The 116,477-nt window shown below is 37.6% G+C and overlaps 1 protein-coding gene and 1 pseudogene across 1 annotated transcript; both read right to left on the reverse strand.

Annotated features, from left to right (window-relative positions):
* Nucleotides 1–387: 387 nt before the first annotated feature.
* LOC148115522 (uncharacterized) lies at nucleotides 388–2,126 on the reverse strand (annotated as a pseudogene).
* A 25,970-nt stretch (nucleotides 2,127–28,096) lies between these two features.
* Nucleotides 28,097–96,498, reverse strand: FAM120A (family with sequence similarity 120 member A). Its single transcript, XM_034437521.3, has 18 exons — nucleotides 95,164–96,498; nucleotides 88,859–89,105; nucleotides 84,373–84,455; nucleotides 55,795–55,923; nucleotides 55,399–55,495; nucleotides 53,777–53,874; nucleotides 53,372–53,652; nucleotides 50,611–50,698; nucleotides 48,463–48,687; nucleotides 47,571–47,745; nucleotides 43,547–43,796; nucleotides 42,417–42,531; nucleotides 37,744–37,953; nucleotides 36,575–36,755; nucleotides 34,840–34,977; nucleotides 33,472–33,613; nucleotides 30,589–30,685; nucleotides 28,097–30,000 (listed from the first exon to the last, which is right to left on the reverse strand). The coding sequence occupies exons 1-18, from the start codon at nucleotides 95,635–95,637 to the stop codon at nucleotides 29,689–29,691; spliced, it is 3,342 nt and encodes a 1,113-aa protein (XP_034293412.1). The 5' UTR covers nucleotides 95,638–96,498; the 3' UTR covers nucleotides 28,097–29,688.
* Between the last annotated feature and the right edge of the window lie 19,979 nt (nucleotides 96,499–116,477).

Raw genomic sequence — 116,477 nt, forward strand, 5'->3', positions numbered from 1 at the left:
CATTTTTTTCAGTGCTGTTGTAAATATATATATATATATATATATATATATATATATATATATATATTTAATACAAACAATCCATCTTCCATTAAACAGTGTTTTGTCTGGGTACAAATGTCTTGTGCAATAACAATTAAAATGTACAGCCATGTTGAGTGACCACACACACAAAGGTTGAGAATATATGTGGCAACTTTATTGTCTTACATAGTGACATTATATAGTTTGTTACTTTCAAGTTACAGCATACTTGGCAGAATACCATTGGCTCACCGAATCTTCCAGGTAACTTAAATCATAGGTTAATTATTACTGTTGGCTTAAGCACTTCTAATATTTGGCTATAATTAAAATCTAACACATATCCCACTTCCTCTCCTCCTGTTCCTCTTGTTTACAGAGTTAGGGTCTTATCTTCTAATGTAATTTCCTGGTGCTTACATGCAAGTAACCTTCCTTATCTGAGGTTTGCCATCCAAGATAGGAAAATCCCTGCACATATGCAAACTACAGATTCCTACATGTCCCCTCTTTTTATTTAATTTTGAGGGAACAAAGATTTTTGAATATAACGCATTTGAGAAGGAGACAGAGAAAGAGGAGTAGGACGAAACATAGCAATTAATGAGGGAATACACTGAATGAAACAACAGCAAGCAACTAATATGACAATATGACAAGACTTTCACATATAGAAATATTTGATGCTATTCTTTTCATTTATTATATCACAGCATAAAAAAACAACTGCTTAAGCCAGGACCATTCAGGAAGCCAATTGGTCAACCAGTCAAAAGGAGAGGAAATAGCATGAACATTATTCTGAAAATATGATTGGAGTTTAGCAAGTTCATCTTCAATGGTTTTGTTCAAAGAGTGAAAATGAACAGCCCATCCACGACAGCCAACAAGTTTACAAAAACCTCCTTGTCGTGCTAACAAATAGTCAACATTGCTGGAGCACATCCTGATTCAAGTCTTCAATTTCATGTTGGAGATCACGAACAATAGCAGCAGTGGCATTAATTTATTTCTCCAGGCAACATGTTAAGCTGAGGATAGAATGTCTATTTTCTTGAGCTATTATTCCAGGGTAAGCCCCTAAGGTGATCACTCCAGTAATAGCTCCAGCCACAGCACAGCCAAAGGTATTTAGAGAGGACAGTTGTGTATCAATGATAACTTCATCATTACATGTAGGACCTAATGGAGAACGTCGTTGTCGTGAAGAAGATGAAGAAACACCAATTTGTATAGGTAGGGAAAAGTAGCCAATAGCAGCACATTGATAGTTCTGAGGGTGTACGTTGGTTGCATATTTGTCAAAAAAGAACCACATATTAGGGTCCTTTAGTTGCCAGCCAGCACAAATGGATCCAGTATCAGTCATATCAGAAGCGATAAAAATAGGAAAATTATCAGGATACATTTCAGGCACAATATTAGGCCCATATAAAGAAGAATTAAAGGTTCCCCAGAGCCAATAATAGTCAGTACAATAACTATAATTCCCTACTTTCGATAAAATGCATTGAGCCTTAGCATAATCATTCCAATTGTTAAGCCAAGTATGGCGAGCATAACAGCAAAAACATAAGCCTCTAGTATATTGATTAGTACAAAGATAACACCAACGAACAGAATTAAGTTGCGCTGGTGGCTTAGAAAATAACCAAGAATAATGAATGGTTTGCAATTGTGAAACAATAAAGGAAGATGAAGATATTAAAGCAGATACGAAAGCAACTTGACCAAAAGCCATAGGAGGCTCATAATACAGGGTGACATTAGTACCGTGAACCAAAAACATATATTGAGCATGACGAACCCAGAGATTAGGATTAAGTTGTACCGGCTGAGTGTCATTTAAAGCAGTAACAGAACCAAAAGAAGACAAGAGAATACAAAAAAGAATTGTGACAGAATTAGCTATAATAATAGCAAAAACAGCAGCAACTAGGTTTTTAGGAGTTTGAGGTAGATCAGCTTGAGCCAACTGCTGTTGAGCTTGGTATGTTGTGGCCTTCACTTGCCCGCACGTGATTGGTGAGGGTCATTGATGTTTCAGAAGACAGATCTCTGTTTTGAGATTCAGATTGAAGTTGGGAATTGGGCTGTGCAGACCCTGATGCCAAGCCATGATAGGGTCGAATGTGCCGAGCAGGGATCCACAAAGGTTGGCAAGTCTGGGGGAGTTCAACCGCTGCGTAACCACATCCTCAAGTAATTAGACGAGCAGGTCTCTGCCACTCAGAATTAGGAACAAGGCGATACTTTACTAGTGGTCTTGTCAATGGTTCTATTGCACGAAAATGAACATTAACAGGAACATCTAAAAAGGAATCTACAAGAGTTAAATAATTCCAGGTAAACAAAGCAACAGATAGTAAATGTTGAATCTTTCGCAAATGGTATGGACCAGACTCATGCTGCAGCTGTCTCTGCAAAAAGGACTTAAAGGTTCGATGGGCACGTTCCACAATAGCTTGTCCTTGAGAATTATAGGGAATGCCATGGACTAAGGTTATTTCCCATTGCTGACAGAAAAGACTAAAATCTTTACTGATATATGCAGGACCATTGTCAGTTTTAATTTGAACAGGGCGGCCCATGATTGAAATAGCAGCTAAACAATGAGTGGTGCCATCCTGAGCCCATTCGTGATGGGATGCAGTAACCCAAAGAAAATGAGAATGAGTATCAATTATAATATACAATTTATCATATGGCTGGAAAGGGGAGAATTGTGTTACATCCATTTGCCAAATTTGATTGGCAGAGATACCTCTAGGGTTGACCCCACTGGGGAATGGAATGGCTGACTGTTGGCAGGAGGGACATGCTCGTACAATATCCTGAGCCTGTGCCAAAGGAATATGAATCTGTTTTGCCAAAGATTTTGCATTTTGATGAAAATATGAATGACTGGTCACCGGATCAGAAAATAAGCAATTTCCTTAAGAGATTCATCTGAAATACGGTTCCCTTCAGTAAGGGCATTGTTAAAAGGAGTATGACTGCGAATATGCTCCACATATAAGGGATATTGTCAATTCTCCAAATGATGCTTAAAAGACAAAAACAAAGCTAGCAAATTTATATCTAATGACAATGCACAATAAGAAAATGGCAAAGATTGCATAGCTAAATAAACATATTGTGTGTCAACTACAAGATTAATGGGTTGCATTGGGAAAAGTTGTAAGGCTAATATCACAGCAGCTAATTCAGCCCCCTGAGCAGAAGTCTGAGGTGATGTGAATTTAGAATGCCATTGGGAGTCAGCCTGCCAGACCACCACCCTTCTTTTTGGTGAACCATCTGTAAAAATTGTCAGAGCATTAATAAAAGGTGTACATACAAAAATATTAGAAAAAGAGAGGTTTAAAGTAGTAGTTACCATAATTCTAGGATCTTTTGGTAATGAATATAAAACTTCTCCAAGATAATTGGAGAAGGCAATCTGATAACTTTCAGATATCATCATAAGATGATCATGCTCAATCTTTGTACGGGTGAAGGCAATGCCTATCAAATCCTGCCCAATCAGTTGCAAAGCATGCTTTCGGCCTTTTATAATCAATTCTTCTAAAGCAGACTGGTAAGGATAAATGTTTCTAGGTGGAGTAGCAGATAAATTTAACCATTCATGAATAGCTATTTTTAATGTGCTCTTAATGGTATATAAACACCCAGTAGGCAGTGGAGAAGTGGGAAGAATAGCTAAGCACAGTCCTGCTTCTATTGACTCAATTCGGTCAACATATTGTTGCTGAACTTTGTCCAAGATGAGCTGTAAGCACCTTTTTTGATCATTCATCAAATGAACTGTATCACCAGGGGATTGCACTCCTTTTAAGGGTTGGAATAGAGGTAACATATCACCAGTTGTTATGCAGAAGAAAGGCCTAGCCCAGTTAATAATGCCTAGCAACTTTTGCCATTGAACTAAAGTATAAGACTTTTGTACCTTTAAGTCGGGCAATACTGGAATGGAAGAAGCTTTCAGTAATCTATGACCCAAGTATAGGTAAGGTTCAGTTTTCTGAACTTTGTCATCTGCAATAAACAACCCCTTCTGTGCAACAATAGTTTTTAATTCCTGCAGAAGGGCTATAGAATCAAACTGAGGAGCAGCTATTAAGATATTATCCATGTAATAATAAACCAAATAAGATGGAAATCTCTCACGAAATGGCTGAAGTGCATCGTCCACAAAATACTGGCACAAAGTAGGAGAATTAAGCATACCTTAAAACACGTAAAACACGCCAATGATATCGTTTAGTTGGCATGCTATTATTAAAAACAGGAACAGTAAAAGCAACTTTTTCTTTATCCTGTGGTTGAGGTGGAATAGTAAAGAAACAATCTTTTAAATCAACAACCAACAATTGATAAAAATTAGGAATTAAATTAGGATTAGGAAGACCACATTGTAAAGGATCCATTGGCTGAATACACTTATTGATGTTCCGCAAATCATGTAATAATCTCCATTTTCCACTTTTCTTTTTAATAACAAAAACAGGAGTATTCCAGGGGCTAGTAGAGGGTTCAATATGACTAGCAGCTAATTGTTCCTGAACAAGTTGCTGTAAAGCAGATAATTTTTCCATTGAAAGAGGCCATTGCTCCACCCACACGGGGGCAGTAGAGAGCCACTTAAGGGGAAGAGCCATCATCCAAAATCAATTGAGTATTTAAACAAAAAAGGAGGTCCCGACCCCAAATATTAGTATGAATATCTAAAATATAAGGTTGCAGGGCAAAGGACTTACCAGCTGCTGTGGAGAATTGAATATCGCACACACTCTGCCAAGCTGCTGTGGACCCACCTACACCCCATAAAGAAGAAACTGACTTCTTAGGCCATTGTACAGGCCACTGTAAGGATGAAATAACAGTAACATCGGCTCCTGTATCAAGCAACCCTTGAAAAGGTTGTTTATTCAAATAGAGAGTTAATACAGGACGAAAGGAAGTAACAGACTGAAGTAAAGCCACAGAAGGAGAGGTAGAACCCAAACCAGCATCCCCACGTGCCCCTGTGCCAGGACATGGGACTTGATAGGGGAGCAAAAGTAATTGAGCAATAGAGGTTTCAGCAGGAAGTGTTTTAGGAAGATTCACCCAAGCCTGAATAAAAAGAGTTCCAGTGTAATCAGAATCAATAACACCAGGGAATACAAAGCACCCCTTTTTATGAGCTGAAGATCGAGGCAAGATAAAACCAACTAAACCAGAGGGAAGAGGGCCGTTAAATTGAGAAGGAATCAATTTAACCTCCAAGGGAAATTTAAATTCCACAGATTCCTGAGTTATTAAATCGAGCCCAGCACTACCTGCTGTGGCTGGGACTGCAGAAGAGAGGCTGTGGGAGGAGACATTACTACAGGAAAGGCACTCTTTTGGCTCTAGGTGGGTGCCACACCCATTGGCAAGTTTCCCGAGCGAAAACGGCACTGATTAGCCCAATGAAATCTTTTTTTACAAATTGGGCATTTTTTAGAAGGGCACTTTTGAGAGGCTGCAGGAGTCGAGTGACAGTCCTTTTAAAAATGTCCAGGTTTACCACATTTAAAGCAATTGCCAGCAGGACATTGCCCTTTTTGTATAGCAGCAGCTAAAAGGTGCATTTTATAAGTTTGAGAACCAATATCCTGGCAAACCCGCAGCATGTCAGCCAAAGTATAATGATTGGTAGCTTTTAAGGGCTGCAAGGCTTGCTTACAATCAGCATTGGCATTTTCAATAGCTAATTGACCCCCAGGGTGAGGGCCTTCTCTGTGGCAGCTCCTGCCCTCTGGAACGATTTGCCCCCAGAGATACGAAGGATTTTGGATCTCTGGGTTTTTCGCCGTGCCCTAAAAACTTTTCTTTTCCATCAAGCAGGGCTGGCGTGAAACCGCCCCCCCCCCTTTTTAGTCTTTTTTAGCTTTTAAATTGTTAAATGGGTTTTAGTTTTCAATGTTTTAAATTTTTTGGGCCACAGTTATTTAATTCTTTTAATAATTCTAAATTTTGTATTGATATGTGTTTTAGTTCTGGCTGTGCACTGCCCTGAGTCCACTAGGAGAAGGGCGGGATATAAATTGAATAAAATAAATAAATAAATAAATAAATAAATAAATAAATAAATAAATAAATAATTGCCGAAGAAGTTCCCCTGCAGCTTCCTGATGATCAAATTGTTGATGAATAGCTTTAAACAATCTCTCTACAAAATCAGCATAGGGCTCACTAGCCCCCTGTCTAATATTAGAAAAATTTGCTCGTGGTGCCTGAGGTACCTTTAAAAAGGCACGAAATGCACATTCAGAAACAATAGTTAAGGTGGCCAAGGGAAGCCCAGTTTGGGCAGGAATTGTAGCAAATTGACCTGAGCCAAAGAGTTGTTCCACCGTGTATGCTCCTCCACCCCCCAGAGCAGCAGCCTGAGCATGTCTCATAAATTCACTTTCCCAAACAACATATTGCATTGAAGTCAAAATCATTCGGAAAATTTGCTTCCAATCCTCATATTATATCCATTTTTTATTCGTTCTACCAAGCCTCTAGTAAAATTACCACCAATGTCATACTCTGTAACAGCCTTTTTTTAGTTCTCTTAAAATTTGATAAGGCAGTCCTTCTCATTCTGCAATCTGCTGTCCTGCCAATTGGCCCTGGCCCTGATGATATTGTACAGGTCATACAGACAATAATTCAGCAAGTTCTGCCGCAGGCATGGAGGAATCCTGTTTACAGGATTTCACCATTTTTTGAAAAGAGGATAGAACAGCAGAGTCAAAAGGTTTAGTAATCTGACCTGTGTCAGTAGGATCTGAGGGAGGCAGAGTCAGATAGTCCGGGGAGGAAAGAGGACAGACAACAGCATTGGAGTAACATAGAGGTGGAGGAGTTAAAAGAGACAGTTCAGTATTTCCAAATTTTTCCACTGCATATCTACATAAATGCCATACATGCAAAATCTCTACCTTAGCTCTTGGCTCAGCATGTAAAACTTTCCCAATTTTTTCCCAATCAGATAATCTTAAAGACCCCTTTTCAGGATACCATAAACACTGATTCGCAATCTCCTGGACCAGCCTTAAGAGACAGCATTGTGATACATCATGCTTTCTTGTTCCTCAGAAAACGAGGCTCCCATACTTACAGAAACCTTTAAAAGGTTGAAGAAACCACAAGTACTTACAGAAACCTTTAAAAGGTTGAAGATACCACACGAGTTGACAGTGCACCAAATCCTTGCCGGACGAAGTAAGGGTCCCTGTTCAGGCGCCACTTGTTGAGTGACCACACACACAAAGGTTGAGAATATATGTGGTAACTTTATTGTCTTACATAGTGACATTATATAGTTTGTTACTTTCAAGTTACAGCATACTTGGCAGAATACCATTGGCTCACAGAATCTTCCAGGTAACTTAAATCATAGGTTAATCATTACTGTTGGCTTAAGCACTTCTAATATTTGGCTATAATTAAAATCTAACACACATCCCACTTCCTCTCCTCCTGTTCCTCTTGTTTACAGAGTTAGGGTCTTATCTTCTAATGTAATTTCCTGGCGCTTACGTGCAAGTAACCTTCCTTATCTGAGGTTTGCCATCCAAGATAGGAAAATCCTTGCACATATGCAAACTACAGATTCCTACACAGCCATATTCATTGTTAATCTATTCTTAACTTAATATTGATATACATTGCATGTCTAATACTGTAACAATTCTCTTCTTAACTTATTTCTATATTTCACTAACCTACTTTTATTTCTAACTTTCATATTTATTCTCTAGCCATCGGTAAAATAGTTCCCATACATTATAATATTCAGTTTGTTCCTTCTCTTTAATTGCAAGTGTTAACCTATTCATTTCTGCACATTCTAATATTTTCCCAATAACATTCTCATCTGTAGGAATCTCTTCACTTTTCCAGTTTTGTGCAAATACAGTCCTAGTTGCAGTTATTACATGGATAATCAAATATACATTCTCTTTACTAGAAGTGCTATTGTAACTTTGAATCATCACTAAATGAACTGTTGTGAGTCGAGGACTACCTGTTCTGCACTTCTGTCAGGTCACCTAAGCCATGGCTACTCTATGTTAAAAACCCAACTGCTGAACAGACAGTCCTCGACTTACAACAGTTGATTTAGTGACTCTTCAAAGTTACAACCTCACTGAAAAAAGTGATTTATGACCGTTTTTCACACTTACAATCTTTATAACATCCCCATGGTCACGTTATTTATATTTGGATGCATGACAATCGCAGTGTCCCGGGATCATGTGATTGCCTTTTGCAACCTTCTGATAAGCAAAGTCCACGGGGAAGCCAGGTTCGTTTAACAACCGTGGTACTAATTTAACAACGGCAATGATTCATTTAACAAATATGGCAAGAAAAGTCGTAAAATGGGGCAAAAGTCACTTAAATTTCTCACTTAACAACATAAACTTTGGGCTCAATTGTGGTTGTAAATTGAGGACTCCCTATAGTCTTTCCTTGCAGTGGAATAATTGTGTTCATACTTTTACAAGTCTGCAGGATCCTTTTCTCAGTTGCTGTTGCCAGAACCTTGCACAGTATTCCAAATCCGGTTGCAACAAAATTTATAAGGTCGTTACTGCATTGGCAGTTTTATTTTCAATATATTTCCTAGCATTACTTTTTACAGAAGAGACACATGCTATTGACATTTGCATTCAGCTCTTCACTATGACTCCAAGATTCTCCTCCTGACCACTCGCTGTCAACTCAAAGCTCCATTAACGCCTATGTGAGATTTGGACCTTATATGCCAATGTGCATCACTCTGCACCTGCTTACATTGAGTTACATTTGGCATTTTGAAGCCCATTCATTCAGCCAATTTGGAGAGATGCTTTTAAAGACCCTTGCTATCTTTTTTTTTTCTTCTGCGTTACCATCCCCAATTATTGTAATGTAATGTAATTAGCAACATACTCTTAACTCCAGGTCATTTATAAACAAGTAAGAAGTTACATTGGTCCCTGTGAAACTGCGCATTTATGCATTTTTCCTACTGTCTGCTTGCTGTTTCTTAAGGAAGTTGCTAGCCCTTAAACGTATATTTTCTTTAATTCCACGGGGTGTTGAGTGTTGACAGTGAATGTTTATTGAGAGGCATTGCAAAAAAAAAAACCCCTATTTGAAAGTTCAAATGCCCTCCCTTTTTTTCACCTTTTCTGTTGATTACCCCAAAAGAAATCCAGAAGAGTAAGCGAACCACTTCTTTTGAAGAAGCCATTTTAGTTATTCTTCAGTAAAATTCATTCTTCTACTGTATGTGTTTGATTCCTTATCTTTAATAATACCCTATCTGATGCAAACACTGACAAATCAAATTAGAATACAATTATATTACATGCAATTTTCTGACCTGCTTCCTAACTGGTTGCACAATACATCTTTTTCTCAATGTTGCAAATTTATGATTTCTAAAATGCATGTACATCAGTTGCCCTCCCATCCATAAGCTAAACATGTTATCTTGGGTGTTTTTATTGGTAGTAAACATTACACTTCAGGACTGCAGGGAATGTTTTATTTGATAGAGTAAAGCCTAACAGTTATGGTGCTCTTAAAAGTAACTCTCCCGGGAATAAGAGCACATAAATTCCTCCTGGATTCACAGGGATGTGATCGAAGATTTCTGATGGATGGCTTTGTCGTAGTTTTCCAGTAGTATCACTGATTTGGTGCCTAGCAGAATTCTAGATTTACTGACATGATGATCAGAATTGACTAACAGTGGGAATCTCTCTTTTCTAACCCAACAGGCTTAAGATGTCGGTTGGGAATTTATGACTAAGGGGATGATCATTCTTTGTGCCCTGTCTTATCATTTTAATGGCAAAGATCATTGATAAAATGGATGCGCTCTCTCTCCTCTCCCATTTTCTTTCTTTGGCATAAGTTTATTAATTCATATGTATTAATCAGGGGTGAAATCTACTTACCTTCCCAACCAGTTCGGAAGTGCACGTGCATGCATGGACCCTCTGTGCATGCGCAAACCCTTCTGCACATGCGCAGATGGTAAAAAAACAGGTTACTTCTTGGTTAAAACCAGGAAGTAACGACGACAGTTCGGTAGGCAGAGCCTCCGAACCACCGGCCGCCATCGCTACCGGTTCGGCCGAAACGGTCCAAACTGGGACCATTTCACCCCTGGTATTAATCCAATAGATAACCTATAAGATGGTGTCACCCTTTTAATGTAATATGATAGGAGTGACAGAATTTCTTATCTACACCATACTGGACATCGATGGCTATATTATATAAAAAAACCAGTAATGATTTTATTATGACTGGCTGTGAGAAGGAAATTGGTAAATGAATTTTACATAATAAGGCTGAAGTGGAACTTTAGTGTGGAAAGAAAAGATTGAATGTAGTATTACTTTGTGTTAGTATAAATTTGATTATTTTTTTTAGGATGTGCCAACATAGATAGACCTCCAGGACGATCTGTCCTTAATCTGACACTTCAGGTTTTCCACCATTGCTGTAATGGCGTCCATCCACTTTGCTGCAAGTCACCCTTCTTTCATTTTCTTTTCCTCCTCTTTAACCATCATTATAGATCTCTCAAGAAAGCTGAATCTTTTGTGTATGATATAGGAGGATGCTCTGGGGGATAGGACATTTTGGGACTTTCCCAGAAGCAAATGATTGAACTTCTCATCCAGATAAGGATGCTGCCAATTGTTATTTACTGAAAATTTAAAAATAATAATAATTGAACTGTCAATCACTTAATTATCAGGTTGGGTTAGCTTGCAAAGCTTGTACAATTTTATTAGAACATGTATAATATATTTGTGAAGCTAACTAGTAGCATTGCAGCAGTAAATAATGTATTCCTGGGTATCCCAAACATATGTGTCATAAAGTTTAAAATACAAAAATAGTAATTGATCTACTGTACATGACATTGAAGTCATTTCCAGGGGGACCGAAAGATAACAATGTAAGTGTCCAAATAGGATAGAGAAAAAGCTAAACTTAGTTTCATTTCACTTTCCATCACTGGAGGTTTTTAAGAAGAGATTGGACACCCATTTGTCTGAAATGATATAGGGCTCCTGCTTGACCAGGGGTTGGACTAGGAGATCCCTTCTGACTTTGTTATTCTGTTATTTTATCCATCACCAGTAGGGACAAACCAACTTTCCATCAACCTCAGCTCCAATGTTCAGCCCTTGCCAATTGAGAGTATAATTGCTGAGTTGTTGATGTGTGAAAAACTCCTCGGAAATCTTCACTGCAGTGGCTACTGCATTTCTGAGCACTTTTCTTGTCATGGAAATATAGAGATCTATAGAATTATAGAATCATTGGGATATTACAAATCATCTAGTCCAGCCCTCTGCCCAGTGTGGAAATACATTGAGTTGTTGTTGTTAGTTGTGAAGTCATGTCCGACCCATCGCGACCCCATGGACAACTTTCCTCTACCGTCCCCCGGAGTCCATTTAAACTCACGCTGAATGCTTCAGTGATTCCATCCAGCTACCTCATTCTCTGGCGTCCCCTTCTTCTTTTGCCCTCAATCTTTTCCAGCATTAGGCTCTTCTCCAGTGAGTCCTTCCTTCTCATTAGGTGGCCAAAGTATTTCAGTTTCATCTTCAGGATCTGGCCTTCTAAAGAGCAGTCAGGGTTGATCTCCTCTAGGACTGACTGCTTTGATCGCCTTGCAGTCCAAGGGACTCGCTTACTACATTGAGTAGAAAGTAGGAATATGGGATAATAATAATAACATTAAAATATTATACCATAACAATGTAACAACATAATTATATAATAATAAGGCAGTTGTTGAGACCTGGGCAGCATGGATGTATAATTTATAATTATGGTTGGTTGTAAAGTCAGCCAGATGTTTAGATTGGATTTGGCATTTTTGTTCACCTATTGAGTCAAAGGACCTGGAATAGGCAGGTATTATTTAATAATATCAAAGGTATTGTTACAGGATGCAAGCTGTTCCAAATGATGATGCCTTTTGCAATTAGCTGGTGGTAATTTTTATCAATGCCATGTTGTTGTTGTTGTTGATAGGTTTGTCCCAGAAGTGATAAGGGGAGCTTCCTGGTCTGAGCCTTGGGAGAGAGGTGAGCCTACTATTCTGCTGCAAACAATGGCAGGGTATCCTCTGGTCTCTCTGACATTATCACAAGTCATACCAGTGTGAGGATTTCCAAAGGCTCTCAGCAGTCTCACTGGAGAGACAGAAGGACACAAATGGGGAAAAACAGTAAATGCAGAAGTTTCTTGGGTTTTCTCACATCCTGCTGGGTTCTCCTCTATTTCTTTATGGGACTAACTGTTTGAAGCTCCTTTTCTCTCATGGTATGTGAGAGCAGTTTCAAGGGAGATCTTTATCTGCACCCCCTATTAAAGTTAATCTGATCCAGTAAAGAAATTACACTCTAATGCAAGATTAGTCTTGAGTACTCAAGCCCACTCAATGTAAACAACTTCTTCTCCTCCTTCACCTTCTCCCTTTTGCTTTCTGCCTTTTCCCCTTAACTATTAAGAAATCCTCCACATTTAAAAATAATAATAACACAATATAAGCCAACTAGAAGTGCAACCAGCAAAAGTCTCCTTGTCTGGGTGATCCAATGCAATGGAATATGAATCAATTCATAATAAGAATTATGCTTTATGCAATGAAGCTGAAAGTCTATGGAGAGTCTCAATATCTGGGTCATGGTTGCTCCAATGGTGATTTTTAAAAGGCAACTGGACTTTTGGGGTTTTTTTTTCCCTTGAAAATGTTTCACTTCTCATCCAGGAAACTTCTTGGATGAGAAGTGAAAAGTTTTCAAGGGGGAAAAAAAGTCCAGTTGTTTTTTGAAAAAGCACTTTGGGACAATGAAGCTAAAGGTTTCACCCAGTGGTGAAATCTAAAATTTGTTACTACCGGTTCTGTGGGCATGGCTTGGTGGGGGGGTAATGTGACTGGGTGGATGTGGCCAATTTTTTTTAACTTTTAAAACCATTTTTTCTACAACCTCTTCAGCGAAGAGGTTGTAAAAAAATGCTTTTTTAAAAAGCCTCTGCCGATCAGGCAACTCAGCTTGGATTGTCAGAGGCATTTAAAAGAAAAAATGCCTCTGATGATCACGTGGCTCAACTGGGCATGGGGGGGGCAGGGATTTTTGCTACCGGTCCTCCGAACCACCCGCCTCCATTGCTACTAGATTGGGCGATCTGGTCCGAACTGGGAGCATTTCACCCCTGGTTTCACCTGACATACTATAAGAATAATCAGATGTTTCGCAAGTGATTTGAAGCAACTTTTCTTCTAATGGTGATGTTATATTATACCGTCATACATCCGTGTGACTTTTTAAGGCAGTGCTAACCAAAACATGTTACTGAGATAAACCCAGACCTTCTCAGTCTCCATGCATGAATGCTTCAAGAAGGTAAAATATTAGCAGTCCAGTCATTTGATAGAAGGGCACTGTCCATTTGCCATCCCTCCTTTTTCTAAAAAGCTGGAACTGGCAGAATATAGGGAATCCATGTAAAAAGAGAGCAGAAGTTTGACCACACGGTTGTGCCCATTCTCTTGACTTTTTGGGACACCTCCAGACTCACCTGGTGACTGGGAATCGTATTCTAAATTTTTTTTTTGCTTTTAAACAAACAAAGTCACCAAGAAGACACTACTCTTACTTTGTGGCTAGGCTTTACATGCATATGTTTTTTAAGCAATTGAAAAACATCAAAATAATTTTACCTAATTAATGATGGCATATTCCAGCTATTAATTGGTCGTGGAGGAGTTTCACATGTATTTAAAAGCATAAATGAAAGCACTCTGCCCTTGGAAACTGTTAAGTGGCAACCATAAAAATGATACCTTAAAGGCTAAGCTCTTCCGGCTTTTTTTTTTTTTTTTGGCATCAGTTTCTGTCCTTCCTACTTCATAAAGCAGACTCTGATAACACTCGGCAGCCCTCTTCAGGTTTCGCATGAGAATTAATGCATTTCTAATCTATGCTTTTTCATTATTTTATTTATCCATTCATTTGAGGCATTTTTTTTGCACTACTGTTCTACGTATGAGCTCCTGAGATGTCGTAGCAAGAGTCATGGCTTGGAGCTGAAAAGTTTACAAGTCTTTTAAGTTGTTAAGGATTCTTTCTTGCCTTTTTTAGTCTTAAGTGCCAGCTTTCTACCTTTTACAATAACCATTCATCTCGTTCCTTTTAACAGCAGTCAGTCTGATGCTGAAAACATCAGCAGAAATTTCCAAAGATATTCCATTCTACTTGAAGTTAAGAGATAATCTGTATGGGTGCATGCCATCTTAATGTCCTTAAAAGTAAACAAAAATGAAGTTGCCTTCTGAAAATAGTATGTGGAGTGCAGAAATAGGAAAAAATTTTCCCACACAGCTTTAACTCTCTGTTTTCTCTTCTGCAGAAATACAAAAGTCTGCTTTATTTTCTACTCTATCAAACTTTGGCTGGGGATCAGTAGCTGCTATCCCTGGAAATGAAGGATCTTGCACAAGTAATTCATACTCTTATCTCCAGGTGTGCAGACTGAAGATAGCCCTTATTTAGCAACAACTGGGATCAGCAATTCAGTCATTAAGTGATACAGTCACTAAGTGAAACTTCCACTGTGCTTATGATCTTTCTTCAGTTTTCCTTTGCTTTGCAGATCTACAAAGGTCATAAATGTTAGGATCGGTTACTTTGTCATCACCACTGTAACTGAAGAGTCACTAAACGAAGCTGTTGCTAAACAAGGACTACTTATATTGCAAAAAAAAGACCAGTGGGAAGCTCCAATTGGTACTGACTATTACTGAAGCTCAATTATTGGCAGGGCTTAACCATCAGGAACACGTTACATTGATGTTCATGGGCTCCGTACTGATTACTAATATGATTTGGGTGCAATTCAAAATGCAGGTCTTGATATATAAATACTACATGATTTGGCTCTAAAATTACTCCAGGCCAGCCTTTTGCTGCCCAAACTGTCTTGTGTAGTACATATGATCAGGAAAGAAAATTCTGACAATCCCAGTTTTTAGGGTAGAATTTTCAATATTTAATTAATTTTAATAGTTTGAATAAAATAAAATATTATTTAGAAAACTTTAGACCATCTTAGTATTACTGTAGTCTTTTATTTCTGTATTTGTAAATTTTAATTTTAATTTATTTACCTATAACATTTATTTGCTGGCCATCTCATATCCAATGACGCTGGGTGACTTCTAATATAAAAACATTATAATCATCCATTCTAAAAAAACACAGCAAATAAAAACATTAACAGGTAAAATCATGTACAGTACACAAGATGGCAGAAAAGGAGGCTGGACACAGGTAGGTGGGAAGCTGGGGTTGAATTTTAATTGGTCAACCATTTTCAATATGTAGCTTCCCCATTGGGTCTCAAGCCATCTGGCAGAGCCAGGAGCTAATATATAATAAAATAGTTAGCTACCATAGCTAGATGATAGATAGATAGATAGATAGATAGATAGATAGATAGATAGATAGAAAGATAGATAGATAGATGATAGATAGATAGATAGATAGATAGATAGATAGGTACCGAAGCATCCAATTTTCCCAGCGCATAGTCCACAAATGGTTTGGTACCTGTACCCCGAGAACGTGGATTTTGGCGATCATGAGGATATATCCGAAGAACTAAATCTTCCTTTCTTATGTATAGCACAGGGTGAAATATTGTATATGTTGTTTGTAATGTTAGTAATTTAAAATATAAAATGTTAAAAAAAAAAATTAAAAAAAAAGATAGATAGATAGATAGATAGATAGATAGATAGATAGATAGATGATAGATAGATAGATAGATAAAAACTAGGAGCAAGTAATATATAACAGCAGTGGTCAGCACCGTATCAATTATAAAATAAGATTTTTATGATTATTTTTATATTTATTATGATTATTTTTATCTACCAATGGAGGTGAGAACTGCTCCATTCCTGATAAAAGTATATTTATTTTATATTGTTACTTATGCAGTTTATAAACCAGTAACTTATCTGACCCACCCAAAGTGTGCATGTTTAACAGAATTGGACTTTTTATAGGTTTGTTTACTTCCATTAAATTTTGTTGATTGCGAATCACTGTTATCTTTTTTTCTGAGTCAAAAGCTGGCCTGTTTGTGCCTTAATATCAATTACTTCAGTGTATTCATCAGCGTATTCTTCTGATTTTCCATCTCTTTCCTTCTAATTTATGTCAGAGAACAACCTTCTCATAAATGCTTTGCTGGGCTCTCAGACTGTAAATAAAGAAACATCAGAAGTTAAGTTATTTTGGAAGAGTCATTTTCGTTCCTCTTGGCGGTTCAGTTTGATGTCTTCCTTTAATGATTCTTAAGTCTTCATCTTTTGAACCTGGAGTTTCTTCTTCTTTCTTCTTACAATTATTAGATTATGATTATGACCTTCATATGAATGAAATGTAACTTCCATGTTTATGAAACTGATGAAAAGTGAGATAGAAATCCACTACACTTATATACATACATACAGTATATGACTTAAATTTGAAAAATCAAGTCAGTGGCGGCACTGGCATGATGCGCCACATGAAGTCTGGCTGTGAGCGGTCGCAGAAGTCAGATGGTGGTGCGACAGGTGTCGAGGAGTGGGAGGCCTGGCTACGGTTGTCCTAAGGTAAGCGGGAAAGATATCACCAAAAATAAGACCTGGTGCTTATTTTGGGGCCCAAAAGAAAACAAGACCAGGTCTTATTTTGGGGGAAACACAGTAGTTCTTTTTCTTATTCCTATTATTGCTAGTCAATCATTGTAGTTGCTATCAACTCATTGGCAAGACCTCAGCAGAGTTTCCCACAGAAGCCTTGGTGGCATGGCTTGATATAACTTGGCTTTTAGGCTCTTGAGCTCAACTCGACGCTCAAGACATTGTATGGTTTTGGGTAAGAAGCTTTATTGTCTACTAAAGAGCCACTTGGAATAATAGATTGCCCTCTATCAGTACAAAATTGTAGTCCCTTTTTATACATAAGTCCTTTCTTCCCCCCCTTCCCCATCCTCCCCATGGATTAAAGAAATTTGGCATGTGATTTTTAACCCTGAGGCTAGGCAACTGTTGATTTTTGACATAATTGATATCACTGCCCAGAGATTGTAACTTCAAATGGTCACTAAATATATTGTTGTAAGTTGAGGACTACTTGTACAATACTCCAAGTGAAGTCTAATCCTTTTGGTTGGTTTTGGTATCATGCAGGGAGCCATGGCAATGACTTTGGAAAAAATATTCAGAGACTACTGCACAACATGTGCAAAAAATGCTTTGAGGCCAGGAAACAGAGAAAGGAAGAAAAGATTCAGATTGCCCCTTCCCTGATGCCCTGAAATATTAGAGAGGAAAGAGAAAATTTAGTCAGTCTTGTAAGATTGTCTTACAATAGCCTATCTCAATAAAATGTAATTATCTTTTTCTTCAGAGCTTTAGGGTCTGTTTGTTTTTTGAGACAGGCCTACAGTTTTTTGTGATTACCTTGAAGATTCTCTGATTAGCTGCTACTTTTTCCATTTCCCACATTTGTAAACATAATTATACGATTGAAATTTGAAAAAAAATCACCAACTATCATGAGAACTTTAATCATAATGCAGAAGTCTTACAAAATTGCCAGTAGACAGAAATCTCAGGAGGCATAAGTCTTGTCGGAATGACTGAAGTCTGAGATTTAGCCATTTTATAGATTTCAACTAATTGTTTTATGACTTGGATTTTTAGTGCCCTGGCTATGATAGTCATAGTCAGTAAGCCATTGTAGAAATTGAAAGCCTTTGTTTATGTTTTACATTTATCTAAATGTATATGCATCGTTAATTATGTTGTGGTTTGGAAATTGCATTAGAAGGGCTTTCTTGAAAGCCTTTTTGGAAATGTGTTAAAATAAAGATGCCAAGCAATAGTGAGAATGAATGCTCATAAAATTAATTTACATATGTGTTTGCCACCTAGCCAATCAAATCCTTCTACCACTCCTTTAAAACCTCATCAAGCAGCAAAAACAGAATTGTAGATTACAATGATTGCCAAAGTAAAAGAAAAGTTCATTATAAGATGGTTAGCAGCATAGTTCAAAATAATTAACTACTAATTATTAAGGAAGTTGGGATGACTAAAACAGCTAAGTACATCCAAGATCACTTAAGGACCTCCTGCAGGTTGATTGCTGTCTTGTTAAAGAAAACATTATTCTTCTACCCTGCTAAACATTTCTAACATCCACACTTCAGCTGAATGCCCAACCATGGTGAAGGCTCTTAGGGATTCTTTTTCCAGCATCTTATGTAAGCATGAACAATTCATCAACTTAACATGGAGATTTAGTTAAACTTTAACTCTGCCCATGGGGTACTGACATGCTGAAGCACACTCATCAACAGACTTTATTTAATGTTTCTGATATGCTCAAAGATCTCAATGCAGTTTAAAAAAAACAAAAAAAAATTAAAATGTAGGTTCTTTTTTTTTTTTAAAAATAAGACCAGTGATGGGTTGCTCCCAGTTCTGTCCGGTTCTTGCGAACTGGTAGTAAAAGCAGCGGAAGGCTCCGCCCACCCACCCGGATGTCATAATGGAGGATCTGCGCATGTGCAGAAGCGCGTGCGAGCAAAGTGAGCATGTGGGCTTGCTCCCGTTGCGAATCAGTAGTAAAGGTAAGTAGAACCCACCCTTGAATAAGACTAATGGTATCATAACAATTCTTATTTATTTATTTATTTATTTATTTATTTATTTATTTATTTATTTATTATATTTCTATACCGCCTTTCTCCCGTAGGACTCAAGACGGTGTACAGTCAAGAAAAATATAGATACACAAACATCATAAAATTGCTAATTAAAATTATTATTATAACATAGTTTGGCCCAATTAAATAGAACCTAAAATTAGATAACATTTAAAAACATTCACATAAACAAAATAGATCATGATTTCATTCTCTTCCATAGTTTGTGTTGTTGCCTCAATATTGAACAAGATATCTGGGTCCTTTGTTTAAAAGAGTGCAGAGAAAAGGGCTTGCCAGTGAAATCCCATTTTATTGATTTGATTTTGATCCTGCCTTTATTATTTTTATAAATAACTCAAGGTGGTGAACATACATAATACTTAATCTTTTCATTTTATTTTTGTAATAATCATGATCCATGTCTCTTTTATCAAGGGGCCCACATTCTAAATTCAAAGAAAGGGGAGAAAAATAGAAGCTGAAGTAAAAAGAGAGAAAAAATGGATACAAGGTCTTCCATCTTTGTTCACTTGGCCATACATACATTAGTCAACTGACCATATTATTAGTTGGCTTTGAAATGGCTTTCATTATTTCACATTATTACCAGAGGTGGAACTTGAATAGATGTTTTCTCAACTACATTGTTGTCTTGAAATAACAACATTTCAGAATTGCATTTTCAGAAAAATCGCTGAATCTCCATGGTTAGCAACCTGAAAAGACTTTTGAAGGTTACTCTTAATCGATAGGCATTATGTGATTATTGTACCTCTCTTTTCGTATTTTTTACCTTTTTGGTAAAAAGGAAAAAGAAGAACCAATGCAATGAAAAAACAAGGAAGGCTTATAAGTGAAGGACAATCATCATCACCCTGTGAAATGTATAGTTTGCACAACAATATTACCTGAAGCGTTTTGTGTCAATCCAGTTGCTTGTTTTCTTGATCTTAATTATCTCAGGGTTTGAAGAGAAAGGGACTTTCCTCTTGCTAAGTACTCATCACCTATCCTTGAGTTGGAAGAGAACTAGCAGGAACTTTATTTTTTCCATTGTTGATCCCTATCCTCTTATTTTTCCTCAGAAGTCATGGAGGACAAAGGCTAAGAGATCTGATACATCGTCAGGCTACACTTGGTCTCTCATGATGTAAAATATCACTTTCATATCAATTGAGTAGTAATTTAGAACAATGTAAGCCCCTCATGTGTTGGCTGAGGCCAAAGTTAAGGCTAATCTGTGGCAACATGACAGAAAAAAAAAAAAAAAGGAAAGATGCCAGGGCATATTCTCCATGCTGCTAAACCAATGTTTTTTTTTCTTCAATCTATGAAATTGGTACATGTTGGTACACTAAGGACAGCCTGCACAAACTACCCTTATACCTCAGCAACACCTTGGCAGAATGCCCACAAGTGAATGTGGGTAGTAGTGTCAAGGCAGTAATGGGTGGGTTCCAACTATCTGTTTCTCTCCCTTCCTGTGTTACCACCAGGCATGCTACTGAATGCAAGAGAAGGGTGGTTGGACCTACTCCCAAGTGGGGCTGATAATCATTGGCTGCTTTTTTTTTTTTAAAAGGCTCCCATCAGCTAGACCCGTGATGGCAAACCTGTGCCATGCATGCCACAGGTGGCAAGCAGAGCCCTCTGCAGGCACGCAAGCTGCCACCCCAGCTCAGCTCTGCTGCGCATGCACGTGCACCTCCCACTGGCCAGCTGATTTTTGGGTCTCTGCCACGCATATGCTGGAGGCGGAGGGCATGTGGGAGATGTGTGCGCATGTGCGGGGGTCACACATGGGGGTTGTGCTTGCATGCATGGAGGTGGAGTGCACATGGGGAGTCACGTGCATGTGCGGGGGTTGCACACATGTGGGGGGGCAGGGCACATGTGGGGGGTCACACACACATGTGCAGGAGGTTGGGGTGCACCTGGGGGGGGTCATACACACATTGCATTATGGGTGTGCATGTGCGCCCTTTCGGCACTCGGTGCCAAAAAGGTTAGCCATCACTGAACTAGAATATATTAAAAGGCCATTCCATGATTTTCGGCCCTGTAGGCCAGTCCTTCAGGATCTTTCTATACTACTGAGCCTTAGTGAATTTGGTCAGTTTCACATTTTCTCTCCCCTTTTTATCTCTGCAAATGAAGACGGAGTGAAATGAATCAGACAAATGCTTGGATTTATATTACTACTTGGGTAAGCCAGGAGCATGAACTCATAAAATAAATTCCGAAGTGCAAAACTAAGAAAGCAGAGAGTCCTTTAAAAGGGGCTGGGTGGGGAGTGAAGTTGGAAGGATCTTTCTTTTCAGAAAAAAAAAAAAAAGGGACTCAAGTAGCAGAATTAGGAGGCGGCCAACCTTTTCTCCTTGCAGAAAGTGCATGCTGCTACAATAAGGGATAATAAAATTGTCCAGGCAATACAGAGCACTCATTTAAAGCAAATGTTCCTTTGACTTCTGAACAGTTTATGATTTCAAACCCTGCCATGATGTGACCCTTCCAGGACCTGGGACAGCTGGCAGCAGAATTTGTAAGATTGATCTAGTTACAATCTTATACATACAGCTATCTGCATGTAACACATTTACATATCACAGATTTTATATTGGACATTGAATTTAATATCACTTGCAAGTATAATTTTACTTGCAGCAGTGGCAATAAACACAGCAGCAGAGAGAGCAGGACTTGCCTCCGAGGACTGAGTTTAACAGTGGGCCCAGGACTAGTTTCTCCATGCTAGAAGTGCTTATCAATTGCTGGGGCAGTTCAATGCATTTCTCTTTTTTTGAGCCTTATTGTACCCTGCAGATGCATGAGGACATTGGCTGATTCTATACTTTGGAATACGTTCCATGTATATATGTCAATTCATCATACGTAAACACAATATGCATTGAACTCTCCCAATGATGGGCTAGTCAATTTTAAGGCTTTACAGAGTGAGAATAGAATAGAATAGAATAGAATAGAATAACAGAATCGGAAGGGACCTTGGAGTCTTCTAGTCCAACTGCCTGCTCAGGCAGGAAACCCTACACCACTTCAGACAAATGGTTGCCCAATCTCTTCTTAAAACTTCCAGTGTTGCAGCATTCACAACTTCTGGAGGCAAGTTGTTCCACTGATTGATTGTTCTAACTAAGTGTAATATATGGGTTCTCCAATTTCCAGCCAGATGGTTGACCAGTTGAGCAACACATATAAAAAAGAAGAAAGTCTTCATTGCACCTAAATAGCAGTGTGAAACCAGGTGTGAGTCCAACAACTACCAAAGGGATGATTCTACAGCTGACTTCACAGACTACACACAGGGCATTAAATAAAAAAGAATCTCTGCAAATGACTGATAGGTCAAGCAACAGCAAATATTTCCAGCTTTGTCTTTAGTAAATGGTTAGAATTAGACCATGTCAAAATGGTTTGAAAGAGAATAAATGGTTTTTGTCTGTTGCATCCAAAGTCTGATAATGAAAGTTGTGTAAATCAAGAGTTTACTACTAGACTATGGCATTCTAACAGAAATGAATTGCAGTGAACTCCGACACCCTTTATTAACATGGATCCACAGAAGTTGAGGCTTTTTTGTAACAGGACCAGATTTAACAAGCAAACATTTAAATGGAGTTCCTTTTCCTGATATTGCTCCTGGTCACAAGAGCCTCTTGCATTCCATACAAGTAACTCTCAAAGTATTCTATACAGCTGAGAACCGGGTGATTCTAATGAGCTGCGCGGGTGATTATGGGCGCAGCTCGTTACGCCCATGTAACACCTCTCCTACGTGAGCTGCACTGGCTCCCGGTGGTCTTCCGGGTGCGATTCAAGGTGTTAGTTATCACCTTTAAAGCTCTCCATGGCTTAGGACCTGGGTACCTACGAGACCGTCTTTTGCCACCAATAGCCTCCCACCGACCAGTTCGTTCTCACAGGGAGGGACTACTCAGGGTACCATCAGTCAAATTATGCCAACTGGCAACTCCCAGGGGGAGGGCCTTCTCTGTGAGGGCTCCAATCCTTTGGAATGAACTGCCCCCGGAGATACGAAATATCCCTGATCTCCGTGCTTTCCACCGTGCCATCAAGACCCTGATGTTCCAACAGGCGGGGCTAAACATATGAACATGTGAATGATTTTTTTAAATGTTATCTAATTCTGGGTTTTATTTAATTGACCAAACTAAGTAATAATTTTAATTAGCAATTTTATGATGTTTGTGTGTCTATATTTTTCTTGACTGTACACCGCCTTGAGTCCTAGGGGAGAAAGGCGGTATAGAAATATAATAAATAAATAAATAAATAAACCAAAATTCACATACAAACCTCTATTGAAATTTATTATTTTGTCACCTCAGGGGAGGTGCTTTTGGGACCTTTTTGGTCCCAAAAGCAGTGGAAGTAGTCTGAGAAATGGATTTCAACTTTTGGAAAGCGAGAGAATAGTTGAATTGTAAACTTTGAGTTTCCCAACATAGCTCAGAATATGCCCCGGCTGTTTTATTTATTTTAAATTTTGAATCCAACTTTATTTTAACGACTAGATGGGCTGAATTACTTTCAGTAATTAGAGACCAGCCCTTTTTTAAGAAGCATACTTATTCACCCAGAATAAAGACCGAGGTAAGTCAAGAGTAGTGGGAAGTTACAGAGGATGTTTGAGGACTTTCTTCACCTCCCATATCTTCTGGTTAAGTACATTTTATGACTGGCAACACTCACAATGGTAACCAGTAGGTGACTGGGCAATTGAAATACTATCATCATAGCATATTTTTGAAATGCTACAGACAGTTAAGTTGGGGAACACTAGTAGAATTATTCGCTTCACCTGAGTAGAAAGCAGTATAGACGAAGGTCTGAAATTAACCTGATATCTGTGAGAGGCAAATTCTGCTATGTATGGTTCTTCTAACAAACTATTGACTTGTCTTGCTGATAACATTCACCTTCAGACTGGAGGAAAACACAACAAAAACAGCTATCATTCACTGACACTAACCCAAAAAGACTTAGTTGAGGATATAAAAGTAACAGGAATATTGGAGAAAAATGACCATGTAATGCTGGAATTCTTGACTTTTAAGGGGAATTCTTAACTTTTAAGGGGAACTAAGTTGGAGTGTGATTGAATTAGATTTTTTTTTCTTTCAAAAGAGCAATGACAGGAGATTCCATGACAGGAGAATGGGAAAAGGAACTTAAGGTACAGTAAATACTAAAGCAACAATTACAAAGAACTTCAAAGGATGGGTGGGTACTGGGGTTTTTAGCAATGTATATCATTGAAACTCCCCTTTCCATCATTCTAGAGTGCAAAACAGTGAATATTTTATTTAATTTTTATTTATAAAATTTATTGGCCATCCATCTTACCACAGAGTAACTCTGGATGATTTATAACCATATAAAAATATTTATACATACTAAAAAAAATAAAACAAGCCAAATGCTATGATCTAATAAAAGATGGGGAGGGTGGGGACAGAATGTATGGAGGTGAGATTTTTTGTCACCTCCATTGTGATGTTCCCACATTGGAGCCCCAAGCTAGTTGGCCCAGGCAGGTCTTTAGGCTCTTAAGAAAGATCAGAAGGATTGGAGCCAACCTTACTCCAGGGGACAAGATGTTCCAGAGGACAGGTACAACATCAGAAAGGCCCCTCTCCTGGATTCCACCCGCTGGAATAATCAGGGGCCTGCAGCATGCCTCTTCTGCTGGCAAGGATGGGACAGGCCTATCCCAGTGGGATGGGATGGTCCCTCAAGTAGCCTGGACATGTCATGAAGGGCTTTAAAGATTACTACTAACACCTTGAATTGCACTGGCAGCCAATGTAGTGCGCGGAGCAATGGTGTTACATGGCCCATTCTTTGGGCCCCAAGAACTGTCCGCGTTGCTGCACATTGCACCAGCTGCAGCTTCTGAATGCTTTTCAGGGCTAGAGTGCATTACAATAGTCTAACTGTGAGATGACTAGGGCCTGAATGACTTGATTTATTTTCAATTACAGGAGAGCAGATTCCAAGTTAATGTAGTAATAATTCAACAATAAAATTAGCCAAGAGATGAAAGTTGGGTCTCACTGGATATGTTCAAGTAGAAATTTGGGTAGCTATCTGGTAACACTTTACTGAACATTTGACTGGAGGACCAGACAAAATTCCCAGGATTTCTTATTCTATTGTTATAATGAATCTATCTGCTCTAGAGTATTTGAAAGCAGGTTATTATTAATTCACTAGGCAACATTTAGTGCTGCTTGTCCACAACCAGAATGGTAGAAAGAAAAGGAATGGACTTCTCCTTCACCTTGCAGTGCCACCCCACAAATCTGCACCAGATGGTTAGTGATTTGCTTCAGTGCAGTTTGAAGCAAGGGACAAAAATAGTTACGACTGCTGTAGAAACTAGACTGCTCTAGTTTGGCACAGTCAGCACAAAAATAGCTATTAATGTTTTAACTGAATGCATACACGCTAATAGTAACAATTTGGGACAATGCAACAGATACAGAGGTTGGGACAAAATACACAACTGGGGATCAGAAACAATATATAAAAGACCATGGGAATGGATCTTTAGCAGTCTTTCCTTCCTGTTTTTTCCCATCGATAGCCAGAAAACAGAAATGCACTGTATGTATTACAATCTATTCGGATTCTGTCCTATGTTTTTTCCTATCGGCCTCAAAAAAGTAGAAAAGTGGCAGGAAGTAGACCAATTCCAGACAATTATTTATCTATCTAAAGAAATACCTGTCTTCTTTTGACAATAGCGATGAGATTCTCACTACCAGGCACTATATTCGTTAAAACTGCTGGCATCTCCAAGGTGAACAGCTCACTTTGAAAATGGCAGTTGCTGCGGAGTAATGAAATTCATTTTCTGTCTCAACCCTATACACACGGGCCTTGAGTTTGACTCCCTCTGCTATAGATGCACCACAGCTTTCAAAAATCTTGGAATACCGGGGAACTACCTGAGGACTGGAAAAGAGCTGATGTGGTTCTCATCTTCAAAAAAAGAAAAAGAAAAATAGACCCAGGAAACTACAGACCAATCAGCCTAACATCAATACCTGGGAAGATACTGGAAAAGATAATAAAAAAACAGATCTGCCAACACCTAGAAACGAGTAAAGTAGTAACTAGCAGTCAGCACAGGTTTGTTAAAAACAGATCATGCCAAACCAATCTTATTTCATTCTTCAACATAGTGACTAAATTAGTAGACCAGCAAAATACTGTGGACATAATATACTTAGACTTCAGCAAGGCATTTGACAAAGCAGACCACAACCTACTTCTTTGTAAGCTAGAAAAAAGTGGGATAGCTAGCTTCACCACTGGCTGACAAACCATTCTCAACAAATAGTCCTTAATGGGTCTAAGTCTACATGGAGAGAAGTAAGCAGTGGGTGCCACAAGATTCCGCCTTAGGCCCAGTACTCTTCAATATCTTCATAAACGACTTAGATGAGGGAATAGAAGGGGAACTCACCAAATTTGCAGATGATACTAAGCTGGCAGGAATAGATAACACCCTAGAAGATAGGCTCAAGATCCAGATGGATCTTGACAGACTTGAACACTGGACCCTATCTAACAAAATGAAATTCAATGTAGAGAAAAGTCTTACATTTAGATAAGAAAAATCAAAAGTAGACATATAAACTGGGGGAAACCAGGCTTAATAGCAGTGACTGTGAGGGATCTTGGAGTCTTAGTGGACAGTCAGCTAAACATGAACCAGCAGTGTGCAGAGGCAGCTAAAAAAGCCAATGCAATCCTAAATTGCATTAACAGAGGGATACAATCAAGATCAAGTGAGGTACTAATACCACTCTATAAAGCCCTAGAAAGACCACACCTAGAGTACTGCATCCAGTTTTGGTCACCACACTATAAAAAAAGATGTTGAGACTCTAGAAAAAGTGCAGAAAGTAACCAGGATGATTAGGGGACTGGAGACTAAAACATATGAAGAATGGTTACATGAACTGGGTATGGCTAGTCTAGCGAAGAGAAGGACCAGAGAAAACACGACAGCTGTCTTCCAATACTTGAGGGGCTGCCACAGAGACGAGGGGGTTAAACTGTTTTCCAAAGCACCTGAAGGCCAGACAAGGAATAATGGATGGAAACTGGCCAAGGAGAGATTCAACCTAGAAATGAGGAGGAACTTTTCAACAGTGAGAATAATAAACCAATGGAACAGCTTGTTTTCACAAGTGGTGGGAGCTTCATCACTTGAGACTTTCAAGAAAAGATTGGACTGTCATTTGTCAGAAATGGAGTAGGCTCTCCTGCTTGAGCAGTGGTTTGGACTAGATGACCTATAAGGTCCCTTCCAACTCTGTTAATCTGTTAAAGATGAAGTAGTCTCTGCCAAAATATTATGAATCACAATATAATTCTAAATAAAAAAATGAGTTCCACACAAGATGGGAAACTAAAAAAATCAGGAGGCAATCTTCCCTGTTTAAAATGGTTGCAGGTTAGCCTTATTTCATTGAAAATTATTCATTAGGAAAGTCACACTTCAGATATGACTTGAAGAAGTCCTTTCTTGGTTTCTGTTGAGAATGCCATAGCTTTGTTATTGAATTAAATTAATTCATAATTCTATAATGAAATATAGGAGCACAGAGGCCGTTGTCCACAATGGAATAAGAAATTGAATGCTTGTTTAGTTTGGGTTCCATAGCAAATTGTGCCGATACATGTTATATGTCCTCTCAAAATCACTGGTTGATGTCAGCAAGATGCTTTATAGCACATTATAGAACTCAAAATAGCAAGGTTTATTATTTATGAGATTTCCCGGTATTATGAATTCTAATAGTAGAGAGATAATGTGGAATTCATTTTTATATTCCAGGGTATTCGAGAATTTTACAAAATTGCAACTCCAATCTTTTGCTTTCAAGGATGGCAAAATAAAAGGAGGTGATTCAACAGGAACTTTTAATATTTAAAAGTTCCACCAGAGAGGTGGTGTATTGATGTTTGTCCTCAAGACAAAAACCCATCAGCTGCAACTGACATCCTGGAAGCTGAAGAAAATTAACATCTGCTCAACATGGCTCCACTTTGTTGTCATTACCATCTTTATTTCTAGAGCTCATCATCAACTACTAAAATTGCTGATGTTTGAAGACTTCAAATTTGTGTGAAAATTTTTTTTAAAAAAAGAAAATTATTGGGAACACAAGTAAGACACCATACAACAAGGTTATACTAAAAGAATAAAGATTTTTATTAAGCATTGTAAGTTGCATTCAATAGCCTTCAAATACACCACACCACAATCCATCTACAACCAATCAAACCCAACAGTAGTTCATTCTTGCACAATCCATGAGTTGGGGCAGAACTCCCTTCAACTTACATTAAGATACCTACTTAGCTCTTGCGGGCAGGGAATAGGGAATTACACCTCATTTCTGATCACTAATGTGTGATGAAGAGCATCAGGAGAATTATATGAAAACGAATATAAAGAAATGATTCTGATTCTGAAGTACATTAAGTTTGGAAACACTAACAAAAACATCAAAATGATACAGGTATATTTGCTTATACTAAATTCTTGATGGGAAAGTTCTCAAGAACAAGCCATTTGTTTCCTGCTACAGAAGGGGGGTATTTCTTGAAGATCAAAGCTTTTTTTGTGTTTTTCCACAGAATTTCATATTTGCTAATATGAAGGCATAAAACAGCAACAGAGAACAATAATGCATACAGCAATGAGTACACCAGGGTAACGTTGATATTCAAAACGGCTAGATAATTTTTTTTTTGTTTTAGAATAAATGCAACAGAGGTCAATAATCACAAAATTTTAAGGTTAGAGCAAGATCAGTCAATGACTAAACATAGTTAACATCTTTTATAGGACTATTACTGATTATTAGCTTTTTTTTTTGTTTTGCAAATGGGCACAGTACTTGTAAGAATGGAAGAAAGGACAAGAACATGCATAATATTAACTACACACTTTAAAATTATGAACCATGCAGAAGTTTAGCTCAAATAGTAGTACTAATGGTCTACGTCTGATTCAAAAACCACATAGTTCATTGATCACGGATGCATGGTATTAGTCACAAAAAGTATCAGAACACATTGTGTTTCTTTTGAAAAGGTCATTTGCATCTTCTATGATTTTCAAGTTAAATCCATTTTAACTTGCTTGTAAAGTATTATGATGTATATTTAAAATCAGCAGAACTCCAATATTACTCTATAATTTTTTTTTATTTTGATAGTTTGCACATTTTAAACATAAAAAGAAACCACATCAACGGTGATGAAATTTAAGAAAAGAAAGAACTGTGGTTGTGCCTTTCCCCCCCATAATCATGAAATCAAAGCCTTAAGGAAAGCTTTGTGACACAGTAATGCAAAATCAAATATAATGGCATACATATGGTGCCAAGTACTAAAAATTATATTTTAAGCTATATATACTGAAAGACTGCCAAAATTTGTTTTTCTTTTCCTTTTTAATATATTTCAAGAAACAAAAACTACAAGCTTTTGTCATAACCAGTTTAAACTTTGTGTATACATCATTTTAAGTGCGGGAGTCAAATGCTCTTCATTCTCTTTCATTTTTATTGTATTGTAGCATTTTGACTACAACTGGTTAAAACTAAAAATGTGTTCTTTAAATCTCTGACATCCAAGAGGGATCCGAATTTCCAAGTCCTCATTTTTCTCTTACGGAAAGGAAAAAATGTACGTAACTGTAGGCTCTCTTTCTTTCCAGATATTCCTAATCCTGACCCTTCCAACATCCTTCACCCTCTATAAAAAATAAGTTTACTCTTCTTTTTTTAAGACAGTAGCCTCAAGAGCATCGTCTTTATGGCAAACACTGTCTGCATTTAGTGCATTTAAGTGAGGATTTGTATTGCACATTTTAGAGTCATTACTCAAGGCACTTTCAGACTGGTTGGAAGCCCTGACATCTGCTGTACTCCCATTCATATGGGAAGCTGGTTTCTCCTCATTCATTATGCCGTTTTCAGCCAGGGATCCTTCTGAAGACACAATAGAGGACTTTCCTTCCTCTGATTTTGATTTAAGTTCTTTGGCCACTTCCTCTGCTGAAGCAGCATAAGGAGGTTTGCCCTGTTTTTAAACATAAAAATAAAATAATAATAAGAAAGAAATAATGAAATTAGTTATTAACACAACTGAAAGAGTTACCAGGAATTTAGGAAAATTACTGAAATTCAGCATTTCTTGAGATTTTTGTTACACAGAATATGATGCCTGTGATACTAAAAGCACTTTCCAGTCTGGGAAATATTGTTAGTAACTCACATTTTCTAGCTAGCTATTTGCAATCCACATAGTCAGGGGTATTAACTGGCTTAATATCTGATAATAAAATATCAATGTTTGTAAAACAGAAGTTATTTAAACAATTACTATATATTATAGTATATTACTATACTATACATAGTGGAGAATATGCTGATTTATCTTACTGCTTTCTCTGGAAATAGAATACTAAGCAGGACATTGATCTCACTCAACAATTTGGCACTGGTTTTTTATTCTTTAACAAAAACCACAATGAAAATGAATTTGTTAACCTTCTGTTTGGCCTAACGTACCTAAAACACAATTGTGTTTTCTAAAACACAATCCCAATGCAACATTAATGTATGTATATTAACAAAAAGAGCTGATACCTATTTTTGTTTCCATTACCTGAATAACTCCCTGGTTCTTATAAGCTCTCCCATAGTATCTTCCTCCTCGGCCAAATGTTCTTATCACTGGTGTGGAAATAACTCCTCTAGGACGTCTTTATAGAACCAGAAAAAGGTAAACACATTTAATTTCATAAATTTATCTGGAAATTCAGCAGAATTCAATTTCCTGTGCATAACCAAAAAAGCAACTGTTTTTCTTATTTTCAGTAAGCAACTAAAACCTTATTTTAATAGATTGAATTCTAGCTTTGCAATATTTCTTCTCCTTACATTATGCATTTCCCACTTATCAGCTAATTAATCTAGCAAGAGAAAACTTTATGTTTATTTGAATAATCATTGATGATATAATTTATATTGGAATAAAATTATCCTCATTTCTAAAACATGTTCTTAAGCAATCTTAACTGTAAGATTAGAGTTGAAGAAACTTCCTATGAATAGATTCAATTATACTTCTTTATTGATTCTTAATTACCACTCTATTTTTACAATCTCACCCTAGTGTTGCTATATTTTTCCAACTGCAGTAGGGTTAATTTCCTAATTATTGTAGCATTAATTTCCTAATTATAATGCAATATACTTTTAGTTATTTATTGGTTTACATGGCTGCACATCTCAAAAAAGTAACTGGCCAATGAATGAAAATAATAATAATAATAATAATAATAATAATAATAATAATAATAATAATAATAAAAAAAAATTGCATACAAGTATCACATTAAAAACACATAGCAGGAAAGATTTTTTTTAATAAGATCATATAATTAACACAACCAGGAAATGCCAGTCACCTACTCAGGGCCCCAGGCTTGAGATAGAACTGTGCTTCCAAGGCCTTGCAGAAGGCCAGTAGGGTCAGGACAATCTCTCTCTGGAGGAATGGCATTCCAGAGGGCAGGTACTATAGCAGAAAAGGCTGTCCATCTAAACTGTGCCATACAACATGCCTTAGCAGAAAGGAATGGGAACATGCCTCCCCCCTCCCCCCATGGATCAGATAGGATGGGGAGAAACAACTGGTTAGAGATGGTCCTGTAAGTTTCCTGGTTCCAAGCCATGAAAGGTTTTGAAAGTGAATACGGCACCTGGAATTGCACTGAGAAACATTCTAGTAGCCCATGTACTTTTTGGTGTCCCATGCGCAGTAATCCAATGTAATGAGACTTTGCAGGGCGAAAAGCAAGATGTACTAACCTCCAATCCCGGAGGCTCTTCATACCCTAACCCCATCTCCTGTATACTTTCTTTCAGGTCGTGGCTTTTTGGATGCAAACAACTATCTTTTGGGACTACCATACTTGATATACATGTCTAGCCTGGTAAGCTGTGAGAGACAAAGCTCACCCTACCTGCGCTGCCTTTCTTACAATTAAAAAGTCAAAATCCGAAAGTTACAATAATGTCACCTCGTAACCATGTCGCATAACAGTCATGATTAATGTTCTCTAGAGAACCCAAAGTGATGATACGCTATAAATCGGGGTGCCAAACTCAATTTCACTGAGGGCTCCATCAGGGTTGTGTTTGACCTCAGGGAGCTGAGCTGGGCATGGCCAGCTTGATGTCTGGAGGCGCTTTTGGTGGCCTGAGCATTCTGCCAGTGAAAATGGGTTCCCGAGCTCTGTTTTCAGCTGGAACAGCCTCCTATAAGCGTCTGCCAGAGAAAATGCATCTCAGGAGGGCTGCGTGCAGCCCTCGCAAGCTCCGTTTTCACTGGCAGAGGCACCGTGGGCTGGTCCTTCGCTGTTTCCAGGGTGGGCCCGCAGGTCAGATCTAAGCACCCCACAGGCTGGATGTGGCCCAAAGGCCTTGAGTTTGACACCCCTGCTATAGATGAAGAAGTCTCTGCCTGAATATTATGAATCACAATATAATTCTAAATAAAAAGTGAAACTAGCTTGAAATATGCATGCATATGCAAAGCTGACTTTGTATAAAATATACAAAAGTATGAAGGCTATTGCTTAACGCACTGTAAGCCGCCCTGAGTCTCCGGAGAAGGGCGGCATATAAATCAAATTTTAAAAAAAAAATCATGATAAACTCTTCAGAAAAAAAAAAAGCTAGCACAAATTCCTGGCCACATACATTAATCTACTTCTATAGAAAACAGAAAAATTCCTGAATAGTCCTGTTTCAATTTTTGGATTTGTCCAGCTTCTTGGAGATTCCAACATTAACCAGAAGTTCTAAGAACATAGGATGCCATGTTTTTTGCCCAGCTTCTGTGCTCATTTTTCCAAAAAGAATTCCTTTTCTATATCCAAAAGGGATGCAATCTACTCTGTATGTGACAAGAAGCCAGCCCTCGCTCACAGGGATGTGGACTGAGAATCTGCATTCTGTAGAAGTGCCTGGGTCATACATTTACAATACATGTATAGATCGGTTTGCATCTTCTCATTACTTAGTATGAAATATTAATTTTTAAAATTATCTCTGAGTTAAGATTGCCTTTTGTCTTTAAATATTTGTATATAACAATACTATTAAAAATAAAAAAAAACTTGAGTGTTTCCAATAAATTCACAGTCAGCAATGTAGCCTTCTATGTTGAGAAACGATTCACAGATTTATGTCAATTTCATAGTCCAATGAAGGAGGCTCACAAAGGAAACCAATAATATTTTACAGCAATTAACACCACACCTTGCAAACTGCCCAAAGTAATACAAGTGTGATGGGCGGTATAAAAATTTGATAAATAAAATTAATCAGTCTTTACAATTTACATTCTAACAAAATAAAGAACTGAGCCAATACACTCTGAACTAGACAATCACCACTGCTGTGTCATAATCAAGTCAAAATCCAGCAGGCATCTCTTTTAATTAATCCAAACATAATTGCAATGTTGGTATTTGCTTACCCTCTTGGCCCTCCAACGGAAACCACCTGCAGAGGAAATGGCCCCCTGCTTCCTCCTCGACCACGCCTGCTTCCAGCCCAGTGGCCCACCACAGTGCCAGCTATTTCGAGCTTCCCTCCCTGAGAAGGAATAGGTTGGACACCTAAACCAAGATTTAAAATGTGTTATTCTGCAATAGGAATTTAAATGGAGGAATGTTATTATCTCTGAAAAAGTTCTTTTTCTTTGCAAGAGTGAAATCTGGCACATACCTGCATAGCCTTTGTGTCAAAGTAGGATTTAAGACCACTGAGATCAGTGGCACAGCAAGCACAAACAAAATCCAATTCATTTTTGTAAAATGGGGTACAATGTAAATGTATCATTCCGAAATTACACTTGGGTAAACTATTTCTAAGTGACCTGTTCTGAAGACAAAACTGTCCCGTCCAACAGAAACTTTGCTTCCACAACCCTCATCCTGTTGTCAATAAAGAGTAGTTTGGGATTTGTTGGCATGTAAGTGAATAACTAGGGGGCTGCTAACATAGCCATGATAGACTTGATATTTCAAAGAAAATATTTGGATGTTTAATCCAGTTGTTTCAAACTTTCCTATTGAATAACTTGAAAATACCCTGATGCTGTGAGAATCTCAAATGTTTAATATTTACCAAAAAAGGAATGTTGCATTAACTAATATTAAAAACACTGAAAAAAGGTATAAATGCATTCTAAAATCTTTAAAAAGCTTTTCTTTCAAAATGCATCTAATTTTAAATTTGAACATTAGTATCTGCCGGTATTACTACAATTTCTATTTTACTTTCAAACAAGCATTTCCAATGATCTAAGGAAGGAACGTTAGCTATACATCACTAACTTGAGCTAATGGCAAAAAGGTTAAAAGTAATTGGGTCAGAAGTAATGTAAATGTACTAATGACTGCAATGTTGATATAGTCACAGAATTTCATTCTTTTTTTGTATTTTATTATCTGGTAACAATACACTAGCTGCTACATTAGGCTACTAAGCAATAAATAGCAAGTGCAGCATCTAGCCAACTTAATTTCAAAAGCTAAGCAAGGTTAGGCTACTGCACGGCTGTAATCACCAGGGACTGAGCTCAGTCTGAGGACAACCTTAACTTTAAGGGACATTAAATGGATCTTTGATTTAGAGACCATAGCAATCTGTGAAAAATAATTCAAATGTAGGAATTTCCTATTCTATCTTTTCACATACATACACTGAAGAAAATGGGAGAACTCTTTCTTTAAAGTATGTGCTTTATTTTAGAAAGACAAACTCATACAATGAATTTTGGAAAGTTCCAGTCAATGCACTGCTGTTGTGAGCAATAAGAAAAGGGGATTGGTGGTATTACCGCCCTGAAACTTGCTAGTCCTGTTGCCATCGTTGCCAGAGAAAGGTCCAGAGTGTCCTCCTGTAGCAGTCACTCGGAAGGTCCGATACGCGCCTGCTGCAACTGTTTCCCCATAAGGGCCCCCAAAGCCATAGACTCCTGTGAAAAGGAAAGGGACAGAACCTCTTTGAGGATTAATTTCCAGACTTAATATTGCTTTATGACAATTTGATGTATGACTGCAATGGGCAGACTATATTATGGTGTATGTCAAGGACTACCTGGCTGACGGGGTCTGCAACATACCTTCCTTGTCTGACTAGATGGGGCAGGCTGATATAATGGGACCAAAACGGTTTCAAGGGTAACCTGGGCCCATGCCATATAGGGCTTTATAAATCATAACCAACACCTTGAATTGTACCAAATGGAGACCAACACCCAACAGTTTGTGCAGCAGAGGTGTTACATGAACCACTATTTGGGCACTCAAGATTGCCTGCGTAGCCATATTTTGTACTAGCTGAAGCTTCCAGATTCTTTTCGAAGGCAGCCCCATGTAGAATGCTTGCAATAATCCAAGAGAAATGACTAGGGCATTAGTAACTGATATTGCTTTCCTGTTAATCTCTGTCTCTTCCTCCCTCCCTCCCTCTGTAGCACTGTTTGGACAGACACTGTCTTGTTTATTTATATACAAGTGTGTATATAAATACATATTATATACACACTTGGCCAGTAAGAATTCTATTCTGTTCTATATTGTATTATGCACTTTTAAAATATTGCTATTTTAAAAAATTGTGAGCTGCCCAGACCCATTTTGGAGCCAGGTGGCACATAAATCTAATCAATTCAATCAATCAATCAATCAGTCAGTCAGTCAGTCTCTTTTGCGTTGTCAATTTCTGATGCGTGCCAATGTTATATATAAGGAGTGATTAAAATCTGAAAGTATTTTTAAAAAAAATGTCTACTCTTAAATGATGAGATTTAAGAAATGATGGACAATTTATATTTTAAAATTTAAAGCATAATTAGATTACATATTGAGTCCTTAGTGCTCTCTGAGCTTGGTTGTTTTTCTGCAGATGTTTCATTTCACAACTTGATAACTTCTTCAGTGCTAGAAGAGATTTGCTGTTTACAGTATATGTAGTGGCTTGCCTTGTCAGTGTTGGTGGGGATTGTTTTTTTCTCCTCAGTAGTCCCTTACTTCGGTTGCTGTTTACTTGATTGTTTGTCTGGTGTTAATTCCTGCTTATCTGGTTGTTGATTGCTGGTGATATGTTCAGGTCTTTTGTTTTCTCTTTTAACTTTTTTATCAACTCTTTTGAACTGTGTGTAATTTTGTTTATCTCTATGTGTAAATATGCAATTATATATATATAATTAAATATGTAGTTGAATTACATATTTAAATTTGGCTATTATCTAGATTTATATCTCTCTTTGTATATAAACAGCTTTTCAGGGTAAATTGATTAACTATTTTTGCAAGTTCAATTGTCTTAATCTGTATTGATCTGCTTGACTGATATTCCACCATTCCATTAGGAGCTGTAGGTGATAGATGTAGGGGTTTTCCTTCCACTTTCACTTCAAAACTATGAGTTAGGTTGGTCTGAGATGTGAACCCGAGTCTCCCTACTATAGTCCAAAATCTTAGCCAAAACATGCTTCCTACACAAAGGTCCTAATACAATCTCTCATTAATTTATATTGGATTAACTACCTAACAGTGAAGCAGTCTTACCAGCGAAGCCTCGGCCTCTGCCCTGAGGTGGAACTGGCCCAAAGTGCCGAGGATAAACAGAAGCTGGATAGAAAGGCATGGCAGGTGGTGGTGGGAAAGGGAGTGGATGGTTTTGCCTGGAGAAATTTAAACCTTCAAGGATGCTCTGGCGCATCTTTTCTACCTTGGCAGCTTGTTCAGCCTACAACAAACAATATGGCACAACATATTTTTATTATGAATACAAATCAAGTATATTCATACATTTCTAAATGACATTATTGAAGGCAGCTAGCCAGGTAATTGATGGTATTTGCAAACATTAAACATTAAGGGACAGAAAATCAAGACATCAACGAATTATCTCCCTGTAAGACAAAATTGTTTCCCATATAATGTTTTATTTTCTTAACAAAATATTGAAAACAATATAATCCTCTGTTCGTTGTTTATGTTTTGGAAAATAAAGAATTTGTCAGAATACCCAGAGTGATTTGAAAGCTTTAAAAATCTTTCAAATAGTGTTCAAAAATATGGATTATTTGAATTTTAGTTATACAGGAATGTCAAAGAAGGACAGGGTCTCCTGGATTTGAAAAATGCCATCTCCACCTGTTTGAAACTTCTCTCTCTCTCTCTTTTTTTTAAAGAAATACTGCATCCCAATTAACAAAAAAAAAAAAAAAAAGCAGATTCTGGATCACTTATGTGGTAAAAAGTAAGCAAATATAAAATTTGTATGTGTCACAGATCACCTACGTATGTCCATACCCTATATCAAATTACTACAAATTAACTATTGTTAGCACACAGAATCATGAATTTGAGATGGGTGGCCATTTAAATGGAAGTAATTTTTTTAAAAAAATATTCCAAATCAACTCAAATTACTGCGGCACAAAATAATTATCATCATTTTAAGGATTTGAACAATCAAGGATTAACCTCTTTACTTGCATACAGACATACTTATAGCAATCTACATTGAAGAAAGCTTTTAGCACGATACAACCTATCAGATAAATAATACATTCTATTATATGTTTAATTATACATTTGCCCTTAGGCTAAAATCCTCTGCCTACAAATGAATTTGAGCTCATTACCAAAAACAATCATACTGACTACCTATTTGTCCATACACATACACATTCAATTAGACATTGCACCCATCAGAGGACCAACATTACCTGACCATCACAGAGGTCAATGAGGGGAGCTTTCTCCCGACTTGCTTTGATGAGCTTCGTCTGGAACAACTTCCCATCAAAGTACATCCATGGACAACAATGCTCCCATGGAATTGGCTGCCCACAAGCATCATTGGCAAACAATGCCATGTCAACACCACTCATGAATAATGCTGAGAGCTGAATTCCTCGAGGATCTAGGTTTTCAATCTTAAAAACAAAAGTGTAGAACTTTATTGGTTAAAGTCTATACAAGGATCCAAGATTAAAGAATTAAACTATAGACAAAGTATTAAAATAGATTTAAATAATACTTTTAAAAAGATATAGGCATGAATTTTTGCAGTCACTGCTGTTAAGCAGTTAGTCTTATTTAGAAGTCTGTGAAACAGCCCATAAATCATAGTTAGCTTAGCTATTCTCTGTAAATTAGTGAGAACTACTACAGAAATCTGTGAGTGCACATGAATTGGAAATTGTATATTAATACTCACAGCATTTAGCCATTTCCACACCTCACTCAAACTAAGCAGAATCAAATTGGTTAGTACCTAGATAGAGAATCACTAGGAAAACTATACCAGAGCTATATGGTATACTGGGAAAAACTATTATGAAAGACATTATGGCATTTCAATATTGCCAAAAGAAATACATGGATGTGCCTGTAAAGTTATACCTGACTTAACAGAACCTTTAACTTTCTTCCATCACTAGCCCAAAAGAGGCATTTGCACAGACATCTAAAATAGCAATGCATGTTCTTAGGATGTCTGTCTCTCTCTTCTGCCAATCCTGCACAAGACTTGATTTTAAGAAGAAATGCTTGTCCCTCCCTGATCATAGAAGCCCTAAGTTATTTAAAGATAGACAGCCTGCAGTACTGGGGCTGCATGAGGCTTCCAAATTCAGTTTTTGTACCTACCCAAGCCCACTTTCGCCATCACAGCTGAAAACCAACGCCTCAAAAATAAATAAATTAGAGTTTAAAAATGAAATCCCCACAAGTTACATTCATATCTGCCATGTTGTTCTCTGCAACACTTGATTCTTCCCCAAATGATACCTGCAGTCTGTAGATACTGAAAAGTCAGCCATGCTTGCTTTAATTATTGAAATATAGCATGTCTCTTGCCTCTTTCAAAAGAATAAAATTTGCCCCAATTACTGACAAACCTGAACAATGAGTGGTGTGATTAGTTTAGCTATAGCACTGCTAGCATGATAAAGCTGGAGAAGAAAATATCCCAAAGGCAGAGGAAAATGCAAGAATGCCTTAGTAGGCAAAGAAAAAAATAAATTGATTTCATCGTAGAAAAAGCTTGTACAGACATATTATGGAAATTAATGATGCAAATCACAATTCAACTAACAGAATAGCAAATATCTGCAGTAAAAGTTGAGGCATATCCTTTTTTGTTATCTTAAGTACAATATTTAGCAACATTAATAAACATAATGCATATCTTCACATTTTTTATGAGACTATTATTATAAAAGGAAATTGGGGTAGCTTTCTAGCCAAACCCAATTATTTCTCTCCTTTTCTCAGTTAAAAATCAGAGGAGCTGTCACTTAGTACAGATGATGGATTATCCACTGTTCAGACTCCTCAAGGAGCCCAAGATATGACTGGATTTTCTAGATATGAGAAAAAATAGCTTAGAACTATTTTATATGTGAAAGAATTCTAATAGTCTATTGCAGGGGTAAACAAGCTTTTCAGATGGTGAGATGTTTTGATTTTTGCAACTTTGCTGCATGTATTCTCAAAAACTGGTTGCCATGAGCAGAAGCTTTATTTATAAAATGGGTGCCAAAGATGAAGATTTGCCTAATTATAAAATGGCTGCCACTATAAGAGAGCTTGTCTAATCAGAAACAGTATGATCAGCAAAATCACTTTAGCTTTGGGTAGCAGGAAGATACACATGTAAATTTAGCATAGAACTACCTTTACCTGCCATTTTTGTTTTCAAAGAACGTCTGTGGAGTTTGCTTGGAGGACAGAGACATGATCCTAAATAAAAATGACGCTAAAGCTGAAACTTTCATTTCTTTAAAATGAAAGGAATCATTTAAAAATTAAAGATATGAAGATATCCATAAACATTGGTGGTTATGAGTACCATAACTATCTCTGATATAATTTACAGAACTGAATCAACAAGTATATTATCAAGTTTTGCTCTTGGAAAGAGAGGAGGAAATATTTTGTCTGTTTGTTTCGTTGCAGTAGCTCTGGAAACACACATTGAAGGATTTGCACAGATTGGGAAGTAGCTTTGGGAAGCAGGAGACTAGTAAAATCACATCCTTTCACTTTCCATTAGCAAAAGTTTCTAACAGCCCAAAGACTCTTCCATTGCCGTAGGTGTATATTAGGATTCCACCTGTCAAATGTTAATTTCGTTTACATTGGTACAACAATCTATCAATATCAGCCTATGTTTTGAACCTGGATAGTAACTATATGCTATCAAAAAGTTTTAGACTTCAACATCCACATCCTAACCAGCATAGCCACTGACCATGCTATCTAGGAAATACAAGAGCTGAAGTCTAATACGTTTGAAGGGAACAACTGATTGGCCAGAACATTCAAATTCTTAAATGTAGATTTATGTATTGTCAGGGATAGGTTTACCAAACAAGAGCAGTAAGATCAGATTTTCAAGGTACTTCCAATGTGTCCTATAGAAACAAACTTATGGTGACAGTGTCATAACTGCAATAAATACAGTAGCATTATGAAAATGAAGTCCTATATGATGTGCACAGCATGCCATAAATCTTATATAGCATGCATTACTGTTGACCGAAAAATGTATTTTATTTCTGTCAAACCTAACTTGCTAATAAAATAGACTGTGTATACATAATTATTCTACATGCTTGAATTTTGAAAATGAAAGTACAAGTCAACAAGATGAATTCAGCCTTTTATTGTTGGACAAAATTTGAGATTTACTGTCATCCAGTATGGTTCTTTTCCAAGTCACTCACCTGTAATTCTAAGCTCATACTGATTTAACTGGGGTAATTTACATTCAGAATACAAATACTGCCTTACTGGGTCTGGCCAATGATCAATTTAGCCCAGCATCCTGTCTTCAACGCTAGCCTATATCAGACGATAGAGCCATGGTGTGAGGTAGGCCTCCCTAAGGAAGTACAAGTTGTTAGCAGGAAAGCAGTGAGCGGTTGCTGAGAAAAAGACAGAAAAGTGGGGAAGGGGAGGAAAGGGAAGTTCTACAGAAAGAAGCAAGACAAGCAAAAACAAAAATTACCTATATAGATGGGACAAAATCTTCATCAAAAAGTTCAGTTTAACAAAAAAAAAAATCACAAACTCTTTCTGCTGAATGATTTGAATGTTGTTATTTTCTAAATTTGAGAATCTTTTGAGATTAAACATGAATTATGTCTTATATGAGACTTTTCAGAATAACCTTGGGAATGGAAAATGATATCAATGGTTTCCACAACATGGGCATAACTGTATTTGGGTTTTTTGGTAAAAAGGGGGTCAATTCAAATAACCTTTTAAGAAACTGACTAAAAAATACTGATTTGAATAAATCCACCAAAAACTGGATTAAGTCAAGGGTGGAATTCTCTCCTCTCTGCTGCCTATTTCAGTGGAGGAAATGCAGATATTTTCAGATGAAAGTGCCAAATACTTGTACTTCAACCTTTTACTTGAAATTCAGATATTTTTTAATAAAAGGTGTATACATACTCCTGTGCAGATCCTTTAGCCTATCACATATTTATTTAAATGTTTTAATTATGAATGTCATTTTCATTAAGGAATTGTATATGGTTGTTGACAAAGCAGGGAGAAAAATTAAAAATTAAATTTATTTAACTTTCATTACAAAATATGTAGGGACTTTAAAGCAAGGCACATGACTACATCTAAAGCAAAAATGGGTAAAATAGTGTTTTTCTATGATTAAAAAGAACGTCTTGGAAATATCATTAATACTTAGGTGATCTACTAAGACAACAGTTCTTCAATGCAACAAAAGTTTTCAGTATCTATCATGCATCCATCTATAAATATTTTACTGAAAATGGATGCTTAATCTATTTGAACAAGGTCATGAATGAATTTTAAAATGTGGTAGTAAATTATCATTTTAATAATATTAATGTAATTGCTTTAAATGGAGAAATTCAAATGAAAATGAAAACTGGTAATAGAATTTAATTCTACCCATCCCATTACTGTATAGTCTACTGATAATCATGATCAATATGCCTAAGTAACAATTTCTCTGATATTATTTATTTAGGAGTACATATGTGGAGGTGGAATCTTGTGGAGACATGCAGGTATTCTTTAGGAAAAGATAAAATAAAATGAAAAGTGATGATTTAAAGGTTAGAGCTCTGAAAGCCATTGATATAAAACAAAAATGAATACAGTATTAGATAAAGAAAAGCAAAAAACCAGCACATTTCCTTTGAAAATTGAAGCAGATTTCATTATCTGCAAGTTATTATTGAGCTGGTGTTGAAGGCAGAAACTTTTCCTGTCCACATACTATTTTGATGAACAAGTGGATGAAAATAGAAAATACTGACAAAAGAAAATAATACTGCTTTGCAAAGCGCTTGAATTAATAAGGATTAAATGTTCCATAAAGGCCAACTTCAGAAGTCACCTTTAGTTCCTGCAGTTGGTCAGGTTCATAGAGTTTTGGAGATAAAGCTTGAGCCAAGAAGGCATCAAGTTCTTGGCGACGAAGTATCCGAACTCCAGGCCACTGCACCATATATCTACAAAGACAAAGAATTTTGGGTAAACCATTTCTGAAAAGCTGTGTAATACTTCTCATGTCTGTATACAACAATGTTTAAATAAGGTATAGCATTAATTAAAACACTATAATTACATCCAAAGTGGATCCAAAATATTGGTGTGGAAAATTAAGCCTATGAGAGCAAGAGGTGGAAAAGTCAGAAACTGCTCCAGAGCCCATAGCATAATCTAGAACAGAGAAGAGGTACCAGGGGGGAATCAATGGACAGCTTTTTTTTTTCTTTCTTTCTATGAAATGGAAAGAAGGCCTTTAATTTGTGTGAGACTTCAACTTATGATTTTACAAAACTAAAACTTAACTTAAATATTCACTGACTTTTTTAAAATTGTCATAGGAAGACTTCGTAAGATCCAGAATAAAAAAACCAAAAATTCTAATCTTTTATTAAATACATCCTATAGTACTTTCTATCAAAATAATGTAATTAAGTTTTAGTTTAACTAATCTCACTAAAATTATGGCAGAAGAGGCTTAAAACAGTCTGGAACTAAACTAAGCACATTATTTTCAATGCTAGAATCAAACCGACATGGCTGAAAATCAAGAACTGTTCACCCTGGGAGTTTTAAGATTGCCTTCTGTAAACTGCTTTCTATTTTATTCACTCAACATATTTTCAACCTATACCTCCATATCTGAATGGATTACATCCCTAAAATTATTCTCTTTTAACTAATCTGTTTTTTCCACTGTCCCTAAAAAAAGAAATGCTTTGCTGCTTTCTCCACCCCAGTAGGTATTTCCATGTATATCTCTTAATTGTTGTGTAAACTGAATAACAAACTTTTAAGTCTTAATTTGTTTTGTGTTTAGTCTAGAGAAAAATGACAGATCTACAAATTATTTATGCTCTAAGTCACATGAAAAGTTCTTTCAATAAAACAATAACATTCTTACATAATTACATAATTACATACATACAGCATTATCAAGCGGAATTTTTACCATATGCTAATCAACAATATACTCACCTTAATACGCAACAGAGCACCATTAGGTGAGTGGGCACATTAGCTGGATTTAGCATTGCTGGTGTGTCTGACCTCATACAGGCCAAGAATGCCCTCATTCGTCGATTCTTGTCCTCTACTGCTTTCCCCAACCAAAGCTTCTTCAAATTAGGGCAAGTCCATTCCCTAAATGCAAGAGCTTCTACTAACTCAGGAGTCTGGGGAGACTTTCCTTTGTAAGCAGCCCATTCTTTAATTATCACTGGCGAGACTGCAGAATTTTTTAAAAAAGAAACAAAATAGTTTGTGCACAAATGCCGTTTTGCCCATACCTTTTATGTATTTTATTTGCATTTATAACATGCAAAGATTTATACTAGGAATCAACCAAAGAAACACTGAGGAGACTTTTCACCAGATAGTTGGCAGTTTAGTTGTTCATGGCTTTAACAGTTAGCACTAACATTTTGAATCAGGCCTGGCAGCCAGTACATGGTGATTACAACTGCAGAAACCTCTCTCGATTAATAATCTGGCAGTTGGATTTTGAAGTAACTAAATTCCAAAACCATATGCACAGATAGCTAAATGTTCAAATGTTACTAGCCCATGTATAAAGTATTCCAAGTTATCCTGCCCAAGAGGGCTGCAGCTTGTGTATCAAAACTTGCATATCAAATTGAACTGATAAAAGGCAGCTCTAACCACTGAGGCCATTTGTATCTCCATTGACAAAAATTCCTCCATAACAGAATGAAGAATATGGATGGATGAAAAAAACCTCAACCTATCCACCTCCAGGATGCTTAGACCGAGGTTTACTTTATTAGCCATCATGAAGCCCATTATCCTGCTCAGGGACCAGCTTAAAAAATTCACTGTCTCCTTCATTATATGAAAAATAGTAAGTGACATTTCATACTGATAAGCAGTTGAGCAGGAGAAAACTAAACCCTGAAGTACCTTGTGAATGCCATAGAACAGAATAATAATCACCTTCTGTACAGTGAATCCAAATAGAAATACAAATATCCAAAGGATCCAATGATTAATGGTACTGAAAGTTACTCAGAATTCCGAAAGAAACAATACCGTTGTATTCATCTACTTCGTTTCTTTCTCTGTCTTTATGGCAAACTCATCCCATAAACTGATTAAATCAATTTCAGACTCATCACTGTTGGAGCCCTTAGTCTGATAATGCTATGTATTAGCTACAACCAAAATCAGATTCAAACATTTGAATTCTAGTGGATGGTTTAATCTTTACCAACCCAACAATTCTATGAAACTGCAATATAAAAGGAAAAATGAAATTCCTTGAGTTGAGGTCAGTATCCTGATGACAAAATGAGCTTTCTTGGCAACAGAAATGGTTCACCATTGTCTTTTTAGATGATTTCTCAATCTAGCCTACAGCTTTGATATTCCTTGGTAATCTTCCATCAAAGTACTAACCAGGTCTGATGATGCTTAGTTTCAAAGTCCAAACAAGGCATTATAGTGCCATTTGATGTAGTGTGCTAAATTGGGATTTTCAAAATGATTATGGTGAGCTCGTCCAAAATATGTAATGAGAGTTAATAGGGGAGATGGCTACTACTTCAAAAGTGCAAATTGTCAGTGGGTAGGAATGCTGATTTTACAATGGAGCAGCAGAGTTTTAAACAAGATTTGGCTCCTTCCAGTACCAACTGTTCATGATAATCAATGCAAAATAACACACTGATCTATGCCCTAGCTTCTTTTCTGCAAAGAGAGTAAAGTTCCCATCCACAGAAGAGGACATTTTCATTGCAATCTCCCACTGGAATCTTCGTGTGCTCCATCTGCTCCTGTTAGGTAATCATAAGGGATGGTACTATAGACCAGTGGTCCCCAACCCCCGGTCCGCGGACCGGTGCCGGGCCGTGGAGTACCTGGCACCGGGCCGCGCAGCGGCCGGGGGACAGGAACGCTGCAGCGCAAAGGCTCCTGGGCCGTGCGCAATGGGCCTGCGCAAAGGCTCCTGGGCCGTGCGCAATGGGCCTGCGCAAAGGCTCCTGGGCCGTGGCCCCACCCCTGCGCGCGCTCAGCGGGCCGCGGCGATAAAAAGGTTGGGGACCACTGCTATAGACCATGGTATAAAGGTCTGAAAACTGATACATTTGCAGAAACTGCCCCATTCTTTTGCATGAATAGAAAAGTGGTTAGGTTCCATGCCAGAATACATATCTTAACTTTCCCCAATGTCAGAAGCACATCTGATTCTGAAATATTTGGGGAAATGACCTTTTGGTATATGATAATTTGAACACCTCTTTGTTTTTTGGTAATTCCATTAGGTTTTAATATTTATATAGCAACTAGAATATGCTTTCAATTTCTGCCAAATTAAATTAAATTCTGTATAAATTGCAAACAATAACTGGAATAAAAGACAGCAGGAATAAATAATAAAACCAAACTATGGACAGAATTACAGACATCTAATATTTATAAATCCAGGTTGCTATATTTTTCTGGAAAGGAGCATAATTCAATGAAAGGAAGATGTGCAACCTTTTTGCCTATTACTTCTGTTCAAAAGAATAGTTATTGACACAACCAGTGATATTCATGACATTTTTGTCACTCTTCAAAACATTTCTGTTTTAGTTCAGGACCATTTAAAATCCAATTAAACTTCAACCCATTATTGCTCTGATAAGCACAAAGCTTGGTTTGATAAGGATTGAGTTCAAGCCAAAGCTATGGTAACTTCAGCTTATAGAAATGCTCAGTTCTATAATGATCTATCCTCTCTTGGACTTTTTTCTTTTACTAAAAAAAAAAGTTACAGAAAATGTCCGAGAGAGGAAAAGCAAATTTATTCATTAGTGAATGGGGCAAGGGCCCAACGAGCAGTAACAAATAAGGGTGATCATCTATTCTGGCATCTTGTTTCTCTCTTCAGATAAACCTAGCTCCATGCTTTAATGATTTAATCTCCTCAGTGTCCTGGATAAAATATTTTGGCAATCTATTCCGTGCTTCTTTTGGTATGGATTCTCTTGGCATTCCTTTATCTGCTTCTTTACCCTGACTGACCCCTGATCTCACAGCCAGAAATTAAAACAAATAAATGAACCCCAAAATTTTCATTTGAAAAGTGGCAAAAGTCCAGCTAAACTATGATTTTGCCAGATTTGCTTAAAATAAATCTTGATGGATGGACCTGTGTTAACATCTGCTCCTCCTGCCATTAATAACTCTTATCTTTTCCCAAAGAGTAGCTTAATTCTATCACTCTCCCATTATACAATAATGTGGTTTGTTCCTGTCTAGCATAGGGATGGAATTAATAGTTCCTTGTGTAACTGAAATATTATCAGAATTTTTTTCACAAGTTACATTTATTTTAGGAAAATGTATACACAAATCTAGTAAATTATATCTAATGGGGGCTATGCATACTTTATACACATCAAAGATCTTCATTCCAGTTAAGAGTAAAATCAATGCAGGTATAAATTTATGAATTTGAATGTCATGTAAGATATTCAAAAAAGCAAAACACTTTTCTTGATTGGACTGTTCTATGATTCCATGATGTGCTTACTTGAAACTACTAAAATGTAACTCTCATTATTTTACTTTGAAAGATTTAGAAAAATATAAATAATTTTAAATGCTATATCTCCCCGGCTATGGACAGCCTATGCAAAATTGTCCATACTCTTGATGAATAGTCAGCAATTGCAACCAATCCAGTGTGATGTTTACTGTGTTTTATTAATTAAAAATATTGTAGTGCTTCTAATTTGTCCAGAGCATGATTCAAAATGCTGATTTCCAAACCTTAATGTGCTACCTGCTGTTTAAACATTGCTTTCCACCCCCAAATTCCCCTGCACTATAGGTACAAAAATGCTGAGCAACTGAAAAATGAATTACTTTGGCAAATTATAGTTTTTTTATATTTGCAAATTTAAATCACAGTTTATTCTACATCATAACTGATGCAAAGAATAGATTAGTGATGTTTCAAGTGCTTTCACCATTATAATAAAAGACAAATACATACATTCAGGAGGAAATCTGTTCTTTCTAAAAGCAAGCCTCTCTGTTTTTTTCCTGCTTTCTGCCAAACTAAACAGGACTCCATAAACATACTGACGAACTGGCCTATAAAGAAGAGCAGCAGGAGGCAGGTCTTTGTTTGCTTCATCTTCAATAGAAACTGCAATTTTAATCTCACCCTGTAGATGAACAAAATGATGAGCAGCTTTCAGGGATCTTATTTATGGCATGGTATCCTACCTGCTGAAAGATTTACAACTTTCAAGAAATAATTGTATGACATACAAATTTGGTTCTTTTAGTATTTACACAATAACTTTAATACCCCAACCTCATTCACCACTGCCCTTTTAATTTTAATTCAGTTTCAGTTAATTTCATGTCTTGTTTGTATATAAATGTATGTTTATAATTTAGCTATATTTCTAAAATCTAAATCTATAAAGCCACAGTTTTCAAATATATTAAAAATTTAGATCTCATTTGATAGGAATGTGATCCCAAAGAGTATCACTAAGTAACATGGTAGCATGTAAGTAAGATATGATATGGGCAAAATTTAAAAATATGTGAAAGAACACATTTTAGAATAGATAAACTGAAGAGGGAGCTTTGAGATTTGTTCTGAATGAAAACTAAGGACTTAAAACAACCTAACACAAAATTTGTTTTATACAAATATTTCTTATATATTCAACCATTAAGATAATTGGCACTAGAAATAGGATCTTGTAAAGTACACTATCAAAGGAAATTCTTTTAAAAAGTACTGAGTAAACTGAATAAATGTGAACCAAATATATTGTTAATTTTACTAAATCAAATTTTCTCCCACATATGAACTAAAAGCAAGAGATAACATTAATCTCTTTGGAATTCTTGCCAGAAAATCTTACCTTGGTTAGGATATGAAATATGTAGGGATACATTAATCCTTTTTTGTGTCTGTGTTCCGCTACTCTTAATACTTCGGGTGCTACAGGAGGTAATGGAGGAGTAGTAATATCCATATGGTTCCTGGTGGGCATTGACAACAGACATGGGATTTGTGCACTACTGGTTTGGTTCCCTTTAACTTCAGCTGCCTGATTCCCTGAAGAAACAGTAGAGGAACCTTCCACCTACAATATACAATAAAGTCATTTTTGAAATGGAAACATTTTTACAATGAGAATATTGTGAAATCTTAAGAGCCAGAAGGCTGTATGTATATTCAATTACATTTGCAACACATTTACAGAAAATAGAACAAGCAACCCAATTCAATTTTACAGTATAGAAGAGGTGAAGCTGAGAATAATAATGTATAATATTCATGAACAATATAGTTTGAACATAGTTCAAACAGTTTGAATTCCTTTTGATTTTTTATAAATGGCTTGTTTAGAATCCTAAAATAAAGTTCCTAAACTTTTAATATTTTATCAAAATTAATATTTTGATAAAAATTGTATTGTCGTTTGTATATCAAGCCCTATTACTTTTATTCTGCATTTTTTATTTTAATTTTTAAGAAGTGATACATTTTTCTACTGACTGAACTAATTTATGGATTAGAGAAATAGGGAAGGCAGCTCCCCTGCCAAAGGAGGAAATCTTAATATTAGACAAATGCTAAAAGCCTTGGCTCAGTGGCTAAGATGCTGAGCTTGTTGATCAAAAGGTCGTCAGTTCAGCGGTTCGAATCCCTAGTGCTGTGTAACGGGTTGAGCTCCCATTACTTGTCCCAGCTTCTGCCAACCTAGCAGTTCGAAAGCACGTAAAAAATGCAAGTAGAAAAATAGGGACCACCTTTGGTGGGAAGGTAACAGCGTTCCGTATGCCTTTGGCATTTAGTCATGCCGGTCACATGACGATGGAGACTTCTTCTGACATCTCTGGCTCTTCAGTTTTGAAACGGAGATGAGCACCGCCCCCTAGAGTCGGGAATGACTAGCACATATGTGTAAGGGGAACCTTTTAAAAGCCTTGACAACCCACTGTGTAAGGTAAGGTCAGCACTTTTTTTTGTATTTGTGCACGTCTTTGCATTATGCATTATGCACTGCACATTTTTCAACACTAGATTTAAAGTTATCAATTCGAACCATTACAATATATACTTGAGGAGGAAGAAGGATATGAGAGAAAAGAAAAATTAAAGCCGGGTGCGGACAGTGTAATTGCCAGGGGTGGTGACAGTGCATGCTATACATCATGATTCTATATGTGAATCATGGTCAAGTTCCCACAACCTTTCTAGATAATAGACTAAGCCTTCCTTTTTTTTAAAAAAAAAGGTGATTTTCTTATCAGTACAAACTGATTTTAAAACTTGTGTTAGTCATATTTTTTAGCAGGAACAGCTGAACTGGGACACTTAACAAGATTCAATTATATAAAGTATTCTTAGATAAGCCAAATTTTAAAGAAAACTGGTTTATTACAGTTTCTGAATGAACTTATTATACTTTGTTTTTCCATTTGTGCCCATGCCATGATAAACATTATTCTCAGCAGGAAAAGAAAAATAAATCTGCAGTTACTTGTTTGATGCCATAAAGAATAAATAAGTATCAGAATCCCAAGTTCTTCACCTCACCTTAAATTACATTCATTATTATGCAGAGCAAAGTATATCACTTAGATGCAACCTGATTCTTCTCTATCTCAGGTAATATAATTCATGTTTTTACTGAGAAGTAAACACAACAAATTTCAATGAGTTTAAAGTTCTACACCAGTAAGCATAGAACTATCACATTAATAAAACTACTTCATTGGCAGTTTTAGGTTACAACTTGCTCAGCCTTCTAAGCATTCATGGACACTAGAGACTACTTTTCTTCTGCTCTGCACTACTAGTCAAATAGCAGTCAGAGAGGATTATTTTTTCTAGCACAGAAGGAAGCGAAAACATTGCTTCACAGGTCAGTGGATGGAGCCCAATTTGTATCTTCCAGGAAAAATGATGGGTGCATCTTCTAGGTGATTCCGTGTCCTCTACCAACAACCAAATAATCATTAAAACATATACACAAATTTAATATTGCTCAAAACACTACCTTTGATTGGTTTCCTGGATCCCCACATGCTTGATTTTCTGACTGAGTTCCTATTTTTTCCCAGTTCAATTTGTTTCCACCAACATGACTGAAGAGAGAGAGAGAAAAGCCCAGACAAACAAAAGGATTATAATACAAGACTCTATAAAAGAGTATCCAGGCAAAACACACATTTATTTTGTGCTATGCTGACTCCAACTATTTCAGAATAAAGTCAAAGTAACATGTTCTTATCTTTGAAAGGACTGTGATAGCTTGATTCTGAGCAATCAAAAGGGCTCTCTCTCTCTACCTTTCTCCTTTTCCTTCAATATGTGCGGCTGCATATTGAAAATCCATGGACTTGTCTTTCTGCAGATAATCTTTGATCTATGACCATTCAGTCAGTTACTGATCAAAGTTATGATGGTGTTGAACTAGACACTTACAGTATGACTAATCTCCAAGTTATGATTGCTGCAACAACCCCACGCGATAAAAATTTGATTGCTTGTCAATGAGGCTGTTTAACTATCCCCACTGCCTACTTCCCTCAATCTATATCCTGCACATCAGAGCCCTACAACCATAGGTTGACCTTTGTTGCCTTCTTGCTGTGCAGCTGCTAATGAGACATGCCTGGCCTGGTCCTTCACAGAAGCTTTCTTCCCTATGTCTTACACAGTAGTTTTCTTGCAGGACCTGGAGAAGATGGCCTTTATCTGTCCAGCAGCTGCTTCATAAAGGGCGAAGCTAGGCACCTCATCAGCTGGCAAAAGGTCAATTGGGGCAGTGGGGTGCAGTAGGGCACTTGGAGTACAAGGCGGTAAGACAGCTGGGTCTAGGCTGGAAGTGGCACACTTTCTAGACTGGCAAGAAGCTCCTTTGGCCACCCTGCTGGATCAGGCTGGGGCTAGGCTTCATGTTGTGCTGCAATTCAGGGGCTCTTCTGAGAGCTCAAGAGCTGCAGAGTGCCAAGAAACTCATGAGCAGCATCATAGTCTTTTTCCAGCCTTCCTGCACTGGAACACAGGCACGGATTCAACATCTTCTTTCCCCAGCCTCCCAGAGCTTGCACCGTACTGCAGTATCCCAGCTAGCTTCCCTCACCTCTATTGTGCTCCTGATCACCTTACCTTCCTATTTCCTGCTTAATGAGCTGTATGTCTGGAGTTACAACAGCAACTAGGACTGCAAGAATTGCTGTCACTAAGCAATGCGTTCATGTGAGGAACACACATTATGATCGCATTGCTTAGTGACATAAATTCCTGTTCTAATTGTGGCTGTAAATCAAGGATTACCTATACTGGAGTTTCAGCCAGCAGGTGAAAAAGCATTTTCAGTGACCATTCTTGGTATTTTGCACCCAAGCTGATGTCATGATGCCAGGTAAGTCCTTTTAAAATTTTTAATTGATTTAAATATGCTTGTTTTACATTGCTCTTTTAGAGTGGCTGCTTCTGCTTATTTGCATGATTTGTTTATGTCATATTAATTTTTAATAAAGCACTTTGAGAATATGGAAAGGGATGGATTTAAGTATCTATAAAGAATTAAAGAAACAAAAGACAAAAATAATTTAAGAAGTCACATTTGCACCCAAATTATGGATGCAAATGATAAAAAAGTATTCGAATGGATTTCCCCCCCCCCCCTTTACTGAACCTATATACGTCAACACATGTGCCTGTGGCAATTCATGAACGTTATTTGTTACTAACTTTATTAATAAAAGCCAGAAACAATGAATGGAAACTAAGCAAGGAGAGAAGCAACCTGAAATTAAAGAGAAACTTCCTAACAATGAGAACAATTAACTAGTGGAACAGCTTGCCTTCAGATGTTGGGGAGGTTCATCACTGGAGGTTTTTAAGGAAAGACTGGAAAGCCACCTGTCTGAAATGATATAGGGCAGGGGTGGGCAACTATGGCCCTTTTACAACCTGTGGACTTCAACTCCCAGAATTCCTGAAAAAGGGCCACAGTTGCCCACCCCTGATATAGGGACTCCTGCTTGAGCAGGAGGGTTGGATTAGAAGACCTCCAATGTCTCTTCCAGCTCTATTCTGATTGACTGATTAACTTATTTTGATTAGTACAGACCAAACTATGGTTATGTCATCATTACTCTGTAAGTTGCTTCTATGCTTCTGAAGGCTTTAGTTTAATATTATTTATGTTAAAGTTTAAAGCTTTTGACATTTCAAACAGTTAAGAGCAAAATATTATTTTAAAATATACAAAATATTTCACAAATACTATATAATTTTTCAGTAATAGGACCAGTGTAAAATATTTTGCTGAGGCAACTAGGAAAATGCCACTTTTAAAAATCTCCTCCTTTTCTTAATTAAAAAATCTTCATAAGTAAAATTGTTACCATAAATATGGATTAATATACAAATAACAAGAAGAATGGAGACAATAGATCAGAGGGATCCCACAGAAACCGATGGGCACAATGTGATCTTCCTCACTTTATCTTGTCTTACCAACTTGAGCATGATCTTCAGAAGTCTCTTTCAAGCAAAAGGGCACACGTCAAAGATTCCTTAATTAAAGAATTCCCACTTTATCTTCATCAAATTTTACAGCTCATACCATTCCCCCAAGATCCTTCTTCTACTCTTCAGTATTTTTAATGCTGAAGGTCTGCTGAGGAGACAACTGGGAAATCTTCCACCAAACAGTTATTTGCCCTGATCTGGATCCATCTTAACAAACTGGAGGCCAACAGCAGGTTGTTTTAGCCAATCCTGCTGCCTTTTGTTGTACTTACTTCACAGCACCTCCGCTGCCCTCATCATTATCTGAGGAAGATGACGTAGAAGAGGCAGGAAAGTATGTTGAATCAACATGATTGGGGCTCCCACTCTGAGCTGGGTTTATTGGAGAGGATCGTTCATATAATGGAGTATGTTTTCCTTCATGAGGAATGTTGCTGTAATTCTGCTCAGAAAGATTTTTTCCACTTGTGTCCAACGTGATGGCAGGTTCTGACAGACTATAGGGATATGGGCCCTGACCCTGGGCGTTACCATGACTAGAGATAGGCTGGGCCTAAAAGAAAGTATAAATTAGGCCATGTTTTCTTAAAGTTGTGCATATTGCCCACACGCATATACATGCATCATGGGTTCCAACAGCAGAAGGATTAGCAGAAAGGGGGGGGGGATGTACTTGCCGCTTGCTTTGCTTGCAGGGCAGATTGTGGAATGTTAAGCATCTGATGAGACACATATGGTGGCATTATACCCGGCATTCCCAAGTGATTTGGCCTGCCTGTTTAGGGGAGGAAACAAAAGGGGGTTTATTTCCCTCTTACATGAAGTGTAGTCCAATGTAAATCTGGATGACTATTTGATATGAAAACAAAAGATCTAAGTCATGGTGTTAGGCTTCCATTTTATGTTTTTAATTCTGACCTGATTTATTAAAGTGATATTTATTTTTGTCTACTTCAAATTTCAGAGCTTTTGTCAATTTCTGTTTCGTTGCTGCCTCTTTCAGGAGAGATTTTCTATGCTGACTGCCAGTTTTCTGGCAATCTCATGTTCTTTCCAAAACACTCTCCTTTTCTATTTACATAATAGATCCAGTCCCACCATTTTAGTCTCTACTGTTTGCTTCTTTTTTTTTCCAATAGAAAAGAAGTGCAGTGTACAGGTACTGCTTCTGATTCTGTTTTTTAGAACTAGAAGCAGAAATAAAAACATAAAATCTAGGGACTTTATTATAGCAGTAAACAATTCATAACTGTCTTGAGTCGAGTAACATATTCTTTTATGGTGGTCAGAAATCAAGATTTAAAATGACAAAGAATAAAGTACATGAAGATTACCTTATTTTGCATACTGTGATCAAGCACTATTTGTATAGCTATTGATGTTGTTGCTTTTAACTAGCCCACTAAAATTGGGAAAATAGGTCTTATTCTACAGAACATAAACAGATTGCTCTTCCAGTCTTCAGTTTAAGATACAGAAGACAATCCATGCAACAAATCAACATTGCATCCTTTGTCAATGTGACTTAACTCAGAATACACTAAATAAATAAATCTCAGAATAATCAGACTATTGTGAAATAGGAAGACAAGTGTCATAATATCTACTACAGAATAAGTCTCAGCGACTACAATTTGAATTCTTAATTGAAGTAACATCATCAACCAATGAAGATTGACATTTACTCATTTGCTCCAGTTTTGTGCTTCTATTTTTTTTTAAAAAAAAACAAACTATTCTACTAATGCAATTAAAAGTAAAAGCTCTAGCTTTAGATTTTCATGATTATATAGAATAAAGGTAGTCCTGAAGATTGACATTTACTCATTTGCTCCAGTTTTGTGCTTCTATTTTTTTTAAAAAAAACAAACTATTCTACTAATGCAATTAATAATAAAAGCTCTAGCTTTAGATTTTCATGATTATATGGAATAAAATTTATCTGTCCTGATTAGTAAGAGATTTCATTCTGAATCTACATAAAATTATTTGCCTTTCTTTCAAAACAAAGTTTACCTTTGTGTTGAGGTACTACACTGACCAATGAGGCCCAAATGGCTACTTTTTCATACATACACTTCAAATAAAATATACTGTATTTCACACTATTGCTACATTTAAAATACTAGTAATGGTCAATTAGTTGACAGAATTAGTGTGATACAACTTATACCTTCTCTATTATTTTACATGTCATAAGATAATATTTCTCAATTTCAGACTGCAAATTGCCAGTTTGCAGAAACAGTTCATTTTTAACCAAAGTCCTTCAATATCTTACATGAGTATAAGAACTTACCTAGGTAATGTGGTGGATGAAATGGTATAGGCTTATTAGTTGCTGAATAATATGCAACTGCTCTCTTAAATCGTTTAACTTTGTCATCCGTTCTAGACTAAAAGAATGTTAAAATTAACTTTTATTAAAATTAAATACACAAATGAACCAACATTACTACAGTTATAAACTTTTTGCAACTGTATAAAGGCAATCAGTCAACCTAAGGGTTTCTTTCATGGACAAGTAATAAGCAAAAATTCTTCTAAGTTCTGATCATCTTTAGCAATTCTTACAAAGAGAATAATAAAACACAAGTAAAAATAAAAGCCATATTCATGTAATGCAGTTCACAAGTACCACAACATACTCTTTAAGAACTAAACACCCATGAATTTTTATTCTTTTTTTTTTTACCTGTGAATGTTGAAAAACATCTTTAGCTATGGCATCCAAATCAGAGGTGTCTTGAATATTACGGACATAGTCAGCTACAGCTTTGATCACTACATCACAAGGTGGTAAAACTAACTGGTGTGCTCGTACCTAGAAACACAAACATATGTTAGAACTGCCCTACTCACACTCCATTTACAATAAGTAACAGAGTTTGAATTAAATTCCACTGTAAAATATGCTAACAAGGAATTTTACTGACAACTTTAATAAATAATAAATAAATCATTTGAGATATTTCTGCAATATTTTTTTAAAACAAGAGCAAATTATATTGTTGCTATTCTTCTGATTTGGCAGATTTGAAGCATGTTTCTATATTCATAGTAGTAATTTGGTAATTAAGTGACAGCTACTGAAGTATTTCCATAAGGGATACGTGAGCATAATCAAGTGGAGCCACATTTTAAAACTCGATGGCAATGAGCAAGAAAAAAGTTAATGGAAAAAGAGCAATATGAAAGTTTGCAAACCAGATAAAATCAATGCTTAAAAAAATGATTTTAACATTTCAATTATACAGTATCTTGTTTAAAGTTAATTCATTTAAAATGGAGTTAAAATACATAGAGAGCACATTAATATCTAAATATGTTTTAAGTTCAGCCAACTACGAAGAGCTATTAAAAGCTACTTTTTTTTATAAAGAGGAGACACAAAGACGGATGGGACAGGGAACATCTAATTTCTACAGACAAAAATATGATTGGCACAATAAGCCACATAAAATGTACAGGTAGTCCTGTCAACTCATGACCACAATTGGAACAGGAACTTGTTGTAAACTGGTGCGGTCATAAAGCAAGATGTCACATGACTGCACTGATTTCTGAGGGTAATTCTGGTTCTTCCCTTTGTGGTCATTAACTCAGATTTGTAGGTAGTTAAGTGATCACCCACCCATTCTTGACTTGGCCCCACTTAGCCTTGCCTGAACCTCAGTACAGTAAAGGACTGCATTTAAGCCACCTAGAGTTACCCTGTGGTAAGATGGGTGGCCAAAATACATTTGATAAATAAATAAATACAATAAATAGAAGCACTACCTCCAGCTCCCTCCACCTACCTATCTCCCCAACCCCTCATCTCTGCCCTTTCAGCCATCTTGTATACTGCCTTGAGCACAGGTTGTTAGATCCGCTTTTTTTAGCACCGTGATAATTTCAAACTGAACAATTGGTTGTTAAGTCAAGGTCTACCTGTATTACTAACAGTAGTCTTCCTAGCTGATTTATTAAAACTTCATTGTACTATAGTACAATGCCATAGAATCTGTAAAGTCTCTGAACTTACGTAAATGAACTTTTCCTCTTATCTGATTTACAATCTTCATCTTTACATTTTAACTATCAAATTATAACTTTTGTAAGACAATTTTTCCTTGCCTCTGATAGAAATGCTATTTTCCTATCTGCTTCTGAAAGTTCTGGATAGTAAACAGTTGGATTTTATGCATGTTTCCTACAAAACAACTGTCTCGCTTTAACAAGTGTGTAACTACAGATAAGTGATTTTGTTTAATAGTTTCAAATGAATATAAGGTAAATCAAAGCAGATCTAATTCTACAATTCCTGCAGATAGGTGACCAAAGATTTCAGATTTTAGATATTCCTAAATTCTATTATTTCATTTCCAATATGCATAGTTGATCAGGAAATATATTAATTACCTAATGAAAAACTTGGATTTAAAATTGATAAAGACACTCACATTATTTGTAAATGTTAAACTTTAAATACCAAAATTCATAAAATGTTTTTAATACTTTCTGAGAGACAAGAGAATATTAACATAATTCTTACATGTATATACATGTACATTTACGTGCAATTATTTTGACCAAATTATTTTTAGTAGCTGATTGCAAAATATATAAATCAGAATGAAATTTAGTAAAGAATAACAAGGGCAACTGAGTACTTTTCAAAACTGGTTCATATTTAAGGACATATTGAATAAATATATTTCCTACATTTCTAATTTTAACAGTATTAATGCAATTTTCAGAACGTTCCACACTATTACTTACATAACTTCTACAAAATTACTTATATTAGGTGATTTTGGCATATCCATTATGCCTCCTCCATTTTCCTTTTTATTTCAACATCCCAACCTTATGCAGAGATTTATAAGCAAGCTACAGAGATCAGATTACTCTTAATTAAGTAACTGTTGGATAGGATTGCAGCCTAAAAGATGTTTTCCATATTATAAGTATAATGCATCAAGATATTTAAAACACAATGATCTGGCATATGGATAAGGACACACACTGCACATTTTATAAAACATTATTGGATTATTACATAATTTTTATTATTCAAAAGCAGGAAAAATTAGAACCATAAGGCTGCATTCCTATACAGTTCCTATACTCCTATCTGGTAGAGTAAAAGATTTCACTGAACTTAATGAGCAGACATTTATAGGATTGTATTATACATTTTTAAATTTTAAATTATAAAAATTTTTTTACAGATCATGTGCCAGAATAAGTAATCACAAACAGAAACACACACACACACTTGATAATCCCAAACTTGAAATTACTACTGTTTTCTTTCAGCTGGATATTATTTTACCTAATAATAAATCTTATTTATATCCTAATAACAGCCTTTTATATTAATGGCTGCAAAAATGTGTGGAAGAGAGAAAACTATGATTCACAATTTTTACCTAACAACTCCAATGCTTATCTGATAATTTTATTAAACTTGGGGGAATTGATCTGAAAAAGCAACCATTATACTTAGATTCTGCAAATGATGTAATTTATATATACAAACACAATTGGTATTTTGTATCCAAACTGTCTTTTAAGTTGTCCCTGTCAGCCAACAACAGTTACTATAAAATAAAGGTAATACACCTAAACATTTTTAAATTTTCAGATATAAAACAGTGGAGATATACTGTAAAACATCATTACTGGAGGACTCTACATTGAATTTATTTATTTATTTATTTATTTTATTTCTATACCGCCCTTCTCCCGAAGGACTCAGGGAGGTGTACAGCCTAATTAAAAACACAAAGACAGACAAAATTTAAAAATAATTAAAATTATTAAATAATAGGCCCAATTTGTAAAACCCCAAATTTAAAATCCCATTTAAAACCAATTAAAAATCTTTACATTGATAGCCCAGCCTGGCGGAACAACATGGTTTTGAGGGCACAGCGAAACACACGGAGATCAGAGATTTTACGAATTTCTGGGGGCAGATCATTCCAAAGGGCAGGGGCTCCCACAGAGAAGGCCCTCCCCCTGGGTGTCGCCAGCCGACATAATTTGGCCGATGGAACCGAGGAGACCCTCTCTGTGGGAGCGAACTGGCCGGTGGGAGGCTACTGGTGGCAGAACACGGTCTCGAAGGTATCCAGGTCCAATGCCATGGAGCGCTTTAAAGGTGATAACCAACACCTTGAATCGCACCCGGAAGACCACTGGGAGCCAGTGCAGCTCGCGCAGGAGGGGTGTCACGTGGGCACGAGTTGCGCCCATAACCACCCGCGCGGCCGCATTCTGGACCAGTTGGAGCCTCCGGGTGCTTTTCAAGGGGAGCCCCATGTAGAGATCATTGCAGTAGTCCAGTCAGGAGGTGACAAGGGCATGAGTGACTGTGCGCAAGGTGTCGCGGTCCAGAAAGGGCCGCAACTGGCTGATCAGGCGAACCTGATAAAAAGCCCCCCTGGCCATGGCTGTCATATGTTCTTCTAAAGACAGCCGTGCGTCCAGGAGGACGCCCAGATTGCGGGCCCTCTCTGTGGGGGGTAAAGACTCACGCCCAATAGTCAGCGATGGCACCAGCTGACTATATCGCGACGCCGGGAACCACAGCCACTCGGTCTTGGAGGGGTTGAGTCTGAGCCTATTTCTCCCCACGTGGCCTCCAGGCAGCGAGACATCACATCAAGGGCATCGTTGGGGTGGTCTGGGGTGGAGATGTACAGCTGAGTATCATCAGCGTACAGATGGACTCTCACCCCAAAACCACAGATAATCTCACCCAGCGGCTTCACATAAATGTTGAACAGAAGGGGCGAGAGGACCGACCCCTGTGGCACTCCCCATGCAAGGCGCCTCGAAGTCGACCTCTGCCCCCCTGTCAACACAAACTGCGAGCGGTCAGAGAAGAAGGAGGAGAACCACTGCAAAACGGTTCCCCCTATTCCTAACCCCCTCAACCGCTGCAGCATGATACCATGGTCGATGGTATCAAAAGCCGCTGAGAGATCTAACAGGACCAGGACAGAGGAGCAACCCCTGTCCCGAGCCCTCCAGAGATAATCCACCAACACGACCAATGCCGTTTGTGCTGTACCCCCGCCTGAAGCCCGACTGGTACGGGTCCAGATAGATAGCTTCATCCAGGTGCCCGGGCAGTTGTCTCGACAACCTTCGCCACAAAACGAAGATTAGAGACCGGACGGTAGTTGGCTAATTCAGCTGGATCCAGGGAAGGCTTCTTGAGGAGGGGCCTCACCACCGCCTCTTTCAAGGCAGCGGGAAAGGCACCCTCACTCAGAGAAGCACTTATAATCCCCTGGAGCCAGCCTCGTGTAACCTCCCGGGAGGCCAGTACCAACCAGGAGGGACACGGGTCCAATAAACATGTGGCGGCACTAATCCTACCCAGAACCCTGCCCACATCCTTGGGAGCCACAGGATCAAACTCCTCCCAGATAATATTCTCAAGACCTACCCTCGTCTCCTCCCCTGGACTCACCCAGTTGGAGTCCAAGCCTTCCCGAATCCGAGCGACTTTATCATGCAGGAATTGCACAAAATCCTCAGCTCGACCCTGCAAGGGATCTTCCCGCACTCCCCCCCCCGAAGAAGGGAGTAGGTCACCCTAAACAAGGCGGCTGGGCGGTTCTCTGCAGATGCGATAAAAGCGGAAAAATAGTTAGATTTTGCAGCTTTTATCGCCACTAGGTAGGTCTTGATATAAGACCTCACCAGTGTCCGGTCGGAATCGGATTGATTAGTCCTCCAAATGCTCTCTAGGCGTCTTTTCCGACGCTTCATCTCTCTCAGCTTCTCGGAGAACCAAGGAGCCAATTGACGTCGGCATCAGGTCAGAGGCCGCAAAGGCACGACGCGGTCCAAAGCCCCGGCAGCCGCCCTCTCCCAGGCGGCCACCAGGTCTTCAGTCGAGTCGTGTGCCAGGGTCTTAGGAAATAGCCCAAGCTCCGTCAAGAACCTTTCGGGACCCATCAGGCGCCTGGGACAGAACCATTTAATCGGTTCCATCTCCCTGCAGTGGGGGGAAACGGCAGGAAAGTCCAAGCGAAGAAGAGAATGATCTGTCCATGACAAGGGTTTAATGTCTAAATCCCCTCTACCAAGATCATTCAACCACTGACCAGAGACGAAAATCAAGTCCAGAGTGTGTCCCCCTGTGTGAGTGGGGCCCTGAACTAATTGGGTCAGGTCCATGGCCGCCATGGAAGCCATGAACTCCTGAGCCACCTCTGACACCTCACCTGCAGATGGCAGGTTGAAATCTCCCATGACAATAAGACTGGGGGTATCAACCGCCACCCCGGCAATAACGTCGAGCAGCTTGGGCAGGGTCGCCACCATGTGTCAGGGAGCCAGGTACGTAGTCAGCAAACCCATCTGCCTCCCACGGCCCCACTTCGAGGAGGGACTCACATCCGGCTATCTGAGGAACAGTGGTGTCCCTTGGACTAAGACTTTTCCTAATAATCGCCGCCACTCCCCCACCCCTCCCCTGGGCCCTTGGCTGGTGAAATGCACAGAAACCTGGTGGGCACATCTCAACGAGAGGAAACCCCCCCCATGGCCCAACCAGGTTTCCGTAATACCTGCCAGGTCTGCACCCCCCTCCAAAATAAGATCACAAATGAGGGGGGCTTTGTTAACAACAGACCTGGCATTACATAACATCAGCCGCAGACCCAGGGCCTGAGGACCTGAGTCGCGCATTGGGGGCCGGAGTGTGCAATCGTTCGTAGACAGCGTATGCGCACCCCCGAAACATGATATGGTTCCCTGCGCCCGTCGTATCTACCCCTCCCACTCACTATTTCAATTGCACTGCCCTTCCCAACACCTCGTTGTTCCCCAGACAAATTTCCTTCCGTGATCCCTCTGCTGCGCCCAAGCAACCCATCATCCCACCCAGTGGCTATATAAACCAGTCCAGGTCCATCTCTACAACCCCCTCCCCTCTTCCCGGGTCCCCTTAAAATTTTCCTTAAAAATCCCAATAAAAAACCCCTCAACCCCCTCTTCGCTGCATGCCATCTCTCGGGTTCCAAAGCCCGTCATCAAGATAGGCCCTCGATAATGTGGAGGGCCAGGCCTGCGAGAGGGGGGAGTCTCGCAGTGCTAGAAGGTCGGCTTTTAAAAGCATCATCCGAACCAAGGACGGGAAAGGAGGGCCAGTTCGGGGTTCCTCCATAGTCCAGAGAGATAACCATGCACAGATCACAAATGTCCATCGTAGAGCTGGACTCCACTGTCCTCTCATGACAGGGAAAAGGTCCAATGTCCTTTGATGTTTTTCTTTCACCCAACAGAGAGCCATATCCAAACCATCCTCTCACGATGGTTAGTCTCCCTAGAGATGGTTACACCAGGGATGATGTTCGGTCTCCTCCGTTGGGTATAAAAGTCCCTCAGCTCCCCCATAGTAGTGCTTGGTCTCTCCTTCCAGCGAGAGGCGTAGGTTGGAACATGGGAAGAGGTCCTGCGTAGCAGTTCGTAAACCCATCCCACAAAGGGAGGGGGGAGGGTGAGGCAGGGAGAGGGAGGGGGGAATAATATCCCCAGAGGAGGATACATCTCCTCCTCCGCCGATGAATAAGTCCTGGCCGCCCTCATCTCCTCATTCCTCGCTCACTTCTCAGCTAACGCCGCTCCAAGTGGGGGGAGGAGGGGGGAAGGGGAGGTCGCCCCGTGTCTCTGTTGACATCAAGCTGCAGCCAGAAAAGTCGCTGCAGCCGAGTTAGGGCGTCGCCTTCTTCATCGCTGCTGCCGCCGCTCCACCACTTCAAATGGAGGGGGAGGGGGGACATTGCCCCACGACTCCTCGCATTGCCGCCAGAGTCGCCATCCCCCTCCAAACCCCTTGTCTCTGTTGGCATCAAGCTGCAGCCAGGAAAGTCGCTGCAGCCGAGTTAAGGCGCCGCCACCCTTATCTCCACAGTGTTCCACAGCGGCGCTCTGCAGGGCCCCATTGATCGCCGGCTCCCCAGTTCCAGCCGAGATGTTCCGGGGGGCATAAAGCCCTCCCCAGGTTGGGTGAGGGTTCTCCTCGCCGGGGCTGGGGCCATAAAAAATATTAACGGCCCCTACACCCCCGAAAAAGACCAGAACAGTCCCATCGTCAGACGGGAGCTAGCTGGATGCCGCCATCTTCGCACAACCAATGAAATGAGGTGTGGTAGGTGGCAACTAAGGAGACAGAATTCTTAGAGGCACCTAGATAATCATTATTTCAATGACAAGCAAGAGCCATTCTAGTGTTCCAGGTCTGAAATAAAGTTTTGATTTTCCATAGTTGTTAATATTACATTTTTAGTGCAGTATTTTTTATTTTGCTAAATTGCTCAAAAGAAAATTATTGCCAAGTGACCAATAAATTTATAATTAAATAAAAAGATGCAATTCTTCTGGTTTTCCAAAGTTCAGCTTTAATAGATTATTTCTATTGCCTAGTATCATAAATTTTATATGCTTTCTTCCTAGAAAACATTTTACCCAATTTCAAAACAAGCATATTAAATTTAGGATTGCAATTAAATCTTTTTGTAGATGTCTCAAGCATTGTATTTCTGTGCCCTTAAATACAAATCTTGCCTGCTTGAAGTATGTCCCAAATCAGATTTTAAGACACATAAAATTGAAAAGTCAGTGTTTTAAAGTATTCATAAAAATACTTTAAAAATTAAGGCACAGCAATATTACTTTTACATTGAAATTGTTTTAATGTAAGTTTTAATCACCCTATTAATGGCTTAGCCCCAAGTCACTAGAAGCCAGACCAAATGAAAACATTTTACAATGCTTCCAAAAGGTCCAGGAACTTTAGTAAGTCTCCAAGGGAAGAAAATTCCATAACTGGTTGAGCAGCCACCAAGAATGCCTCTTTCTGCATCCCTGTCATATGGATTCTGCACAGAGATGGTACAGTGAGGGGAGAGCTTAAGTTAATAGTATAAATTGTTACATGGCATCGAAAATGAGGCAGATTTCATGGTAGATCCAAAGCAACAGAGTTCTAAATAATAAGCTTATACTCTGGAATTAAGGTAAGATCTTGACAGCCATTATTCTAATAAGTAGAATAATGCGCTTCAAGCAACTGACACCCATTAGAACATAGGCTGCTGCCGTCTGTACCAGATGAACAAGTTCAACAACAGTCTTATATGGTTGCTCATAGTCCAGTCATTCATTCTTTCAATGGAAAAGGAATGGAAAACTTTCAATCTTCAATTGAGGGCCCGTGATAATATCTCCTTAAGACCTTGGAAAACTATAGCTTAGTGGTATGATTTATACAAGGCAAATTAATTTTGTTTAGTATTCAAGGATATCAGCATTTACATTATTTCTTTTTAAAGCCAATGCCCATGTCATGAAAGCCAAATGGGTGACTATGGGCCAGTCATTCTCTGTCAGTCCAAGTCACCTCACAGGGTTATTGTTGTGGGAAAAATAGGACGAAGGTGTGTTGGAAATGTTTGCTATCTTGACTTATTTGGAAAAATTAAAAAGGCATGATACAAATACATTAATAAATATGTTTATTGTAATCAAGTTAACATTCCTAAACTGTTTTTCAGAAAAATGGTCTAGATTAATAAAAAATGATTCTTTATTAAAGCATCTGTTACTGCTTAAAGTTAGCATGATCTGCAATATATTTATATGCCTCCCTGGAGTACAAATTGTATAGCCTTAGCACTAATGTAGTCTGTAACAGCATTTTTGAAAGTCTTTAAGAGAAATTTCATACACAAGGTATCAAGATATTATTGCATGACTACTTCGGCAGTATTCTGGAAATAGCTATCATCTGCATTATAATATAAATTGCAGTGAAAAGGACTATATTTAGAATTAATATAACAAGTGCACTACACAACAAACTGAACTGTGATGGTTTTTTTTTTTTCTTTAGCAAAGGGGAGTTGAGGAGAGACATGACATTAATAGTATGTTAGAGAAGACAGATTACAGGAATATAGAGGTATCCTGTACAACAGTAGAGATAAGCCTTCAGTACAAGAGTAAATATGCCTTCCAAAAATAATAAATCAGCTGTTGCAGCATTATGCAAAAAAGATGCCTATGTACAGTGCAGCCTTCTTAGAATGCTGCTATCAGTCAGATAATTTCAAGTATTTAATTAGGAAATACCATTTCTTCCTACGAAATAAGGGAAACTCAACACTACCCACAAATATACCACATAGTTTTGCCTCATGAAACCTAATACTTCTTTGTAGGAGACTTATAATTCCATATATAATTTCTAATTAAAATTTCTAGGTGTTTTGATACGCGAGTCTTCAGATATTCCTCTCTCAAGGTAACATCTTAAGCAGCTATTATTTCCACCATTTTTACAGTTGCCAAGGCAAACACAGAAATCTATTCACAACCTACTAAACTCTTAGTATTGAACTAACACTTTTTCAACATATTTCTATTACTGAAGAAATATATTTATTCTTGGCTTTGTATCCTTTCCACATTCACCGATTTCTCATCCACCGCCTTTTCTCATGATTTGAAAACATGTATGCAAGTTATATCTATTTGCATACCAGACCTATTTTAACTGTCTTGGTATTTATTTCAATCCTAATTTTTTTTATTTACAGAGGTGGTAGCCATTAACTGAACAGAGTTGTTAGAAAATGTCTTGCACACATGCTACTTTAGTTATATAAAACCACAAGAGGGCACTCTTGAAGCCAAAGGGAATGAATGAATGAATGAATGAATGAATGAATGAATGAATGAAGTCATTTTCAATCTGGTGTTAAAATGCAATACAAACCAAATTGTTTTATAAAAACTCCCTTTGAGAAGTTACAAAAAACATAACAGTATTTGCAAATGAAGATGATTCTCAAATAGATCAGAGATACTAGATTTTATCATCTCTCACATACCATATACTTTAGCAATAGCATTTACTTTACATGATTTCACTTCAACACCTGCAGAAAATTCTGTTTTACCGAATTACTATAATTTTGGCAATATATACATTATATACTATGTAGGTCTGTCTAATAACTGGGCTGAATTGTCAATCTTGATCCAGGCTGCTATATGTTCACCTGAAGAAGCCTATTCAGGAACCCCTTTTTGTCTTAACTTCCATATAAACTAGGATTCTGAAACAAATTCCAGCTAACATATGAACAACCTGATCACTGATATTTTTTGTGCAGATATCCATGCAATTTTGTTAAATTATTGTTGCATGGCTGCTTTGCTCAATCATTATGTGATGTCTTCTTCACTAAATTATTGCATGGGCAGTGGCTAAAGTAGCATGAGTAAGTTACTTTTAAAATGAAAATTTTAAAAGTATTTGGAGAATTTACTCTGTCAAGGCAGAAAGAGAAAATATTTGCTGCAAACTTCCATTTAGTCGCTTTGACTCAACCCTGAATAAAATGAATTACAGGGTCGTAAAAAGAAAAAAAATGGCATTCTTAATTTTAGTAATTTGGTCTTAACAACAATTATTATTTTAATTGTCTGTAGACCCGATTAGAACAAAGAAATGTGGCATGAATAGTTAGAATTTATTTAAAACACATAATTAGTAAACATAATTGTAGATACTATTTTAAGTTTTGATAGAAAACTCTGCAACTGTATTCTGCAATTCTGTATCAGAAATATATATTTATTTCTATTGATGGAATAGAATTAACAAATGAAATAGTCATCAATGCTATATTTTTTCTATACCAATGACCTCTAGATATCTTAGATTAAAGTCATCATGGTCCAGAAAGGAACAGCCATTCCTAACTTGAGAGAATAATAGCTGATTAGACAGATACATGAGTACAGCTAGTCTTTGACTTACAACTGTTCATTTAACAACAGTTGAAATTATAATGGTCTTGGAAAGTGATTTATGACCCTTCCTTGAAGTTATGATTGTTGTACCACCCCCATGATCAGGTGATTGTAATTTTGCAATCTGGTTGCCATTCACATTTACAATGGCTGGACATCTTGCAGTCATGTGATCATGATTTGCGATCTTCCCAGCTTGTTTCTAACAAGCAAAGTCAATTCAGGAGGCCGGATTTGCTTAATGACTATGTAGTTCACTTAATGTCAGGCCCAAGGCCAAAAAGAACACAGCAAAATCCAGTCAAGTCTAACCTTTTATTTGCTTATACCTAATGGACAGAATATTGCCAAACTAAAGCCTTCAAATCTACTAAATATATCTTGACAGATTCTAGGGTACGACTGCCTTGAAGCTCTTTACTCCCCTCCTTCATCTATTTTGGCACTGCACAGTCTCCTTAATCTGGACCTTTCTCTGGGAAAATTGCCCAAACCATTATCCATTGATTATCCAGGTACACATACTATCATACTTAACAACTGACTGATTCTTTTAATGTCCATGGTAAAAATGGTAGTAAGATTGGGACTGCTCATGTGATAACTTGCTTTGTGATTGCATTGATTTATAACAGAAATTCCAATCCTTCTGAAGTTATAAATTGAGGAGTACCTGTACTGTGGTTATTTACTTGATACCTGATAAAATATTACAAAATATATTTAAAGTATACCGTATTTTCCGGCGTATAAGACGACTTTTTAACACATGAAAATCTTCTCAAAAGTCGGGGGTCGTCTTATACGCCGGGTGTCGTTCTCCTGTAACCAGGCAGGCCAGCCCGAAAGGCTCTGACGAGCCTTAAATGGCTGTGGCGATCCCAGCTCTGATGATCCCAGCTCTGACAATCCCAGCTGAGTTCCCTGCAACTCAGCTGGGATCGCCAGAAACCATGTAAAAGGAAAAAAGTTTTTTTCCCTTTTACTCTGACGATCCAAGCTCTGACAATCCCAGCTGAGTTCCCTGCAACTCAGCTGGGATCGCCAGAAACCATGTAAAAGGAAAAAAAGTTTTTCCCTTTTACATGGCTCTGACGATCCCACGATCCCAGCTGAGTTCCCTGCAACTCAGCTGGGATCGCCAGAAACCATGTAAAAGGAAAAAAGTTTTCCCCCTCCAGCTTGCTTACCTCAGCTGCTAGTCGCAACGCTTGCCTTGCTTTGCTTGCCTGAATCTATTCCATCAGCAAGCAACTCCCTGCCTGCAATCAAGCAAGCAAGCAGGGAGTTGTGGACTTCAACTCCCAGAATTCCTCAGCCAGCAAAGCTGGCTGAGAAATTCTGGGAGTTGAAGTCTACAAGTCTTAAAGTTGCCAAGGTTGGAGACCCCTGTTCTATTGGGTAAGTTTTTTTCCCCTTTGGGAGCTTTAAAAAAAATAGTCAATTGGGGTTTTTTTAGTTGTTCTTTTTTAGACCTAGCCATTTAAAGTTTAGGAAGTTTTAAATTTAGCTTTCATATAAAAATTAAAATAAAATAAAATAAAATTTGTGCAGCTTTCTGAGATTTAGTGTGTTTCTGTAGTGTTTCACTCTAACTACACAAACACACAAAATCTCACAAAGCTGTATGTAGAATTTTGTGTGTGTAAAGTGCGAAAGTTGGTTTTTTGGACTTTTTGTGGCTGTGTGAGGTTCCTGCTTGTTGCAGGGGCCATTTTGGGTCTAGCACAGCTGCTTTTACATTGTAGGTGAGCCAGTTGTGTTGTGTGTGTGTAGAGTGTGAAAGTTTTTTGGGGGGGCTTTTTGTGGCTGTGTGAGGTTCCTGCTTGTTGCAGGGGCCATATTGGGACTAGCACAGGTGCTTTTACATTGTAGGTGAGCCAGTTGATGTTTTTAAATTTTTATTTGGTGTGCATTGGAAGAGGGGTAGTCTTATATGGCGAGTATAGTCCAAACCCTATATTTTAACAGGAAAAGTTGGGGGTCGTCTTATACGCCCAGTCTTCTTATACGCCGGAAAATACGGTAATTTAAATTTATTCCAACTATAGTCAGATATGCTTCAGAAATGTAATCTTTTCAATTCTAATCCTTAATCACTGCCTCAGAAATGTACAAAACTTATGAAAATAACTCCATCTTTTAAAAAGAAATATTAACTCTGGACTACCAATTTTATTGTGCTGGAAATCAGACTGTAAGGTTAAGTAAATTAAAATGATTTTTGGAACATCTATAATTCCAGTGTGAAGTGTGTGTGTAAATTAAAATGATTTTTAGAACATCTATAATTCCAGTGTGAAGTGTGTGTGTAAATTAAAATGATTTTTAGAACATCTATAATTCCAGTGTGAAGTGTGTGTGTGTGTGTGTGTGTGTGTGTGAGGGAGGGAGGGAGAAAGAGAGAGAGCGAGCACGAGCACTAGGAGAAAAATCTTACCTGAAAAGCAAAGGGAACATTAGAACCCATTTAGAAAACTGGGTGGCAAGGCAACCGCTATTCAGCCTTAAGAAAAGAATTCTCAGTAGAAAATAGCCTACTGTAAGATTGCATTTTAAACAGCTTAGTGTGGCTATGAAACTATTCAGCTGCTCCAGCATAAAGTTAATGCCCAGAGGGGAAAAAATTCCTGTTAGTAATTATAGTTGCCAACATATGGTAATCAGAATCTTGCCTTATGTAAGGAGAAAAGACCCCAAATCACTTACTAGTGGTTATATTCAGCAACAAGCAATGATTACTATTCTACACATTCAAGACTTAAAACCTGTGTTTGAGTAGTCATGCCTTCACATGTTGAAAGTTGCTATATAAGAATGTGATGAGTCACACAGCAATTTTTAAAGAAAACAGCAACTTTCTCTACTTCCATCTTCGCCACATTAGATAGATAGATGAAGCATTTAATCCAGGAAGTTACATTAAATAAGAAATTGGTTTTCCTTAAGAAAACAGTTCTACTTCCCATTTTCCAACTGCATATGTTACAATGGTGTTATATTTATTTATTTGTAAAATGTATTAGCCACCCATCTTACTATAACTTTGGACAGTTTACAGTATTAAAATTAAACTGTACAAAATGTATATGAATAAAAATCCTGATAATTAACCTAGTTAAAAGATAGGGAGGGAGGAAGTATGATGACATGACCGTGTGGAATGTTGTTAATCTATCAACCACCCCAATGTGAAACCGCTCCACTGGAGTTGCAAGTCAACTGGCAGAGCCAGGTCTTCAAGCTCTTGAGGAAAGTCAGAAGGATTGGAGACAACCTCACTCTGGCTTGGGGAGCAAAATGATCCAAAGGACAGGCACAATGGCAGACAAAGCTCTTCTCCTGGACTCCACCTGTTGGAATACTCTAGTCGATGGGGCTCGCAGCATGCCTCTTCTGCTGGCATAGGTGAGGTGTGCCAATCCCAGTAGGATGATATGTCAAGTACCTTGGACCCATGCATAAAGGGCTTTAAATTTGATTACCAACATCTTGAAAGTACCTGAAAGCAAACTAATTTAAATTTAAAATTGTAAATGTAAACTTTTTAAAATCCAGATAGCAAGATTTTAGATTTTAGAATCTTCAGTCATAACCACAGCAAGCAGAAATTATGTGAATTTGTGACCATTTATGAACTACAACAAAGTCAATATGTTACTGAGGTACTCCCATGAACTAACTGGTTTAGTCAACAGGAGCCAAGTGATGACTTAGTTTATTTGATAACAGGTAAATATTAAGAGTCTACAACAGCAATAACTTTTTATAGGGAAAACCAAATTTATAGATTATAAGATCATGGCTGAATTATAAGAAGTGAGTGTTTGAATTTTTAGCATTTTTTACATTTATACTGGTAGTGTATGAGATTAACTTCAAGCTGCAAATTTTAAATTATTGCATGGTTCTGTGGCTGAAACTGAAGCATACAGCATCTTGATGAACCAGAGAGCACTTGGCCAAATGACATATAAAGTCAAAACTAAGAATTGTGTATCACTTGTGCAAAGACTGCTTTGTATCACCATAAGTAACGTAAGTAACTGGGCATTTAGTTCCACCCTTGCAATTCTACTGTTCTATTGAACTGCACTGTTCAAATTAAAGAATGTTTTGCATTTTAAATCACCGCAAATCTTATTCTCACCTAACCACATCAGAAAATTTATTTAATTAATCAATTTATATGGCTTCTCCTCTCAAAAATGCTACATTGGATGGCTAAAAAAAAGTTATCAAAACATTTTTTTAAAAAAAGCAAACACTAAAGAAATGATCACTGAGAAAGAACTTAATAAAACAATAGACAGAAATCTGTCAACAAGCCATCTAACTTTCCAACCCCCAGGAACTGGAACACATTCAGGTCTTCAGCATTTTATGAAAGAGTCATGGCCAACCTGATCTCTGGTGTGTGTATGGGTATGTGTGCAAGTGTGTAAATAGACTTCCAGGAGTTGGCAGGTACCATGATAGAAAGACATACTTTCAAGGCCCCGAAAGATGACATCAATTGAAGACACCTTATGGTCTGTCCCTTCTGATGAACCTAGTGGGACAAATGAAAACAACTGGAGAGAAGTGCTCTGGAAATAACTTGATCTTATGTCATGGAGATCTTTATACTTGACAACCAGCACCTTTAATTCCATCCTGATGTACATTTACAATCTAGTGCAGTTTATAGAGCTGAGGTTTATAAGGTGCAGTCAAACTGTCTGTGCACTTTGGACCAGCTGCAGGTCTCAAATGGTCTTCAAGAGGGGCCCCGTGTAGGGCATAGAGGTGACTAAAGCATAAGCAAGTGCAGGATTCTTTAATACTGAAATTCCAGTAATGAGGTTTGGAGAGCAGCAATACACTGCTAGATTTTTCAAGGAGTGAACCACAAAATAAACCTAATCTCAATTTCTGTCATGTTTAATTCTGCCTTTTTTATTAACTGGAGGCAGACACATTGGTATTAATAGTAACAGACTGGAAAGAAACGTCTCAAAATTTGTTTAGGGTCTCTATATCTCCAGAGATTTAGAACTGTAAGGATTTTTTTAGGGTCCAATTCAAAGTGTGGGTTTTAATCTTGAAAGTCCTTCATGGCATGAGACCAGATTATTTGAGGGACAATCGCTCCCTAGTTACATCAGATCATCCCATTAGATCTGGTAGAGAAGAAATCTTGCGAATCCCATGTGTTACTGTTACCCTTGGTGGATCCCAAGAGGCAAGCCTTTTTTACCATTCTGTTCACCATATGACATTCTTAGATGGCTCCACTGTGGTAGATTGTTTTACTCTTTTCATGGGTCTGTATATTTTAGCTTTATATAGCATTTTTTATTTTTACTTTTTATATTTTAATGAGTGTTTTTTATGTTTTACTGATTGTTGTACACCATCCAGAATTGCTTGCTGTGTGATTAATAAATAAGTATTTAAAATAAATAAAATGAAGATTATCTGTTTCCAAGGGAAACTTTTTTATAGTCAGAGAACCAGGAACCATAATTCTTAGTTATTAACTCATCCAGAGGTTGCAAAGCATTAAGTAGTTTGCAGTAGGTTTTAACCAAAGTGAGGGAGATTCAATTTTTTCTCACTATCCTCACATCTACAATCCTAGTGACGCAACAAAATCAACAAGGTAACTTTATTTTATATGTTCAACCTGAGCCCTTTCCAAAGCTATTAACTTAAAGTTGTAGGGCCCGAGAGACCCTGATACCATCTGCTTGGAGAAGATCTGAGCAAGATAGCATAGTAGTAACACTTAGACTTACAGCTCCACAGCATTCTCTGTGTGGTTTATAATGTAAGCATTATTTGCATATTGTCCCCAACAATGTTGAGTCTTCATTTTATCGATCTTGGAAGGATGAAAGGCTGAATCAACCTTGAACCCTGTCAGGATCGAACTCCAGGTTGTGGGCAGAATTTGCCTGAAATATTGCACTAGTCCAACCCCCTACTTAGGCAGGAAACCCTACACCACTTCAGACAATGGTTATCCAACATCTTCTTAAAAACTTCCGGTGTTGGAGCATTCACAACTTCAGGAGGCAAGTTGTTCCACCGATTAATTGTTCTAACTGTCAAGAAATTTCTCCTTAGTTCTAAGTTGCTTCTCTCCTTGATTAGTTTCCACCCATTTCTTCTTGTCCTGCCCTCAGGTGCTTTGGAGAATAGCTTGACTCCCTCTTCTTTGCGGCAACCCCTGAGATACTGCTATCATGTCTCCCCTAGTCCTTCTTTTCATTAAACTAGACATATCCAGTTCCTGCAACTGTTCTTCGTATGTTTTAGCCTCCAGTCCCCTAATCATCTTTGTTGCTCTTCTCTGCACCTTTTTTACATCGTGGCGACCAAAACTGAACGCAGTATTCCAAGTGTGGCCTTACCAAGGCATTATAAAGTGGTATTAACACTTCACGTGATCTTGATTCTATCCCTCTGTTTATGCAGCCTAGAACTGTGTTGGCTTTTTTGGCAGCTACTGCACACTGCTGGTTCATATTTAAATGATTGTCCACTAGGACTCCAAGATTCCTCTCACAATTACTATTATTGAGCAAGGTACCACATATACTGTACCTGTGCATTTTGTTTTTCTTGCCTAAATATAGAACCTTACTTTTTTCACCATTAAATTTCATTTTGTGAGCGTCAACGTTCAAGTCTGTCAAGATCCTTCTGTATTTTAAGCCTATCTTCTGGAGTGTTGGCTATTCCTGCCAGCTTGGTGTCATCTGCAAATTTGATGAGTTCCCCATCTATGTACTCTTCCAAGTCATTGATGAAGATGTTGAAGAGTACTGGGCCTAAAACAGAGCCTTGGGGTACTCCACTGCATACTTCCTTCCATGTACATGCAGTTCCATTAAGGACTACACGTTGAGTGTGGTTGGTCAGCCAGTTACGAATCCATCTGGTGGTGATGCTGTCTAACCCCTCATTTTTCTATTTTATCTAGTAATAGGTTATGGTCTACTTTATCAAATGCTTTACTGAAGTCCAAGTAAATTATATCGACAGTATTCCTCTGGTCCACTAATTTTGTCACTTTGTCAAAGAATACAGTAAGATTAGTCTGGCATGATCTGTTTTTGACAAACCCATGTTGGCTTTTGGTCATTACTTTGCTTCTAGGTGTTCGTTGATTCGTTGCTTGATTATCTTTTCCAGAATCTTCCCCGGTATTGAGGTCAGGCTGATAGGTCTGTAGTTTCCTGGATTTATTTTTTTTTTCTTTTTTGAAGATGAGAAGTACATCAGCTCTTTTCCAGTCCTCTGGCAGTTCCCCGGTGCTCCAGGATCTTTGAAAGATATAGTTCAGTGGTTCTGAGATCTCGTCTGCCAGTTCCTTCAAAATCTTGGGGTGTAATCCATCCGGTCCTGGTGATTTGAACTTGTCTAGGGTCGACAGGTGTTCACCTGTCGACCCTAAGGTGTCACCTTACCATTTTCTTCCCTATTTTAACTTGTGTTCCTAATCTGTTTTTTGTGGTGCTGTTTTTGATAGGTTGGATGCAAAAAACGAGTTAAGTAGTTCTTCTTTCTCCCTGTTGCTTGTCACCTTCTTGCCACTTTCTCCCAGCAATGGACCAATTGTTTCCTTGACTTTTTTTAACATGTTGGAAGCTTTTTTTGTTATTTTTTACTTTTGTCGCCAGCCTTTGTTCATTGTGAGCCTTAGCTTTCCTCACTTCATCTTTACAGGCTCGGGCTATTTGCTGATATTCTGCCTTAGTTATTTGCCCCTCTTTCCACTTTTTATACTTGTCCTTTTTGTCTTTCAATTTGTCAAGAGAGTTCTTTATGCAGCCATGCTGGTTTCTTTTGAGAGCTGTTATTTTTCTTCTTCATTGTTATTGTGCTAGACTGGGCTTTTATAATCTCACTTTTCAAAATTTCCCAAGCTTCTTGAGTTGTTTTCCCCTTGAGGATTCTCATCCATGGAATCCTTCCCAAGCTCTAAGTTTATTGAAATTAGCTCTCTTAAAGTCCAAGACTCTAGTTTGACTTTGTTCTATTACTTGTGCTTGCATAATGTTGAATCCCAATATTGCATGATCACTTGCCCCCAAGCTTCCTGTAGCTTCACCTTCTATCATTTCATCTCTGTTAGTGAGAATTAAGTCCCATATGACTGATCCCCTTGTTCCCTTCTCTACTTTTTGGGAAACAAAGTTGTCTGCTAGGTTGTTAGAAACCTGCTGGATCTTCCACTTGGTGCAGTTTGTCTCACAGTTGATGTCAGGGTAATTAAAATCCCCCATTACTATTGTGATGTGCTTCCTACATACCTTAGCTGACTAGCAAAAAGTTCATCTATTTCTTCCTGCTTGGTTGGGTGGTCTATAGTATACACCTATGGCAATGTCACTTTTCCCCCTTTAATATTGACCCAAATGCATTCAAGATAATTTTCGCCATTGTTGCGCTCGATTTCTGTAGAGATGTAGTTATTTCTTATATATAGTGCAACTCCATCTCCTCTTTTATCTGGTCTATTTCTTTTAAATAATTTTAATCTCTCTAGCTGTACATACAGCTAGCTGTATGTTCCATTTGCGGATTTCATCCCACCAAGTTTCCTTAATGGCAACAATATCATATCTGCCCTCATTTACTCGAATTTCTAATTCACCCTGTTTATTCCTCTTACTCTGTGCACTGGTGTATAGACATTTGAGTCCATTTTGATTGACCCTGTGTTTACTGTCTACATAACCTGTGTTGTGCTGAATGTCCCTACTTTCTTGCCACTTGTTTGATTAGTGCACATGGTATGGCACTCACTATTAAATGCTTGGTTTTGCTTGACAGCAAAGTTGATAATCTTACCCACACAAATATCTATGTTACATGCACTGATAACCCTAATAATTTTAGTTTGCTGGAGACAGAAATGTTCTGTATCAATTAGTTCTCTGTCCCCGCTGTCAGCTTATCCAGAAACATTTAAGTTCATCCAGTTCTCCTCTATGAATGATTAGTGAGTATATTGGAAGCTATCTTTCTTGGTGGCATCCCTGCCCTTCTAGAAAAATCTTCCCAAAGACAGCCAGATGTAATTTGTAGCACTGAAACAAAAAGCACCTGGATTTTTCTACAAGCAGTTGGAACTTGAGTAATATATATTTTGTAATATAATTCTGTCATGAATGTCATGTTTATATTCTATTCTATTCTATTATGATGGGACTATGTATTTTTCTATTCTATTTTATTTACATGGGCTGCTCAGTCAAATAAAACACATATACAAATTATGTAAGAAGGATATTATGAACTTACTGTTATAAAACACTGTTATGGTTGAAAAGCACTATACAGTATATTCCAGTCTTCTACATTGGAGATGTCCCACGAGTTTAAACAAAAATTTAATAAACTTCAAAACCACAAGCCAATTGCAGTTCTGTCAACCAAAGAAGAATCTTAAAACTATTTCTGAGTACAGAAATTATCTACATTCCCCACTCTCGCATAACATGCCTTTTCCAAATCTTGTGTAATACACTAAATCTACAGTTCTTTTTCAAGTGTAATTTTTTAAGGTTTTAAACCAATGTGAAAGAAACAAATCTTTCAAATATTTCACAAATATCAAATAAATAACAATTACCATAATCCTGAAAAATAATAAAAAGTAACATAGGGAGAATTCCTAAAGTATGGCATGAAAAAGACAAATTATCTTGCTTCAAGCTAAATATATATATATCTTTTTAGAAGCAGTGCTTATGTTAAGCAATATCAGATTTCAAATACAAATATGTGCATTCTGTCAGCTCCTATTACTCTCTAATAGTTTGGTATCTTTACTGTAACTTTTATTAGAAAAGGGTGCTCGCACAAAAAAATGAATAAATAGACTATGGGCAGTAAGACTGAAAATATGTCTCATATTAAGGAGAATTGTGATCACAATGTCTTATCTCAGGTATTTATGAAAGTTTACTTCCAGCAAAAATTAAATCTGGAGGCTGCCAATGGTGGTGACCTTTGGCTAAATTGATGAACCTGAACCTTGTATTGCCAAGTAATTAGGTATATTATGAAAACTAAAGATCTTTAGTTTTTCATATTAGCAACTGGGAGTTCAGATTGATAACTTGAAAGAGGAGGCAAAAAAAGGGAAGTGCACTGACCTATAAAAATACACCAGAGCTATTAAAACATTAGATTATTATAGGGAGAAATATCTTGCTCTCCAGAACAGCAAACAAAAGGGAACAGAGTTTCATTTTTAAGAACAACAGCCACAAATCCTATGTTTACTACTGTAGGTGATAGAACTAGGACAATTTCAAACTTTTGGAATCTGGCACATATTTAGAGGAACTTTTTAACATAATATACGAGTACTACCATATTCTTGATATTTGCCTAGTAAGGCTATCTTTCCAATGAACTCTTAGAACTTATTCTATGGTTACCTATTTGCAAAACTATTTTACCATACCAATATGGTGTGATTCTTTTGTGAATTGAAGATCAGAAATGACCAGGAACACTTTGAAATGTCTCGTTCAGGTTAAGACTGAGCCGAAACTGGGGCAGGAAAGTGGAAGCAGGAGGCGTGGTTAAAAGAAACAGACAGCTCAGTCTCAACAGGAAACATACGATTCAACCCATTCTTGGCCACTCCTGGGACCTTGCAGGAGAAGTAAAATGATTATTACCAAGTGTTCTGAAAAATCAATATTGGTTTAAGTACATTTTTGAAGTTTAATAACAGATTAGAATAAAGTAAATTCTCTAAGTACAGTTAATGTAATAATGTAAAACTATTTAATAACATATGGTGAAGAAATTATTTTAAGAAAAGAAATGAAAAAAACCCCAAAGCCACACTGAGTGATATCAAACACTGAATGATTTGGCTTCTATTCTTCCACAGCTTTTCTTTCCTAAGGTCTCTTTCCCCCTTCACATTCTCTTCCAGAGTGCATATTTCATTCAGGATGAAGATAAATCCATTTTAATTATTGATGCCATTTCCCCTAAAAACACTCTATAAGAATAGTACCAATTGCATTTAATATAAACTTTTTAAAAACAACATTTTCATTAGAAAATTATAATTTAACAAGTTTTAAAATTTTAATTGCCAAGTCTTTTCTTTCTTTTTTCCTCCTTTTTTAAAACCTCCAAAATAAGATAGTAATGAATGTAAAAGAACTTCCAATAAATATTACTATGATCAGATTAAAGGAAGGGAATAGCCTGGCCTTTAATTTTATTTGTGATATTTTTAATGAAATACCACTTAAAAATGCTCACTGATATAAGGGTTCTTTTTTATTTTTATTTTAAAAAGATACCTATACTTTGTCCATTATTAGTTATCAGAAATTCAACATCATAGGTAACAATTTTTGTCAGTCATCAACTTTAGATTTACTTCATATTGTAATCAATTGTGGAAACACATTTCTGTTGGAATTGAAAGTCAGAATTTATTATGGTACATTTCTTACAGCCACAACATATAGATGTTGTAACAAAAGCACTTAATAGCATAGCAGTCAGTTACAAAGCATACTTAAATGGGTAGTGATTTATTTTTTTAAAAAGAAATCTAACTGGGTAGCACTATAATTATGGTGGAGGAAGTGACATCACACCTGGACAATGGAAGTTTGAAAGGAGAATTCTGCAATCCTGGAGAAGATTTAATTTTTTTACCCAGTAACTGGAACCGAGAAGTCCACAAAAGAAAGTAGCAGCAGCAGCAGATTAAGTGGCTGAAAAAGACAGGCAGTGAATAGAGTTTTATTCTATAACTACTAGAAGAAATACCTCAAAAAGTTCTGCTAGCATAATGAGGATGCTCTGAAGTTCATAAAGGACATAAAGCACAGCCAAAGAGAAGATCATGTAAAAGAAAATGGTTACAGATTTTTTAAAGAAAAAAAAATGCTCATGTGTAAGCTCCATTAGATGATTTTAAAATGAATATCAAGTTTTTAATAAGGTTACTGAGAATATAGCCGAAATTGTTAAGTCTAAAATGTAAAACAGGAAAGGAAACTACAAATGATGTGGTTTAAGAATAATGAGAAACAAATTTGATTGCAAACCACTCATTTGAGTCAAACAACTTCCCAAAGACTGTAGTTTCATAAGGTCTAATTATTATTGCACCAATACCAAATATTATTTTGTCTCTGTTTCAAAAAAATCTTTATGTCTTCTAGACTTGACTAGACTATTTGCTAGCAGTTTCCTAAATCAATATGCATGTTGACAAGAGTAAGCAACTCTTCCACTCTGCACAAGCGCAGAGGGAGGGGGAGGGAGGTCAAGTGGAAAGTTCTTGATCTCAAAATCTTTAATTCAAACATATTATGTTGGGTTCTCCTTTTCTGCGAAAATAAATGAGCAAGCATGTTCACAGACAAAACAAGACTGTCATGTTCACTGTATTATCTCATAACAGGCATATTTTACAAAGAAAGTAGAATCCTTCAGGGCAACTTCTTCATCCTCTTGTTTTGTATAAGTTTCCCTATTTATTCATCCTTATACAACTTTTTCCCTGTCCTGCTTACAACAAACAGCATGTGATAGCATTCATTTGACTTCATTTAGTACAACTATGCTATACTTTTTCATGTTCTGTAAACTTCTCCATACAAATAATTCTGCATTCAAAGTTACAGGTTTGAAAGATTTCTAATTTAGTGTTTCATGTTATGTTATTTTATCTTGAATATGGAAGAAGATACAAAACATAAAATCCAACACCTGCAATGTAAACTGATGAAGTCTTATAGATAGATACTTCCGATTAAGGAATGGAGACATTTGCATTGCCTTTTAAGTGCAAATCCATTAGGACATTAATTGGCCAGCAGGACTCCTCCAAGAGCCATTTCCAGCAATGACATTATGGAGGAAGAAGACTTGCATATATATGTGTATACATATATATGTATATTTCATCACAATGCATATATACTTCTTTTTTTCTCAAAGTGTCTAAACAAACGGCATTATGTGCCAGCACCTTAAACATTAAATTTTTCAAGTATAGTAGACACATGAGGAAAAGGCAGTGTTAAAAATGGTAACAATGAGAGATCAGCAGAAGAATTGCACAGTGAAGAAATGAGTTTTCATCACTCATTTAAAAATATGGAAGGAATTAGACATATGTTATAGTGGTAAAAACTTGTAATGAAGCGGCAAGGCATTAAAACACATAAAAAGAATGAATATTTCGTTTACAGAGAATGTAAGTATTAGAGGAACAAAAGCAACAACATAAAATATGGGTAATAAAGAGGAGCAAAAGAACAAATATATTCTGAAATTAATAGAAGCTTAAAAACAATATAAAAAGAAAAGGGAACCAATAAACTAATATAGTACAACCAATGACTAAATGGATTAATTTTAGAACTGAAGATAGAGGACAAAGGTTACATGCTTGTATAATTTTTATATGATAATCTACATACAGGTTGCATAATTTCATATACAATGTTCTTACTATACAATAAAAATGGCACTTTGAGGAAGCCATAAGTAATTCAACAATACCAGGAACTGCTGTAATCAGTCAAACAGGAGTAGCACTCTGATTCATATGATCTTATCATGATGGCATGAAAATCAATGCATGCTATTTCATGCTTTTCCAAATCAGACAAGGGCTAGACTGAGTACTTTAGGAGAATGTTGCTAAAAATAGAATGTCCATTTGTTCATTACAAAGAATTTTGTAGCAATGTTAGAGGATAGACAAGTTGCAGTACCAGTTCTATTCATTAATATGTTTTGTTTAATAAATATTTATAGGTTTTAGTGTGGAGAAGGTATGTGCCAACAGACTGATGATCAATTTACAGCAGTAGCCTATAAAGTACTGAGAGTCTGGTAAAGTATCCCAAACTCGTAGACCCTAAGAGTGCTCAGATCCAATAAGACCCTTTATAAGCAAATATATATATTCATAAATACTCCATGCTGTTGCTAAATTCAAGTATGTGTTTCTCTTATGTAAATGCAGAAACACATTATATGTAGAAAATGTAGAAAAATATGTCATGCAGTAAAAGTAACAAGACTGAAATTACCCAGGTTTGCAAAACACTAAAATATCTTATTGATCTTGAATGAAAAAAATCTGAACTAATCAGATACCAGACAATGGCTGTATTCCTTCTGAGCTAGTCCATTCAAACAAGGCTTAGTGATCTAGTTAACACAATATATTAAGTTATAAATCATGGTTTAGAAATAACAATGGCTGTATTCACGTATGGTACTATTGTGAATCAAGCCATTTTTATGCTATAGCATAAAAGAGTGAAAAATGCTATGCTTTTGAGGTAAATTAAAACAGGAAAATCTAAAGCTACAATTTTAAAAATCATTTTAATGACTATGTTATATTTCATATAACTCTCTGCTGTATTGGGCGGAGGACAGAACAGATGGATGGGTGAGTGAGTGAGTAAACTTGCTGCCTGCATAAGCCAAATATACCATTGATTATTACTGTCATATGCTGCTTTTATGTTGTTGCTTTTCTTTTAAATTTTGGTTTATTTACGATTTTAACTTTTATTGTTGAACAAACCAAATAAGTTCCATTCTTCGGTAGTACAAAAGCACAGTAAGAGAAATGAAATGAATACATATAGCACAGTCAAATCCATCAAATATCTTAATCTCAAACTACATTCAGTCTATAAATGGGCTGAAATAATATAATAAAATATGTATCAAAACATAAATAAAAGTTTTACACACACACACACACACACACACAATATTCTGATTAACTAAAATATAACCATAGTAACCTTTGGAGTATAATTACTGTGGCTTGAAGAATAGGTATTTTCAATTTTAACATAATGTATACATAATGCATTTTATCTTCTTAGAGTAACAAAATCCAGATTGCATTAAGTTTCTACTTTTCCTCCTTAAGAATCAATATATAAAAACTCAACTCCCCATGGTTTCTAGTTTCTTAAAAAATTATATTTCTATATTCTCTGTCTACATAATCCCAAATTTTAAAAAATAATGGAGTGAAATGAGTGCTATAAATTCCTTTTGGCATTTTCCTTCGTTAATTTTATAATGGAAAAAAAAGAATTTACTGCAATATTAACACCTTTGTATCAGGCCTTCTCTATAACCTAATATGCTTTTGCTAGGCAAGTTTCTTCTTTGAAAAATATAGCCATCCATAAATAGGTCCAAATCCATATCTAATACAGGATATGGGCAGTTACTTTGTTTATTTGACTTGTTCACATCTATGGGCACAGATTTAACTCATGAAATCGGAGCTGATCTCAAAGTAAAATTGCACACAGCAAAGTACAGGAGAAATACAAGGAAGGATACCACTCCCTTAAAGCAAACATCTCTCTTTGCTGCAATTAGATTTGCTCTACTCCATTTTGTACAACAGAAGAGACATATGAACATATATACATATTTCCACTAATTGAATCTCTAATTAATAAACTACTTAGAAATCAAAACATGTCTTTACTGCTCAAGTTTGTTAATAAAGAGTTAAAAGCTTTGTTGCAAGAGGTTTGACCACCATCTTGAGACATGGGAACTCTTCTGTTCTTTTCTGATTTACAAAAGAAAAGGCAATCGACTGTTCGATAGTGGCGAAAAATTGCTGATTTAATAAGGTATACAAGATAGATACATTAAAACCTGCACGCAATGGATCCCCTTTTCAGTAAGCTACAATGCATTGGGTGGAATTTTCCAATAAAAGCATTTTATTGGTGCTTATGATCAGAAAGTAAATGCCTGGATCAATATATCGTAAAATCAAGTGAAGCAACCTGCATGCAGATTTGAAATATCCTATCTACATGTGATGCCATGGCTTATCATGCTTGTGATCTTGTGATGCTGGAGGATTGGCCTAAGAGTACTTCTATTCCTTCCAAAAAAATTTTGTGAAAGAAAATGTAAAGTTGAATAAATAAAATAAAATTAGTATCTTTTTCAACTTATGTTGCTGTATTAGTCTTATATTGCTTAGGCAACTATCACAAGCAGAGTTACTTGAAATTAAGTTCCACTATCATCAGTAGTACTTATTTTCAAGTAAATGTTAACACACAATTATTAATAATTAAGATTGATATTTTCCATATATCCTATTTAAAAATAATTCTTGAAATAAAGTTTTCCTCTGTGCACAAATGGTCATTACTCAACATAACAGTATTAAAAAAAATTAAATAAAGAATGAGAGAATCTGAAAGCCATAAATGAATCTAGAGTTCCTGCTACATTTTCTTTTATTATAAAAAATATGTCCAGTTGAGAAAGTAGTAAAATACTACCATGTTTCCCTGAAAATAAGACCCTGTCTTATATTTTTTTATTGTATTGGCCTTATTGCCATACACTCAAAAGCCTGATTGGGCTTATTATCAGGGGATGTTTTATTTTGGGGGAAACAGGGTACAAAATCTGAATTAAACAACTAGCTATATTAGGAATATTTTGAAAACAAATTCAGAAAAATGTCTGTGCACTTTACTGCTACTCATTAAAGAAACCATTTCTCAAATTATTGAATGAAGATGGGGGAAAAAGCTGCAGCTGCTTTAAAAAAATCAGTTAATCCGAATATGACTCCTACACAGCTGCAATTTCTTCAAGTTCACTTAGAAGTCTAAAAAGCAATAGGCTTCTTTTATGAGCAGAAGATAGGGGCTAGTCTTCATATAGGGCTCAAAGGACTTTTCCCAAATTATTTGTGAAACAGGCCCAATCCCAGTTTGCTGGTGTACTTTTTTAATGTTGGTTATAGATAACAAGAGAAATTCTTCAAATGTTTTAATTTAACTTATCTTTTAGCTGCTAAACCAGATTAAAAGGGAGGCATAATCAGTCAAATCCAATAAACCAAGTTCTTCCCAATCCACAGTTGTTCTTTCAAATTTCTACTTTATGAACTCTGGTTCATCAACATACAAGTGCTCTATTTTTTTTAAAAAAGAGTTTGGATTTTCATAAGAGAGTTTATAGTTACACAAATGTTTCAAATTTTGTGTTTTATAAATATATGTACCATAGTATACTTGAAAACATTTTTTTCAGACTGTTTGTTAATAAAAGGGGAGTAAAAGTGAAAACCAAAAGGTCTAAACATACTGCTGGTTCTAGAATGAAAGAATGAGAACTGAAATGAGAAAAAACAGGATTTACAACACCCTATTAGTGTATGTGTGCCAAAAAATCCTTAAAGCAAGCAACTGCAGTTTAATCTGTTATCTCGACATTAGTACTCTATCAGCCTTTGTCACTTCTTCTAATTAAGTAGACTATTTTTCAAGAAACATCCAAAAATAATAAAAGATGCCTCACATTATGGATTATTTGTATCCTGTTATTTTTTTTCAAAATGAAACAAATTGTATTGAAGTTCTACCTTAAGAGAGGCCAGTGGATGTTCTGGACCAAGTAAACTCCAATGAAATGAAGCCAAATCTTCATCAGGTAGAATGTGATTACCTAAAATATACAATACAAGACATGCCCATATGAATTACATCAGTATCTGGAAAATTAAAATATCCTATTTTACAGTACTAAAACTAGGGTCAATATAACTTTTAAAACTGTAAGAATATGAATGCAATTTATTTTAAATAGTATGTTTATATAGATAGATGAATCTCCACATATGCATTAACTTAAATAAGTGCTTGGAATTAATGAAGCCTGATAGAATTTTTATTTGAAAGATTAGCTTCAAATTCTACTCCCATATCATGGAATTCCATTATGTTAATAGACATAATTAATCTATATTTTTTCCTAATATCACGTCTAATTCTTACATATATTTATCGGAAAGTAAAATCTCTTTAACAGAAACCTATTTCCAAGTAATCATGTTTAGGAGTTAAGATCTTCAGACATCACTTGCTACATGGACCACTTCAACAAAATGAAACAATTCCTAAGCTACAGAATGTAAAATCAGGGCTCTACATCTGTTACAAAAAAAGTAACAACCATAAAACAAAAATTGAACAACTGAAGATATTCTAGGATTCACTAAGGCAAATTTTTTTGAACCATTCTAAGCTGTGTAAACATTTTAGTAGGAAAGAAGAAGGAAACATGAAACACAAGCCTCCCTTCTTCCAATACTTCTACTTCTGTGGTGGTGATATACCAAAATTTAAATTATGGTTCTGCATCAGTGTACAACAGGCAGCATTAGAACCATTCTAATATGTGATCTACCCATATTTCTGGAATGAATTGATACATTTCCAACACTGCCAATCAACAAAGATGAAATGCTGATGTTCAACTTTTATGTTGACATCCCAAAAATCTATCTGATTAAAACATGTGATAGTTTATAAGTCATAGTTTCATTATGGTACTGTTGGTTCTACCATGCGAACAAGTTAAGATGCAACAGTGTAAGTTCAGATAGTAAAATACTGAAATCAACTGCAAACTTGTCTTCCTCTGTTCTAAGAACTTTTCTGTCAGAGTTTTGAGGCACAATAGAACGCAGAAAGCAAAATACAGACCCATCCCAGAAAAAATAAACATCAACTACGTGGCTAGCCAAGCAATCATTCATCTGTAATTATAAGGTTGATGATGATTATGATAATGAAGACAATACACAAGACACTGAGGTTGACTGTCAAAGATGTTCCAGTTTTGAGAAAACAAATATAAAGTTGCTGAATCAGTACTTTCAGTCATATCAAAACATACTGAAATACTACCGACTACTTCTATCAAAGTTCTTGGCAACTGTTGGAAAAACACAGTTAAATGACCAAGATAGAAATAAGATGGAAGGCTACATTTTTGATGCAAGCATTCCTAAAAGAGAAAGGAATTGTACACTGGGTGGCAAGCCTTATCAATCGTACAAAAATTCCACTTTTGTTTAAGCAATACAGTATATTTGATAGGGATACCGTTGCCACTGATATCTTCAAATCCAGCCCTTTTAATCAGGAAATCCTGTATTGAAACATTTCTTGATCCTCATTTTCTTGTGGAAAACAGCTAAATAAGAAATACATTACTGACCAATGCTAAATTCAGTAATCCAGATGGCGTCGCTATTCCAGGAAAAAGTATATATAGTATCACTGCTGCTATGGGCAGCAGTTTTACAATTCTTATACTAACTATATTCACAAAGTAAGCTACATTGTACAACATATCTTTTCTAGAGGTTCCATCTTCTCTTTGCTGATAGCATCAACCAGTTATCATTCTTGTCTTCATCTTTTAAAACACAAAACTGAAGAACTGATTGGTTTGAAATCAATCTTTGTCTATATCCAGTTTTGTGATAGATGCTTGCCTACATTCAAGGACTAAATTAAATTGATTTAAGATTTTTCCCTATATCTCTTTTGCTAATACCTAATTGGTTACTCAAACAATCTGAACCAAAGTCTGTTAGAGGGTGTATTTCAGGGGTGGGTTCTACTTACCTTTACTACCGGTTTGCAATGGGATCGCTTGTGCGTGCGCCAAGCTTCTGAGCATATTGCCTATGACATCCGGGGCGGTGGGCGGAGTCTCCCACCGGTTTTACTACCGGTTCTTGCGAACCGTTCCAAACCCACCACTGGTGTATTTGTAGGATGGCTGTCTTAGTATGGAGCAGAAAAGGCTTTTTTTGTGTTTTTGTGCATGACTGCCTTTTTTTTATTTTGTATATGTGTTTGAACAATATTTTTATAAATAAAAAAAGATTTTCTAAACATCATTGATTTCTCTTCTGTGAATTGGCTAATTGTTTTGTGATTTGTGTGACCCTTGTCCAAATTGAATTTGCAGTCCCTTGGACTGCAAGGCAATCAAACTGGTCATTCCTAGAGGAGATCAACCCTGACTGCTCTTTAGAAGGCCAGATCCTGAAGGTGAAACTCAAATACTTTGGCCACCTAATAAGAAGGAAGGACTCACTGGAGAAGAGCCTAATGCTGGGAAAGATTGAGGGCAAAAGAAGAAAGGGACGAATGAGATGGCTGGATGGAGTCACTGAAACAGTAGGTGTGAGTTTAAATGGATTCCAGAGGATGGTAGAGGACAGGAAGGCCTGGAGGAACGTTGTCCATGGGGTCGTGATCAGTGGTGGGTTTCCAAATTTTTTTACTACCGGTTCGGTGGGTATGGCTTGGTGGGCATGGCATGGCTTGGTGGGTGTGCCTTGGTGGGCGTGGCAGGGGAAGGATACTGTAAAATCTCCATTTCCACCCCACTCCAGGGCAAGGATACTGTAAAATCTCCATTTCCTCCCAATCAGCTGGGACTCGGAAGGCAGAGAATAGATGGGGATGGTGACGGTCAGAGGTGGTATTTACCGGTTCTCCGAACTACTCAAAATTTCCACTACCGGTTCTCCAGAACTTGTCAGAACCTGCTGAAACCCACCTCTTGTCGTGATGGGTCAGATACGACTTCGCAACTAACAACAACAACAAAGAACATTTAGAGAGTGTTCGTTCTTTCTCCTCAAAAGGAACAGAATATGCAGATCTGACAGTAGGCCTTTTCAATGGTGCTCTCTACTTAAATGAGATATCCTTCTCCAAGAAGTATAACAGTCCCAATTCTCCTAAGCAAGTTAAAGCAATTTGGGATGCTTTCAGTCTTTCATTGAACCTGGCAATCTCTCATAGCTTGTATCTTTTCTTAATGACTTTCACTGGTATATAATTTGAATTTTGAAGTTTCTGATATACTATTGTTGCCCAGAATTAATATTGATTGGGGTGGGCTACAATATTAACAAATATTGTCAATAAATAAGTCCATCAATGAAGTATAATGCTGGTAAAATGAGGACCCAGATTGTTGGGGGTAATACACTGACTCTGTAAACCGCTTAGAAAGAGCTGTAAAGCACTGTGAAGCGGTATATAAGTCTAAGTGCTATTGCTATTCCTATCTGGCCTACCTCATTAGGCTGAATAACTTGAAACCATGATTTAAAATTAGGATTTACTGATAATATTAAACTACCATTTGAAATCTTCAAATAAATTATATGCAAACAAATACTTCTTGATTAGCATTATTGGAATAAATCATTATCTCAATTTCTTATGTACTGTATGTGTACACAAATTTGCTGCTGTGGGTAGTAGAGTAAGCTTAGTAATTACCTTAGCATTTACATATCACCATTCTTTCACTATTTCTGGTCTTATTGTTAGATTTTTATTAAAATTAAGCTATTCATATGTAGCACTGTAATACTGCATTTCACTAAGTGTCTCTTCAACTAAAATATACTGTAGTGAATAAAATGCTTTAATTTCTAGCTAAATAAGTAGCATTTTGGTGGCAGTTACATCCAACACCCAAACAATAATTCGAGCTGCATGCAAAGCAGCACTTTCCTGCCTTTTTCACTGCCCAATCAGGACAAAATCCCACACATCTGTAGTCACTAACTCCTTCTAAAAATTTCTATTTTAATAGATAGTTCTTATTTTGTTGACGTTCCCTGTTTATCTTATTTTATTCTATAATTATTTTATAGGACATTAGAATTTTCTATACAGATATGCTCTTCATTTTAAAATTATCCAGAACTAAAATTGTCTCCTTTTCTAGTAAGCTTTATTCATTCATAATAATGATTGTACCTGTAAATATCATCCAATTAAATTAAGAAAATTTTAATTGCATGTACATTTCATATAACATTCAATTAAGTGATACAAAAATTTTGGCTTGATAATTTCCCAATTGGGAAAGTAGTCTGATTTCCAAATACCTAAAACACGGATTCAATGGAAGTTTTCAGGACATTCACTGTTTATGATTACAAACATACAAGTCGCCATTTAACAAATTTTCAGGATACATACACACACATGTACACAGAGATTGCCATGTGTTATTTTACCTACCTAAAAGAGCAGCAAAAATAGGAAACCGATTTGGATTCAGGTCCAGTTGCTTGGCAACTTCATGCATCAGGTATTGGCTTGTTGTGAGGCTTTTTCCATTACGACTCAGTTTTAGGGCATGGGCACTGAAATAGTAAGGGATGTTGCACAATGCATAATCTGAATCATATGCAACCAATCCATGAAAGCCTTTTTCTCGGCAAAAACCAATTACTTCTTGATGGTGATCTTCGATACTTTGTGCAACCTATGCAAAAGAAAAGGAGATGCAAAACAGTATATTAAAAGTTGGCTCCCATTCGTACATATACTACTTTAATATAACATTTTTAAAAGTTCATATATAGAATATGAAGTTATAGCTTGCTAAACTTTATACAATTAAATAAAAAAATAATACTCAGGCACTCCTCAACACCACACTGCTTTATATTCAGCATTCCTTTGGATGAAACTAGTAAGCTTGTTCAGAAAGAACTTGTAAGGAAATCATTGTACAGTGACACTTCATTTAATTCTTTAAAACCTCTTCCCCACTGGCAAGTCACAGCCTGCATTTTGAGAAAACATGCCTTAATAGGTTTATCATATTCCATCCTACTCTTCTGATGGTAGATCAATCAAATAACTTTTTCTGTGCTTGACAGTTTGACCAACTTTCCCTGAAATTCACCTACAATTCTATTTCACTCCTTACAGAATGACCCTGGAACTTGAACTAGGTCAATTTCTATGGAAAATAACACCTTGAAAGAGATCTATTTTAGATCATTCAAAGCGGAAAACAATTACAGGTATTATGAAACATTTCCCAATATTTTTTTAAAAAAACATAATACAATTTTTATACTATACAAAATAATTTAGAACTAGAAAGGATAGGGAGGTCTTTCTCAAGTTCTCAAAAGGTTTTTAAAAAATAAAGGGTAAGTAAAAATGAAGATGACAGTACTTCAGTTTCAGAAATACTGATTACATGATATTTTATATAGCAAAACAAATATTGTCAACTGGGGGGATTTCCTTCATTATTGTCAGCCCTTTTTCCAGAAAATATGTGCTTTCAATACTTGTTGCATATATTAGAATTTAAAATGTTATTCACTTTACTACAGTGGTGGTTATTTTTTTTCTTTTTCAAACCTTTTGGCTATTGGTTTCTCTTTACCCAGAAAAAGTGAGTAGATTCCACATTTCTAAGAATTCAGCAATCTGTAATTCTATTTATTTAGAATTTAATAAAATTTAAATTATTTTAACTAGCTATAAACTTTCTAATAAAAATACATGCTCCACTGTTTCTTACAGAATACACTTTAATTAGCATATTCCATACATTTATAAATTAACACAACTTATCTTAAACTCTTTGCATTTCAAAATTATATATTTCATACATTTCAATTTTCCTCAAAATGTTGGTCTACTCTCATCAGTAATAGTATTTTTTTTTAATTACATCAACATTTCTGGAAAATTTATACACCTAGGAAGCTAGTTATGATATGATTATGAACATGGATTCATTTAATGATTCTGAGACCCTCTTTATCATTTTGTCAATTTCCATTTCCATTTCATGCCATAGGAATTTCAGAATAACCTGACTAGGCATTTAGCGAGAGATGTTTCCATAAAAATGCCACAATGTCAGATGTCCAGCTTTGTGGCAAGCAGATAGGGGCCTTCTCTTACATTGCTTCAAATTTATGAACTGTTTTCCACATTTAGATTCTACATTTTCATAACAGGAATTGAAACCACCTTTTTCCATCAATCCTTTTAAGAAGCTGAATTAATAATATGTGTAATTTACTGTATTTAACTGTTAATTGTTAAATTTACCAGATGTGTTAAATCAGGGGTCTCCAAACTTGGCAACTTGTGGACTTCAACTCCCAGAATTCCTCAGCCAGCAAAGCTGGCTGAGGAATTCTGGGAGTTGAAGTCCACAAGTCTTAAAGTTGCCAAATTTGGAGACCCCTGTCTTAAATGATGTATAGGTAGTATAATACAATCATGCAGGTCACACTAAGTTTGGGGGACTTTTTTCTAGGAAGAATATTATAATGTTTCTTGTATTGATTAAATATTAATACCCTAATTTTCCTAATACAATATAATTCATATACATCTGAACAACTATTTTGAATATGGAGAACAGAACTGATAATTTTTCTTTAGAACATTCTCTCCCAGTCTCTTAAACACACCCACACTCAACATAACCATAAACAGAACTTCCTTTTCCTTTTATAAATCCATATTTCCTATTAACCTTCTATTTGCTCCATTAAAAACTAAAAAGTAAAACTATAATTTTCAATTTCCACAATGACCATTCTGACCAATTCTTGCTCAATTGCCCAGAAAAAGCACTCCAATTTGGTGGTAACTAGATGCCCACACATAAAACCAATATTGCGGTGGGGGGGGGGGGGGATTGACAAGTCAAGTCTTATGAGCAAATGCTAATTAAAATATAAAAGCAATGGAAAGACTCCAGTATTACAACTCTTCTCAGAGATTTAAGAATATCAAAATCATGAAAAAGAAAGTAAATATATTATGCATGAAAGCCTAAATGTTTGCTTCAAAATAACTGTATTACAGATTAGGTCTCCCAGATTTGAGCTCCTTCAAATTTAATGGATTATGTAGGGTCCTTGGTGTTCACTGTGCTTGGTTTCATTATCAAACAAGGTAACGTCATCAATTCTAAAAAATGTTTGCTCTTGTTTTATATACTAGTGGCTGGCCCAGTCAATGTAGATGGAAGTGGTCTTGTGATTCCTTGTGATTAGGATCTTGTTTACTGTTAGCTTGCTTGCCTGAATTGGTGGTGCCTTGATTGGGGTATTGTTTACTTCTTTTAATCTCTGCTCATCTGGGTGTTGATTGCTGATGAGGAAATATTTTGATTTTTTTTGTTTCCTTTTTGGCTTTTTGATTGTTTCTTGAACAGTGTGTAAATGTTGTTTATCTCTATATGACTGTGGATGGCAGATTTGTTTATGTGCCAGGCTTTCAATAATTCACTAGCATTTTTTGAGATTGGGATTTATCTTGGTCTACGATGCCGAGTATCAAAAAACTATGATCTGTCCATGAATTGTGAAATTAAGGAGTTTTCATCATGTCTTCTGATTGCTAGTTGGTGTTCATGGATGTCTAAACAACCAAGCTCAAGAGACCACCAAAGATTCCACAGCTCAGGATTGTAGCTCAATCCTGAGCTACAAGCATTCTTTTCTATCAGTAATGGAACATAACTCCTATAATCCTCATTACATACAAACTTTGGCCAGAGTAGATGGGTGATAGAATGTATAATCGGACACATTTGGATAAATTGAGAGTAAAAGTCAAATAGGTATTGCTGAGTGTCAAATCACAAAAACACATTTCACTGAAAGCTATTTAAAATTGTATTATGTATCTAATCTGAAAGGCAGTTAAAATGCATATGTCATGTATTGACATATTAGGTGTTCTGAATATAGCTTTCCATGATCCTCTTACTGTTTAGACTCACAAATATTCTCTATTGCTTATGCAACTTATTAAAATTATGCACTTGATATATATCACCAATATAATGTGAATTATGTTCATTAATCAGACAACAATCCCAGTACGTTATAACATAAACTGTCATCATGACAGAATTTATTTTATATTTTTAATATTATCTTTAATATAGCTCACAAGAACTTTATTCCACTAGATGTAATAGCATTAAGCCAGTTCACTTTTAAAGGATTACTGCATAGAAATATCTTATTGCAACTTTCTGTAAATTTAGAGTAAGGAGAGCTATTGCTAGTGGATTTAAAAGTTTACATTACGATATAACATTTGCTTTTATTTCTATTGTACAAGAAAATTCTGATTAAGTGTTGGAAAGAAAAATGTTTTAATAAAAACTTCAGAACATAAATACTCTTTGAAATCACTGATCCTTTTTCTTCAAAGACTACTGTAAAAATGGGTTTCTAACTTCAAATCATGTACATTAGAAATGTAAATCATTTAGAGATTTAGAGAAATATGATTGCACTTAGCAGCTTTCCATTTCTGATAGATGAGTAACTAGAACAGAGCAATCTAACTTTGTTCACTATGATGTTACACTTAATGTCTGTCATTTATGTAAGCCAATCATTACACCAGATTTGTGGACTTGTAGGCTTATTAAATTTCTTACCAATTACAACCGAAACAAGGGGAGGGACTTCCACTAGCAATTTAGTCTGAAGTATCACAGCCATTCTACAACACAGAATTAATTCTAGGCCTTAAACTGTTAAGTTTCAGTCAGAAGATAATTTAACCCACACTTCCAGAACAAAGTATTATGTTTTCAGTTTCACTGAACTTATTAAAAACTAATTTTTAATATCCATGCCTAAAAATATTCTGGGCCTGAGGGTGGGAGAGTATCCTTTGTCTCTCTACAGCTAAGGCTAATGCCACAAGGTAGAGCCTAGTAACATCAAGCTCCAATTACAAAACTGTACATTATCTGTAAAGGTCACATATTTACTCAACTATGCAGCATAATTGTCGAAACTCTCCACTTAGGAGAACTAACAGTTCAAGCAGGATACCTCACCAGTAGATTTATTTTAAGGGCAAAATGAAATAAAATGAAATGCTATTACAATTACTATGAGAACAATACTACATAAATATGGGGGGGAGACAAGAAAAAATGGAGGAATAATTCTATGGTCATTGATCTATATGTAATAAAATCTGTAAATCAAAGCGTATCGTAAATAAATTTATTCAACCATTGTGTTTTTTCATTGCTGTACAGTAACAATTTAACTTAGTATCTTCTACAAAACTGTAATTAAATGATTTACAATGGTGATATTATTAGTCTAAAACTTCAAACTTTTGTGTAGTTCAAGCCACAAGTTCCCCTTGCTCTCTAAATCATAATTAAAAAAACTTGTTGCTTGCTTGCATGCATTTTCTGGACAATTGCCTAATTTCCCATTTATGATTTAAACAAATTATAGAAATGATTCTAATTAAAACAAACAACTGGATCAAAAAATAACCATGATTCAAAGAGTGGTTATTAGGTTCAAGAGTCATTTTACTAATCTGAGGGATCAAAACAATGGAATTAAAGTACCTGAACCTGACGGTTAAAAGAGTAAAAGAACCCAGAACAGAAATATAACAAGATGGATTTTGTTCCCTACTGGCAATGCAACTCTCACTCTTGGATCAAGTACAATGATTACCAATTATCTTCCTTTATAGTTTAAACTATAGTTTATAGCTATTTGTACAGGGAAAGAATGGACTTGACCTGTACTTAAGAATTATGGCAGAAGGCCTGAGAGATGGCAAAAAAACTTGTGTATTATTAACAAACTAGAAATCCAAGTTTGAAAAAGCAAATGAGGATTCCTTGAAATATTTAATCGGTCTCTGGTCTATGACTGTAATAAATTGAACTGAAATGTTTAATCTTAGCAACTCATTAGGACTTCTTACATTGTGGATGGGAGCCTTTGGATGTTCCCTATTCCTCTCATCTGATTTTCAAAGCTCTATATATAAATAGAAAAATCCCTGTACAGATTGAGGACATCAGTTTGCTTACTAAGTCCTCTCCTATGCCAGCTCGGCCACTCTCTACCTTCCTGCCTCTTAGTGAGGACGTAGGGAGACTTATTTCTACTCTGTTCCTGGGAGGGGAAGAGTTGTAGCCAAGACAAACGCAATACTGTACAAACTTTCCGGGCAACCTTGGATGATTATTAACGACCAGCAGGAAGCACGCTGGATCCCAGGAAATCTCGTCTCCCCGCCCAAGGTTGTAATTCAGCTAGTTTTCGACGACATTTTGCGGATATGGGAAAACAGAACTTCCCTCCCTTCCTCCCTCTGGAATTAGTCAAACCATAACCGGGAGGGAAAAGTCTGCTGCCATCTTTATTAATGCTGCCCCTCTGTCCACCGCACGGAAGGGAGGAGGAGGGAGGGGGTTCAACCCAGTAAGGTGGCGAGTCGCTTCCATGAATAGAAGGACGGCAGCGCAGGAGTTGGTCCCCGATGGGCGTCAGGCCCCTGCTAAAGGGCTCCCCTCCCCGTGATACGGGCGGGGAGCCGGAAAGCGCGAAGCGAGTAGAAAAGGAGCGAAAAGCAGAGTCAGATCAGGGCTGGAGGGCAGACCAGGGCTGCAAGAGGGCCCTGGTGTCACGGGCATGCAAGGGGACACTGGGGCAGCGAAGACGGCGCTGGGCAGCCCTCCGAGCAGGCCGTTGCTTTCGTTCGCTTACCTTGATGTGGAAGCGGATGAGGGCCAAGCGGATGCAGTGCGCCATGCAGACAGGCGGGAGAAACCAGACCTTGGGCGGCGGGGTGCCCTTGTTTTGGACGTGGCTGACGATCTGTTGGGCGGTCTGGCGCTCGTTGCCTTGCCGCTTCACCCACTCGTGGAGCCGGGCCTTTTCCAGGGCGCCGTTGAAGAAAACGAAGAGCTCGATGTTGCCGTTGAAGCAGGCCTTGGCCAGCGCCGCCAAGTAGCCCAGCATGTGGTTCCATTGCCCGCCGCTCACCCAGTCCGTGTAAAAGCCGCCGTAGAGTCGGTGCAGGCAGTTGTCGGCGTCGATGAGGAGTCGTAGCGGGGTCTGAGGAGGCCTTTGGCGACCACCACCCACCAGGCTGCCCCGGGCCAGCTTCTGCAATTCCACCGGCACTACGGCACTCGGGCAGTGTTTCTCGATGTAGTCCTGGAAGCCCTGCACTCCCATGGCGACGGTGGGACCGGGCTGGCTATTAGCGGGGGCTTAGATGGCGGCGGCGGCGGCGGCGGCGCAGGGAAGGAGCTGGCTGAGAAGAGCGTCTTCGGTCCGGGCGTGAAGGCGGCAGGAGCAGTTGCGATGGGTAGTGCTGGGCAGAGCTGGTGCTGGTTGTCTAATATTATTCAACTAAGGCGGACTGGTTGGTTGGTTGGTTGGTGGGTGAGCGGGCGGGCGGGCGGCGGCTGCAGTTACACGGTGGCCCTTCAGGGGGGAGTTGTATGGATTAGTGGGGGGTTCATGGCTGCTGCGCCCGCCATGTGCTGCTCTCACAGCGCCATGGCTCAGGGGATCCGGACTACTGCTGCTGTGGCTGCTGCCGCTGCGGCTCCTACTGCCGGGGAAAGGAAGGGAGGGAGGGAAAAGCGAGAGAGCAGGAGGGGAGGGAGGAGGAGGAGGAAGGGAAAGGAGGAAAAGAAGAAGAGGGGGGAGCGGCACAACGCGCAGGAAGCCAGCCCACTCGCCGTCGCGGAACAGGCGGGACTTGGCCCAGAGTGCCGAGGCCGCCGCTGCCGCCCGCCAGCTCGCTCAGGCAAGCGGAAGGCAGCTGGCGGAGGGCCGACGGCCCGCACTCCCCTCTTTCCACTTCCACTTGAATGGCAGAGCGGGAGGGCAGGCTGGCCGGGTCAGGCCAGCTCAGCTCCCCCCTTCCGTCTCCTCCTCCGGGCCTCCTCTTCTACCACCACCACCACCCTCGACTAAGCCTCCTCTCGCAAACAGAACTGCCCCAGCAGCGCCGCCCTGCAGCTGGGACGCTAGGGCGCATGGCCTGTTGCATAACCCAAGCATGCGCACGGCAAGACAGGCGGGAAGAAAGCGGAGAGGAGGATTGGAGCAGCCGGGGCCGCGCAAGCGGAAATGAGGGAGGGGTAGGCGCGTGAATGGCGGGTGGCTGCAGGGAATGGGAGGGAAGGGGGCCTGAGAGCGGCGAGGGGGAGGGGACGTGGTGGTGCTGGAGGTGGGGGCGGGGGTTGAGAGGATTCCCGGGGGTTCGAGGAGGAGCGGCCGTTCGGTGGCTGGAAATGTACAAAACCACCTGCGGCCGGCCTGAACTCTACAAGGCTCGCTCGGCGAGGCTTTGCTCCCGGATGACTATGAGCACGAGTGCTAATGTTTATTGTACGTGCAAAATCCCCCACTTTCCGAACTCTACTGCATTTGCGCCTGAGAACATAAACCCCGCTCCGTGAAAGTGCACGCCTCAGTTCATGCACAATAACGTGACACGCAGTAGGCAAGTCCATTCAGGGATGCGTGTGAGTTAAATTCGTTACTTTATATGTAAAGTGAACTCACTTTTATAACAAGGCGAAGCTTAACGCACAAGATTTATAAGATTAAAGAATAATATATGTATGCACATATATATCATATATATGCACATAGAGAGCTCTTGAAAGAATCAAGAAATTGTACTGTCGGAATTAACGTCAAAAATCATTAGTCCAACCCCGTTTGGAGCAAGGTTTGCAAAACATTTCAGATGTTATGCGGTTTAGTTGAATACCTTTAAGGAGACTTTGCCAGTTCAAGGGGCAGCCTATTCCCTTAAGTAACAAAATTTATCATCAGAAATTTCTAACAATTTAACTTCAATTATTATGGTCCTACCCTCTGGTTTTGCTCATCCATCCTGAAACTGCTTTGCATACGTGTTGTACTAAGACTGTTGAAAGAAATAAGGGATAGAACTGCATATTAAAACAAATCTCTGACTTCCAAGAATTTTCCACGTAGTGGCTGTTAAACTGGGAATAATTTGGCATATCCTGGGGGTAATGGAGCAATTTGTAATTGCTTTTTTGTGAGTTGAGGATCCAGTTTGGGACTGCTGCTGCTTAGATGATTGTGGGTTTTTTTTATTTATTTATTTATTTATTTACAATATTCAAGACTGGGAAACTGGTTTTGGGTCAAACAGGTGAAGGACCATTTATGTAGAAGATCGTTCTAGGCCTCCCTTAGACATGAAAGCAGGCTGGGTGATTTGGGGGCCAGTTACCCTCTCTTAGCCCAACCCACCTCACAGGGTTGTTGTAGGGAAATAGGAGGCAGGAGTATTGTTCATCACTTTGAGTTATATATAAATATGCAGGATAAAAATATAATAACATTCCAAAACAGCTGGAACACTATCTGAACACTATTGGCATTGACAAAATCACAATCAATTGCAAAGACAGCTTTACTTAAAACACTTACATCCTGAGACAGTACCTTTAATATTATTAAATAACAGCTTCTGCCTATCCCAGGTCCTTGGAAAGGACTCAGTAGATGGAGAAAAAAAGCCAAATCCAATCTAAACATCTTGCTGGCTATGACAAGCTAAAGCCAAACAAAGACCCTGCCATCAACCAGATATGCCAATATTAATACAGTAAATACTTTAAACTTTCCACAAAGGACTGAAATCATTACAACACCATTCCTCTCGGTTTTCCCTCAGTTAGGAAACCAGAAATCCAAGAAAAAATACAATTTTCTACATTTATTGATTAATTTTATTCATGAGAATTTATATATCATCCAATTCTACATACCCTAGGTGACTTACAAGATAAATGTATGTATTGACAGTAGTCAGCAGAACAGAAATATGGCAGCCTTTTTTGAAAACACTCAATTAGAGAACAGTAAAATTTCTTCCAATCCAGCTTCTCTTAATATATATCTAACATATAGGTCCAATAACTAAGGAAATGACTCAATCTCATCATATTCATGACCTATGTATAGGTTTTGTATCGAGATAATTTTGTATTGAGATTCCTACTTTCCTAAGCACATTCCACTGCTTGATGTTTTTGATAAAAGTAATGTTTTTTCCATAATCAACAAAGCATGTACTGACTTTTTAAAAATATTCTTTGACTTTCTCAGTTATCTTGTATGTAATACTGTAAGCAATACCTGCCCCAAAGGACATCAGGACAGAGAATGCTTTATCTTCTTTTTGACTGGCTTTCTGTCAACCTGTAAACAGCTGAGTCTTCACTGATACCAAAGGAGCTCTTGGTCTCAAGAATCTTTAACAGTTTGAGTCGAAAAAAACCCCAAAATCAGCCATTAGCATTCACTATCAGGCATGGAAAACGTTTCATTTGCATATTTTGGATGTTACTACATCCAGTAAACTTCAGACAACTTCCTGTTCTGGACAAACCATATTTGGAAATCCTGAATATCCTACTGGAGTGCTTCAATTGGCTTATTTTGGGGGAGGGGGGAAACAAAATATTTGGAGGGAAAACAGGAATGTAAATGATACTTTGCAATGCATTTTATATAGATTGGCCATTAGAGTATTAATTAAATCCATGAATATTTAAAACAGTACTATACAATGATTTTTTTTAGAAAGTGGTGACTAAACATTTTAAAACAGCAGCAACATTTATGCAATAATAGTAACCCCTTTCCTTTTTCCTTTCCATTTTTTTTCCAAAACCAATTTGACAAGGCCAAGTCTGATTGTTGTAGATACAAATATCAGTCAAACAAAAATGTGTACACCTTTGTTTTTTGTGCCTTGAACAGTAAGCTGTATGACTTCATTTCACTTCTGATTGAAAATCAACCCATGTCAGTTCATTGACATGTAGGAAACCAATTAGTAGTGGATTAATTTCTTATTTTACTGCATAAATTTCCCATATTCTTGCTTCATATGCTCCATGTTCCGACAGCAACTTTGGATTTTCTTGTCTTACAACATCAGCATTTACACATCCTGAAAACATTAACCTAGCAATATCACAAATACCATAAACTCCCATAGATCCTCAGATCTCCCTCAGTAGCATATTTGGGTGCCATTTGACTGGAAGGTCTATCAGTTGTTTCTGTATTGCCAATCACTTTGTTATTTTCTATCTTTTGTAAAATACAGAAGTGTTTTTGCCTTTTGCTGTAATCCCTGTCCAATATAGATTCCTGTTTTCTTTATCTAGGATGCCTTGGGTGAGCCTACTGGAAATATATTCTAACAGTATATGCTTAGGGCATTCATCACTCATATCTGCCAGAAACATATACACACATACATTCTGCTATGGTGAGGCACTGAAATAGGATTTGAAGAGATTTCTTTTAAATACAATAATTTAATGGTTTGATTAAAATGATTGCACTGCCAGTTTATTTACTTATATTTACCTGCATTATAAAGAATATTAACATTTAGTTATTTAAATAACCGAACTGTATGCATCCATTGATAGGCAAAATAATACAAAATATTTAGGTCTTGCCCTTAAGCTATCAATTTATGAAATAACAAGAAGGAACAAGATTGCGTAAGAAAAAGAAATTCTACTTCCTACCTTAAGTTTCCTCTCATCAGAATAATTGATGTCCGTGTTTTTAAACAAACTCATACTTTTCTTAACTTGTATTTTTGAAGGTAATATTACATTGGACTTTAAAGCCGCATGCCAGGGGTCCTACTGCAAAAAACAGATAGGACCAGGATAAAGAAATAGAAGTATATATTTAATAATATGTATTTATTGCTATTCTAGACACCTGTTTTTAACAGTAATTAATTCAGGGGCAGGTTCCAAATCCTGTCGCTACCAGTTTGCTCGTGCACACGAGCGCGCTCCTGTGGCACTTCTGCGCATGTGCAGAAATGTCTGTGTGGGGGGGCGAAGCCTCCTGCGGCCGCCGTTACCAGTTCGTCCGATCCAGTGCAAACCGGTAGGAACCCACCACTGAATTAATTAATATGGGTGGCAACTTAGAGAAAGGTTTTGTAGGGTTGGTCTCCTGGCATTGGGATTATATAGAACCTTGGGGGGCCTCAGGTTGTGGATCATGATTGTAGAGTATTTTTTTCATAAGTGTATGAAATCAGCAACGACATACTTTATGTACGTGTTGATTTCAATTGAGTGAAGTGTAAATATGATTTGCTATTTTCTTTTTCGTTACATTAAAATAAGTATTGAAATTCATTGTAGGAACACTTGGTTTTGGGGCATCTGAAAAATCAATTACATCTTCCATAATTTGGCTTTCACAGCCCTTTGTAGTACAATCATTCTCATGCATAAACAAGTGCAACCATCCATCTTTCTGTTGCTGAACTTTCTACATCTCATGAACTTTATTTTAAAAGACATACATTTTAAAAGTGTCTTACTGCTCCATCTATGCTGATGCTTTCTGCCTGGGTATGTTTTGTCAGTTTTCATGATTCAAAATTTCCTATTTCTACTAAGATGTTTTCTCCTGGCTTGATAATCCTAAAATAGTCATAAAATATCATGAATTCATGGCTCTCTCTCCTTTATTTTGTTCTTCTTGTGTCTCATCCTTATCTAATTTCATATTTTAAATTCTGAATAGGGCTATGGCTGAATGGATGTGTATTCAATCAATTTCTACAATTGATATTTTATAAATAATAAAAATGACACCTGTGAAGTTCCCAGATAAAAAACTGCTTTAGGTCTAAAAAAAAGAAAAAAACACCTCACAACAGGCTCATTTCCTTCTGGCATAATGGTTCTTTAGCATAGTCAGTGATGGATGCTAACAACCAGAGCTATCAGCCTTTCCTGTAACTGTTTCCAATATCATGGCTGATAACTTTCAGCCACATGGCCTAGATAAAGCTTCAGATGGCACCTGGCATTGTGGTTGCACACCGTTTATTACTGTAATATCAGTGTAGTGTAATATCTTACTACTACCTACTGCTGTCTCCTGATATCCCGTACTAATATTTTATTCTAAAGAAATAATCACCTTGATAATTTTCATATAAAAATTGAAAATGTCTTCCTTTCTACTCCCCTACACACATTAAATTAAGGTTCACAAATTTTAAGAAATATTGCTTAGAAGATTAGTCATTTTGTAATGGATGCCCACAATTACTTCTTCATAAGATAATTAGTAAGACTTTTATATCAAGGTGAAACTAGAATACAGAATAAACCCTTTCAAAATTACACAGAATAAACATTAATATAAGCTGCATTCCAAAGTGTTTCAAAGACTGTTATGTTCTAATTATCTAAAATAGGACTATCTTGCATCTAACAATCAGAAGTTACCTGGATACCAGGAACCTGGTTTTTTCCCCTGTCTTTTGAGCCAGCATGGTAAATAAATCAGTTCTGTTGCCATAGTATTTGCTATAATCACCCTCAGCTTTGTTTGCATTGTTTTGTTGTCTTAGTTTGATATTGTATCTTTTTTCAAATTTTGATTGTTTTGTATTTTCTTTGATGTACTCTCTGATTGGGGGTTGCCCTATAAATTATATAAATAAAAAACCATAATCATTTATAACTTCTAGTTTCAACTCAAATTATTTCTGATTTTCTAAAGCAAGGTGCTCAAAGACTATTTTATGTCATCTTTTAAGGAAAGAACAACCGTCTGTCTTCCCCTTTTATATTAAAAACTGATCTCATTTGCTTTATTAAAATGTGTAGTTTATATGTTTATTACCCAATTTCGTGCCAGCAGACTATAATTAGGCAAAGAACACAATTGTTCAAAATAGAACGGTTCAAAGAAATATTAATTTTTATCAAGGTTAGAGTGTTGTTTGCACTGGGAACTTTTTTTAACTCTAGACAGATTTGCATCTTATTACAATGGCTTAAGAACCAATTAAAACAATTGTTATGGAAAAAATGCTTTGTGATACACAAAAGACTAACATTGTGTTTGTGGCAAACTTTTTCATTATCCACTGAAAGGGAGTCTAGTCCAATAACTTGAAGCCACCATAGTGTATCCCTAAAATGCAACAATACTATTTTGACTGTTCTGCTGTAATTACTTGGCTATCAGCCTGGATGTTAAATGTTATGAAATCTACTGGTGGAAGATTGAAATGAGATAGAAAAATCCCTGTGTACTTTTTTCCCCCAGTAGTTCATTAAGATAATCATGGTTGGACTTGATTATACTTGGAGACCACCAGAAAATCCCAGGGCCGTAAACTACTCTGTACTATAGGAAACTTTATTTTTTAAATGCAGAACAAAGCAGTGGCTTTAAATCAAATAAAAGTAAAGTAAAGTGGCAAATCTCTTTCTTATCATTGCTACAAAAGTAACATGAACATGTCCATCAGCTCACCAGGAAACCGACATAGCTGAAATGAGACTTTACATCAATTTGGAAACTGCAGGAAAAAATAAATACAACTAACAAACACCAAGTTAATTTTTGGAGGCATTTCAGTTTTGTTAATCGACTTGTAGAATTTTGGAGAAAAAAATAGACTTTATTATCTAACTGTAACTTACCCAATTATTGTATTACAGAGATAACAAGCTCATTTTGGGAATATATTTCATTCATCTTTAAGTTTGTCCCAGAGCATTAAGTTTTGATTTGCAAAAGCTATAAATAAAAGCTATTTTTTTCATTTGCAAGATCTGCTTATTTCAGCCAAACTAGTATGCTTTAGAAATATAATTCTTTCTGTTGCCTTCTTTCATTTTGAATCATTGATATGGAAGTTAACTGCCAGTGCAAAGATAACTTTTGTCTCTCACGTTGTCATTTTAATAAGAATGTATAAAATGTTTCTAATTCAAAATATTTTTACCTCTAAACAGTTTTTTATGTTCAAAAAGGGTTGTTACCAGGTATTCCATTACTGTTCTAACTGTTTGAAGCAGCTATTTATTTCATCCTTTGGTCTTTTAAAAAAAAATAAAGTTAGGATAGTTGTTCTGAACTTGGAATAAAGCGTTTTGAATATGAGAGTCAACTTCCAGTTAAATTCCTCTGCTGTATTTTCCTTCCAAGATTTTTAGGGTTTACTGATGAATTAGTTCCATGTCATTAATTAAAATAGTAGTTTCAGAAACCATTTAGCATAGCACTAGGTTATACAACTACAGCACAAGGTTTTGTGGCCAAACACCTTCTATAATATTAAGTACTAATTTGCTCAGTTCCATAGTTTTAATTGGAGACTTCTTTCTGTAGTCTACTGCCTTTATTTGTTATTTCAGTTTCTAAATTTCTCATTCATCAATGGCACTGGATGGCTCTAGCAAGTTAAGGAGATAACTTTGAAAGAAATAAGCAAAGAAGGTTGAAATATTCCTTAAGTCCTAGAAACAAAGATAGTATTCTGAGGAGACCCATACAAGGGTCTGCCTGATTCACATGGATATAAGGGGGAGAGGAGGTAAAACACAATCAAGCTTGCAAAATTTTGTTACTATGACCTATCACAGCAAACTTTAGTTCCAATCTTCCTGTAGAGTCTGTTTCTTAATCTGGTCTATCTTGTAATAATCAAATAGTGCTTTCTTTGCTATGGTTTACTGTTTTACTGATGAATTTTCACTGAATCATTATAAGTTCCCTGCAGTGAGTATAAAAAGCTTTAATTTCCGGTTCCATTTCATTATTACCATTTTTATAATATAAAATGGAGGTTTTAGCATCCCCACCACCACTATGCCAGTTCCTTTCCAAACAGAAAACATAGGTAGTCTTCAGTTTACAACCACAATTGGGACCAGTTGCTAAGCAATGTGGTTGTTAAGTAACTCATCACACGATCAGACCAATTTTATAATAATTTTAACTGCAGTTTTTAGCTAATCATTAAGTGAATCCAACTTCCCTAATTGACTTTACTTGTCAGACGCCGATTGGGAAGGTCGCAAATCCTGACCACAAAACATTGCAACCATTGTAAATGCAAGCCGGTTGCCAAGTGCCTGGTTGCAATCATGTAATCATGGGGTAGTGTGACAGTCATAACTTCAAGGATGGGTCATGTCACTTTTTCAGAGCCAGTTTTTGACTTCAAACTGTCATTAAACAAATGGTCATAAATCAGAGACCACCTTAAGAATGTGGCAATATTCCCCACCATAGTAAATTTTACCTCAAATATCATAGGTAGAAAAATCTCTGTTTTCTGTTTGGAAAGGAACTGGCATAGTGGCAGTGGGGATGCTATAATGTTCATGTCTTATTTAAGGATTTCCTGTAGGCACACTGGGGGAAGAGAATTTTGTCCTAAGATATGATTCAATGGGTTTTTTGTTATGAGAGTTACAAAGTCACTTGGATGACTGAGGTAGCTATAGAAATCGAATAAAATAAATAAATAAATGAAATGAAATGAATAAAATGGCTAATACAGAAGGCACACCTCATAGGGACAAACAGTTGTTAATATGAAATTAACTTTTGCAAATCCTTGCATATTTGAGAAAAGACAGGATTTTTTGGCATTGCTATAATTTGTATCTATTCTTTAAAGGCTTTCCATTCATCCCTTGAGGCTTCTGACAATAGAAGATAACAGCTGTATTATATAGCAAGTCACCAGAGAGCTTTCTCTTACTATTTGACTACCTCTGACGATTCACATTTTTAAGGGGGAAAACTTGTGATGATAGGATGCTGCCCATTTGCATGAATAAAGTTGTATTTACCAATGGTCAGTGAAGGAAAGTGGCCACATGACAGTATGCACAACTGCTGTCTACTTCAAAAAGATACAACTAATCTCCTCATTAAGTCATTTTAAGTCCAACAGTTATTGTGTCCTTGAAGTAACGTCTTTTTTCCTATTTATATCTTATTGTACAAATGTGCAATAATATCAGAATAAAGTTGAATGATATCTAAAAATGTTATCATGCTTTCAGACATCATGCAAAGTAGCCTTATTTTCCAACATACTGTCCAAGTATTAGGAGGAAAGTAACATTTTCCTGTAAACACATATATTACAGTGGGTGCCAGAACTATGCTTATGTAAAGGTTAGTGATACCTAAATCAATTCTGGATCCTCTGCAAAATTTAGAATTGTATTCTGGAATGATTTCTATATATAACCCCAGACCTGGTTAACACAGAAGCAGACATGTTCTGGAACCGTAGAATCAGGGTTTATTTAGGCCAGAGCCTTGGCACAAAGTGAGTTCTGTAAAAGTAGCAGTCCATTGTAAAGTTAGCGCTGGGAGATACCGCCTCCCAGCACTTTTTATAGGTGGGGTCACGCCCAGTGGTGGTATTCAGCCGCTTTTATCTAGTTCAGGTGAACTGGTAGTGGCGGGAGGCTCTGCCCACCTGCCTGGATCCCGTTTTTGACGCTCTGTGCATGCACGAATGTGTGGAGGTGCGAGCAGAGCGAGCGCGCACACTCACACTTGTGAACTGGTAGCGAAGGTAAGTGAATACCACCCTTGGCTATGCCTAGGTGGGCCTACCCACTCAGCCACCATCCGGCATCAGCAAACAGGTCCTCTACAGGAAGCAAATTGGTCAAGCGGCTCCCAGCATCCGGTGTCCCAGTATGTCATGGCCTTCGGTCCCCGCTCCGTGGGTCGCTGCTGCTCTGTTGCAGCTAACACCGGCCAGTTGGGTTCTGGGAGGCCGTCAGTCAGCTGGGCATTCATAAATGATACTTTCAGTCTGCAGCACCTCAAGGTTTCTACATGCCAAAGTATGTAGGGTTTTAAAAGTTAAAAAGTAGCTCCTTTGGTTACACACAAAAATCAGTTGGCACACAAAGCTGCACCACAACACCGGTTTTATATAGCTGTAGCAGCTTTCACCTGCCAGCATGCTGGCTGTTACCTTTTGCCACTAACTACGGTATATCTTCTGAATGGTCTTCAGTCAGGCCTCGTTCTTCTGGGTGGTGATAAAAGCATTGGGCACTATCACCATGGGCTTCCATCACATTAGGACTGCAACTGGTGCACTAGCCAAAATTAGGCAAAGTCTCCCTTAGCCATCTATGCATCCTAGAGCTAAAGTTCTGAAAAACCAAGCACAGCCTGTAGGTGGTCCTGATTTATAGATGTTACACAAGTGTTTGAAATAGATTATATTTAAGAGTTTAGTGTTGTGCAAGGGATCCTGGTGGTGTGGTAGTTAAAATGCAATACTGCTGACTGTAGTTTGGCAGTTCGAATCTCACTGGCTCAAGGTTGATTTAGCCTTCCATCCTTCCGATGTTGGCTCCTTGGTTTACCGAGGAGCTGAGGGAGTTGAAGCGCCGGAAAAGACGCTTAGAGAGTAGTTGGAGGGCCAGTCTTTCTGAATCTGACCGGACACTAGTAAGATCCCACATTAGGAATTACTTAGTGGCGATAAAAGCAGCAAAATGTAGTTATTTTGCTGCTCTTATTGCGTCATCAGATAATCGCCCAGCCGCCCTCTTTAGGGTGACCCACTCCCTGCTCCACCAGGAAGCGTGGGAGGACCCCTTGGAGGGTAGAGCCGAGGATTTTGTTCAGTATCTGTATGACAAAATCACTCAGATTCGGGAAGATTTGGACTCCGACTGGGTAGTCTCAGGGGGAGAGACAGGGGCAGGTCTTGAGAATGTTATCTGGGATGAGTTTGATCCTGTGACCCCTGAGGACGTGGACAGGATTCTGGGTAGACTGAACGCGACCACTTGTTTATTGGACCCGTGTCCTTCCTGGTTAGTACTGGCTTCCCAGGAAGTGACACGAGGCTGGCTCCAGGGGATTATAAACGCTTCGCTGAGTGAGGGTGACTTTCCCGCCGCCTTGAAAGAGGCGGTGGTGAGGCCTCTCCTCAAGAAGCCTTCCCTGGACCCGGCAATGTTGGTAAATTATCGTCCGGCCTCCAACCTTTGCTTTGTTGCGAAGGTTGTTGAGAGTGTGGTCGCGCAACAGCTCCCCCAGCACCTGGATGAAACAAGGTATCTGGATCCGTTCCAGTCGGGCTTCAGGCCCGGGTACAGCACGGAAACGGCATTGGTCGCGTTGGTTGATGATCTCTGGAGGGCTCGGGACAGGGGGTGCTCCTCTGTCCTGGTCCTGTTAGATCTCTCAGCGGCTTTTGATACCATTGACCATGGTATCATGCTGCACCGGTTGGAAGAGTTGGGGGTGGGAGGCACTGTGTTGCGGTGGTTCTCCTCCTTTCTCTCTGACCGGTTGCAGTCTGTGTTGACAGGGGGACAGAGGTCGACCCCGAGGCCCCTCATATGTGGGGTGCCGCAGGGGTCGGTCCTCTCGCCTCTCCTGTTCAACATTTATGTGAAGCCGCTGGGCGAGATCATCCGTGGTTTCAGGGTGGAGTACCATCAGTACGCTGACGACACCCAGCTGTACATCTCCACCCCGGATCACCCCAACGATGCCCTTGAAGTGATGTCCCGGTGCCTGGAGGCCGTACGGATCTGGATGGGGAGGAACAGGCTCAGGCTCAACCCATCCAAGACTGAGTGGCTGTGGTTTCCGACGTCCTGATATAGTCAGTTGACGCCATCACTGACTATTGGGGGCGAATCATTGGCCCCCACGGAGAGGGCTCGCAACTTGGGCGTCCTCCTGGATTCACGACTGTCTTTAGAAGAGCACTTGACGGCCGTGACCGGGAGGATTTTTCATCAGGTTCGCCTGATTCGCCAGTTGTGTCCCTTTCTGGATCGGGACTCGTTACGCACAGTCACTCATGCCCTTGTCACCTCCCGCCTGGACTATTGCAATGCTCTCTAATGGGGCTCCCCTTGAGGAGCACCCGGAGGCTCCAACTGGCGCAGAGTGCGGCCGCGCGGGTGGTAATGGGAGCGACATGGCGTTCCCATGTAACACCCCTCCTGCGCGAGCTGCACTGGCTCCCGGTGGTCTTCCGGGTGCGCTTCAAGGTTCTGGTTACCACCTTTAAAGCGCTCCATGGCTTAGGACCGGGTACTGGCGGGACCGCCTACTACCACCAATAGCCTCCCACCGGCCGGTACGCTCCCATAGAGAGGGGCTCCTCCGGGTGCCGTCAGCCAAACAATGCCAACTGGCGGCCCCCAGGGGGAGAGCCTTCTCTGTGGGGGCACCTACTATCTGGAACGAGCTCCCCCCAGAGATACGGAGGATCCCGGATCTGCGCACCTTCCGCCGCGCCTTAAAGACCTTACTATTTCACCAGGCCGGCCTGGCCTAATTTTCCCCCTCTTTTATAAAAGATTTTTAAAATTTTAAATATCTTTTAGTATTTTATATATTCAATTTTAAATTGGTTTTAAAAGTTTGGGGTTTTAAATTTGTCAGGGCCAAAATTATTTAATTTGATTTTATTCTATTTTTAAATTTTGTATTGTATGTGTTTTTATTGTTTGGCTGTACACCGCCCTGAGTCCTTCGGGAGTAGGGCAGTATAGAAATCTAATAAAATAAATAAATAAATAAATTGGTAAAACGAGGAGCCAGATTGGACGAGGACCCAATATGCTGACTCTGTAAACCGCTTAGAGAAGTCTTAAGCACTGTTAAGTGGTATATGTCTAAGTACTATTGCTATCCTACTTGATCTTAAGAAAAAAATACACAGATTTTTACTGAGATTGGACTATTTCCCTACCAATGTAACAAGAATCAACCATATGTCCCAAGATAAAGAAGACTATAAAATAGCAGACCAGTTTCTTGACAGCCACAGATTTTATTGAGCAAGTGCACTGGATGGTAGTGAATTTTGACTTCTGAAAGATAACACCTCCTTTGCCTTTAGAAATTTACCTGCTGATATGTTCTGGTGCCTGAAAATACGCACATGCTGCCACTCCAGAAGAACTGAGTGCCTTTTGTCTCACATAAAAGAATCATTGTTCCTTTCTGAATGCTCATTTATTACTTACTGTATGGTTTCATTAGAGGGGTTATTTGTTTTTCCCCTATAGGGAAACATTCTTTTATCTTCTGGATTTGAAGGAAATTACTCTGGTTTGGTTGTGTAAATATATATGCGGCTCTCATCTGTCTTCTGCCTATGAAAGTAAGGTTAAACAAGCTGGAAACTGGCATCATCTCCTGGGTGTTTTTTCTCCTCTGGGTTTGAAATATGAAAGGGTAGATTAAAATAATAATAATGTAATTGATGCTCAGCACTGTCCGCGTATATAGCCAAATTATTGCAAAGGAGTTTGGACTAGACAAATGTGCCACTCTCACAGTCAACAGGGGGAAAATAGTCAAAACTGAAAGAATCAAGATGCCTATGGAAATAATATCAAAAGTCTGAGTGAAGAAGGTTACTACATATACCTGTGCACCCTTCAACCTCTGAAGACAAGAAGAAAGTTAGTAGTGAGTACATCAGAAGAGTGAGGAAGATTTTAAAATCCAAGCTCGGTGACAGAAATACCATCAAGCCTATTAGCTCCTGAGTAATTCCAGTCAAAAGGCAGCTTTACTTGGAATAGCTTACATCCTGGGACGATACCTTTAGCACCATCAAACATAAACCATATTATTATTATTATTATTATTATTATTATTATTATTATTATTATTATTATTATTATTTATTGAATTTGTATACCACCCTACTCCCGAAGGACTCAGGGCGGTGAACAGCCAAATAAAATACATATAATACAAATGTTAAAAACCATTAAAATACAATAAATAATTGGCCTGAAAAATGAAATTTAAAACACCCCAAATTCATAAGACAAATTTAAAATTTAAAAATTTTAAAAATTTTAAATTTTTAAAAAATTTTTAAAAGAGAGGTTAGGCCAGGCCAGCCTGCTGGAAAAGAAATGTTTTGATGGCACAGCGGAAAGCGCGCAGGTCTGGGATCCTCCGTATCTCCAGGGGGGAGCTCGTTCCAGATGGCAGGTGCCCCCAAGAGAAGGTTCTCCCCCTGGGGGCCGCCAGTCGACATTGTTTGGCCGACGGCACCCTGAGGAGCCCCTCTCTATGGGAGCGTACTGGTCGGTGAGAGGCCACTGGTGGCAGAAGGCGGTCTCGTAGATAACCCGGTCCTAAGCTATGGAGCGCTCTAAAGGTGGTAACCAAAACCTTGAAGCACCTATCCTGGATCCTTGGGAAAGTAGATAGGTGGATAAAAATGAGAAATCCAGTTTAAACATCTAAGTGATTACAATGAGCTATAATAATAATAATAATAATAATAATAATAATAATAATAATACCCAAGCAGTTCTTTAAAAATCTCCAATGAAATAAAGTATCTAACTAATAAGGATGTTTTAATTGTGAACTCATCAAATTTACTTTTTATTTGATCAAATTTATTGAACATATTTTTATTTTCCAGTTTTCCATGACCTTGATGCTCTTCTGTTTCTACCTAATAATGGTGAATGTCAGAAATATTCACTCAAGTGATTGATTTGATTGACCTTGGTTTAGGAATGTTTAAGTGCAGGTTTAAACCATTCATTTGTGTTTTAAAACAATGAATTACCAATTAGATTAGGTAGATCAATGTTTCAAATGGTTCAAGAAAATCCTGTAATAATAACAGAAATAACAACAATTACACACTTTTACCAAGATGTGGTATGAAACAACCCCCCAATAAATACAAATAAAATTATCTCATGACCCAGTAAATAAACACTAAACACTACAACAACCAATGCAATATGTAAAAAATTAAGTATAATAAATTTTAAAATATATTACCAATATCTTATATAAGAATAGGGTGGAGAAAGCAGACCTTACATTAATTTGCTATTTAAATAAAATATTTCTAAAACCCTTTTAACCTGGTCAAATTTTCACAAAGAGTGAAAGGGGAATGATTTCAGAATTGCAGAGCTAAAGCGGTGTTTCTCAAATTTGGCCACTATAATGTATATGGACCTCTGATTGGAGAATTCTGGCAGTTGAAGCCTGGCCTAGAGGTCAAACCCTGGAAATTTTGACCCTGGAGCAAGGAATAAAAGGAAGGCAATGCTCAGAGGAATGTTAAAAGTGAATTGTAGGGGAAAATAAATGAAAGTTGTTACAGCACTGCAAACCTTGTGATCAGAGGCCTCTAAACAAGCATTTGTGATCTGAACAAAGCCCTGGCTTGAATGGGGAGTCAATGAAAAATCCAGGCCACATGAGAATAACATGCAAATAGCACTATTTTTGAACTAACTGAAAACACCCACTGGAAGACTATTACAGTAATCTAGACATAAGAGAACTATGATAGGGACCAATAATACTCTATGAGGAAATTAAAATCAATTAATAGGCATAGAAAATGAGCAGTCTGAGAGACCTGAAAGCAAATGGGGGAAAACTCAGCTGAGGATGGGAAAGATGAGCAGACTGAATAGAGCAAGCTCATTCTTGTCCAGTTTTAATTTAAAGCAATGGTCCAAGAAGACATTCCATCACACAACTGACCATGAAGAGCCACAGAAGATCAATGGACTTGAATATCATCAGTTTAATAATAATACTGAAAGCCCTGATAGTGGATCAGGGCACCCATATAAAGGAAAGTATATCAAGAATAAACAAAAAAATGAATAGGACCCAAGACTAATGTCTGGCAGACACCACTGCAAGAGGAAATTCCTGTGACTGAGACCCATCATGCGATACTGCAAAAGAACAAGAAGACAGAAATTCAATGCAAACAAGCAAACAAGCAAACAAGCAAATAATAATAATAATAATAATAATAATAATAATAATAATAATAATAATAATAATAATAATAATTTTATTTCTATACCACCCTTCTCCCGAAGGACTCAGGGCAGTGTACAGCCTATTTAAAAACACAGACAAAACAACAGTATAAAATTTAAAATAATTAAATAAAGTGGCTCAGATTTAAAACCCCAATAAATTTAAATACCCCAATTTAAAACTATTGTGTTGATAGTCCGGCCTGGCGGAACAACAGGGTCTTCAATGCACAGCGAAACACCCGGAGGTCGGAGATCTTACGAATTTCCGGGGGCAGTTCTTTCCACAGGGCTGGGGCTCCCACAGAGAAGGCCCTCCCCCTGGGCGTCGCCAGCCGACATAACTTGGCTGATGGCACCCTGAGGAGACCCTCTCTGTGGGAACGGACTGGTCGGTGGGAGGCTATTGGTGGCAGAAGATGGTCTCGGAGGTACCCGGGTCCTATGCCATGGAGCGCTTTAAAGGTGGTAACCAACACCTTGAATCGCACCTGGAAGACCACTGGGAGCCAGTGCAGCTCGCGCAGGAGGGGTGTCACATGGGCACAACGAGTTGCGTTGATATGATGCCCAAAGACTATATCTAGACAATATTGAATAGTCTAATGTGTCAAATGTTGTTATCAGATTTAAAAAGGATAGCACCAATGCCAGCATAACTTGGCATCTTATTTAAGTGTCCAAAATCCTGATTGATTCAGTTTGACCAGGCTTTCAGAAGACTCACTGAGACAAGGCAACTCTCTTAAGGATTTTAGACAAAAAAGGAAGCAGAGTCACAAGCCAGTAACAAAGCCAAAAACAGATCCTGAACAGGTTTCTTCTATAAAGGACACAGAACAGGGTGTTTTAAAAATCTGGAAAACTATACTGGATAATATAGAAATAGAAAGAAGGTAGAAGAGTAGGATCAAGAAAGGAAGAAAAGCTGAGGAAGTAATATAAGAAAAGCTCTCCACAATTTGTCAAATGTCATAATCTAAAATGGAGTGGATTCCAAACAGGAAGAAGAAAAAAATGAGCAACGTTCACTACTTTGACTACAGAGAAGCTGAAAGAGAGAAGCAGACAAGATATTCTCCAGTGCAATGGTGGATGGTGTTTATAGAGTGAAAAACACAGGAAGACTAGTAAAGAATCCTGGATTGGGACTGATTGATATCCTGAAAAAAAACTAATTTTCCTCTTGCAGATGACGAAAATAATTAGCCAGAGATGTCCGCAGCATGAGAGTAAGAATCTTGCCCAGGGACCTTTCCAAACAGGGCCCTCTCTCTCTCCTCAGGGTTGCAGGCATCCAAGATTGCAGAGATTTGGCTCTCAGCACACATCTGCAGCCCGGAGCAACCCAATCCAAAGCAATCTCTGTAGAATGAATAACCATTTCCTTTTGAATTTTGGAAGAATGAAAGCACTTTGGCTCTTAGACAGAATGAGAAATTGTTAGCTATGCACTTCCAGGAAAAAAAGCTGAGATGAAGAATTAAGAGTAGTCTAAATTCCTGTATGTGCCCTTTTGACGTGCATCTGAACAAATAAAACCAAGTTCTGCTGATCTCAAGCCTGTATCAAAAATAGAATATGTAACAAAAATAAGATAATGTTTTCATGGAAACGGTTAGATGAACTGGGGGCAAATCACTTACTCTTTTCAATCTTATTTTGGAAGAAGGATGTATTTCTAAAATCAAGGGGAAAGGAAAGGAAAGGAAAGGAAAGGAAAGGAAAGGAAAGGAAAGGAAAGGAAAGGAAAGGAAAGGAAAGGAAAGGAAAGGAAAGGAAAGGAAAGGAAAGGAAAGGAAAGAAGGAAAGGAAAGGAAAGGAAAAGCTTTGAATTCCAGCCATGGATGCTACAGTGAGGAAAATAACTCATTCTTTAAATAACAAACCACCCTTATATGCCCAAGAGGTAATAATCTACGTTAACAGAATCTATAAGTCTGAAGCTACAGTTCTCTTGCCTTCTCCTTTACACCCTGAGAAACTAGGGAGGGTCCCTTCTGTGCCTCTTGTCCCACCTAGGCTATGCTCTCTCTTATCTGACCATTCCCTAGGCAGCATCTCTTTGCCTTGTTTCCCAAGGTCTTTCTCACATACCATTACACAATTACATGTGTAATTTCTACTGGGTGGTTTAACATTGTATGTGGGCTAGTGGATTATAGATTAGACTGAGACCTAATCCTACAGTGAAAGCTCATTTTATAAAAAGGTAAACAATAACTACACATTGAAAAATATGAATTAGAAACAAAGATTCAAAATACATTCTACAAAACATTTTACTTTTTGAGATAACAGGAAGGAATGATCATGATATAGTAATAGCAATGATGATGATTGAGAGAATATTCAGACATGCAGTACCCTACCTCTAGTATAAATTTGATGTCTCCTTTTCTGTTATCTCCTGTTCTGAATGAAAGCAATAATTAAAATTACTTCTAGCCTATACTCAGTCTTCTGTTGAACGCAAGCCAAAGTCAGCCATCTATGAATATGCTAGGAATATTACATCCCTTCTTAAAGTGTTCTTGAAAGTCTACAGCAGCTATTACTTGAATAAAGCTTAATGTTCCTAAACTTTGAAGAAGTGTTCGAAAAGATAATCCAATGATAATAACTAAAGCAGTTTTAGACAAGGAGGAACCTTACTTTTCCTGAAATTTTTGGCTTGGGAGTGAAATACTTTTTTTCTTTTCCCCATGCAAGCAACATAGACATTTGGAAGATATCTCTTCAAGTTCATTTATAAAATAAGTAAAAACTGTGGGTGTCTTTGATCTATTCCTCTTAAGTAAACTACAGAAGAGAGAAACATGTTGCTAAGCAACAGTGTACAGTAGAATAAAACTTGTGGAAATTGGGAAGGTGGGGGAACTGAGGTGAAGAGGGAATGAATGAGCCAAAAGAATGAAATAGCAATTCAGCAACAAGGGAAATGAAAAACATCATTAAGAAAACAGTAAGCGAGAAATGCAGATGTAGAAATTTATTACTGATGCAGCTTCAATCTTTGCTCAAGCAGTTCCAGTAAAACACTCAGATTGCAGTTAGTGTAACTTTGTATTTTAAACGGAACTCAGATTTTATTTTGGACATTTTACAATAGGGTAAGTTATTTTTAACAGCCCATATTTAGCAGGTTGAACTGACAGGAGTTAGCAGATGAAGAATCGCACAACCTCACATTCAATATACCAGTGTATGTCAAGGTTGACTCAGCCTTCCATCCTTCCGAGGTCAGTAAAATGAGGACCCAGATTGTTGGGGCAATATACTGACTCTGTAAAGCACTGTGAAGTGGTATATAAGTATAAGTGTATTGCTATTTGGTGATTTAGGATCAGGAGCATTTATTTGTTTGTTTACTGATTTATTTACTGCATATAAAATGCTACAATCAGTTGTCAAATAGAAGGCCTTCTTCAGATAATACTCCATAGTTTCCTAAAGGAAGTACAATTCTACATACTTTTATCATCAGAGAAGAGGAAACTTTATTTAGCCTCAGCAGTTCATCAATACCATCAGTACCATAGTCTGATAGCACAGACCATTATATATTGTTATATAAAATGTTATTTTATAAGATCTTTTCTCATTCTATGGAACTATTAAGGCGCTTTCTAAGAAAAATATGAGTGCAAAACATTTAGTTAGCAGTCTTATTGATTACTGAATTTGAAAGGATTTAACCCTGAGAAGACAGGAAACAATCCACAACAAGCTTCCGAGATCTGCTTTTCCCAAAGTAAATAGCATCAATCTTGCAAAATAAGTCTAGCATTGTGCCCAAATAATGAGATTTATATATTTTTTTTGGTAAAAGTTCTTGTCTCTCAGCTAGTTCCCTCCTTTCACAATTTTCTTTGCAGTAGATCATGAATGTGAAAGAAAATAATACGGGAAATTGTTGACTTGATAAAACAGATAATACCACTGCAGATATGAAATCATGGGCAAGGAAATACAATTTTAATGGCCTGCTTGATCATACTCTTCCTGGGAAACAGAAAATCAGAACAACTTTGTCCTAGTTGACAAAAGGCAACCAGGAACTCTATGTTAACCTGCTAGCTCTCTTTTTACAAAGAGAGTAATGCTATGTCAACCAAGGGCAGTGTTGTAAAAAAATGTCTTATCACTTTCATTTGTGAAGCAAGTGAAGAGAGAGAATGGATGATCTTCCTAGAAAAATTGCCACCATCATATAATATCCTTAATTTTACATGTTAACAGAATAGTAATTTCAACATAAGATATCGTATAAAGCAGCTGCAATCAATGAAGGATTGAGGCATATCATAACAAACATAAATAAAAAAATAGGAAAACAGAAGACAAAAGCATTTTTCACAC

This window comes from Pantherophis guttatus, chromosome 2 (genome assembly GCF_059756535.1).
Source record: "Pantherophis guttatus breed Tessera chromosome 2, ASM5975653v1, whole genome shotgun sequence".
Classification (NCBI taxonomy): domain Eukaryota; kingdom Metazoa; phylum Chordata; class Lepidosauria; order Squamata; family Colubridae; genus Pantherophis; species Pantherophis guttatus.

What these genes read in the sequence shown, in the direction of transcription:
- FAM120A (XM_034437521.3), bottom strand. Translation starts at nt 95,637, where the DNA reads ATGGGAGTGCAGGGCTTCCAGGACTACATCGAGAAACACTGCCCGAGT. An exon ending in GGCAGCGGAGGTGCTGTGAA is followed by an intron (nt 50,699 to 53,371) that starts GTAAGTACAACA and finishes CTCTCTCTTCAG; the next exon opens with TCATGTTGGTGGAAACAAAT. An exon ending in TTGACCTCTGTGATGGTCAG is followed by an intron (nt 36,756 to 37,743) that starts GTAATGTTGGTC and finishes TGTTTGTTGTAG; the next exon opens with GCTGAACAAGCTGCCAAGGT.